The following is a 133,203-nucleotide window of genomic DNA, read 5'->3' as shown; positions in this document are numbered from 1 at the left end:
TGGAGCTGGAACAGAACACATTTGGCACAAAGTTTCATACGTTGCATATGTAATGACTTTATAAGCACTGATGTAAAGGATCTTGTATACACTAGCCTAGGGGTATCCAACAAATAGGATTTCCCATTTAACCAGATAAAGTTAGCCCAAAGTAATGGGCTGAGCAATAAGAATGCCCCCAGCTCTTTTCCCATTGATAGGCTTGACATTGGGCTTATACTATTTGGCTGTGTGAAACTCACTTAAAAAAGCTCCATGATGTAGCTAAATGATTGTAGAAACCCACACACAGTTATTCTTCTGAAACAAAGACTATTAACGAGGAGTTTGTCCTTTAAATTGTCTTGGAAGACTGGGAGCACCACTCCATCTGACTCATCCCAAAAGGATGGAGTTCTATGACTCCAGATATCCCAGTTCTCTTGCTCACAACTGGCATTAAGCAATTTAGTAGCAGAATATATACATCAAAAGAGGTGTTCACAAACCTTTGGACATACAGGGCCCTTATAATATTTCTAAAGGGTTTAAGACGTTGTAATACTCACCTCTCATTCAAAAATCTATGCGTGTTAACCATTGAAACCTACACATTTACATAGATTTGCTCAATTAATTAAGGCAGGAACAGACCTTGCACAGAGCACCAGTCCATCACAGGGCATCACAACTCATTGTGTCCGTTTCACTTCATTTAACCTTGTATTTGTGTGTTCTCACATAAACTTCTTTGCCAGTGTTGTGATGGAGAGATTAGGAGGAGGGGCGGGACAACTCTGAACTGCCTGCCATGTGACGTAAGACATAGCATAAAATCTGAATGATTCATTTTACCCAGTGATTCCAGATTTACTCAGATCACAACAAAACAAAACAAAACACTGTGTGTGTGTTGGTGGGCCTCAGATTCCTGAAGTACAGTAATAATGCACACAAATAATCCACTAGTCCTTTAAGTATGAGTTCAAATATGGTTATCCACAATTTATTTTTTTAACTTCATTATGTCACATGGTCCTACAGTTGTGTCTGGGGTTGGAGGATTTTTTTACTTTTGCTTTTCAAAAGCAAAAAGTATTCTCCTATCAGTAACCAAAACTCTTTCTGGATCTTTAAAACATTCACGCCTCCTGCTGGTGAGGAGGAGGTACTCTCTCTCTCTCTCTCTCTCTCTCTCTCTCTCTCTCTCTCTCTCTCTCTCTCTCTCTCTCTTTCTCTCTCTCTCTCTCTCTCTTCTCTCTCTCTCTCTCTCTCTCTCTCTCTCTCTCCCTCACACACACATGCTCCACACACTGAGGACACTGGTGACATGTCCACACCGCATTCTAAAATGGCGGATTGTCCCCACATTTTGAAAGTGCACACTGAATAATATTCTCTGTGTAAATACTCTAAATAATAATCCTTAAAGAATACCGAATCAGAGTGCAGATTTATTTCAGAGTCTGTCCTTCTCTTGGTGGATGTGGGCCATGGAGCTGCTCTGTGGAGGAATAGAGCTGCATTTCTGGTTCCTCTGGGTGAAATTGTTTCTTCTCCAAAATCTATGCTTCATTTATTCAGCAGTCACTCCAGTAATAATCAGCTTGTTTTAACCCAGAAAAGTTAGTGTTCTGCTCCTAACACCAGAATCTGTACCTGCTCATGCTGGTATTTTATGATAAATGGAGCACAGCCAGGATTCTCCAAACTATTGATTAAATAAAATGAAAAGAAAACAATCGCAGTACAGGGGCGGCACGGTGGATGCAGCAGATTAGTGTCACAGTCACACAGCTCCAGGTTTGGAGATTGTGGGTTCAAGTCCCGCTTTGAGTGACTGTCTGTGAGGAGTTTGGTGTGTTGTCCCAGTGTCCGCATGGGTTTACTCCGGGTGCTCCAGTTTCCTCCCAAGGTCCAAAAAAACCACGCGTTGGTAGGTTGATTTGGCGACTCAAAAATTGTCCGAATGTGGGAGTGACTGTGTGTTGCCCTGTGAAGGACTGGCGCCCCCTCCAGGGTGTATTCCTGCCTAGCGCCCAATGATTCCAGGTAGGCTCTGGACCCACCGCGACCCTGAACTGGATAAGGGCTTACAGATAATGAATGAATGAATGAATCGCACTACAAATATAGTGTTATACTGCTTATATAGTTAAGCAGCCTCTTCCTTTCAGACCCAGTACTGATTATCTGATGTCATGCAGCACTGCCCAATGCCTTACAGTAATTTAGAACTATATCTCACTCATCAGGCACCTGACCTCCACTAATGGCCTTATACGTGAATGCCATCAAATCCTCACAGCTATTTTCCAGCCGCCAGTCTAATGCCTTCCCTGAATAGTAGAAGCTGTTACTACAGTACATGGGTGACAAACTCCCTAGGAATACCCTTAGGAATATACTGGATGAGCAGGTATCCGAAAACTTTAGTCCATATAGTAGAGCCACAGCTCTGGTTTCTAGTGGAATCCCTGAGTGCAGTGGAGCCAGCTGAAGTGTGATTTTATTAGCATGGCGCACATGGGGGCGTTAAAAGGTCATCCTCGTTCAAACTGGCCCTGGCACTGACTGCTGAGGGCTAATAAAAGCAGTGAGTCCCAGTGGTCACTTAAACACTCGCTCTACAGAAACAGCTCCATGTTCTAACTCTTCACACCCGCCAGGTGCCAAATAACAACTTGGCCGTGCATTGTTTTATGAAAAATGGTGTGAATCTGAACAAAAATGACTTCTACACTTCTACTAACCTGCTATAATGCGTCTAAGTTAGCTAGCTTCTCTCTGGGTGTGTGTTAATGATGTCATCAGAATTGAGGCTGCTGATTGGACGAACATGAATCCAAGGAAATCTATAAATTAAGGATGGAAATCACTGATAACCACTGAGGACAATTGAGAAGAAGGAAAATCGCAAGGGACTCTGGGCAATGGACACTAAAAACAAGGTGAGAGAGCGGGAGAGAAAACAACATAATTAAGAGAAGTGAACATTTCTTACAAACTGACAAAGTGACACAAAAATGGATGATGGAGTTGGACCCCAGTTAATTAAATTAAATTGATCATGCAGTATATATTTAAAACTAATTGATATATTTAAATCAAATTTGATTGAAACAGACACATTCCATAATGATAAACATTTCTTTTCATTTCTTTGTTTATTTACTAACATTTACACATATCACTGTTAGAGCCCAGATCAGAGATTAGCTGTTAATTTTAACTGCAGTTTTAACTGTAATTACTCCCTTATTAATAATAACTAATATAATAATATTAATTTTAACATTATTTTTTATTAATACAAAAATGTTTTAAGATATATTTATATGTATTAAGTTTTAAAACAGTAATTATTTTTTTTATAATTTTATTATTTTACACTTTAAAAGTTTTGAAATTGTAAATATGTCTTTTAATTTATCTCTCTTGTCACATTCCTGTTCTTCTCTTGTTATTTACTGTGTTTTATTCACTCATTAATCCATTGTATATTCATTTAATTTAACTATATATTTAATGATACATTTATGTACTTTATTATACAGCACTGTAGCTGAGACACTATTTTAATTCAATACATAAATTAAGGCATTTTAAAATGTATATCTATATATGTATATAATATCATGTACATGAATATAAAATAGTCCCAAATGTAAACAACAAATTGAATTAATTTAAGCCAAAAGTTCTCACATTGAATTTTATTTAAAAAAAACTCAGCTATTTGAAGTCAATGTTGAATGTAGGTGAATGAAATGATAGATTTCTGTGCATTTCATCATGGTCAACGTCAGTGATGTTGTTAGCGAGACCCCGACAGTGTCTAAGCCCTCATAATTGAATTTCCAGGGGCTCTTTTTAAAGCAGCATTTTCCTGTAAACTATTCCTGGTGGGGGTCATTGGGAGTTGAGCTGATTATCGCTGTGTCTTGTGCCAGGGGGGGTTTGATAAATCCCATGCTGTGGCTCTGATCTGCCTGATTTGGGCCGGACTCTCACTGGGGGGATACTCCTGGGGAACATGGTGCCTCCCTGATCAGAAATAGCCGAATTATTTCCATCTCTTTGACCTTTTTAATGAAGATGAGACGCCAGGGCTTGGACACATGTGACTGTCTGGGGCAGGGCAGGGGCTAATCCCATCAAAAGTGTCCTCACACAGAGTGTGGACATATGTTTTAGTGTCCGGTTATGTCCAGTGACATGCTGAAATGTTTGAGGTGCCTGGTCATATTTTTAATTGTTGGATTTGGAGGTGTACAGTGTGATTCAAATGTTGAAGACCACACTTTGTTTATTAATTTCCAGTCAAAAAAGCCTCACAAACACTGACCACAGGTGGGGTTTGAACCCAGGACCCAAAGATCCTGGAGATCTGTTGCAGCAGCACTAACTGTAGCACCACCATACTACCCTAGCTTGGATCGTGAGTAAACAAAAATGTGCAACCAACTCTTAAGACTGAGCTTTGGAAGAGGAGCTTTGGAATTTTCCAAATGTTTGCCACTGGGAATTTTTCTATACTGTCCTCGGTTGTAATTCTGTTCTAGGTTTCATTGTGATGCTGCATTGTGTATGTGTTTCAGATGCGTGTTGTTGAGTGTGTGCTTCTGTTCTTTGTCCTCGTGGTCAGTCCCCCACTCTCCAGCCCCTCCACCATCCAGCAGCAGGTAACAGAGAGGACACCAGGTCATGAAGAAACTATGATAGATTCAGATGATTGTAATAATCAGAAACCTTTCATTCACTCATTCATTATCTGTAACCACTTATCCATAGACATTCAGGGTCACGGTTGGTCCAGAGCCTACCTGGAATCATTGGGCACAAGGCAGGAATACGCCCGGGAGGGGGCATAATGAGAAACCTGCTGAGTTATAACAGAGTCACTGATAATTGGAGATCTGTGAGATCTAGTCAGGTATCTCTAATGAATTTCAGAACAGTCCAGACATGGCTGATGGCCTTCTGCTCTAAAACAGGCTCAGAGATAGTTCAGCAATCTGCTAATCTGCTGTGAAGCAACTGCACACGATGGGAATAGAGCCACCAAGCACTGGGGTGTGTAGCAAGAGTGATGGAGCTCCATCCAATACATTTGGAGTGATTTGGGACCAGTAACATTTCTTATTTTTACCCTTACACCACTCCTTGTTTTCAAGTTACAGGGTGTCTTAGTTAAAATATTTCCCAACAGAACACATCATCAGAACAATAATAAAAAAAAGAGCAGCGTTTCATTCCCAGATGACTAGCAATGCTCTGAAGGCTGCAGTGATATCAGAGGAGCTGCTGGTCTTTAATTAAGTTTAGAGCATTATTTGCATTCAGAAAAGTTCCACAATCATATATTATCACCCACTCCTCACTCTTCTGTGAAATGAAGCTGAATTTAGATTTTTATTCACATTTTTTATACTAACTTTCCAGTTCCACCTTAAATTTTGCAATAACTGTAACTGCTTCACCATTTAATGTGGAACTGGAAGTTTATTAGCTGACTACTATCAGCAGCAGAATACTCCTAGTGATGTTTTTATTTAGTTTCTTCCAGTCGAAGTGTCAGTGTCAGTAAGACATTCACAATACTCCATTTTTATCCCTAATAATCTCCTCCTCTCTATCGCTATGTTTTCTCAGAGTATACTAGCTCCTCCGGTCAGTGCAGCTCTTCTGACCAACATCAGTGCGGAGAGATATGGTGATGCACCGAGTGACACTAAAGTCCAGCAGGTCCAGAAGAAACAAAGGGTCTTTCCTGGGGCCAGGACCCCTATGGATCCCCTCTCTGTCACCCCTCTCAAACCAAAAAGGGACCGTGAAAGGTACTACATTGCAAACAAATTTGATATGGCAAATACAGTCTACTTAAATCTAGTTGATATTTCTCATTTAAATTTGCCATGAAAGTACAATAATTGCAGTGAAATGATTTTGCATCCAGTACAGTTTGGCGATTCTTGACATGTAAACCTGTCCCTGAACAATAGGGCTGCAGCTTTGACCTCTGATGTGCCCTGCATGGTCTCTATCTAAGCCAACATAGAGGAAGCACTGATTGTCACGGTTTCAAAACAGGAGATATTATAGAACCTTTTCTGTGCAGATTAAAAATTGCTACACAAGTGAGAATAAAAGTAAAAGTAGAGCTGAAAAAGCTCTTCTCTGCAAACTCCACATTTTCGCCACTGTTGCTATAGTAGCACCCTTCAGATGTGAAACTGCTGATCCAAAATAGAGGACTCTCTCTCTCTTTCTATCTATCTATCTATTGCTTGTGAGATTGTGAGTCTTGAAAGGGAATTCGTTCCTGAATTTCCCAGAAGAATTTCTATATTGACCACTGTTTAGTGGTAGTCCTTTTTGACCAAAACTTCAAGGCCATTACGTCCAAAAGAGTCATTTTCTATATGAAAAAAATAAACACTCCTCATTATAATAAAAGTCAATATTAAAAAATTATTCCCAGCAATTCTGTACAGTTTCCGTTGGTCATTCATCATCAAACTCTGACCAAGTGTAAAAAAAACATCTGTTGTATTTAGATTTTTATTAGAAATGGGAAAACTTGACCAAAAATGGAGATACGGGGCTTTGTTCCAAAACCGACAGTATGATTAACAACTAACTTAAATTCCTCCCCTCACAGGCGGATCAAACCGTCTCAGAAAAGACGACCGGCAGCAGCTTCAGTTGAGCAGGTAACAGCCATTCAGACCGGCTCCTTCACACCAGCCAGAGTTGGACAGAGCAGCTCTGAACAGGCCAAAAAGAACCACAGCCAGCAGGAGCCAACTCTCCGCTCACCCACCACACAGAAAACCCCCTCGGACCACCCCATCAGAACTAAACTTTCCAAAACATCTGAATTCCCGAGGACTGGATTCGGTCTTCCACTCGACCGCATCAGCCTTGGACGCCTGCCCAGTGGGCGGAGATAGAGAGATGCTACTCGATTTTTTGTCATTATACAGTACTGTGCAAAGGTTTTAGGCACGAGAGATTATGAGATTTAAAAAGCTATTTATCCGAGCAGTAAATGTTTATTTGCTAAAACAAATAAAGAAACAAAAATAATGCCCAACATTAGAATAAACCAAATAACATTATTCCAGTAAGTGTGATATTCCGTGTGTGAATGTGTTGGTTTAACTTTTTCTAAAGCTCTCTTTGTGGCAGTCCGTATTATATTATATTTACTGTAATTATATATAACTTTATACAATGCTTACAGAGAAGGCATTAGTTTAAATATATATAATTATCTTAGGTGCCTAAGATTTCTGCACAATACTGTACATACGTACATACATAACAGTCAATATACTGTCACCTACTTTATATTCTGTTAAAGGTATTTTTAAACAGGGCCACTCCTTTAAGGAGCCCACTCTATGGAGCATAAACTTGTTCAATCAAGGTCTAAAATATGATTTACTTGTGCATAGAAATAAATTCATTAATTAAACATTAAATTTGATAAAAGTGTTTGCGGTTTATTGATATAAAAGTTACTATCAGCTACTTTAACATTTTTTCTTCTGAATTTCCATCTGATTGAGGTCTTTCTGAATACAGATTACACAGGGTCATAACAGGTAACCACAGAGTTCCAGGGTTCTGGGGTTGTGGGATCAATCCCCAACGTGGGCCACACTTTATCAGGAGTTCGGCATTTTCTCCCTGTGTCTGCCTGGGTTTCCTCATCTCATATTTAACCCACAGTCGCAAAACACATGTTGGTGGATTGGCTGTGTGAAATTCTCCACAGGTGTGAGTGTGATGCCCAGTGATGTCCAGGGTGTGATCCTGCCTTGAGCCCAATGATTCCGGATGGGCTCTGAACTCATGTAACACCTGTTGTCATGTAAATGCCTGTATAAATACAACTGAATTTAAGATCTGATTATATTCCCAGTTGAACACATTGAATAGGCTTCATTCTGTGCATTTGCCTTTAGAAAATACATGAAGATGAACCAGATGTTGGGCTGAGCTGTAGTTGCAAACTATAGTTAGGATACTAGCAATGTTTTTATTGTATATAATCTGTGTGGGCATGTATTCAGAGATGTCTGCGTTGCAGTTATGAGCAAGTTTACGCAATGTCAGTCTACACTGGCTTTGAATCAGATGATTTACAAATATATCCTTTCGGCACCTTCTCTCTTATGGATTCCTCCAGCTGTATTCAGGCAGTGCACATCGATATATTTGGTAGGAAGATGGAATGAAGTGGAAGGCTTCTTTTGGGAGGTGGGATTCTTTTGGTGAGACATCTTTCACAACTTGCTTACCCTTGCTGCTTTCTTGGAATCTTGGAATGATCTTAGTAGTTGATAAAATGTCACTGAACACACAATGCTGGGTTTTACGTGCTTTATTCCATGCAGTCAAACAACTCACTCTCCAAAACAAGAGTCACTAAACTCATTTAATAAATATGGTCAATTATTGCTTTATAAAAAAAAAAAAAAAACAGGATTGCTAAACATCCACCACAAAACAAAGAAAAAAAAAGAGACAGTTAAGTGACAGCAGTTTCAAATAAATTAATTACATCAAATAAAAAGTTTGTCGACAGAGTTTATGCACTATATAACCTAAAGTTTATGGACACCTGCCAGTCCAGGTTTCTCTTGATAAAGGGTGTTAACAAGTATTTTGTCCCCACTCTGTCACAGAGACACTACGCTTGATATTAGATATTGTAATCTTTTATTGAGGATTTGATGGCATTCTGCTCTGAGACCATGGATGACATGGATGTTGAGAGAAGAGACACTGCTGTTCTTTCACTCCCTCCACCCCCAAATTCCAGCTGGTCAAGGGAATTGAACCAACGTCCTTCTGGTCCCAAGTCTTCCCTAAACTTCAGGCCACAGCTGCCTGGATTGTACAAACTGTGTTTACAGTATCTTAATTTCTCTAATTTTAAGGGGTGTTTATAAACTTCTAGACATATGATAGGATATGAAAGAAGAAAGGCATCATACAGAGAAACATTTTGCTGTAGCTGTGATCAGGTTCAGAAAGGGATCAGCAGGCTGTCCATGATTTCCAGTAGTAAAATTTACAGCCAGGTTTGCGCTTCTTTTCCTCTGTTTTAATTTCTGCACCATGATCCTTTTCTTCTTGTCGTTTCTCTACTCCTCTCTCATCAGAGGCAGCTTCTGTGAGGGGTGTTGCCTCTTCCAGTTCATCTGGCCTGGAGTCCAGGAGCCACATGACGAAATCTGGAACACTGTAGCTGTCAAGATCCTGGAAATCAAAAGGGATCATTGCTATTAATATAGTAATTACTTAATTTGTATGCAGAATTCACTAATTATAATGTCTACAAACTTTCAGACATAAATTTCTTATCAGATAACCCTGGATATGTCATTAGCCTTCTTAAGGAAACAATAGTCGTAATTGCAGTTATTCTTCTGGTCATTTTAGATGGTCTCTGAGCCTGAAACACTAAAGGCAACTGGAGCCATTAGCAAATAACAATAAAGCAGATTAAAAATGAAAAGTTATTCATTCTTTTAGTCTTTTTAGTTACTTCAGCATCTGTCCATATACCTTTATTATACACAGATCAACCACAACATTAAAATCAGGGAACATACCAGGAACAAATACAGTCAGTAAATCTAGTGCAAAAGTTATAGCCATGCCATTTGAGTCAAGTTTCTAAAGACCTACTTGTTTTCTGTCTGTAGCGGTGTATATTATGTCCGAGTCTTCCACTGGCAGTGGTGCTGTGTGTCCCAAAGTAAAGTGGAGCATTAGGATCAAGCCCATAATGGTGCAGTGGAACAGCATCATTCGGTCTTCAGTTATTCTACAGTTCTCAGCCAAAGAAGAAACTGTTCCTCACATTTCCAATCCTGAAGGTTTGGGTGGTCTTTTAAGCCCACCTTGACGTCACACAGAGCCCAGAGTAATGAGGATGAGTCTTATTTTCTCAGAACTGCTTTATTCGTCATTAATATGTCAAAGGAACAGTGGAGCGTGGCTTTGTTTACACGCTCAGTTACACATTGAGTCGTCAAACAAAGCAGGCCCATACAGTGTTCATTAAGTCAATTACAGTTAATTATTTAATGGAACATGCTCTTTCTTAGAGAGTAAACAGAATTTGTTACCACACATTATGTGGCCAAAAGTTTTAGACATTCATCAAACATGTTCTCTGAAATGAAGGTTATTCATAGAAAGTCTGTTCCTTTTCTTTTATTCAGGAAATGCTTTATACTAGATGTTGGAACATTGCTGTGAGGATTTGATGCCATTTAGACATAAAGAATTAGAGAGGTCAGTTCTAGAGCACTCAAGGAAAAAATACCACTCCAGCCTTATCCCATTGGATAGAGCTCCTCACTCCAGACAACAGTTTGAATGCTCTGCATCCCAATACTAGGAGGCATTATGCTCTTGTAGTGGACACTTGTCATTGAACATGTTGAGCTTCAAGGCTCGTGTGCAGCTGCCCCAGGGCATCTCATTTTATTTTCTATTTCTAAGGAGATGATAACTGCATGTGTATGGTTGGTCTATAAACTTTTGGACATATACTGTATCTTTTATAATAAGTCAAAACCCATAATTTATAAGAAAAAAATTTCACATCATACCACTCTGAAAGATTTTGTTTACAATTGTAACCATTTATTGACACAGAATTTTTAAAAATGGTGGAATTCTTTTTTAATACCACCAATGTGCGATGATGCAGAACGAAGAGAAGAGCAAGCTTTCAAATCATTTAGTAAATAAACAGAGAGAAAGAGAGTAAATCACGTCACATATCCATTTCCAGACTCGGTGGGTTGTTAGGATTCTGAGTAAATAACCCACATTTATGTGTTCCTAAGGCTTCACTGTTGACATTTCAGCCCAATAAAGTCTTCAACGTTTACAACAGCAGAGCTGGACCTGGGCCAAACAGAGGAAAGTGAACAGTGCACTGGCCATTGAGCTGCAATGACCTCATGCTAGACCATTTTATTAACTCATATCTATGCCTCTTTCTGAGGTTCACAAAGTTAATTTACAGATATGATCCATCCAAGCAAGTGTGTCACAAAGGTGAATTCTGGTGACATGCAGCAAGTGGGGGTAGTGAAGACAAAGGTGGATAAGGGCCAGACTGGACCCAGAATAATTTTACTATACTGACCAGGGGAAATATGCCACATTATTTTGACTGTAAAACCCCTCATTAACATATTTCATACTGAATGCAACTGAAAAAAATCAGTCAGCTGTCAATACTTAACTCTTTAATTCTTTATTGAGATGAATGAAGCTGGGTTTCCCAATAATGCAGCATATAGCATTTAGCATGCTATGGAAGTCTATCTAAAGCTTCAGTAATCAAAGAATAACCAAAATATATAATTTTGTGACTTCCTCCTATCCTTTCTGTTTCTGAACCTATTCTTTATTGGGCTTTATTTAAACATGAATCTCATTTGGGTTAATATTTTCCATTCGGTCAAATACACACACACCAACCAAGTAATTTTTTTCTTGTGTATGAATTAAGTAGTATTCTAAAAAATCTTTAAATTTTAAATTAGGCAAACGCTTCGGATACCAAAGGCGGGGTCCGCCGGGCGCAGATTGTGGTGCGATATCAGAGTGACGTCAGTGTGCTCTCACTTCCACAACAAAGATGGCGGCCGCGTAAAAGAGAGTCTAAAAAGAACAAATCTTTATTCTCATATTTCTTTCTTTACTTGAGCTAAATTACAGCTCTTTTGTTTGTCTGGAAGTGATAGTTGTATCCAGCCCTGGTCGCTATGGGAGGCGGGGATCTGGTGAGTGCTAAAATAACACCTTTTATGTTTGATCGCTGCTGTAAGGACATTTCTCAATTTGTTTCAGAACTGTGTAAAGAGTGGAGGTCATGTATTCGATGAAAACTTTTATACTTCTAATAAGCCACAAGAATGTGAAATAATGTTCAACTGGATAAATATTGACACATTTACATATTGTTATAACATCACCTTACGTCACTTCTCGTTACAATATACCGACACACATTTAACGTCAAATACATTAATTATTAAAACAGAATGTGTCTGTCACTGTATCTGTCTATAGCTCGCTCTCTCTTTCTCTGACACAGATACAGACTGAATAATTATATATCATCTTTTCCACTTCATCCATCATCAGCAAGCCATCATCAGTCATACAATGCAACCAAGAGAAACATATGCTTCCTCGAAAAAAATTATAGATAAATAAATACCACACTCCACGTCTTCTCAAACTGCTTTTCAGCATCATTGTACTGTCCAGCACTCTGACAGACAGTGGAAATGTCAGCTAACTCAGGCCTGTATTCTTGTTACAGATGGCTGTGACATCACTGGAAGACATCATATGATAATTACATGATAATCTTATCACTTTGACTTGACTTGATTTGTTTAGGTTATTGCTCTGTTGACTGTTTTTGCAAAATGTCTGCTCATGGCTGTAGTTTGGACGTTCATTGGTGTTGTCTTCTTTTGTTCAATCAGAACTTGAAGAAAAGCTGGCATCCACAAACTCTGAAAAACATCGAGCGAGTGTGGAAAGCAGAGCAGAAACATGAAGCTGAGAGGAAGAAGATTGAGGAGCTACAGAAGGAGCTGAAAGAAGAACGAGCTCGAGAAGAAATCACCCGATTTGCTGAGGAGACAGGGGCTTTAAAGTGTGTGGGACCTAGTTTATTTACTGTGTCATGTTTAAACATGTTTGTAGCATTATGTTTAAACATAATTTACTTATATGACATCTGCAGAAATGTGAGAGTAAACAAAGTAGTTGTTTAAGAGTCATATTACATGCTGTTGGAGCAAAATTTCACCTCTTTAAAATGTGTTTTACAGAAGGAGGGGAAATATATTTTTAAGGGAAATAAATGGAGCAATAAGTTATTTTAATAATTAATTATCACCCTGTCATCCTAACACTTACAAGATGCTTCACACTTCTCTGTCCATGGGCTGTCTGTTTGAGATTTTCAAGCTTTCTGTTTTGCTGTTTCAGAAAGAAAGATGAGCGTTTGGACTGGATGTACCAGGGTCCTGCTGGACAAATCTCTCGCGAGGAGTACCTCATGGGGCGCCCAGTCGATAAACAGATTATGCAGCAGTATGAGGAGCCAGAGAGTGGCCCCTCTGCTGAGACTGGACTTCTGCCTGGCTCCATCTTCAACCCCAGCTCTTCTGTCTCCAGCCTGGACATGGCTGCAAAGATCAGGGAAGATCCGCTCTTTGAGATCCGGTCAGTTTCCGGGCATTTTCACTACTTTTTTGTTTATGTTTGTTCATGGACACACATTAGAGACCAGAGCAACATTTTTTTTCCCAGAAACAGTGTCAGGTTTTTAAAACTGGACTAATTTTGCTGTAATATATTTTATGTTCAGCTGCATAATAATCTGCAAACATACAAATGTTTGTGATCATTTGCAGAAAATAAGCAACTCTTTCTCTCTCTTTTTCAGTAAACGAGAAGAAGACAAAAAGAGAAGTGTGCTCACAAATCCAGTAAAGATGAAAGAAATCAAAAAGATGGTGAGACACGCAAAAGCACTGTTTACTGCAGGTGATTAAAACCCTGAGTAATGCATAATTGATATTAATGAACTGCTTTGCTTCACAGCTGCGTCAAAATCTTGAAAAGGAGAAGAAGAAGAAGAGGAAAAAGGACAAGAAGGAGAAGAGGGAGGAGAAGGAAAGGAAGAAAGACAAGAAGCACAAACGGAGGAGTTCCAGCTCGGATGAGGACGATAGGAGGCACGGGTAGAGACAGAATCACACTCTCCTTTTTTAGTCTCAAAACATGTATTTCTTACCAGGCAGACATTTAATACCTTACTGACATCAATGTTGTGTTGTTTCAGCCGACCTAAGGAAGAAAACGGAGTGGTCACAAATTCTCATTCACGTCACAAATCTGGCTATGGACTCCAGGTGTGTAGGTGTGTGTAGGTGTGTGTAGGTGTGTGTAGGTGTGTGTAGGTGTGTGTGTGTGTGTGTGTGTGTGTGTGTGTGTGTGTGTGTAGGCACTAATATTCATATGGAACTGATGTCTAACAACAGGCTTTTTTACTTAGAACTCATATTCTCTTTGCGTTTGACTGTATAATGAATAAATGTTGATTTATTTCATTTGTTGCAGTTACCAGGGAGTAAATCTCACCAGTCATCAGAGTCCAACCACACAGATCATCGCAGAGACAGGAGTCGCTCTCCTCTGCGTCACAGAGAAGACAAGAACAACTATTCCTCCCATGATTCAGACAACAGGTCCAAAAACAAAGCCTCCAGCAGCCCTCCAAGACATCGAGAGCGCTACCACAGGCCCCAGCCTGCCAACTACAGCAAGTGAGTCTCTGTATCCTCTCACTGTGCACTGTGCCTGGATGTGTCTGAAATTCTGTACTAAGACTATTTGAATCATTGCATTTCCCATGTTGGGGAGGCCTGGTCTAAGGGGCATTAACGGGTTAATTCAGGGACTGCTGAGTTGCACTGTACAGAAAATAGTGTTAACAAAGGTTTTGGTAATTGTCATTATTTTTCTATGCATTTAATGTTTAAGAAGAATGATTTATAAACAGTGTCAACATCAGCTGTCTTATGTTAACATTTGCTGTGTGCACTTCGGTCTCAGACGTCTCTCAGCTGAAGAGCTGGAGAAGAAGCGGCAAGAGATGATGGGCTTTGCTAATGAAAGGGAGAAGGAGCGAGAGAGCAATGTGCAGAGATACAAACGACAAGATGAACAGGACAAAGCTCGGGATGACGCCAAACACAACCGCCACGCCAGCTTCCTACAGTGAGTTTAATTTATTTTATTGGTTTTCTTTAATGACTAGAAGTTTTCTAACTTTTCCCCTGCTGTCCCACATTGACAGGTTCTTTGAGATTGAGACGCCCCAAAATTTAAAACAAAGTTGTTTATACGTGAACACAACCAATGTATAAAAAAATCATGTCAATCATCCAGTTTTTCCAGGACTTTATTGTGTATTATTAACTGGCTACATTATTCATTATCTGCAACCGCTTATCCAGTTCAGGGTCATGGTGGGTTCAGAGCCTACCTGGAATTATTGGGTGCAAGGCGAGAATACACCCTGGAGGGGGCCCCAGTCCTTCTAACTGGCTACAATTTAAAATAAAAGCAGCACATGATGGGGAGGGCTTCTCATCTTTTCTGCTCATATGAACAGAACACACACTCTTGCTCTGGTGGGCTCTGTTCATCTGGGGGTCCATCAGCAGCCAGAACACCACAATACTACATTTCTCACCTGATGATAATCTTCACTCACGGTTTTGAGTGTAATATTTGGCTTTGGGAGTATGATATTTGTGTATATAGTTTTGAAAAATGTAGAATACACACATTCTTATCGGTAATGTGCAAGTGGTTTAAATTAGATTTGGGCACTTTGTTTATATCTGACTTATATAAATTGGTTTATGTAAATATTTATACACTCATGAGAATATAAGTGGAAAGAGAATTGAAATGATTTATTTACTGCCTTTTTAAAACCTCCCTTTACCACCTTCCTCAATACAGCAACATGAAGCTAGAGAGTGCTGCCACTTCCTCAGTGGAGGACAGGGTGAAAAGGAACATTCACTCCATCCAGAGGACCTCTGCATCACTGGAGAAGAACTTCATGAGAAGATGAGGACAGCGGCAGATGGAAAGCTGACGTTCCAATCAAGACTGCTCTAAAAAAGGGTTATTTTTAATGTTATAAACAGCTTCAGATTTGTTTTGAAGAAGTGTCAAGCCCCCTAACTGGTTACTGATCCCTCTTCTCAGCCCATCTGCATCATCTTATATTCAGTAGATAGAACCGCTGGCTCATTGTGACCTTTTTATTTGTGTAATAACGCCTTATAAACTATTTTTAAGGTGTTTATGACTTCATTAATAGTCAGTTATACATATTGATAGTATATGAAGGTAGACTATTAATAAATCCTTTGTTCTGAGGGACCTCATTGTGTTCTCTGGCAGAAAACAATCGCATATGCACCAGCAGTGATCCTGACATTTAAATTGTAATTAATCATGTGTATAATGTGCCCATTGACTTACTGAGCAGTACCATGTGTAGTTGTATGCAAATGTTTAAAATCCCCTGGACAGATTACATGATTTCTTTTATTTTTTTGAGTGTGTAAGTGAAAATAAGTTAAAACATCTACAGGGGCAAACATGAATATGGCATTTTAGTGCACAGTTTCTGTTTTTAGGCTGATTTTTAACATGTTGGAAATAAATCATTTATTCATTCATCTTTTGTAACCAGTTGATCCGGATCTGATCCTGGAATCGCTGGGTGGAAAACAGGAACACACCCTGGACAGCGCACAACTCAGTCACTGGGGAAATGTCAAATATGCTGTTTCTTTTGATGATAGCACACAACTCCAGGGTCCACGCCTCGAGTGACTGGGTGAGTGTGTGAGCCCCTGTGTCTAGGGTGTGTTCCTGCCTTGTGCCCAATGATTCAGAATAGGCTCTGGACCAACTGCAGTTCCAGAGTATGAATGAATTAATGGATACATATTTTCTTTAAAATCCTTTGAAAATGTCCAATATGTTGAATTCATAAAATAAAATAGTTTTGTTTAATTATTCATTTATTGTTTGTAATAAATGCAACAAGACTAGGGGCGACCAACTTATGCATTGCTTGTTGTTGTTTTTTTATAAGCTGTTTCCATTTTGAATTTTAATGTGTTTTCCTCTCTATGAATTCAGTGTATAATTATTTGTATTTTGATGAGTTCAAAGTGCTATGAGTTGTGTTCATACTAAATACAAATACAGTAGAAGCTGTAACTGATAAAATGACCAGCTAATGAATGTTTTTCTCTCATGATTCACAATCATATCTTAGATCTCACAGGATTTGGAACACAAGAACACAGAGCCATTTTCTGATGCTGTAATCAGTTTATTTCAAGCAGTTTGTGCTTCAGAACAACACTGAGACCGAGGAACGTCCTACAATTGCTACAATTACGACAATTACAGAGGCTCAGCAGTGCAGCGTCTCAGGAGCTGAAGGGTAGAGAGGGGGAAAGGGAGAGTGATGGGCAGCATGTGGACAGAGAAAAGCCCTCCGAGCTCAGGCTGTGTTCAGCAAGCTGTCCTGGACTTCCAGAAGTAGTTCATGCAGTTGACCGGTTTGGCTGTGACCGGGTTGTCCCTCCGTACCAGCTCCATCCTGCTCTGAGACTCGCCCACCTGCACTGGACCCAGCTCTGAGTTACTCAGCATCCACTGCAGTTCAGGGAGACTCAGTCTCTCTGCTATCTGCACATTCAAAACAAGAAAGAGCAGTAAGTCTTCCAGAAGAACTTAAAGGCCTGGTCATCCCATGTCATTCAGCCCTAGAACAGCCTCAACATTTTATTTGAGTGTATGTTTCTTATAATATCTTTTTACTTCGATGCCCTAGATGAAAGACTATTCAAGAATGTCCATTCATAACCAGGCCCTTAGTCCATCAGCTTGCAGATTTTGCAGCTCCTGATCTAACTCAGCAGTATGTTAACAAGTTCAGTGTTGTGTTAAAGCTGGAACCCTCCAAACTTGGCACTACATCTGTGAGATGAGAATTTCTGGCTTTCGGCTCTTACCTCTTCTCCAGCTGGACCCCCACGAGACCCTTCCAGAGCAGGATTCAGAAGCATGTGAGGCCGACCGCATGAGATGACGCCCACGGCCACGAGCAGGCACATGAGAGAGAGGGAGAGGCGGAGAGCTGAGGAGGGCATTTTCTTTTCTGTCTTAAGCGAAGAGCTGCTGGAGATCTGAAACTTGGTGCTGCCCCAGGGGTGCTGTTCCTCTTCTGCATCCAGCTTCCAGGCCTCGCATTTATACTGCAGAGTAAATGAAATCACTTACGCCTGGAGAGGTTTTACAACAGCTCATCAAGTCTCCGCTGGGTTACCACTTAAAGCTTCCATCATGTTTCCATCGTCAGCCTCTTTTTCACATTTTCAGAGAGCTCCTAAAGCAGAGCTTATGGCTTTTTCTCCACAGCATGAACAAATTGTGCGGCATACCCTAATAAACCGCTAATGGCAGTCTGTTGCATTTCTGTATTGTCACAGTGACCTCTACTCTGACCTTACCAGCTCATAAAGTCAACATGAGTATAGTCTCCTGGCGGTTGATCGTGTCCGTATACGTCCTGTTGTAATTTGGATTTTATATCTTGGTTGTTATCTTTTTAATGTAACTCCTTTTACTCTTTCTACTGCCACTAACAAAATATGATGTGCAATTAGTAAGATGTCTGTATAGATTTGAAATAAAACTTACTTTATTTAATCACCCTCAAGTTCTGTACCTTTTGTTAGAGCGACAATTTCACTTTACAATTCCCTTAAATAATACAATTATTCTTTACATGGAAATGATCATTTATCACTATCATAAGAATAAGATTTATTTATTTAAGCTTTATATAATTACCTGCAGGATTAGTAGATTATAACGATGCCCAGAATCAAACGTACCTCTTAACAGACTAGATGTTTTGTTGGAGAATGGTGATACTGTAAAGACTAGGTGTGTGTTATAGTATAAGGGCATAACCATGACTTAGACGACAAGTTCTACACCTGCATGTGCTTAAAATTGTCATATGGGAGACCATCAGAATAGAACCAATAAATAAACATATGCCCATGTGAACAAAAAAACCTCAAAGACTTTATTTTGACCATTTAAAACATGTGATAAAGACATGGGAAACAGAAAGACGTTTAATCAAATTGAAAATGTGCAAACTTCTTTAACTTTTCACGACAGAATTTACAAAAACATTTAATCTCTGAATGTCATGTCCTTAAAGCTAATGCAATTCAATGTATTTAATAGATCTATAAATATCTGGGCAGCTTATTGGCTGGTTTTTAAGCGAGCAGTATTTTCTTGCAGACACGGCAGCGACTGATCACACTCGTCATCGCGGGACCTTTCACTGTCTGTGGCAAAGGCTTACTGTAAGAAAAGACAAACAGACGTACACAAATGCCATACACATTACCACCCAAGTATGGAATCGATTTTTATGCTCATGCTGGTGCTTCCTTCATAGGTCTAATTTAGTAGGAATTGGTAGCAAGCTGCAAAAAATGTGAACAAAGCTATAGATGATTGTAAATTGTTTCAGAAAACTGTTGTAACATGAAATATTACTCACCCATGATTAGGAATCACATTACTAAAATATTCTGGTGTCTGGTTTACAGTACTGCGGTCTACACTGTGGAAGTTATTGTTGCATGACCTGCAGCAGCTGTGAATATGAACTGACCTAAACATGAGTCTTTCCTCCAGGACGGCCAGCCAGTAGCTGTAGGAATCTGGGTAATAGTTACAGGTTCCTCGTCCATGACACTCGATGAAGGGAACCTGGCGGAAGTGCTCCAGACAAGAACCAGGAGAGATCAGAGACTGACCAGAACCTTCCGCTCCAACAGCAGTTTGCTGGAAGCCAGGGGAGAGTGGAGGAGAGTGTTAAACTGAACATAATTAGTTGTCTGTGAATGCAAACTCAAACGCAGGTCCATAGTAACTTCCACTTCACTGTAGATAACAGACTACAAACACCACAAAGAGTTCTTGACATAAACTGTACATTAAACCACAGCCATGGCATATATCAGGTGAGTGTGTGTGTATTATATGGTTGTATTCAACAGTAGGATTTTATCCTATTTTTCAATCAGACCGTTTCAGCACCTGTTTCTTTAAATGATAATTAGCCACTCGCATTTCACCCTGACCCGAGTGCACAGCAGTGAGGAGCAGAAGCACTGGTATTTAGTTGTTTTTGCTCAGTTCTCTCTCTCCTCCATTTTTACCCAGTGCTCATAGTTCTCTGCGCTCATCTGTTTTGTGAGTTTCTGTTATCTGTTTAAGTGAGTTTTTCATAATATTTCGACTTTAATCAGAAATGTTGGAGTGAACCATGGAAGGAATTTTGGGAATTAGAGCCAGTCCTAATATAAGACTTACTAAAACTACTCAATGTAAGGTTCACATTCTAAATCCTAACTCTAAAGAAACAATTTATAGTAATTATATTGATAAAAAATTCATTGTCTATATTTAACTCATACCATAGCAAAAGAGTAACCCGTCCACAGAGAAATCCAGCCTTCAGGGCAGCGTGGAATCACTGTTGTCTGGCTGTGGATGGCAATGGCATTGGCTGAGCTCTCACACACTGCACACCTGCCAAACATAAACAGGTCATATTTTGTATTCAAAGGTCCCTCATTTCTCACTAGCAGCTCAACATTTCACCCAACAATGCTCTGTGTGACTAGAGTTATAGTGAATAGATTTGATTTAATTATATGAATTAAACCTATGCAGGTCAATGTTAAAAACGCATCAGTAAAATATATTTGATATTAATGCACCTGCTGATGTATTTGGCAAGGACATCCCCACTGATCACATGCATGTTCATGGGCAGGGGCTCATCAGTGCTCAGCCAGTAGGAGTAGTCATTCCGGGAGGCATATCGGCAGGTGTTCTCAGGGTCACAGAAAAGGAAGGGCATGGTGGAGAAGAGAGGAAGGCAGCTTCCCAGAGAACCTGAATGGGAAAGGTGTGTTCAGAGCTAAACATTACAATAGCACCCATCCCTCGGCATTTACGTTTGCTCAACATTTCAGACAGCTGTGTTTAAATTAACTCCAGGGAAGTGGAATCAATAAAACTAAGGACATTTTAACATGTGTGGTTTGTAAACTTGGAGGGTTTTACCCATTGTTTGCTTTGTTTTCACACAGGGAATAATCCAAGCTCATCAAAATCTATCACAGTGAAACGTGAGAACATTCTCTACGCTTACATGTAAGAGTAAATACAGCAAGAAGGTCCTGGGTTCTGGAGTAGAGCATATTTATTTACTGTATTCACACCTGCCCAAATGACTCATACCATACTAGAGTCCGATTTAAATGGTCAAAATTAGCGCAGGTATGAAAACATCAGAACATCAGTGGATGGTGTATGTTTTACCTAGGTCCTGTCCGTGTGCCCTCTCATTCCCATTAATGAAAAGCAGGGAGTAGCCAGAGTAGAGGAAGGTGCTGCCCTCTGGGCAGGGGGGCACCTCTGCTCTCTGGCTGTGTCTAGTTAGCAGGAAGCTGGTGAGAACTGTTCGACCTCCTTTTCCAGGAGGTCCAGGTGGACCCTTATTACCCTGTGGGCCGACATAACCTTCTAGCCCTAAAAAAAGAGAACATTTAAAGAGAGTTAGCATTCAGATAATGTGGAATTTCACTGAGATTACTTTAGAGGTCGTGATAGGAACCAGGGGTTTTCATGTATTATATAGTGTGAAAGGACCCAGAATTCTTGTGGCGTGAGGTGGCTAAATCCATGCCCTGCTGGAAGGGGCTAGCACTTCAGTCCTGGAGCCATATTTTAGATCTTTGGGAACAGTATATTGCATTCATAAAAAATGTATAAAATCTATAACACTATCTCATGCCTTCAGCAGTTAATTCTTAATTTTTTTATACTCATGTAATATTTTTCCTTTAGTAGCATTAATGTCTTTGAAAGTTTGTAAAAAAAAATAACCTATGGGATTCCCTTTTAACTTCTCTTTATCTTTTAATTATGTTTATGAGATTGATCAAAATGCTGAGTTTGTTGTGATGACTTTACCCAGCTGCCCAGGTGTTCCTTTATCTCCTTTCTGTCCTGGAAATCCAGGATGCCCTGGAACAGACCGCCCAGGAAAGCCCTTAAGGCCTTGGGCACCTGAAATTAAAATGTAAATACATAATTCATTACATCACAATATAAATTAAATTCATATTTTTCATATGATTTGCATTGACTGGTTCCGTGTGTCATTTTAAAAAACAACACCTGGAGGTCCTGGTGGTCCTGGTGGTCCAGGATATCCAGGTAAGCCATGGGTTCCTTGAATGCCATCTGGCCCTATGTCACCCGGCAAGTGCACATACGGCTGTGCAACACTAGGTCCTTGTGGACCTACAGCAGGCCGTAAACAAAAACACATATTATGGAAGGCAAGACAGAGGAAAAAGAAATAGGAAATATATATGTATATAGAAACAAAGCTGATATAAAGGCGAATGTAGAGACAATAAAAAAGAATAAACGACTTATTAAAATAATTTAATGTTTAAAGTTTCTTTTCTGTGTTTCTGTTAAATATACAGTATCAGTCAAATGTTTGGACACACCCACTAAGGGAGGGATTCCTTTGTTTTGGACCATTTTCCACATATTGTTAATGTGCAGTACCAGTCAAAAGTTTGGACATCCTTTCATTCAATGTTTTATCTTTGTTTTTTATTATTTTTTTACATTGTAAATGAATATGGAAGATATTAAAACTATGAAGGAACACATATGGAATTATGTAGTAAACAAAAAAGGGTTAAACATGTTTTATGCTTTAGATTGTTCAAAGTAGCCTTTTGCTTTGATGACAGCTTTTCACACTCTCATCATTCTCTCAATCAGCTTCATGAGATCATTACTTTGGAATGGTTTTCAGTGAACAGCTGTTGCCTCATCAAGAATTAATTTGTAGAACTGCTCACCTTCTTAATGACCATTACTTGGGTTGGGCAGAGGAAGGGCTGGTGCACAGTTCTATACAGTGAACAGCCTCATTCCACCAGCGAGTAATGGGGTGTTTTTGACTGGTGCTGTATGATTTATGCATTTTCCTGACACTGAATAATGCTAAACTACCCATGATAGCAAGCTCTATTAAATCAAAATGTGATGGTAAATGTTTGTGAGAGTTAACCTGGTGCTCCAGGGGGTCCCTGTGGTCCAGATACACCTTTAAGGCCAGGACTATAATTGGGTTCTCCAGTTGGACCTAATATGGGACAAAATAAACAATCTTCCACATTATTCAAAATATCTTCCTATGTCTCTTAAAAATGTAAAATGAATTTGGCATTCTTTACTGTTCTAGATTGTTCTCCAAACTCAAACTGTCCTAAATTTCTCTTCCATTCATGTTCCATAGCATTCAGTGATCTTGAATGTCCTTTAATATTGAATGTCCAGCATTCTTCTAGAATATTTTCCAAGTTCAAACTCTTCTAGAATGTTCTTCTTTTCAGTGCTCTACAATGTCTGTCGTTGTGTGTAAGAATGTCTTTAATTTTCAAGTTGTTCTAGAATAATCTCTTCTATTGCTGATTTAGAATATTCTTTAAAACAGGGCTGTTCTAATGTTTTCTTCACTCATAGCTATTCTAGGATATGATTTCTATAAACATTGTTCTAGAATATTTAACACATTCATACTCTTCTACAATGCCCTTTTTTAGTCACACTGCTCTAGGATGTTTCCTTCATTCCCCTCATATGCACTGATCTAGAACACCCTCTTGATCGGTGTTCTAGAGCTTAGAAGAAGCTTTAAATATCATATTGTGTTTTACATAAATTATGGAAAAACAGCAGCTCACCTTGTGGGCCTGGAGCTCCAGGTAGTCCAGGGTCCCCTGGTACTCCAGGATTGCCCATTCCACCTACAGCTCCCTGGACACAGAATCAAAGTGACAATGAAAATGAAGTTCTATGATTTTTACAATGTAACACAGTGGCATTTTCACACTTGAAATCTGACTCAAGGCCAAAAATCTTAGTCTGTTCCCCTCCCAAACTTCTCGGTTACATCTCCCACGCCTCCACTCTGACTGACCTAAAATCTCCAGCCTAAACTCGACTCTTGGCTGGGTGTCTATGGTGTTATGCAAGATTAAAGGCCCCAAAGCTTAACCCTGGTTCAGGAAACCACAGTTTGAAATAACTAATGTTTATAAGAATCATTTACCTGATGCCCATAGACTCCATCCTCTCCCATCAGTCCAACATAGCCTGGTGGGCCTGGCGGCCCCCTGTCCCCTTTATCTCCTTTATATCCTGGTAGAGAGGGCCCTGATGGACCTCTGAAGCCCTGTGGCCCTGTAAGCCAAATGTTAATAACACTGTCCTTGGTCATTTGTACAGTGAAAACATTATAATAATCTTGTATCAATGTAACTTTTACAAATGTAGGTCTATGTCAATTGCCATTAAGCCCCTTATGTAGATGTTCATTACAAAGCCACCACATTATTCAGTTCCAGTGTACACTTTTATACAAATGGGATCACAAATGGGATTCTCCTTAACTCTGGACTTGGTCACTTACCTGGATTTCCTGGTCTTCCTGGAAGTCCAGGTTCTCCTTTCCTCCCTTTAAAACAATCTCCTACAGGTCCAGGATAACCAACAACACCAGGAGGTCCTGCAGGCCCAGGACTTCCTTTACATCCAGGAGGACCAATGGGTCCATAACCTGGCACACCAGGAGGGCCTTGATCTCCCCCAAGACCTGACAATGAAATACAAATACAATGTGAACTCTTATTCAGATCCAGCAGCAAAATCCCACAGGCTAAAATACCAGGGTAAGATGCACTTTTACATCTTTTAGTTGGCTTCTAACTGACTGACAATCACACGTCCACACACTCAAGTTTAGCAAGCTTAAAATTCTCCACAAGGGGGTGCTATTAGCAGTAAAATAGCTTTTAATGTTTATGACAAGCTACTTCCACGTTAAAGACTTCATAAAACACCAGTGTAGATACTAAAAGCTACATATTTCAACATGACAATCAGTGATAGGTTTTAATTTGATTATTTTTAATGTAAATCAGATGCATTTAGTGGGCGGCACGGTGGTGCAGCAGGTAGTGTCGCAGTCACACAGCTCCAGGGGCCTGGAGGTTGTGGGTTCGATTCCCGCTCCGGGTGACTGTCTGTGAGGAGTTGGTGTGTTCTCCCTGTGTCCGCGTGGGTTTCCTCCGGGTGCTCCGGTTTCCTCCCACAGTCCAAAAACACACGTTGCAGGTGGATTGGCGACTCGAAAGTGTCCGTAGGCCTAGGTGTAGGTGTGAGTGTGTGAGTGAATGTGTGTGTGTGTGTGTTGCCCTGTGAAGGACTGGCGTCCCCTCCAGGGTGTATTCCCGCCTTGCGCCCGATGATTCCAGGTAGGCTCTGGACCCCCCGCGACCCTAAATTGGATAAGCGGTTACAGATAATGGATGGATGGAGATGCATTTAGTACCTGTACAAAATATTGAACAAATAACAAATGTTACTTTTACATTTACAGCATTCAGCAGATGCTCTTATACAGAGGGACAGTCAGGATGTGTATCCTAGCTAGTACAAATAAACATAGCACAAAAAGTAAGGACTTTTTTTTGGGTAGATTATTTCTTTGTTGTAACAATGCTTCATGGTAATAAATCTTATACCATTGGAAAGCCTGTTAATTTCCCTTTTAAATGGTGCCACATTTGTAAGGAACATGTATTTGTGGGAGGAGACATAAAGCTGAGTATGTGGGTTGCACCCATGAAAAATGAGCCAAATCCTCTCTGCTAATACCAAACAGCTTATTCTGCCATTGATTTGTTTGGTGTTTGGTGAACTGGATGATTGAAGTTCTACTTCTCCTCCCACAAACACATGTTCGTTACAAATGTGGCAACATTTAAAAGGTAAATTAACAGGCTTTCCAGTGGTATAAGATTTATTACTGAGAAGCATTTTTACAACAAAGAAAACACAAATTTTTTTGTGCTATGTTTAAGTATGTGTCCATATTCCTTGATCTGAGACACTGCCAGAACAAGGGCAAGTGCTGATACCCAGAAGGAACAAAACACAGTAAGTGCAATACACAGACATTTTTTATATTAATACATGGGCCTCTGGTATTGCATGTGGTCTCTGTCCGTTGGTTCACCTGTACAAATTTATTAATGGTAACAATTTAATAACTCACCTGGTTGTCCCTTGTTTCCTTTTCTGCCTGGGATACCCCATGAAAACCCTAAGAAATAAAAACAACACAACCTTATAACAGAGGTATGAATGTCCTGGACATCCGTTTAATTATAATTTTTAGTTTTGTGTTTGTACACTGAGAAGGTGACTGTACAACACACCACAATATATGTAGACTCCTACCTGTGTCTCCCTTTGGCCCTGGTGGCCCAGGAACGCCATCCAACCCTTGGTCACCCTTCTCACCAACAAGTCCATGAACACCAGGAGGACCAGGGGGTCCTGAAACAGTAGCAGTAAGCTCTATGATTATAATATATAGTGAGATATATAATATTATATATTATAGATATATGATACTGAAACAGTAAGAAATATGATTATCATAAACATAGCAGACTGTACCTAATCTGTGTTTTTAATATCTGTCAATACTAATAATATGTATTTACAACCATATACATACTTTTCCCTTTAAATTCATTGTAAAGCATGTGTGGTTTCTAAAACATTCAGCACACACATATACTTCCTTACAGCCTGTAAGAGTACAAGACTGCAGTGGAGTAAACTTGATGAAGGCTGAACAGAAACTCACACAGAAATGTATTTATGTTGTGACATCAAAACCAAAGAGTATAAAGAGGACAAGCTTCATAAATGTAACTTATGGATTAATTAATTATAAAGAAATACCTAGCAGTCCTTGTGGCCCTGCATGTCCAGGAAGCCCAGGTGGACCAAAAGAGCCTGGTGGACCAGGAGGGCCTAAGGGTCCTAAGGTGGAAAACATGAGAAAACATGAGCCAAACAAGCTACACACTTTAAAAAATATATTCTGAAGATTATACAAAAATCAGTGCCTACCTTGTAAACCAGGGTCTCCAATGTCTCCTGGTGATCCTGAGAGCCCATAGTTACCTGCTCGACCAGGCGATCCCACATTTCCCTTCTCGCCTTTATATGCAAGACCTCCTTGAAGTCCAGGTTCCCCCTTTGACAACATCAACACACCCACCCATCAATATTTTAAATAAATATGAACAATAAAACAACATATTGATGACATGTTGTACCTTTTGCCCTCTTATTCCAGGTAATCCTAGAGTACCAGGGCCTCGTTCCCCTTTAGGACCTTTCAGTCCTGGTGACCCTGGTGGTCCTGGAGACCCTGGGATTCCCAGAAGACCTAGCATTCCCTTGGGACCCCGAAGACCTTATGAAACAGGATACACCACCAGTGACATGAAGGTATTCATGTATATTGAAAGGCAGCATTAATGTTTGTGCTTATGTATGTTCCTATAAGACCGTAAACCTGGGAAGCCGATGTGACCTGGATCTCCTCTGGGTCCCACAGGGCCTGGATCTCCAGGAATGTAGCTGTCAAGTCCTCTATCACCGGCTGGACCTGGGAGCAAACATCAGCAAAGTGATGACCTCACCACTACAAAGAGCTTTCAGTAGCAGCATAATGTTCCCTTATAATTAAAGCTGTTAAACACACACACACCTTGTGGTCCAGGCTGCCCAGGTATCCCATCTCTTCCATCTGTTCCTCTTCCTCCTGGGGGTCCTGGATCTCCTCTGTCACCGGAGAAACCATCAGGGCCTTCAAACAATCAACATAAAAGACACGGTATGACCAGTAACGTCCAGCATTTGTTTTCTAAAATCAACTGAATTAATTGGTAGTTCTGAATTAACAGCCTCTAATCTTTTAGGAAGGGTTTACTCAAACTGTTGGAACATTGCTGTGAGGAAAATTATTTCTGATATGTATCACAAATCATACACACTAACCCGGTGGTCCAGGGTCTCCTAGTGGCCCTAAGCTATCAAGATTTGCAGGACCTGGCAGCCCATGTTCTCCATCATCTCCAGGAACACCAGGAAGACCTCTCTGACCTTTCACTCCAGGCACACCCTGAGAGCCTGCCAGTACAAGTAGAAGCATAACTCAGTTGAGCCCTGGAAAATAATTATGTTAAATCTGACTGACATTCCTGACTGGTGTTTGATGATGTATGTATTGTACTTGGACTCGAATATTTAGGTGATACTGAGTTATAGCAGGGCACCATGGTGGTGGCTGTCACAAGTAATATCCCTGTCACACAACTCCAGGTATTTGGGGTTGGGGGATCTAGTCCCGCTCCAGGTGACTATCTGTGAGTTTGGTGTGTTTTCCCCATGTCCGCGTGGGTTTCCTCCCACGGAACAAAAACACAGGGTGGTAGATGGATTGGCGACTCAAAAGTGTCCATAGGTGTGAGTGAATGTGTGAGTGTGTGTGGCCCTGCAAAGGATTGTCACCCCTTCAGGGTATGTTCCCACCTTGCGCCACCATGACCCTGAACTGGATTAGTGGTTACAGACAATGAATGAGTTATAGCAAATGTCTTAAAATATCATTCATTTTACTTTTTATTTTTTATTTATTCATTTTAATGTATGTGTTACCACTGTTAGATTTTAAAAATATATTTTTTTCTGTAAAACTAATCCAGGCAGATTTTGTCTTAAAATCCTTATTACTGTGTCCCCATGTGGAGAAGTGGGAAATATGTCACTTTCTAAATCATTAAGAAGCCACTTTCAAGGGCTTCACTACAGCAAGTCTGTGTATGTCTGTTTATATCAGGGCCTGACCTTTCAGTCCAGGTGGTCCGGGTGATCCATCAGGTCCACTTGGGCCACTAGGTGATATCCCAGGTAATCCTGGGTCTCCAGGTGGTCCTGGTAGAATAAGAAACATTAGAATGTCAAGATGAAGGCACCATCTTTACTGATATTTCAATAATGTTCTTACTGTATTACCTGATGCTCCAGGCTGCCCAACTGACCCTTTGAAACCTTGTTCTCCAGGAAGCCCAGGTGATCCTGGTATTGAATCTCCAGGGGGTCCAGGATATCCAGGAGGACCCTGCAAGCCAAATCCTGGTACACCAGGACTTCCCCTAAGGCCCTTCTGTCCATCTGATCCTGGAAAATGTGTTTGTGAAGGCAATGTGTAGATATATTATGTTTGCCTAATACTTTAAAATGCTAGTCCAGTATGTATCTGAATTTTCTAAAAACCATGTCAGTAATCCCACTGAAGTTACTCATACTTAAATAGCAAGAAACACACATTCACCTGGCGGTCCAAGTGGACCTGGAACTCCTGGAGCACCTGTCGGACCATCTAGTGACCTACAGTCACCTGGTATGCCAGGTAAACCCGGATCACCCAGTGAACCTTTATTCCCTGTTGAAGAAATCACATGGTAAGTACAGTCTTTTCTGACTTAGTCCTTAAAGGCACTTAAAGTTGTATTCAAAAGTTTAGTGTTCTCCTTCAAGCATGCTGAGATCCACTGATGTTTAAAAAGAAAGCTGTGGCTGGCTTCATGTGTCTTGGAGGTGCCATGTGCAAGCTTTTACCCTCCATGGTTGGTGGCCATACAGAATGTTGGAGCTAATGGGAGGAATTGGTAATGATTACATAGGGGACATATAATGGGTTGTAAATAAAAATAACATAAAATATAAAATAATATAACTAAAACAATTATGTGTGTATGTTCATATGTATTCATTGTTCACATTTAGTGTTTATCAAAATAAAAGCAACATCCTCATGACAATGCATGCAGCAGCTATCCATAAACCAATACATATGGTTTGGTACATTACTGTCAAGAAAGTATGACAGCTTCTTTTGGGGCACAGTTTTTAAGACACAGCCAGTGAGAATTAAATAGCTTGAGCTGGAAAAGACAGCTTGTTTCCTGTATACCTTTTGGACCAAGCCCCCCTGGTCCTCCAGGTGGACCAGGTCTTCCTTTTTCTCCAGGCCGACCTTGGTCTCCTGGAGCACCTGGATCACCTTGAATACCTGGAGGGCCTGCAGACCCTGGCGGCCCTGGGGCCCCATATCCAGCATCACCCTAGGGACAGAAAATATGTAATCATTAAAAAGTATGTCAAAATACTCAGCAGAATTTCGGTTCTGGGGATGGGGAGTAGCCTTAAACATTGCTCTAGCCCGAGCTTGGCACTGGGCTGGGGGACATGCTCATTTCAATTTTAATTTAACGTCAATAAATAACTTCTTTCGTCCTGTACATTAAAAGGCCTTAACATCAGAGCCAATTCCTTTGAATACTTCATTATTAACTAACATTTAAGAATTACCTTTGACACTTTTCTTCAATAAACAAGTTAAATATGTACTGTGCTGTGTCAGTCTGTGTGTGTCTGACCTTTGGCCCTGGTATTCCTGGCAGTCCAATGGTTCCAGGTTCTCCATTTAGTCCTATTCCAGGAAAACCCTGAGGCCCAGGCTGTCCTTTGTCACCTACAGAAATATTCATACACATCACATATTTATAGTTAATTTGTTTTATACATATTTTATTCTGTGCAGATATCAGAGATTGTTCTTTGTGTATTTGTTTCCAATCACAGTTGTCATTAAAAAAGTTGTCATTAAATGCAATTTATTCATTTTTTGAGGGCATTAGTTATAAGATATTCCACATACATAAGGAAAGGGATGGTCTGTGGAAATGAAGTGATAAAATGTAAGATTACATAGGTGGAATGCAATACATGCAAGCGATTGCTCAAAGACAAAGAGCACTTAATGCTTTCATCTTTGCGAGAGAGAGAGAGCGAGAGAGATGATGATCAAGCTTCATTCTCCAACCAAGTTGTTTTTGTGCATCCTTCCACTGTTAGAATGCAACAGTATATGTCTGAAAGGATATGGAGTGGTCAAAAAAACCTTATTGAAAAAGGAAATAGACCCAAAAGATGAACTAAGAAGGCACTCCAGAGTCTGCACCTCAACAACCCTGTGGGGTTAGTTTGGAAGCGGGTCTCCTGGATAGAATGAAATCTGCAATAAACACAAATACTGAAACTCTTAAAATTACATTTAAGTGTTAATGCTTCTGTGTCGCTTCCTGTTACATATATGATTTTTAGCCTTTTTTCCTGTCATGAGAATAGAGTTGATTGGGAAATATATGTAGGGTGGACTACACTTGCAATTAATGTGTTATAAGCAATATTTAATATTATAATTTGTTTTGTATATGTAAAGATTGTTTATATGCACACCCTTTATTCCAGGTGGTCCAACATTTTCAGAACAACAAAGGCCAGGCTCTCCTTTTGTACCACCTAGACCAGGACCTCCAGCAATGCCAGGCAGCCCAGAAATCCCTGTGGACAAAGCAATGGACTGAACAGTTTTCACACATTACCCTTTAAGCTGAGAGCGTGATAGATAACCACATGCTACACCAAAAATGATGGAATGAGGAACTAATATGTTTTCTGGACATAGTTATGGCACATTTAGTATTTATTACCATTTTGACTCACCTGGTGGTCCTGGTGGTCCTGGAAGGCCTTTCTGACCTTTAGGGCCTGGACTTCTATCCAAACGACTAGGCTCCCCTTTCTGACCTAGTGGAGCAAATCCAAATTTTATTTACAGTGCTGGTTTAAATATAGTGAATGGTAACAATAATGGAGTAGGATTCAAGCTTGAAATTCTTGCCAGGAGTTCCAGGTTGACCACTGAGGCCAAGCACACCACGGCTGCCTTTAGGTCCAATTTCTCCAGGAAGTCCAAAGCCTGGAGACCCTGGTGGTCCATTTGGACCTGGATATCCTGGAGGCCCTGGATACCCAGGAGGTCCTGTATCTCCCCTCATACCGAAAAAATCCTATCATAAAAAATAAATAAATAAATAACACTACACTAAACATTACACAACACTAAAACCACAGTACAATTGCAAATCACTGGCTGATTAAAGCACAGTTTATAGTCTTTGGCTCAATTATCCATCTATCTATCTGTCCACCCACCCATCTATTTCTTCATTCATTCATTCATTCATTCACCTCCTGTAGCCAATTCATGATGTTCAGCATCACAGTTGGTCAGGAACCTACCCAGAATCACTGGCACAAGGCAGGAACACACCCTGCTACAGGACACCAGTTCATCTCACCTAATCACTTGCATCTTTAGATAATTTCACACACTCACCTAATATCACACAGTCAATCCACTTACCACTATATGTTTGGATAGTGGGAGGAAACCTGAGCACCCAGAGAAAATCCATACAGATACAGGAAGAACACATCACACTTCTAACAGATAGTGACCTAAGGTGAGGCTTGAACCCAAAACCCTAAAGCCCTGCAGATGTGTAGCATCTATTTACATAGTGCTACATAGTGTTACAATAAATTGAACTTGAAGAACACTTACTGAATCGCCCTTGGGGCCGGGTGATCCCTTAAGCCCAGGAAGTCCAGGTGGTCCATAAAGGCCGCTTGGTCCAGGAAGACCAGGCAACCCTGGAGAGCCTTTATCACCCTTCTCACCTTGATCATAGAAACGTCCTCCGCTGCCTTTACTTCCAGGAGGACCCTGAGGTCCAGGAAGACCTGGCACACCCTTCAAAGAAAAGGTAAAATACTTATAAACAGGCAAATGTATACTAGCTCACAATCATGTAGCTACAGTGTTTGCTAATGCTAGCTAAATATTTTCCACAACTTTTTTCACTGATGTGAATACAAATCTATAGCAGACATTATGCATTATAAATCTAATATCAAACTAGTAACATTTAATATGATTTAATGTCAGTATAATGCTAGCCTAATATAATACTACTAATATAGTTCTGAGTCATCTGAATAATTAGTAGCTGAGTAGTTGAATTTAACGCTAATATTTTATAGCATGCTAATATTGTAGTTTCTAATATAGTTATAAATCATCTGTTGTCCTAAATATTAGTAGAATGTAATGTTTGTATTGTATGTGTAATGTTAGACTAGCCTAATACTTGTAGGGTTGATTTGCCAGACAGGACTATGGATTAAGCCTAGCCCTGGGCTGCAAAGCATTGTGAATTGTGATTTTTCACTGAAAGGAGGATATAGTTGATCTTGATTTGGATGAGATTGCAAACTGGATGCAATACTGGTGCCCTGGATGCAAAAAAACACCTAAAGCTGTTGTTTTGGATAAAGCATTCATGTCACATCACTTAACTGGAAAACCTGGGAAACCCAATGGTCCTTTAAATCCCTTGTCTCCTTTTGGCCCAGGTGGTGCACTTGTGCCTAAAAGTATAAAATATTATTCCAATATTCTGCTTCCTATTTATTCAATTTATGTATCTTAATGTAACCTTAAGTAAGGTTTATATTTTTACCCGGAATACCCTGAGGTCCTGCTGGTCCAGGAGGGCCTTGTGTCCCATGGCAAGAAGAACAATCATAACAGGGCTCCCCCTTCTCACCTGTAATAAATAAAATCAATGTTAAAGAAAGCACTAAAACATCAACATTTAAAAACCTAATTCCTCGTGTGCTGAGACCTATTGTTATTGTAAGAACCAATTCAAACCCACTGTAAGCCCACTGACCCAAACAGTCCAATAAGGTAGGGTCAAATCACTGTGAAGTGCACATTTGTTTATTGTTTTAACTACAATATCCTTGTAAAAGTTGGCATACCCTTTGTCCCTACTTTGCCTTCTTCGCCAAGAAGACCCATATGACCTTTATCTCCCTTAGGACCTGGGGGACCCTCAGTAAAAAAACCTGTAAATGGAAAACATCAGAGAAAAAAAAAAACCTAAAGAATAAACTAAAAAAACAAAAACAAATAATGCATTAATATTAAAAGTGTGCTGAATATTTTATGAATGTTTAAAAACCTGGGGGCAAAATTTCGCCTGGAGGTCCTGGGTCTCCAGGGGGCCCTGGGGGTCCTGGAAGTCCATCGCTACCAGGATATCCGTACTGAACCCCACCTGGATCGCCCTTCTCTCCTTTGGGCCCCATTTGTCCTGGCGGTCCTTTTGGCCCCGGAGGTCCAATGGCATCATCACCTACTCACACATATAACACCACATGAACAGACATGTGTCCAGTTCTGTAATAAACTCTGGCAGATGTGTAGAGCAATATATATGTATTTACAGTTGAATCTACCTGGTATTCCTGGACGTCCAGGAAACCCGGGGACACCTTCAAAAACAAAATTATTTGAGATAACTTTATAAACTATGAAATGTTTCTTTATATATTTATATTTCACAAAAGAAATTGAGACATAACCCCTTGAATTGTCAGGCTTGGCACATCCTAAGGCTTATTATTCAGTAACTAATTAAAATGTTAAGTGAACTAGTCTTTGAGTTATAAATTGCACAAATTATTAGTATATATTTACAAGGAAAACCCACAGGATTTGAGGAGTATTACAATAATAGTGTAATATTTTAGTAAAAGCACTTGCAGTATGCAGATTATGCCACTCACCTGGTGGTCCTGGTGATCCAGGCACACCTGTAGGACCTGGAGCCCCTGGATACCCTTTCTGTGGATAATACCCATCAACCTGGAAATGATCAATAACATCAATAAGCGGGATCAGTTTTTTGTCAGTAACACATCTTTTAGGAGTTTAACTCTCAATATGATGGACTCATATTATACATTGCATTGTTGCTAAAATGAATTCTTTTAATTTACTGTGTTTTACTGCATTTTATAATATTAACAGTGTAATTGCTGTAATTGTGGACTGTCTCATTTGCATAGGATGCCAACCTCAGCTTAGTGATCTACATATGATGAGAAGAGGCAAATATTAAAGAAAAAAAAGTTTATATTTTAGAAACATTATTGACATTAACAATTTATTGATGATAAACCATCAAAAATATATATTGTATGCCTCACCTCTCCAGGAGGACCCGTTGGACCAGGGTCACCTTTCTCTCCCTGGAAAAGATGAAAAACAGTGTGTTACGTTTGATCAATGTACGTTAAATATCATTTTACAATCCATCCATGAATATTCTTTAACAAATTTATTTTACAGATGGATGTATGTTTATATTACACTGACCTTCACTCCTTCAGGGCCAGGAAAATATCCTGGGGGACCAAGAGGTCCTTTATCTCCCTTAAGATTAATAACAGCAAACACAACACATTTATTTCTCATCTTATCTTCTTTTCCGCTTCGAGCATGTCAGGGTCACGGTGGCAACACGCAGAGTAAAGAAACCCAGTTGTCTCCGTCCCTCACAATGTCATTATCTTTGCTTCTACACATTTATTTAAAAGTAACTGTGTGTAGATTTATAAAGAATCTTTCTGTAAATAATCAAATATATTACCGTTAATCCTGGACCTCCAGGGATTCCTTCCTTCCCTAGTTTCCCCTAAAGTAAAAACACAAAAAAAACTTTAACTGTGTAACACACATTTTGGCAGATTAAAATGTGTTTAAATAAAAGTCTAAATATCAAATGTCTTTATTCATTCATTCATTCATTGTCTGAAACCACTTCTCCAGTTCAGGGTCGTGGTGGGTCCGGAGCCTACCCGGAGTCACTGGGCACCAGGGTGACACACACTTTCACACTCACTCAGACCTATGGACACTTTTAAGTAGCCAATCCACTGACGAACGTGTGTTTTTTTGACTGTGGGAGGAAACCCTCAAGGAGAGAACACACCAAACTCCTCACAGAGCGGGACTTGAACCCACAACCTCCAGGTCCCTGGAGCCGTGTGACTGCAACACTACCTGCTGCGCCACCGTGCCGCCCCAATAACTTTAATAACCATTAAATATCTATATTTATCCAATATGCCCTAGTGCTACATTAGTGCTAATATACCATAGGGAAGCTTCAGAAAATATTGTGATTACACTTCAGCATAAGACAAAACGCTAATTTAAAAAACCTATACTTACCTCAGGGCCTTCTTCACCTTTTCTCCCCTTTTCACCTTTCTGATCGGAAAAGCCAGGACGTCCCTGAAAAACAAAAAAGAAAAAAAACTGTAATTAAACTACAGCAAAAAACCCAAATTAGAGACACTTTAAGAAATAAAAATACATGATGATGGAAATACTCACAGGTTTACCAGGACATCCCCTATCACCTTCATCTCCAATATCACCCTGCAGAGGCACATGAACAAGTATTTCTAAACTTAAATTGAGATATACCCACAAAATGCACCATTAAGTTTAATAAACATGTCATTTGAAGCCATGTTTGACAAAGTATAAAGCAGCGCAAAGTGTCCAAACCGAAGCCTGTTGATAAAAACTTTGAATATGAATAATGTATAATGAATACATTATTCATTACCTTTATGTCCTTAGTGGCAGTTGCATATAGTTTGGTTCCTTTAGGGCCAGGTCTCCCTGGTGCTCCACGGTTCCCCTAAAATAAAGACAAAATACAGTAACTAAGAATGTGTGCTGCGCAATGCTGTAGTAAACAGCAGAGTAAACAGAGTAGAAAGATGAGCAGATGTTAAATACAGAGGAATGTAAAACTCTCTTATAGGTGACTGTAAACAGTCCTGAAAGGGTAATGTAAGCTGTTCTATGAGAGATTAACACTGCCTTAAGGAGCAACTGTAAGCCATTGTATTGAGAACTGGAAGTATTTAATTTTAGATCAGTCATGACCTTGGGACCAGGAGGCCCTGGAACACCAGAACGCTGTCCCTCTGTACCCTAAACACAAACAAACAAACACACACACACACACACACACACACACACACACACACACACACACACATACACATATTCATGTATAATTGTAAATAGGTTTCAATTTATAAATATATAAATTTTTATATAATACCTTTAAACCTGGAGATCCAGGATGCCCAGGTGGTCCCTACAGAAACGGAGAATATTACTCATGGTTATTATAAAATTAATTTTTATAAATACTGTGCACAACTGATCTATATATCTGCATGGAAATGGTCCGATTTAAAATCTGAAAAGCCATGCAGTAAACATTTTCTATGGTAATATGCAAAATTTAGATATACTCATTTGTTTGAGGTCCCAACCCGGGACATCTACAGACTAACATTAGCTTGCTCTAAGACAAGTTACAGCACTTATTTTTGTACTGCCACCAACACAAACACATTGCAGCTTGTCACGCTTGGAGGAGAACACTAACGGCCCAATTGTTAGCAAAAAGTTGAATTATGCTGAGGCAAGGGGAAGATGGACAGCCATCTTTGACACTCAGAGATAGAGAGAGAATAATTGTGCCTTCTGGGAACTCTTTGTTAAAACTGACATTAAAACATTAGTTGCCAAGAAACTCACAGTGGGTCCTGGGAAACCTGGAATTCCAGCATGTCCATCTCTTCCTGGTGAGCCTTCTTGTCCCTGTAAGAATAGAAAGGATACATTTTAGTACCGTGCTTGCCCTCTTGTTATGCACTTAATCTCTGGAGACCTACTTCTATTTACAGAATATTTATATAAGGAGCAAGTCATGGAAGAAATGTGAAGACAAATACATACTGGAGCCCCATCCTGTCCTGGAGGTCCAGGGGGTCCGATAGGACTTAGAATTGATGGTCCAGGTTCCCCCTGTCATAGTACAGAAAACTAAATAGAAGGAAAATTGCTGAAAATGAAAGAGATGAGAGGATGATCATTTGAGAAAGTGCTCACCTTTTGCCCAGGCTCACCAGGATGTCCCTAAATGATAAATAATAATAAATAAGCCTATATTTGTGTGAATATTCCATGATAAATGTCCCAATAGGATATATGTATATATATGTAATTTCTTACTCTTGATCCAAATCCAGGGAGACCAGGCAATCCAGGTTCACCTCTATCTCCCTGTGGCCAGAAACAGATGACACTCACTATATCCATTTGCATTCAATACATTATATGTCAAGGATAATATTACTAATGCTGATTTAATACCTTTGTACCATTGCATCCAGGACTACCAGGTGGACCAACAGGACCTTGAATTCCTGGAGTGCCCTAAAATGTAATAAAAACTCACAAACATAGCACAACACAAAAATACTCTCTTCTGTACAAGTAACAAAACACAGATTTACCGGCAATCCTGGAGCTCCAAGAAAGCCTGGATTTCCCAAAGGTCCCTAAATTTCACAAGACACATGGACGAATAATAATTAAGATTCATAAAAGGAATCACTCCAATAAATTTAGTTAAAGTTTATCCTTTTCCATAAAAGCCATAACAATGATTTGAACATGATTTGGGGGTCCTTCAACTTGCATTTTTACTCCAATAACATTGGTGGAAAATATTTTGATGGAAATATTATTATTATTATTATTATTATTATTATTATTATTATTATTATTATTATTATTATTATTGTTGTTGTTGTTGTTGTTATTGTATTTTATTGAAAAGAAAACAATGTCAACGTTCATCTCATAAAATATTTAAATAAACATTTTATTTCATCATAATTATTAAATATATTAAAGTATTCATAGACATCAAAAAGTAAATAAAACAGTACTCACACACTCATTCTTTCTCATAAGTCTAATAGTTCATTCATTATCTGTAACCGCTTATCCAGTTCAGGGTCGCGGTGGGTCCAGAGCCTACCTGGAATTATTGGGCGCAAGGTGGGAATACACCCTGGAGGGGGCACCAGTCCTTCACAGGGCAACACACACACACACACACATTCACTCACACCTACGGACACTTTTGAGTCGCCAATCCACCTACAAACGTGTGTTTTTGGACTGTGGGAGGAAACTGGAGCACCCGGTGGAAACCGGAGCGGGAATCAAATCTAACAAAAAATATTATAAAACATGAAGATACAGTACCCTTTCCCCTTTCAACCCAATGTCACCAACAGGACCAGGATTTCCCTTTAAAAGAAAATGAGTCAAATCAGAAAATCAGATTTTAAAGCTCTGTTACACCACTTCTACCTCTTTCTACACCTGATGACATCTTACCTTTTCACCTTGATGACCTCGATGACCCTCAACTCCAGCAAAGCCCTGTATTCCAGGACGACCAGTCTCACCAAGATATCCTTTTTCACCCTGTGGGAAATCAGAAATTAAAACAGAATATGTAATGGCGGGAGTTGTAAGTATGAGATGTGAATAATCCTGTATAAAATATTCAGGTGTCAAAAGAAACACTTCATTATAGATTTAAAAGGGACTCACCAAAAAGTCAGAACATTTGCTAAGTCTATAGGCCTAAACGACTAGATGCCTGTATGACTCCTAAAATGGTGCCTCTAGTCTTTAAGATTATGAAATGCTCTTCTGATGATGTATGCTTAGCTGTAAACACAAATGTGATGCAGATAGCTTACATTGCTAAATTAGAAGCTGAATCTTACTGCACTCACAATAAGCTAAATGCTAAAGTTAGCAACTAGCTACATATTTCTACTGATTTATTATTTTTTTTACCTTAGTTTGGTTCATTTTCTTTGGCTGTGAGGGTAAATAAAGACCTATTGGGATCTATTTTGTTCTGAGTAAGGGTGATATTGTTTAGAGTGAATTGTTCTTAGCTTGGTTGAAGCTTAGCAGTTTGGCTAGCCATGTTTAAAATCTGATTCCTGATCTGTTTTGTGCTATGTGAAATCAGCAAAGATCAAGAATTAATTGAAGGATACATTGCTCAGATTTAAGGCAACCAGCCAAAACCGTTTAGTCAGAGTACACAGTTAATATTAAATACCCCATGAAAATATAACCACTCATAGCCTATAAAACTGCTTCTGTTATAAATATCTACCATTAAAAACTTTCAGATGTAATGGTAGAGGTGGTTAGACATTGTAGGTCATTTGTCAGACCATATTACTTTTTCCACTGCTCATCAGATCATGTTTATACACACTGCTTTTAGCTACAAAAAGCTTCTGAATGTCAGTCCTGCCATAAATTCCAGTTTTGTGAAGCGAGATGCGGTCACTGAGGAGCGGTGGTCATTTTTGAGTTTGTAGCTTCGTTCTGTTTATCAAATGTCCTCTTGTGTTTATAATCCTCACACCACCTCTGCCGCATAGTTTAGCTGTATATTAACCTCAACTATAAATGGGTCATTCTCCATTTGGAGTGGGAAACCATGTCACAAAGGTTGGAGGGCTTAAACTTTGTCTAAATTTTTATATTTAAAATTAAGTCAATATATTTTTTCATTCTTAATTCATGCAAAATGTAGGGCAATTTTTATTACAATCTGACATGCTGTGTAAATGTTTCTAATGCACATAAAATATAAAATGCACATATAAATCATAAAATATAAAATGCACAGTATATAACATATGATCTTTACAGAAATTATACAATTAACATTATTAATTTTCTCATGTTTTCTCATGTTGCTCATTTTTAATGCCTTTTATCCAGTAAAATTACTTGTTCAGTCACTGGTGTTACAGATGAGTGTTTGATATTTTTAATGAAATATTGTCTTCATGAAGAATATATTGCATTAAAAGATGGAGCAATAAGTTTTGGACTGTTTATCTCAGTAATTTATTTTTTATGTTTATTGTACAACAATTTATTATTTTATTACAGTATATTAAAAGATGTTTGCCTTTAAGTGTCCATCCATCCATCCATTATCTGTAACCGCTTATCCAATTTAGGGTCACGGGGGGTCCAGAGCCTACCTGGAATCATTGGGCGCAAGGCGGGAAAACACCCTGGAGGGGACGCCAGTCCTTCACAGGGCAACACAGACACACACACATTCACTCACACACTCACACCTACGGACATTTTCAAGTCACCAATCCACCTGCAACGTGTGTTTTTGGACTGTGGGAGGAAACCGGAGCACCCGGAGGAAACCCACGCGGACACGGGGAGAACACACCAACTCCTCACAGACAGTCACCCGGAGCGGGAATCGAACCCACAACCTCCAGGCCCCTGGAGCTGTGTGACTGCGACACTAACTGCTGCGCCACCGTGCCGCCTGCCTTTAAGTGTAAAAAATACAATTGTTTCTTGTTCTTTTTAACATATGTCTATAAAAGTACATTAGTAACATGTTTATTTAAATTATTGTTTTGCATTACATTGGGTATAGCAATATTATCTCTTAATATATATACATTATTAACAAAATAAATGCTTTTTAAGAGGGTAACTCCGGTGAAAAATTGATTAATATATTAAAAAATATATGAATATATTGAAAAATATATTAAAATCAGTTTGAAATTAAGCTCTCCATTTTGCATGTTTTATAACTGGAGTTGTTAATAAACATGTTAAGGTTGTTGTGTTCTTGGACATATGAATTAGTTTTTTTTTCTATGTATCCCCCTCTATCCCCACTCCAAATGGAGAATGACTGAAATATAGCATTACTCTTCAAAACCTCCAGTGATATTCTGATATCTGATTTTTTAATGCAATGTTGATGATGGTAAAATATATATTTGTTTTAATTTTTCCTCTGTATATAATATGTATCAACCTCTGTCCATTTTTTAATTGCTTTTTTTTAATGTAACTTTTACTTAGTGTTTATACGTTTAACAACCACTAGATGTCAGTAACAGCCCTCAACAATCTCTGCTTAATAAAACGTATCACATCCTCCAGCAGAAAATGGGATGCACCCCTCTCTCCATCATTTCATGGTTTAGACACCAATGAAGTGACTGAGAGTGATTTAATGTAAAATGTTGCATTCCAGAGAAAGTTCTAGAAACTTAATTTTTCCACAGTGGTGGTGAATGGAACCAGACGCCCAGAGCTTCATACATATAATACATAATATATAATACATATACATATAACCTGCCTAATTTATGGTAGTTTTGAGAGACTACTGGTTCCTATCACTAGATGCTGCAAAGAAATCAGTCCAGCAGCACTGCTTTGTCTGATCCACTCGTACCAGCTCAACACACAATACATTTTTTTGGTTAATAGGTATATTTTCATGCATGTATTGCCCAAAAAATATACACTTATAAATATACAGATAATAACAGTTAAATGTAGTTACATGCTATAATATGTGTAATATTTTATTAATGTAGAACATCATAGGCACATTTATCATATATCATGCATTTTCAAAATGCTTCATGGAGTCAGATTTTGTCCCTTTAGCTTCCCACAAAAGTCACTGCAGTGTACAAGGATGTGCGACGTTCTCTGGTGGGAAACAACCGCAGTTAAATTCAAATAAATAAAGAATGTTTATAAAATATGAGACAAGGTAGTAATCTGAGAGTTTTACCCTTGACAGCAAAGCCACAACAGGATGTGTTTCAAGGCCCTTTTTGAACTTGCTGTTCTTACACCAGCATAAACACAACAGATATTTCACCTACTCAGTCAACTCATCGTTGTTCTCCTGTTCTCTAATGTACTTCTATGAAATATTGTAAACGACATGCTAAAATCGAGTTACTGACGTAAGAAGACGTTTTACTTTTAGTTATAGGATTAGTAGCAGTTTTAAACATGAAACTCTAAACTGACTGAACACCAAAAAACTTTGTTTACAACTTTAGTGTTACAAATTTCCAATGTCACAATTAATTCATGAGTTTTCTTAGAACTTTGGCATGCTGTTTTTCAATTGCATTTGGTATAATGTGGTCAAAATAGCTGTTTTAAGTCAGACTAATTCAAGTGTTAATTTCAATAATAAAAAAAAAAATTTCATTATCATACATTTTTAATCCTGGCTCTTGCCAATATTGACCCTGCCTCTATAACCAACGCCACTTTTTTTAGATGTAAAATGATATCAACTTATCATTGTTTTCAAAGTCTTCTGATATTAGCATTAAATAAATGAGCCCTTCTACCCACCTTTTGACCTTTCACTCCTTCACAGTGACATCTGGACTTCCCAGTACACACACAACCCTGAAATGACACACACAACCATGAAGAGTTATAACTTAAACAATATGAAATATTATCACAGTAAAAGTATTTAAGTGTCTAATCCACTGTGCTATTTAACCATTCTGTTAATTTCCCAGTGCAAGCAATGAAATAAAAACAATGTTTTAAATGTTTTAAATTTTCACAGTGTGAGTGACTGGGTGAGTGTGTAAAACAATGTCCACAGGTGTGAGTGTTTGAGTGACTGTGTGTGTGTGTGTGTGTGTGTGTGTGTGTGTATGTGTGTTTGTGATGCCCAGCGATTGACAGATGTCCTGTCCTGGATGGTTTTCCTGCTTTGAGCTGACTCTTTTCTACCTAATAGCTGATGTGTGGTGAGATCAAATGTGTGGTGGGATCAGATGATGTGGTGGGTGATGTGACTCCCTCATGTCCCAAAGAATGTAAAGGGCATTGTCTAGACAAGCACTCTGTAAGTGTAGATATTAGTGGTCTATTTCTTATTGCTGAGATTAAGATATAGGGAAAAAGTAAAGAATAAAATATAAACTGTGCAAAGCCCAGTTTGTTTTTAAAACATGAAAATAAATGCAGTATAAAAACATGTTTGAATACTGTATTTTTTGTTTTGTTTTGTTTGATTGTGTAACCAACACTGCATGTTTTCAGGGTTCCCAAACTTTTACACATGACAATAGCACAAGGAAAACTACAGAGTATGATTATAGCTGCTTTCTTAGGTTTAGGTTCATATAGTGGAATGACTAAACTCTAGTCACCCTACTGCCACAAGTATCATACAGCAACATGCACACACACACACACACACGTAGACACACCACTGAACATCCGCTTTACTGAACTCTCCTGCTGTTTACTCATGTGTATAAACACACAGACGACCACCAGGACAGAAGCAGACACTCTCTCAACCAGCGAAACGTTTGAAAAACATCAGGACAGCTACATGCATTAATTACATACAAATCTATGCTGGAGGTTCACTCCTGCTTTGTTCACCATGGAGCATACTCCACTTACTATCTCTTATCCACTTCAGAAATAAAGCAGAAATACAGCCTGCTTTTTTCCTGCTCTTACCACAAACACACTCATATAACATGAAATACACTCCATTCACGTGTGTACATCCCTCACTCATTTAATATACTGCCAAAGATCCTAATTCTGGACATGGCACCTGTCTATCACAGGGCATAACACACTCACCCATGCACTCACATAATTTCACAGAGTCAGGTGACCTACCAACTTGTGTTTTTATATTGTAAGAAGAAGTAAGAGCACCTGGAGGAAACCCATACAGATAAGAGGAGAACACACCACTGTATTCACAGACATAGGGCCTAGGACATCAGGAGCTGTGTGGCAGTGACACTACCCGTACCGCTACCAGGTTTTCTCTTCATTTTCAGTGTAAAATGTATAACTGGGTATTCTGGAGCATTTCCAAAAAAATCCATTTGACAAACAGTAAGAGCAGATGATGTTTTTAAACTTTATTAAGTATATAAACCGAATTCAAAACTGTATAAATTAGTAGTGAAAATGTTTGGACTGCCTTGATTTTTCAATATAAATCTGCTTTTATGTAAGTTGCATGTGCTGTGGCATTATAGACAACTGCAGTTTTAATGACAGCTGCAATAACAATATGAAATTAAATCAGATACCTCCCATAAACAATTTAACCCTATATTATGGCAACATTTTTCATATTTCCTAATCCTAGTAATAATATTTGCTACCTACACACTCTCACTTCTGTCTGCCCCCTGTGGGGGGATTCTGAAGCTTCCTCCCACCAGTTCACACCATTTACAATCTAAGGTTTACACTCAGTGTGTCACTGGGCAGCTACTGAAATAAAGGCCTATTGGTGTCTATTGTGTTTTGAGGAAAATGTTCCTGTAACGATATATAATTAAATAACCTGGGAAAAAAATACAGCATGTTTTTATGATTTTTATTTCTTTGTTCTTATTCAAATTAAACTCTGCACTTAACGGAATTACTACCAGGTACCAATAACATACCATAAATACAGTTGTTCCATGTAGATTAAGTGTTCATATTAGCACTCAGAACAGGGGTCCCAAAAGAACAGAAACTTAAAAAAAAACCTACCTTCTTTGCATCAGTATTCCACAGCACAGAAGAGCTGAGGAGGATTATCAGCATCCAGTATGACCCCATCTTCATCATTATCATCCTCCTCCTCCTCCTTGGTTGAAACTCCTGAAATGCATAGGATATTTCCTACTTTTTTGAAAATAAGTGTCTCATTCTGTTCTACTCTCTGACTTCAGTGTGAAGATGATCTCGGATTTGGTGGAAATACAAAGAGAGGAGAGTTTCTCAGACTGGAGATGTTGAGGAAACTTACAGTAGTACAGCCCACTGTGATGCCCCCTCAGAACCACTGCAAACTAGTGTGCATCCTCTCTGAGTTTTTCAGCCTCAGAGAGCATGGGCATTTGATTTCAGCTGCTTGGGGGAAAGCCTAGTGAGAGTGAAAAGCAGGTAAGAGCTCTTCTTTGTGTTCTGGATTTTCTGTTGTTTATCTTTGGTGTTTCTGATGATGCAAAGCTCACATATTTGGTTTTACTAGGCCTAGAGAAAAAGGAGTTATTCCACCTCTGATGAACTGCACTGGTTTGCTTTCGCTTTGAAAACAGTGAGGCATTCAGTTGACTTGATTGATCTGTATCTTAATTCCACAATAATAATAATAATAATAATTCCACAAGAATATGATATTGAGGGCAAATGTGCACTTAAAGTACCTAGTTTGATCTTGTTCAGATAGAACATGCCATTTAAAAACACGGTATAAGGTAAAAGATGTGATAAATTGTGATAAAAATGTGAGTTTTTATGATCTAGTGAATCATCTCGTCTTTCTTTAGTATTTCATTAGCTCAATACTGTTTGAAATAAGCAGACTGTGCCAACTTTCATAACAGGGGTTTATTTTTCTAATATATATAAACAAAATGTATTGGTTTATATGTCTTCTTTTATTTTCTAGTGTAGAAACTGCAGTTACTATTAAAAGTAACACAGCAGAAATGTGCATTCTTTTATTATTAATATTAGTACGAGTACAGTGTTTTTCATGAGGAAATGACGTCAAGCTAAAGCTAACTTTTACAGCTCTCACCGAGTGCAACAGTTACGTTCCACCTTAAATGGAGCAGTTCTCTTCAGAAGGTGCTGAGAAGCTAGTGAAACTAAGCCATTTATCTACTGCAGACTTAAAGCAAATGCCATGGCAATAAATGTATCTCTGATAATAAATACGCATCTATATGTAATATTTTTGCAAATTTTTTAGGTTTTATAAGTCGGTTTAAGGATATTACACTACATGCTAAATCGGTATCATTTTCCTCAGAATTATACATATGACACAGTTTTGGCTCAGATAAATTTCGAAAATTGAAAATTGAAAACAAGGATATTATAAACAATAAAAATGCTTTTTGTCAGTTTTTACAAATTACAAATCTTTCTACTTTGAATTACATGCATTATTTAGTGGCCCCATTTTCCAAATCATATACTTTTCGTTAAAAATAAGTGCATTTTTTTTTTTTAGATTTTTTTAGATGTATCAGAGTTTGTGTTGAAAACCATACCCCATTCACTATAGTGAATGCATTGTATTTGTAGTGAGAAGTGTTTAGTACACTAAACCACCCCCTCAAAGCACAATAAGCAATGTGTGAATCTATATAACAGTACTCTGGTGATCACAGAATACCCACAATGCATTGCTTTGTTTGGTTTGGTGCAATGTTAAAAAAGATGTGCCAAACCCAAAAGACTGAGACCAAAAGACTAAGTACATGGGCTGCCACTGCACACAAGTGAGGCCAATAACATTGTTTATGCAATGCAATATATTGTGACATTTTAAGCTGCAAACCTGTATACTGTCCAAATTGATTCCAGACCTTAACATATTTTCTAATGTAGGGAACAGTGAATATGGTAGAGTTTAGGACACAGCTAGGGGTTCTGTAATGTTTATAAACAAGTGGGTGTATCCGTGTTTGAAGCAGGCTGATTCTAATGTGAGTTATATTTTATAGAAAATTATTGTATGTTTTGGTAGTAAAAATAACAGATATGGCTAAAAATCATATCTTTTTTGACACTAGTGGCTGTTGAGGACACACTGAAGGAGACATTCTGCTAGAAGAGGAAGATGCATTAAACGTGAGAGAGCTGTGCTCGTCCAGTTTAAAAAATGAGGTCGTTCACCTGTGGGGTCAGAAGATTAATCCTTACTGTGTGGTGAGTCCTGTGTGACTTTGTTTACATCTCATCTATTGGTAGAAGCATTTTGAAAAATAAGTGAAACATGCACTTTACTGCATTAGATACTATCTTCACTGGAGCAGAGCTGGATCACATGCCTTATTAAAGTTTTATTGTTATTTACAGTTGTTTAATGACATTTAAAATCAGTAAACAGCTGAATATGTGCTGCATTCCTGAAGACTCAAGTGTAATTTGCTTGTGTCAAACAGAGCAGATGGAGTGAGTGAATGTTTTGATTTGCTGATGCAGGTGGATGACCCTGGTTTACCTTTCAATAAGAGGGGTCAGTGCGGTAAGTTCTCTTTCCTTCTGTACATCAGAGTTGGGGAAATTTTCATGACACGATACACAATGTGCGGCAGTGTTAGACAAGTGGAAAAGTGGTCTCAGTTTTATTCAGTAAAGTATTAATATAATTGTTTCTTTTATCTTTTGATTTTCAGTAGAGCATTATGGAGAGCTCAGATGTGCCTTGTAAACCACCTTCAAAATCAATTAGCCACAGGTCCAGGCTTCCATTCCTAATTTCTCTCACTCAGCTAGTTGTGCTGTAGTCCATACAACACTGTATAATAAACTTTAGGATATAATAAGCCTTTGATTTCAATGAGTTAAAGCTGCATTGAGTTTCCCTTCAGAAAAAAGGGAATGTTAAAGTCACCAAATATATAGGAGCTGGAAAATTGTCCATATTTAATTGTGTTCCCTGTAGAAGATGTAAAAATCTGCACCACAAGTAATCAGTCCAAATTTTGCAGAATATACAAAATCCCAGCAGTAACCCATTCTTAAAGGTTTTTTTTGGCCTATAAACAGCTGCACTGGGGAGTTTCTTTGTCTCTGAAATGAATCCAGAGCCTCCAAATATTTGCTAAACATTGTGCTAAGTGTCTTGAGAGTTTACGAGAGTGCTCTGAGGGAGGAATGTGGGAGAGGGATCAGTGATACACAGGTGCTTCATGTTCTCACTCAAATGTTTTCACACTGCAGGTGTGAGGTCACTCACATTTTCCCACAGAAACATCAGCTTAAACAAACCCTGACTGTTATGTCTAGGGCATTATACTGAAATAAATAATATTCCCGTTCATTTACGAGATTTAAATATGCATACCGTTTCTTTTCATGAGAGATGGATCAATAGAAATGCTCCAAAAGGCCCCAAAGTTTAGAGTTATTTTTAACTTTAAAGTAAATGTACCATTTTGGAGACACATGGTTTCATGTTGACCCTGATGTATTTTCAGAACCAGTGGCGGATGCTGGTCTTTCAAGGAGGGGAAGCTCAATTTCGGCCTACATCATAAAATGTGTCGGTTTATTTATACGTAAATTCTACCCTCCGTTCCTTTTCAAGAAAATGATCTGTGACCCTGTCGTACCAACAAGGCGTCTTTTCCAGGGACTTGACTAGTGTCCTCTCAAAGGCCAGCAGAGCTAGGCTGCTTAAACGGCCTTGGCCCATGTGAAGTGTGTCCGCCTGTGCTCCCACGGATCTTTACACCAAAGGGTCGCTGATTCGCTCATTTCGCTGTCAATCAAAAAGGGATTCAGCCTCAGACAGATCATCCAATCATCATGCAGAAGCTGAGCGTCCGGGCCAGCCGAGGCCAGCCCACTGCCCCATAGACCCCCAGAGACGCTGAGCGTCCGATGGGCGGGACAAAGCCCAGCATTTATCCAATCACTCGTCTCGTTCCACTGCACTTCGCTGCTTCGCTAATTAACTCTGTGGACGCTCAGCGTCATCACAGTTTAAAGCACTGTGAAGTTGTGGGACTGATTGAGAGGAAAGCCGTGTCTTTACCAGTGATAAGAAGCTGATTCTGAACAAAAGTTGAGCGTGTTGTAGTCCATATTTATTCAATGACGTACACACAACCATATATATTTGATCACTTATTTTTTACATTTTAGGGAAAGCTGAACTTCTCTTGCAGTCTTAGAGCAATCGCCTCTGTTCAGAACCTTGCATTTCAGAAATGAAGAAATAAAAATCTTACCTTGTATGAATGAGGCATTGAGATTTATTTTCATTATTTAAAAAATATCAAATATTGTATTGTAATATATTTTTTATAATCTTATTTTGTAATAGTTACAGGTAAATGTTGTAATTCTGGGGATTTCTGTTGTGTTTTTTAATCTGCTTTTTGTATTTCAGGGTGAAACTCTGGAGCCGTGTAATGGCCGAGACTGTTCTGTGTGCAGGTGCCACCCTGCCAAAGGGGCGCGGGTATAAACACAGGCAACATGATACAAAGAGACTAATTTTACACAATAATTTATCATTTACACCTGCTTTATGTTATTCTTCCCATTTTTATACTGTGTTTTCTAGGTAAATCCATTAACAAACACAGAATATCGAAGATAGACTTTCAAAGCAAAGGGGAAAAAAACACCTCTATGACAAATATATTTCTGCTAGCACCCCTTTGGGATTGCTTACATTCATTAGTGCCAAGCTAACACTGGTGAACATTAGGTTATTTTGACAATACCTGTTTTACAGTGACTCTATCAGGAAAGTCCCAGTTAATTTCACTCTTTCCATTTTTAACAACTGATCATTTCCACAGTTAGAGAGTTATCTAGAAGTTTTAAATGGACTTGTGCTCTTTTACCTCTCAAAATGTAATTTCTTTGTTGTTGTTGTTGTTTAATGTATAAGGCCTACAGTTCAGCTCCTGAAGTCCTAACCAATAAGGCAGCTATATTATTATTATTATTGTTATATTTTATTAATATGTTGAAACATTAATTCTTAGGGAGGTAGTGTCGCAGGCACACAGCTCCAGGGACCTGGAGGTTGTGGGTTCAATTCCACTCCGGGTGACTGTCTGTGAGGAGTTTAGTGTGTTCTCCCTGTCTCCGTGTGGGTTTCCTCCTGCCACAGTCCAAAAACACATGTTGGTAGGTGGATTGGCGACTCAAAAGTGTCCGTAGGTGTGAGTGAATGTGTGTGTGTGTTGCTCTGTGAAAGACTGGTGCCCCTTCTGGGGTGTATTCCTGCCTTGCACCCAATGATTCCGGGCAGGCTCCGGACCCATCGCAACCCTGAACTGGATAAACTGTTACAGAAGATGAATCAATTTTAATTCTTTAAATTACATACATTATTTGAATGCATAATTTCTTCCTGTTCTGATTCTATTAATACTACGTTTAACCTGATTTCTGCTGATTTCCTTAGGGTGCTCCAGGAGCTTTAGGTAAACTGGGCTTTCAGGGTGTGTCAGGACCTCGCGGACCCCCTGGACCGCCCGGAGAGAAGGGTGTACAAGGGGTCTTAGGAGAGCATGGGCCAGAGGGGCTTCCAGGAGACAGAGTAAGACTCAATTGCAAACATTAACCCTTAAAGGCAAATGTAATCTACTGCATCTGTAGCATTGGAACATTTACCTCAGACAAACATTTCAAAACATTGTCCCTGACCAGTAAACCCGTGTGGATCTTTTTCAATGTTAAAATTAGTTTTTTAGTGACGCGTATTATACATATAACCCCTTATGCTTGCTGTATTGAGATACAAATCTATGGTGATTTTTTTCATCTCGATTGGGGAGTTAATTGGAAAATCGATATTTATTTCTGTTTTTAATCAATGTTTTAATGGATTTTTATACCATTAATAATAATTATTATTTTTATTATAATAATATTTTTAATTAATATAGCGCTTTCTCAAGTCAAGGACAGTTAGGAAACAAAAAAACATAATATCAATGAAGACAAAGAAAGAAAGAAAAGTTAAAATGTTGACAGAAAAGATTTAAAGTTCGAATTTGAAAGAGGAAAGTGAGGCACAAAGACAGAGTGACTGCGGCAAGTTATTCCACAATTTTGGGGCCAAAACACTAAAGGATCTATCACCTACTGAACCCAATTTAAATGTAGGGAGACCTAAGTGAGTGGGTAGCAGAATACAGATGAAGGAGTTCAGTTAAATATGTGGTTGTAAAACCATGCAGAGATTTGTAGGTGAGTAATAGAAGTTTCTACGCAGTGAGACAGGCAGCCACTGCATGTGGTGTACTATAGGAGTAATGTGGGCAGATTTCTTAACATAGGGCAGAATTCTGGCTGCAGAATTTTGAACATACTGAAGCTGACAAATCGTTTTATTGGGAATACCTATAAGGAGGGAGTTACAGTAATCAAGCTGAGATGAAGTGAAGGCCTTTATCAGGATTTCTGCCTCTTGGTTGTTAAACAGTAATTAATAACTCCTACTAATGTGTTTCTTTAAGGGTATGACTGGTGTGCCAGGTTTTTCGGGAACAGATGGAATTGATGTGAGTACAGATGGCTCTATATTTGACTGTATCTATAAACCATCACTGCAACAGTTTAATACAGTTTAATACATTCATTCATTCATTATCTGTAACCGCTTATCCAGTTCAGGGTCGCGGTGGGTCCAGAACCTACCTGGAATCATTGGGCGCAAGGTGGGAACACACCAGGGAGGGGGCGCCAGTCCTTCACAGGGCAACACAAACACACACACACACACACACACACACACACACACACACACACACTTTTAAGTCACCAATCCACCTACAATGTGTTTTTGGACTGTGGGAGGAAACCGGAGCACCCGGAGGAAACCCATGCGGACACAGGGAGAACGCAGCAACTCCTCACAGACAATCACCCGGAGCGGGAATCGAACCCACAACCTCCAGGTCCCTGGAGCTGTGTGACTGCGACACCTACCTGCTGCACCACCGTGCCACCATAGTTAATACAGTAACTAATTAAATTCACTTCAGATGTTCATGCTGAAGGACTGGCGCCCCCTCCAGGGTGTATTCCTGCCTTGCACTCAATGATTCCAGGTAGGCTCCGGACACACCGCACCCCTCAACTGGATAAGAGGTTACAGATAATGAATGAATGAATGAATGAATGAATGAATGAATGTTCATGCTGTAATGGGGCAAAGTGTATGAACTCCAACTCCAAACTGTGGGCTTTTTTGTTCTTGAAACAATCAGTAGCTAAAATACTGTGCTAAGTTGTAGCTAAATGTATGGGAGTGTGTGCATTTTAGGGACATGTTGGTGCTGGGGGTCTTCCTGGCCCACCTGGCCTGGACGGATGTAATGGAACCCGTGGAGATCCTGGTCCCCTTGGGCCCAAAGGACACAGGGCAACATCTGGAGCTGTAGTAAGTAAAGAACTGCAGAAAATGGCTGCTTTGAGTGGAGATTAAATAAATAAACTGTAGTGACATTTGCACAGAACTGTGGTTATGTTTTTAATGTAAATATACATAATAAAATATGTAGTTTATATCAATATGATTTGCTCTTGTTTAGGGGTTGAAGGGGATTAAAGGAATTAAGGGGGAACCAACACTTGTGTCTGGTGGAGGATCTCCGGTATGTTGGATTTAATCATGTTATTTACAAACTATTCGAGTTCTGTACATATATGTGGATTATGCATGTTGTTTACAGGAATAAACAAAATCCACAGTCACTCTCTCTCTCTCTCTCTCTCTCTCTCTCTCTCTCTCTCTCTCTCTGTCCCATTTTGCCCATATTTGGGTGGAGTACTCCTGTAGTATAAATGTATACATATGGTTGTGTACATGCTCATTTATGTTTGTATATTTGTTGCTTTATAACAGGGAAGCCCTGGAGAACCTGGACTGCCTGGTTCACCTGTAAGGAAGCGTAAAATCTATCTTTATTTATCTATCATCTATCACATAAATGCATTTAAAAATGTTCAGATATTCCACCATTAATGCTGTGTTGTTTTTATAGGCTTGATGGATTGTTACGTAGTTTGTATTCTGTCACATTGTAATGGTGTTGCAAACTGAATTATTATACGATATTTTTGGTCGATCTATTTTTAGGGGCTGCCTGGTATTGATGGCTTCCCCGGGGACAGAGGTTTTCCGGGCCCCCAGGGGATTTATGTGAGACAACATTCTTTCACCCTCCTTATTTTCTATATATTCTTACACCTTTGTAGCTGCAGGTTACTTGTTATTGTTACCTGTGAATTATTATTTGTATATGTCATTTTTTTTGTTACAACAGGGTCCTCCTGGTCTTCCAGGGCCACAGGGTCCACCAGTAAGTGGCCATATGAGAAACACACATGCACACACTTGCGTACATTTACACACTTACCCTCTGAACTGTTTTGTTATAGACTTGTCCATCATGGTAACTTTACAGAGGAAGATTAAACCACACCATATAATGGTGTTTGAGTGGATGTTAATGGAACATGATTTTCAAAGTGAATTTGGGCTATTTTTATATTGTTTCATTCAATTTGATATTCACAAATCATCATCAGTACATGGAATTTCACCAGATATTTACACACAACTGTACAGCATATGGCACTGTTTAAAATAAATGAATAAATAAATATAATTATCTTATGCTAACTTCTAAGATGCGTTTGATTTCAGGGTGATGGTGGCAGGTCACTCCCAGGACTGAAGGGGGACGAGGTGAGGAATCACTCCTTAGAGTTGTCTAAGAAATTAAAACATTGCATTAGTTTTATAGAAAAGATGAGGCCAAAATGGCAGTGATGGCGATCACAACAAAACCTCAGCTTCCTGTGTAAAACCAGTGCTGTCTCAAATGCATTCATCCTGTCATTAGGAGATTTCAACATTAGGAAAACGGCAGTTAGTGCTCTTCTCCAAGTGTGTGTCAGGCCCTTTTGATTGCCTGTTCTCCACCATTTGAAAATAAGTGCAAATTAACTAGAATACTGAAAATACTGGCCTTTGAACTAACCTCTTTATTCATGTCAATCCATGCCTGTTTCGACAGGCTGTGAACACTAGATGGCACTAGGAGCCAGGAGCTTGGTGATGTGTACAGCACTTTACAATAGACGTAGTAATGATTCCTCCACCAGGAGGCGCTCAGGAATCTCGTACAGTGACATTGGGACAGGGCTATGTTTAGTTCAGTGTTTCTCAGCCTCTGTTTTGATAAAGCTTTGCAACTTGGTTTATGACTGAAGGGGAATTTCACTGATTTCTCAGAATGGCAGCCTTAGTCATGATAAATCAGTGATATTTTTTAAAACTATTTTAATAAAAATGTTAATAAATAAGGACTATTTTTCTGAATGTTCTCCTATGTTTTAAGACAAATCATTCACATACATTAGTACAAATTAATGAATTCATGTGCACAACAATTTAAAAAAATGCAAAGAACCTGGATTACAATACATTAACATACAGTATTTATATTGCAAATTTATTTCTTTCTTACCTGTGTATTTAGTCATCATAATGGCCATGGCCATGTTTTCTTTTTCAGGGTGAACCAGGAATGCAGGGACCACCTGGACCATTTGAGCTAGTGCTGCCCCCTGTGGACCACTTCAGTAAAGGAGAGAAGGTAAAGAGGGTGCTGACATCATTAGTTCAATAAGGACATTTTCAGATAATGATCAAAGCTTCATTTGATGATTTTTACTCCCCTCCAGGGAAATAAAGGGGATAAAGGAGCCTGCGGCACGGATGGACCAGATGTGAGTGTGTGTGTGTGTGTGTGTGTGTGTTTGTGAGTGAGAGAGAGAGAGAGAGAAAGAGTGACAATATTATCAACCCCCATCCTTTTATTATCTTCAGGGATCTGCAGTAGCCCCTGGTGTAAAAGGAGAGAAAGGAATTTTGGGATTTGCTGGCCCTCGCGTGAGAAAATCATCTTTATGGTTTTGCATTGATGTTTCAGTGAAGAAGAATCTGACATTGAAGAGTTGTAATGGCATGCTTTACAGCCAACTGGCCCACATTTGGCATTGAGCATGGAAACTTTAGAGTCATGTTTAGCTGCTCCAGAGCACCCCTTTACATTCATATTGTGCTCTGGAGATTATACAGGTTTTTTGTAATGTCAGGCTTATATAATGTCATTATCCACAATGATTACACCTTATGCTCTCTTCTTCTCTCCAGGGTCTCCCAGGGATTGATGGCTTGACAGGACCTAAAGGCTCCCAGGTGAGAAATGATTGAACTTTTATTATGGTGGAGTTACTCAGTCTATTACTCAGTTATTCAGAAATCATCTATAACATCACACAGTAGCACTAGTTTTTCCAAGTATGAGAATTATTACCAGAAAAACTACTTTAAATGCTGAAACCATGTGCTGATTTCTCAGGGACCTTATGGAGACCCTGGTGTTCCTGGTCCCCGTGGTCATTCAGGTCCAAAGGTGAGTTACCCCAGTGATGGGGAGCTAATATATACTTATATATCTTGATGTCTAAGCAATTTTCATTTCTGATATTTTGCATTTATTTATGTTATTTGAAAATAGCATTACAAACGAATTAATCAAATGAGCCAAATCTACCACCCAGCTCCAGGATTTTAGGGTCCTAGGTCCAATCTTCACCTCTGGTTACCAGTGCCCTGTCTAGAATTTGAAGTGTGATGCTGTGTAGGTTGTAGACCCATAGTGACCCTGATCAGGATGAAGCTGCATGAAAAATGATATTACATTATGTTCTGTTTAATTTACAGTTTTGTGGATACTAGGATTTCAACAGTGATGCTAAATAGTACTAAAAGACTGTTTACATTATGGAAGTAGGATTAGGATATGTTTTTCCTGTATTCTTCAGGGGATTAGAGGAGAGATGGGTTTGAAAGGTCTTCCGAGTAATGGTCAATCAGGTGAGAAGCCTTAACACACAAAACCTTTACAATATCATTCTAAAACACAGTTTAGACCACTTCAAAGAACTGTGCTTGTTAACTGTCTAAGTAATTTCAGGTTACCCAGGAGAGCCAGGGCCTCGTGGACCCCAGGGACCCCGAGGAGATTTTGGAATAATGGGAGAACCAGGACAACCTGGACATCAAGGACCAGATTCCCCAGGTTAATATCACCATCCACCACCGGTATTCCCCCATCCCTTAACACTACTCAGACCACCTTAAAAAATGATGGTTTGGCTCTAATTCCAAATGTGTTCAAAATATCTAATTATGACCAATATTGCAACCGCACATTGTTGATTATTTTTTTTATGAAATAACACCCCAGGTTCATGAACGTTGTTGTGATGTTCACTGTACAGGTTTACCTGGACCTCCTGGGCTACCAGGTCCTGATGGACCTAAAGGGTTCAAAGGAGACCCAGGTTTGTTAAATGATATTGAACCAGAACCAGGACCTTCAGGCGTACCCGGACCCCCTGGAATCAAAGGAGTCAGAGGCCCACCTGGTTCATCAAGTAAGAAATAGTTAGTATTTATTTTAAATGTGACAGTGACATGAGGAGAGGATCAAACCTACGACCCTCAGACCCTTTAGCTTTGTGGCCCACAGCACCTTTGAGTCTCTCCCAGATCATTTTTAACTTTTCCATTTTACATTTTCCATGGAAACCACAGTCAGTCATCAGTACCAGGTACTTGTGTGCAGCCTATCAGAAGATAGTATGTTAAATTTGGGTGGAGCTTATGACATGCATACACCCACACTCAAGTTATAGTTTTTGTTGTTGTTTGTTTGTTTATTTTACACTATTTTTGCCCAAATCTACAGTCTGAACAAAACTGGCATACTTTTTCAATTATTACTTAATTTAAAAAGTCCAGCTGCTGTTTGACATAAGTTATGAGTATTTATGTTATGACTATTACATGTGTGATTGCTGTGTGTGCAGGTAGGCAGATGTAATTTTTTAATTGTATTATCAACACATTTCTATCATTTAATGACTCTGAAACATAAATATCCATCCACCCATTCATTATCTGTAAGCGCTTATCCAGTTCAGGGTCACGGTGGGTCCAGAGCCTACATGGAATCATTGGGCGCAAGGCGGGAATACACCAGTCCTTAGCAGGGCAACACACACACACTCATACATTCACTCACACACTCACACATTCTGAAATGTAAATATCTTTAAGATTATTTTTCACAGCTTTTGGGTTTACTCACTAACATCTTTCTCCATTTTTTTACTGTGTTCCATGAAAGCCTCAGGTGGGCATGGTGAGCATGATTTTAAACACTACATTTTCTACTATTTCAATATCTTTATATTTACTAGTGGCCAAGCTAAAACATTACTACATTAGCTTACATTAAATTAATGTAGGGAATTGACTTCAACTGATAGTGTACAACTTTTCCACATAAAAAATATATATATTTATTTCAATGTCAATATCAATATATGAATGAATTATATATATATATGTTTCCATTGCTTTGTGTTCCTGAAGGCACCTGCCTCCCTGGTCCTGAAGGACAGCCTGGAGATAAAGGTGATAGAGGGTTCCCCGGAGTTAAAGGTTATCCAGGGCAAAAAGGTGCGTATTTGTACATGATTAATTTTGAAGAAGAAAGCTCGTCTTAGAGAGTGCTTTATTTAAATCCCATTTTTTAGGATGTCCTGGAGATAATTACTGCAAATCTGATGGGATACCTCAGCCTGGACCTGCCGGCCCACCTGGACCACCTGGATATAATGGCTTTCCTGGGGCTTCGGGACAGAAAGGTGAACCAGGACCCGGAGGAGATCCAGGCCCAGTGGGCACTTCTGTAAGTGAACCTGCAAAGTTGTTCTTTTAAAGACTTATAATTAAATTGTATATTCAAGGAGTCTCCAGCCAAAAACACATTCATAAAAACGTTAGCGCATTTGTAAAGTATGTTGGCAAAGTTAAAATGTGGTTAAATGTTTCAAATATGTGTTTAATTTTAGTAGTTTTTCCACCAAAAATTTTTCAAAACATTTTTCAAAGATTCACAGTGCATTTATAAATTGCGTCTTTTTGTGGAGAATTTTTTTGCCTGCTAAATGTGAGTGAGTGATCGCATGTCACAATCTGAAATAAACATTTCCACTAATAAAATCACATTATCAGATCTGTGGTACAGTATGCCTTCTAATTATGAAACCATCTATGTCTAGGGAGAAACAGGTCCACCTGGTCCAAAGGGTTTCAAGGGTCAGAAAGGAGACCCTTATTATTCAAGTACAACAGGTAAGATTTGCTTAGATCATATTTGGTTTTAATTGTTTATATTCGGTTTTCTATTTAAATATGACTCTACCTTTAAAAAAAGGTATTAAAGGAGATCAGGGCGATCCTGGGCTTGGAGGTCCCCCAGGTTTTAATGGAGAGCCAGGCTATCCAGGAGAGCCCGGTATGGTGGGAGATCCAGGACCACCTGTAAGTCCATGATAATCCTACCTTATACCTACATTTATTACACATTTAATCAGAAACACCTACTGCATACAGTAGCCAATTCATCTGTTTGACAGGGAGATGGTTACATAGGTCTCAAAGGATACAAGGGATACCCTGGAGCTCCAGGTGTTAAAGGACCCCCAGGTTTGCCAGGTCCTCCTGGCATTGGTGTTCAAGGGCAGAAGGGATCAAAAGGGCCACCAGGAGATCAGGGTCCTGAAGGTCCACCTGGACATCCTGGGATTAATGGTCCTCCAGGTACATTTACACACACTTCAGATATAAAGATATACTCTCATTTGCACTTAATCTTAAGCAACACATGAAATACACTTAGTGGAATTCAGTGGAATGGACAGCAGGGCGGCTAACAATCTCCCTCTCTTAAAAATGTGTATTTCAGGGGAGTCACGTCCATGTATTCCAGGCAGTCCAAGCCTACCAGGCCTCCCAGGTGACATTGGTGACCCAGGTTAGCTTTTTTATGATCGGAATTTGCTGTTTTCATTCATTGGATTGGTGGTGAAAAGACTAGTCATTCTCTTGACTTACTAGGACCCCCAGGGCCACTGGGACCTCCTGGGTATAAAGGCCCTCCTGGAGTACCTGGGACAAAAGGTGAACGAGGAGATGATGGAACTACTTCAGGGCAAGGACCTCCTGGTAATTTTAAATCATATGTGTGTGTGTGTGTGTGTGTGTGTATTTAGGTTTATTTATTGGTTACTGATTTTATTTGTACCCTTATAGGTTTTCCAGGAATACTGGGTGATCAAGGGGATCCAGGTCCTCCTGGACCAAGCTATAAAGGGGCTGCAGGACCACAGGGACCAAGAGGAGCTCCAGGGTTAAAAGGGCCTCCAGGAGATTCTGGCCAAGGCCGACAAGGCCCTCATGGACAAAACGGATTCCCCGGGAACCCTGGTCCAAAGGGCCATAAGGGTCAGAAAGGCCCTGATGGAAAAAATGGTAGGTGTTGTGATGTTTCCCCATCTCTTTATTACTCAGTAATTATTTGTAGTAAGTTGCATAAATGGTAATGTCCAAGTCTATTTTCTTCAGGGGAAAATGGTAATCGTGGACCTGAAGGATGTAGTGGGCAACGAGGGGATGTTGGAGACCCAGGTCCACCTGGGCCACCAGGGTCAAGCTATGAGTTTTGTATCGGTGGACAAGGCTCCCCCGGTCTCCCAGGACATCCAGGTCTACCTGGGCAGCCAGGTAAGCCTATGAGAACTCTGAACTTACTGTTTGTACATATTCCTTTTGCACCTCTCATAGGATACTGTCCTTCCTTCAAGGACTCGATGGCATCAAAGGAGAAAAGGGGCTGGCTGGTTTTCCTGGTCATGGTCTGAAGGGACCTTCAGGTCCGCCAGGTCAGCCTGGCCTTCCTGGTCCTCCTGGACCTTATGGCTTGAAAGGGGCACCCGGAGATCCAGGGCTGACTGGGTTTTCGGGACTGCGAGGTAAGAATTCACTTAATCTGGCCATGGTTTTCAAAAATCCTACTAATTTTGGAACATGGAGAAGTCCATCAGAGACCAACAGAGAATTTCTCATACACGAATGTGACAGAATACTTAACGATCAAGCCTACTTTTGAAAATGTTGCGTGCTAAAATGGTCCTATGCTGAAGGAATCAGAGGACGACCTGGAATACCTGGAGCCAAAGGACTTCCTGGATTCCCTGGTTTACGCGGCCCTCCGGGTAGACAAGGAGTGAGAGGTGATGAGGGGCATGTAGGAGTGAAAGGGGAGGTTGGCAGCAAAGGATTTAAAGGTACTAATTTTAATACTTTTTATCTTGATCTATGTTCTAAAAAAAATGTATGCAGCAAGAAAAAATATCCCTGATGTATAATTTATATTGTGACAGAAAACAAAAAGTAGAGGGATGCTAATACTGCAAACATTTATGCATATATACGCGTACGTTTCTGATAAACTGGCCAGTAAGCATAAATACATATCTTGTTGTAGTGCATTAATTGACAGCTTATTACATGTGCCATTGACCTGGAGCAATACACCTTGAAAGTGCCTTGACATGCTGTGGTTGACTTGCGCAGGTATGAAAGGACAACCAGGATTACCAGGTCCCTTGAACCTTATAAAAGGCATGAAAGGTTTACCTGGGCCCAACGGATTGCCAGGATTCCCAGGACCTAGAGGTAATTGGGTCTTACAGAAGTACTTTTTCAAACTCAGTAATGTATATCATCAAATATCTGAGGGCAGCATGGTGGTGCAGCAGGTAGTGTCACTGTCACACAGCTCCAGGCTCCGGGTGACTGACTGTGAGGCGTTTGCTGTGTTCTCCCTGTGTCTGAGTGGGTTTACTCTGTGTACTCCGGTTTACGCAACGGTCCAAAAAACTCATTGGTAGGTGGACTGGCTACTCAAAAGTGTCCCTAGCTGTGAGTGAGTGAGTAAATGTGTGTCGCCCTGCAAAGTATAAGCCTCCAGGGTGTATTCCTGCCTTGCCCCCAGTTTCCGGGGAGCACAGGACCAACTGCATCCCTAAAATGGATAAACAGTTACAGACAATGAATGAATGAATGAATGAAAAACCTATGGGAAGAGTTGGTATTTGTGATCCGGAACATACCATTCTACTCCCTGACCTAACGAATGCACCTGTGACTGCATCCTCACTGTAATGTCTCAGTATCAAATACGAAGTTCCTCAAGACCTTTACTACAAAAAATATGGATGTAATTATCTTCCATCTCAAAATCCCTTCAATCAGGATCTAAAGGGTTACCGGGCTCACCTGGTAAACATGGCCTGGATGGACTGAATGGTGGACCCGTATTTCAGAAAGGCTTCCCTGGCATACCCGGAAGAAGTGGTCCTCCAGGACCGCCAGGACCAAGTGGACCCAAAGGATATCCCGGAGTGTTAGGATTCCCAGGACCCTTTGGAGATCAGGTTGATGCTGCTCTGGTTCAAATGATTAGAAGCTGTGTATTGTAACAGTAGTTGATATAATGATGGCCCTCTAGAGTGACTTATAAATTTAGGCATGGTAAAGTGGTAGTCAAATGTACCATTAGGAGTCTAGCCTAAGGACTCTTACTGGTATAGCCATTTGTTTCTTTATCAAGTTGGGAATCACACCCTAATCTGTCAAACAGAGGGAAGTGGTGCAATCCACTATGCTGTCCATTCATGCATATGTTTTTTTTTTCTTTTAAAGGGTGATCCAGGTCTTCCTGGACTTTATGGTGCACCAGGCAACCCAGGGATACCAGGCATGAAAGGTATAAGACTGACATCTTCATACTGTGTGGCATGAAGAAAAGTAAACAATCTTGTCCAAGAACAAATTCCAAGAAAATCACTCTATGCAGGGGTCTGAAGAAGTACAAAATGTTTGATGCTACAGTTCTCTACTTCTTAGAGCAGCAGAACTAAAAGCAGCAATGTCATATGTTACTATATAAAGCCTCTGATGTATATATTTACATTTCTACATTTCCTACATTCCTCATCTGTGCTGTAGTAGGTGATAGATTACTTCAGCAATCTTACAAAACGTCTTTTGCAGGAGACGCAGGAGACTCTGTGGGATTTCCAGGCCCACAAGGACCAAAGGGTTATAAGGGTGAAAGTGGACCATCAGGTCAGACTTATTTAACATAATTAAACAGATGAATTTATTTTGGATTTATGTGTGTGTTTATGTACATGGAGATTTTATGTTTATCCTCTTTATGTATATCTTTTTTTTTAGAATGTGAGGGTGAGTCTTAAAAAAATGCAAAGAAAGAAACCTAGGCAAACGTACTTTTGCTTGCCGGTTTATATATTTACAGATGTACGCAAAAATGTGACGTCCAGTTCTTTTCAAATTTCAATGTGAATTTGCTTTATTCTCTATTTTTTTCCAGATTTGATCATGTTCAGGGAAATATTTATTAGTTAAAGATTATGGGCATTGTGTTATATTTAAATAATAAAATTCACAAAAAAGTTTCACATTGACATTTATTACTAACAGGACATTTTAATGTTTCATAACATTTTTGCATATGACTTAAAGTATATATATAAATACCTGAGGCTCAAATTTGCCAGTGCGTATTTACAAACTGACACCAGATCTACTACTACCACTGGTAATAATAACAACTACTATTAATGTTATAACAGCTGCAAATTTTTGCCTATTGCTTACGTCTGCTTGTTACGACTAGATCTACTACTACAGCTACTAATGCTAATGCTTATGCTAGTAATAATATGAAAAATATACAGTAATTGTTCAAGTTGTAACCATTCATTTCAATGGGATTTACCACAAAAGCAGAAGCCTACAAGGCTACACAGTTGTACTCAATGCCACCTTATTTATTGATTAATTTGTTAAATTCATTTGAATTTTTTCATTATTTTAGCATAATTTATTATCACAAATTCAAACTGTTAAACAATCTAAAAAAAAAGCAACCTTTAGAGTCCAAACTCAACAGGTAAAGTCAGAAGGTAAAAGGAAAACTATGTGTATTTAAGTGATATTTTGTGTGTGATTGTCCTCCCCGCACAGCTCAGATTGGACCCCCAGGAGACCCAGGAGATGAAGGAGCTCAAGGGCCAAAAGGGTTGCCTGGTTCTCCTGGTCCTTTGGGAATACCTGGTCTGCCTGGTCCTCAAGGTGAGCTCTTCTATTTTTATGAATACATTAACCCTGAAAAATCAACCTAATGATGGGTGTTTCTGTGCACCAATAGGAAATATGGGTCCTCCAGGTTTTTCACGATTAGGCCCTCCCGGTTCTACCGGACCTCCAGGACCACCAGGACCTAAAGGTTATCCGGGGCTGCCAGGTCTGAAAGGTATGCAACAGAGAAATATTAACCACAGGGGTTTTAGCTGGGATGTGTTGGAAGTATTCTATTGTTGCTTTGGATTTTTCCTTTTTCCAGGAAATCCAGGAACTCCAGGCCTCGAGGGTCTGCATGGTCTCCCAGGTCCTAAAGGAGAAAAAGGCTATAGAGGTGAGAAGATGAACAAATGGGGAGACTGAAATCTAACCCCTGAAGCTTGATCCTGAGGTTAACATTGCACCTGGACTTTGAGAGCTGTGAAAATGATTACATTCTGACCAATGTTACCATCATCCTATTTCCTATTTCATATTTCAACCATAGGGTCAGATGTGGCAGGTCCTACTGGGATACGAGGTGATCCTGGAGACAAAGGCCCACCAGGTTTTCCAGGAAATCAGGGAATCTCTCATGCAGGAGTGAAGGGTCTGCCGGGTCAGCCCGGACACACAGGTCTCAATTATATTTTCTTATTTTTTAAGGATTTAGGACAACAATATTTCTGGAATGTTTGGAACAGTTGATCCCTCCTTGTGTCAACAAGTATCTGTTTTTAGCCTCATTAGCAAAATGAAAACCTTGAGCAAAAACACTACACTAGTTGTTGAATATCAACGTCCTTCGTCCCGTAGACAAGTGTGTATCTAAAAATGATGCTTTGAAAAAGATATTATCCCTCTTCTCCACAAGTGAATACAGTTATGGAGTCTTAATTAAACATTTCTTACATGCTTTGGTCAAAGTCCCCAAAATACCCCAAGGATCAAACACCACAGCAGTGTCAGAATGACCGGTTTCAGCACCTGCCCTTTAAAATGAGCCACTCGCTGTTCACCCCGACCTGAGCGCAAAGCAAAGAGGAGCGAGGAGCATTAGCTCTGGATTTTTCGATCGGTTCTCATTCTTCTCCATTCTCATTTTCTCACTTTTTACTCAGTGCTCTTATTTCTCCACACTCATTGTGTCTGTTTTGTTGCATTTAACCTTGTCTTTGCACTCTCACATAAATGCGAGTCCAGCGCTATGATTGAGATAAGGGGGCGGGGCAATTCTAAAGTCTCTGCATTTGACGTCAGAAGCAGAGCAGAATCAGAACAGCTCATTTTATCCCATGTTTTCAGGCTTAGGCAGCCCACAGAAAAATTACTGGGTGGTTTTGTTTCACAGTGTGTGGGTTGGTGGGCACCAGATCCCCACATTAATGTGCGCATACACTGAACAAGTACATTATTAGTAAAATGTCTCCTGTAAGATCAACTCAGGGTATGAAATTAAGATTTACTTTGAGACGTGGAAATATTTTTTTCTAAAATATAAAATATAAAAGAACTAGAATGAAAGATGACTGCACGTGTTTGTTTTGATTCTGTAAAATTTATGTATATGATAATGCTGTCGACTTTTCTGCAGGTCCCCCGGGGGTCGACGGACCTCCTGGAGCTCCCGGCAGAAATTGTGAGACCCCTATTCCAGGACTCAGTGGGGACCCAGGCCCAGCTGGACCTAATGGACTTCCAGGTTTGTGAATGGTTGTTTATGTATTGCACAAACATAGTAGTAACTTCAATTGTTTTCTTTTTGCTCTTCACTTTTCTTAGGTCCCCCAGGAGAAATTGGATTTCCAGGATCTCTTTTTCCTCACCCAGGAGACCACGGGGATATGGGACCACCTGGGCCTACAGGACCAAAGGGCTTAAGAGGTAGACCAGGACTCCCAGGTCCACCTGGGTACAATGGACTGCCAGGTTTGAAAGGTAAAATCAAGCTTTATTCTTGGTGCATTTTAATGGGATCAAAGTGTTTGCACTTGAACCTCAACACTTCTTGCAGGGCAACGAGGATTCCCTGGTGTAATGGGACCACAGGGACCTGCAGGTCGTCAAGGCTTAGCTGGGCTACCAGGGTTCAAAGGTGATAAAGGGATAACAGGGCGTGAAGGTGAGGTTTCAGAAGAGAATTAATACTTAATAGCAATCTAGAAGTGTTGTCGCTTTACTTTCTGTTTTCGCTATGACTTCTAGGTCCCCAAGGTGACCCTGGCATAATTATCCCAGCTTCTCCTCCTCACACAAAAGGATCTCCGGGAATGCCAGGGCCACCTGGAACACCAGGATTCCCTGGACCACCTGGAACTCCAGGAAATCCAGGACCTATGGGTAAGGTCCACTGGATTTGAACTTTTTCCAGCTCAGGTTATTGTCTTTTCTGTTGAATGTGTGTGTAAAACTGCATTTTGTCTTTAGGATCAAAGGGTATGATGGGTAATCGTGGGCCACCTGGTCAGCCAGGGAAAGTGGGACCTAAAGGTCCGGATGGAGACTCGGGTGATCATGGAGCACAAGGTTTCGTTGGACCACAAGGTATAGAACAAAAATACACCATACCAGAAAAACATTTAAATAAGATGTATAACTTTTTATATAAATTTAAAAATGTGTATACTTTTTTCCAGGTTCCCCAGGCCCAAAGGGTGAGGCTGGTTTCCCAGGTTCTGGAAGGTCAGTGAATGTTGGGTTTCTCCTGGTGATCCACAGCCAGTCTGAGACTGTACCGAAGTGTCCAGCAGGAATGCATCTGCTCTGGAGCGGATACAGTCTTCTGTATTTGGAGGGCCAGGAGAGAGCATACACACAAGACCTGGGTAAATTTCAGTTTGGGGTTTAGGTCTGTTTTATTGTTATTGCATATTAAGAGTTGCATAGACCAAGCGACTAGTGTACATCCACTAGTTTTTTACAAATCATTTGTATTTTTATAAATATACATTTTTTTATTCAATATTGAAATCTTTTTAATTAAATATGTTTTCATTGGTTTTCCAGACTTTCCAGTAGAGTATCCCCTTACAGTTAACCCTAGCTGTGTTTCAAATCCGAATTTCACTTGCCCTAGCACACTTCCACTTACCTCTCAGAAGTGCATAGCACCTACTTCACACAAGTAGCCAGGGGAGGAGGGGGACAACGAGGAGCGGGTTTTTCAATCAGAACACACTCGCTCTCCGCAACACACGTTTCCCACTGAACTGATTTCTTTGGTTTGCTGTGGACTCTCTACACTGTCACATCACAGAAAAAGAATTGCAAAAAAAATTACAGGAACTGGACACTGAGTGAGTATTTTTAAACAAAAAAATATTTTTGTAATTGTGTATTCAATTTATGCATGGCACAGTGGCTTAGCAGGTAGTCTCGTAGTTGCACAGTTCCAGGGACCTGGAGGTTGTGGGTTCGAGTCCCGCTCCAGGTGACTGTCTGTGAGGAGTTTGGCGTGTTCTCCCTGTGTCCGCGTGGGTTTCCTCCGGGTGCTCCTGTTTCCTCCCGCAGTCCAAAAACGCACATTGGTAGGGGGATTGGTGACTCAAAAGTGTCCATAGGTGTGAGTGTGTGAGTGAATGTGTGTTCCCCTGTGAAGGACTCGTGCCCCCTCCAGGGTGTTCCTGCCTTGAGCCCAATGATTCCGGGTAGGCTCCAGACCCACCGCAACCCCGGAACTGGATAAGCAGTTACAGACAACGAATGAATGAATGAATGTTCAATATTGTTTCCACCATCGCAAAGGTAGTGTCATCCCATCTCAGCACAATTTGGGTAACTTCTACTTCTAAACTACTACTGTCATCAGTGTTGACCTTTGCCCTCCGAGGGCTCATTTAACGTAGTTCACTTTAGTTCATACATAAATGGAACAGCCCTTAAGATGGGTGCATGGCAAGGGAAGTGGGCAAGGGCAAGTTAAAACCAGAACTGGAATGCAGGACCTGTTTATGGGTTACTTTTTATTTGATTTGTTTGTAATTGATAAGAACTAGTAAGATATACTTTCTGTTTGAATTAAAGTCTATTGTGTGCTTTCTTCTGACTCCTGACACTTTTCTCTCTCTCTCTCTCTCTCAGGCCAGGCTGGCTCATGTCTGCGTATGTTCAGCACTATGCCCTTCTCTTACTGTAACTCTGCTGCCTGTCGCTATGCCAGTCGTAATGATAAGTCCTACTGGCTGACCACTAACCGGCCAGTGCCCATGATGCCTGTGTCTGGAGCAGAGATCCTGCCGTACATCAGCCGCTGTGTTGTGTGCGAGACGTTCTCTGCTGCAGTGGCTATCCACAGCCAAGACTCCAACATCCCCAGCTGTCCACTTGGCTGGAGCAGTCTATGGATTGGATACTCATTCCTCATGGTGAGGGTTCCTGCTTCGGGGGAGTTTGTATTTATTTTGCTGTTAATGAGGCCTAAATAATCTTTTTCATGTCTTTGTTATTCTACTTAATTGTAAATAAATGTGGTTATTGAAGTGTGACTATTAATGTGGTTATTTCTGACTCTTCTCACAGCACACTGGCTCAGGTGATGAAGGAGGTGGTCAGTCTCTGACCTCTTCTGGAAGCTGTCTTAAGGACTTCAGGACACAGCCCTTTGTGGAGTGCCAGGGTCCACGAGGGACATGCCACTACTTCGCCAACATTTACAGCTTCTGGCTGAGTCGGGTAAGCCGCGAGGGGGAGTTTGCTAAAGCTCCACAGACTCAGACGCTCAAGGCTGCTGACCAGCAGCGGGACCACACCAGCCGCTGCCACGTCTGTATCAAAAGGTGACCAGCTGCAGGGCACAGGACAATTCATAAAATTCATACTCGGGCTTCTACAGTTTCTACAGTTTCCATAAATATGTCAGGCTTAATATGCATAACTTTAAATTACATTTTTTACACTGATTATTTTACCTCATTCACAGCATATAGTAGTTGAGAAGTTAAAATAGTGACTTGGTGAATATCAGAACATTTTTATGCTCTAAGAAAATAAAGTACTTTGAAATATTTATCTCTCAGAATCCAGTATTTATGCCATTCCTGGTGTAGTACACATTTAAAAGGTTGGGTGTATTTTTATAAAAAAAAATTCTAATTATTGACATTAATGGCAGCACGGTGGCGCAGCAGGTTAGTGTCGCAGTCACACAGCTCCAGGGACCTGGAGGCTGTGGGTTCGAATCCCGCTCCAGGTGACTGTCTGTGAGGAGTTTAGTGTTTTCTCCCCGTGTCCGCGTGGGTTTCCAACCACGGTCCAAAAACACACGTTGGTAGGTGGATTGGTGCCTCAAAAATGTCTAGGTGTGAATGTGTGAGTGAATTTGTCGCCCTGTGAAGGACTGCCACCCCCTCCAGGGTGTGATGCCGCCTTGCGCCCAGTGATTCTGGGTAGGCTCCGGACCCACCGCGACCCTGAACTGGATAAGGGTTACAGACAATGAATGAATGAATGAATAATGACATTAATGTCCAGGATGCCTCACATTTAAAACTTCCCTTTTATCCATTTTATTATCATTTATCACAGAACCTATTTGCAGTTTCCAAAAACCTGAAAAATGCATTGTGCAAAATATGTTTAATTGATAGTATATTCATTGACATATTATTAATATTATTATATAATACAATAATAACCATCCACAATCTAATAAGTGCTTATCTACTATATATTTACAGAGAGAGTTTAAAATATCTATTATAATGTTGTGGGAATTTAAAACACTGATTAAAAATAGTGGGAAATAGAAAGGCTCGTATGTTCATAGCAGTTTGAAGTTATATTTATTTCTCCCGAAATACACTTGTGACAATCAGCATACTGTTTTTTTCTATCTCAAACATTACTATACAGATAAGAGGACACTCAGTGCAATAAGACAAAGGACGTAGTCTTTCTACCTGTCACAGTGCACATTTTACATACAGAGAGATTGTACATCATTACATTTCTTTGACCTGCACCTCCCGGGCACAAGAGAGTGAATGTCCAACAATCATTTAATAGGTGATCTGCATACAGTGTAGCTTTGCACACATACAGATACACACAGGTATGAAAACATCTCAGGACATCCATGTGCTACTCCAGCTACAGTTATTTTCACTCTATTTGGATCTGTTTTGGAATTGAAAGCATTAAAAAAATACCCTTGTCTGGTTGTTGGGAGCACAGACACCATTGATTAATTTAGAGTTGCACAGAAATGTTCAGCTGAAAATGTTCGTGGTGCTTTCAGTTTTGGTCTCCTTCAAAGGTGGACTGGCCCCAGAATGTAAAGTGAAAGCTATTGTGCCAGAATATAAGTGCAGCCCCATTTAAAGTGGGGGAAAAACTGTTGTCAAGAAGCTTATTCAGGATTAATTTTACATACAAATTTATATTAATTAAATTTCAGTTTTGACCAAATTGCATCATAATTTTTAGTTTCAGCCTACAATTATCATTTCAATGCTAGTTTTATGTGCCAACATGTCTACAACCCATGTTGATTGTGTTAGGCCTGCTAGGCTACAGTATTCATTACCTTTCACCCCAGTGTGACCCAGTCACAGTGAGCGCCGATCTCCAAGGCAACACATTTTTGGACAGGCATTACTTTTTCCAACATTTAGCTCATGGCAGGAATAATGATGGAGAGGGAGTTACATGGGTTTCGCTCCAAGATCCAAAACACTTTGGCAAAGCAGGCGTTGCATTCATCGTGCAAATGAATGACCACTTGAAAACTAATCTGAACAGTTGAGGTAGAGGGAGGGAGGCAAGTATCCAGTCAAATAATGTAGAGGATTATGGGAGTGCATTTCTTTTTTTTTGTACTTCCCCTTTATTTTTTTAACACAACCGTGGCCCCTATTACTGGGTCATTTAGCCACGGTTGCCAATTCTTAAGCGCTCCATCTGAGAGCCATTGGTCATTGGTTTCAAGCACCCAAACAGGGCTGATTGTGTCCATCACAAATGAATCAAATGACTTACTGACAAACTATGATATAGTCATCCAGTGCTGGACAACAGCAAAATACATCAACCCCTTTCAAAAAAAAAAGCCATTCCTTTAACAAGCATTTACACAACTTTTAAATAACGTTAAAAATACCTTTTCATTTTCCAGATTGTCATTAATCTCTGGGCAACTATCCTCTTAGTGCATGGTAGAGGATTCTCACCGGCTCTTGCCGGCTATTGCCACAGACCCAAGAAAGAGGGGGACACCCTCAATACGACATCACAACCTGCCATTACCGCATACAGATTAAAAACGTCAGATAAAAGGGCTCATTCTTTCTCTCTCTTTCCTTCCATTACCTCTTCAAACCTGTTTTTTTTCCTCATTTCCCTCAAATACGGACATATCAGAAAACACATGGTTTTCAATAACCTACTTAACCCAAAGCTCAAGCAAGAAAACGTCCATGGAAACAAAAACACAAGCCAAAACCAATTCTGATTGTTGAGAATAATCAATCTGTATAAGTTCTTCGATTAATTGCACATTCTGTTAAATTAAAAGTGTGGCAAGGCAGCAGCAAAAGCTAGCCCTAGTCCAATTACACATCCAATGCTAAAATACACTTCATTCAATATGGCAACAAACCACATAACCTTAATTTCAAAAGGTCTGAAAGATAAAGGCCTGTGAATTTTACTGACACAAATGAGATTAGCTTTGTTGTATTGTGATGTAAAAAATAATAATAATAATAATAATAATATTAATAGAAAAGATCAAACTTTGTATTGTGCCTAACTACATATTCTTTGCAAAGATATTCCATATTGTTTAGAAAATATCTGTTAATGCTGGGTTCATTTACAAGGAATCACGATACAAAAATATTAGAATATAAACATTGATACGAAAACCTGACAATCTGCCCACTCTGAAGTATTGCTATGTGAAGCCCGCTGCTAGGAGCACTGTAATTGGCTGTTCTGCCATTTTTATGTTAATGAGCAGGGCAAGCCTCAGTCCTGAAGTGCTCAGCAACCAGTCAGATTGCTGTGTCCCAGAAGACTGTGGTCTGGGTTGGGTAAGGGGGAGGCCCGTACTTCTTTGACCCATTGGCCTTCTTCCAGTTGGGAATGGCTGGCAGGGTCTCCTTCTTGCAGGGGCTCCTGTCAGGGAGCCGCTGACGTGACCTGATCTCACGGCAAAGACGCTGTTTTCTTTCAATCATTTCCAGCATCATGCTGTCACCGTATGCCCACGGCATGGGGGGCATCTGCAGGAGAGGAGAAAAGGAGAAAACAGTCATTCACAATGTGATTTTTTTTCTTTACAATCTACAAATATTAGACTACAAAGATCTTGTCTTTGTTACCTCTTGTGCTTCTGGAGGTTGTCTCTGAGGTGTCCCCAGCGGAGATGGTGCAGTTGGTGTAGACGGGGAGCGCCCCACCTTTGAAACTGTCCTCATTTCTGCAAGTAGAGATTTAAATATTTTACTGCAATCAAATGTGCCTAGTTGTTAAAGTTCAGATGTTCTAAGAAATTAGTCTTTTACAAATGTCTGACCATGGATAAGATTGAACTTCTTTATAAAGTGACAGGGACTTACCCAAGGACTTGTTGGTCCCTGTGGGACTCACAGGGGATCGTCCAGGCCGGTTGGGCAAACTGGATGGAAGTTCTGACCTTGTATCCCTATCATGTGCTTTGGGCGATTCTGTGCTGTAGCTGGGTTTTTCTTTACTGTCGTGTCGAGTCAAGATATCCGTCGTGTGCACCCCTCTGTCTTTACAGTCTCTTCTGTTTACAATGTCCGTCCCATTACTGTTCCATTCCTTCCCATCTCGGCTACAGTCTGCATTGTAATTGCTACTTGGACGAGATTCCAGACCATTCCTTCCACTTTCTTTGCTGTTGCGCCTGCACTCCAGGCCGTTCCTGCTCAGATCTTTACCGTCATGCCTGGGTAAGAGTTCGTAACTGCGGTCTTTGCTGTCACACCGTTCCAGACCGTTCCTAGAGAGGTCCTTGCTGTCTTGCCTAGACAAGAACTCAAGGCCATTGCAGATTCTGTCCTTACTGTTTCGTCTGGGTAAAGGTTCCACTGTACTGCACCCCCTGTCTTTGCTTTCATGTCTTGAGCCAGGCTCAGTTGTGCTGCATCCTCTGTCTTTACTGTCTTGTCTGGGAAGCAGGTCTGGACCATTGCAGCCCCTGTCCTTGCTGTCACGTCTTGGCATAGGTTCTGCATTGTTGCAACCCCTGTCCTTACTGTCTCGTCTCAGTAACAGCTCTCCATTGCTGCTTCCCTTATCCTTACTGTCGTGTCTGGGTAATGGCTCTGCATTGCTTACTCCTCTGTCCTTGCTGTCTCGTCTCTGGAGAGCCTCAGTGCCATTAGCCTCCCTGTCCTTGTTCTCACGTCGATGTGAGGACTTGCTGCTGCGTTCCTTGTCCCTTTTAGACTCCTTGCTGTGATGGCTCCTCTCCTTGTGCTCGCGCTTGGACTCTGAGCTGTGGCACCTCCCTTTGGATTCACCTTTTGGAGAAATTAAACAGGTCAGCTTAGAAATATTCATATACTTTCTGCAATCCGGTGACTACCAATTCTTAAAAACAAATAATGCCCATTCTCCAGTGGTTCATAATTGGATGGATGTAGAACCCCTGGATTAATAATAAAGCTAACACAACCTTGAAACCAAAATACTCAACTCTGCTTGAGAAACACAGGCTTACTCGAACACAGACACCTTTTAACTGCATTAATGGCAGTCAGCCACTTGGTGTCACTTTGCTACTGCCAAAGACTTGAGCTTGTTTTTCTGCACAACTTCAAAACTGCAAAATCTCTGGGACACACATTCTTTTCTTTAGCTTCTCTTTATACTGCCTTGGCATGTAAAGGCGTTATGTCCGGATTTCTTCAGAGCTAAATCAGTTAGAAGGTAGCCCTAAGATAAAGCTTTACCCTTTCTTAAAATGGCACACTCTCTCATCTTTGCTCTTATAAAAGGTTTCTGTCAGTTCATTCCAGTTATTTGTACTTCCTTCTCTCCAACATTTGCTGGGTTTCCCTGAGAAAATGTGCATCATTAGCACTTGCCAGGACAGTTTAATCTGCCTGCAAGGCAGCATTGATTGCTGGGTTGATAACTAGGTCAAGCACGATTTGTTTTCCACCCACAATAGAGACAGATGATGTTCCTGAACAAACAGGGCCAACTGCATCTCTCAGAGAGATGGACTGCAGGTGTGGCACAGGTGCAAACTGCCAGTGATCCATATGAAAATGTGCTCAGTAAACATAGCCCTTGGCAACACAGGGAAATCACATGCCTACCAGGCAAGACCTACATGCCACATGGCAACTAGGCAGCACCAACAAAGCCAGTATAAAAAAAAACTTACAGGACGCTTGACAGCAGCATGTTCCAGATGAACCTGAGCCACTGAAAACTACTAATTAACACTGTGCTAATTGCATGAGCTGAAAGTGCTTGTTGTGAAAAAGGCTCTGTTGTTTTGCTGAAGCCGAGCACATGTCTGTGCAGGTAGTGCAGAGCTCTCTGTTGCTGCCTGTTGTTTTTTTTTTTTTTTCCCACCGAGAGCTCCCAGCTTCACACATTCACTGCAACAGGGCGGCCGTGACCTGCATCCTGATTGGTCTGCTGCTCCTCTGAGGGAGAATCTGCAGGGAGTTCCCTTCCTCTGTTACCAGGATGAGCGCTCAGCTTGCCAGCAGGAGCTCGTGCATCACTTCATCCGCGCACAACACTGCAACCAAACGCTGGGCTTGCTTCCATTGAAGCACGCTCCGTCTCCTTCTGAGGGAATAAGCTGTTTCTATAAACGGGATTGTTGAGTTGACCTTTCTTCCAGGGGGTACCCGTGGAGGTCATTGCTCAAGAGATGCAGTGAATGGGAAGTGACAGTTTACATCTCATCACTCTTACACAAGTGCACAGTCATGGGCACGGTGATGCAGACAATAGGCAAAGTGCCATTTCGAGTTCAACAATCCATACAATGTGCAATGAAATAACCGTGAACAACAAAAGCCATATTCAAATCAGCTGCCACCTCATCTTCATGAGCTTGGGACTCTTTCTTCATAATAAAACCATTAATTATGTCTCCTGCAATGCTGAAACGCCACTTTTGGCAAGGGGCCTCTGTAGGAGTGTAGTAGCCAGTGTTTAAACCCTGTGTTTACATATTTAAAAGTAATGCGCTGCCGTGGCTTAACGCTTTCTTCCCTGGCCCCTAATCTCTGTGGATTAAATCATATGATCTGCACTAGCCTGTTTGCAGTGCACAGATTAAACCAGCTTGTGGAGGAACCAGGCCAAAAGTCCTGCAGCAAGAAATGATGAGAAAAATGAAGCCATCTTCACGTTTTAAATTTCAGGTTTAGAAACCTTTGAATTAAAATAGAAAGCACTTGATTCATTGTGCTGTGCATTGTTGCTATCAGAACAAAACCTCATATTTCCAGTTTCCATATGTGTTTGGTTTTGACTTAATTTGAAAACATTAGCTGCTTTTAACACTATAATTAGAACAAATTGTATACTCCAAAAAGCTCTGGAATAAAATTGTTTTATTGAGCTATATTAGGGGTGTCACAATGGTGCAGCAGGTAGCGTCGCAGTCACACAGCTCCAGGGACTGCTCTGGGTGACTGCTCTTTGAGGAGTGTGGTGTGTTCTCCCTGTGTCTGCGTAGGTTTCCTCCGGGTGCTCCGGTTTCCTCCCACAGTCCAAAAACACACGTTGGTAGGTGAATTGGCGACTCACCAAAGTGTGTGAGTGAATGTGTGAGTGTGTGCCGCCCTGTGAAGGGTGTGTCCTTCACCTAGTGATTCCGGGAAGACTCCAGACCCACCGCGACCCTGAATTGGATAAACTGTTACAGACAATGCATGCATAAAGGATCTATATTATAGAAATTCACTTGTTTGGCTGTGCACATTAAAATGGGGATCTGGAGCCCAATAACCCACACACTGTGAAACAAGACTAGTTATTCTGACTTTGTGCTTTGTCTTATTTAGAGTCCAGGTACTTCCTGCCCCATCCCCTCGCGTGAGTCTGTTTAATCACAATGCTGGACCTGTGTTTATGTGAGATTGCAAACGTGGTTAAATGCAGCAAAACAGACTCCACGGGGATGGACAAATAAGAGCACTGAGTAAAAATAGAAAATAAGAACTGAAATGAAAGGGAACTGCTGTGTTGAGTAACTCATTATCATTTAAAGGAACAGGTGCTGAAACTGGCTGTTTAGATAGGGGGAGAATGCTGCTGTGGGGGTTGATCCTTGTGGTATTTTGACCAATGCAGGCCAAAGAAATTTCTTTTAGACCCAGTACTGTGTTCACTTGTGGAGAAGGGTATAATGTTTCTTCCTTAAAGGTTTATCATTCTCCTGTAAAGTTACTGTTTGGAATGTAATAAGGTTTTGTTCTGATTGTGATGATATAGAGCACATAAAGTCATTATTAGGCTTTGTTGATTTTTAAGGGCCCTCATTATTTCATATACAGGAGTCCTCTTATTTATTAATTCACTCCCACTGAGTACACAACTTTGGTAGTCCACTGTTTATCTCATTGACAGCATGTTTAGCCCCATGTTGATTCACTCATTGATTGACACATTTCTCATTTTAGAACATATTGATAGTTAGAGAGAGAGAGAGAGAGAGAGAGAGAGAGACTCACTCTCGCCAGGTTCCTTGCTCTTCCTGCCACTGGAGTTTTTCTTTAGCATGTTCCTGCCGGTGGTGAAGAGGTTGGTAAGTTCATCCAGTGGGCTGGTGGGCGTCCGTGAGCGTCCGGAGGAAACATTCTGCATGGAGCCATGAAGGCGTCCCGATTGGTCCTGGGGCGGAGATCCCTTGCCGTGGGGTGTTGCTGAGGCGCTTCGAGGCAGGGCAGGTCCTGAGAAAGGTCCATCGAAAGCTGGGGTCCTCATGAGGCTGAGAGGAGTGAGGCAGCGGCCCATGCTCACAGGAGAGGGGCAGGCCGAGTGGCTCCGCTGGTAGCTGTGGGAATTACCAGAGCTCCTATAGAGCGCACATGGCAGAGGAGGCGCAGAGGAACGACCTGAGACGGTTATGGTTGGAGTTGCGGTCAGTTCCCTTTCCGCACGCCTTATGTGCGAGGTGGAGGCAGAGCTAAGGGGTTCCAGGGAGGAGGAGGAAGTCGGAGACTTGCCATAAGAGGAAGCATTGTCCAACGCTGGCAGCTTAGCCATGTCCAGAGGAGTAAGCGGGGATTCGTCTGAGTTTGGTGAACACTGTGCTGGAGCTGGGGGGAAGACGAGTAAAGGAGGCCGATGGGACAGCAAGTTAGGGAAAGGTGCAGGGATATCACAAAGTGGTGTTCCTCTAGGTGTGGAACATCGACTCAAAGGATTATGGGTGTCTACATCAGAAGGACAAGGAGTGACACACTGCGACCTGCAACTGGAAAGATCCCAACGTGAATCAAACTCATCCAGGAGTGGGTACTTCATTTCCTCGTACACTGCTTCACCTGGTTCCTCGTCATCATTACGATTGGGCAGATCCCGCCCCACGGTGCCTGACATCTCAATATAAACAGGCTCTTCTGAATCTGAGTCCTGCTGTGGGCTCTGAGGCTGTGAAGGAGGAGATGGAGGAGAAGGAGCCTTGACATCCCGGCAGTGGGGCATCGGGGGCGAACATCTGGAGGTGGCATTCCGCACGTAGGACTCGTCGAATGAGGTGCTCAGCTGAGTGTTGGGATTCCGCTTGGGCTTCGGAGGTGGCACCCTCCTGCAGTCCTCACCACAGCCTTGCATGGCTGCATGAGATGCAAAGAGAAGAAACACAGCGGGTATTAGTGTCAAGCAGAAAGGGATATTCTTATTGAGGGGTGAGGATTTCTTTGCACCTTAAATTTTGGATTTTTTGGAGCAAATCTGTCCATTGGAATATTTTTTCCAATCTTAGTTTTTTCATAAATTGTGCAAGAGGTTTAGAAATAAATCAAAGATTCCAAATCATTTTTCAACTTTGCTGAACAAGCTGCTTTTCAAAAGCCTTCCCGTGAAATCATTTGTCTGCCGCAGGCAACTGGCAACGTATTTCACTCTTCTTCATATTCATAGCCTAAAACATAGTTTCCAACACTATCTTCTTACCTAAACCTTTCCTGACCCTTCGCCTGTGAAATTTCAGGGGTATTGTTTTAAACCTTCCAGTCATTTTTTAACAATCCCTTGTCAATCACGTGGTAGCATCCGCAGTGAAGTCAACTGCACAAAGCTAAGGTCTGCAGGGATATGAGAAATGCTTTGCTTGTCTTTGATTTCAGAAGCAAAAAAGCACTGACCATCAGCAATGCACCAGAGATTTTTTTTTTCATCTTAAATTATTCAGATACCAGATGGTCCTGGCACACCCTTCATACCAGTGGCATCGCCAATAACTCACGCACACTTGGGCATACTTAAATATGTGTAAGTATGCATTAAAATACTTGTGTGGAGGTATGCAGAGTCGACACATATCTGGACCCACAGGATTTGAGGTGTTTGATGTAGGAATGCCAACAGTGCTACATCATTTGGTGTTTCCCCTTTTTTAACTAACCTCCTGCTTAAGCCCTTCTTAAGTCAATCAAGTGCTACAGGGGGGGAAAGCACTTGACATTGCGAAGCAGCATGGCACTATTTGTATTGCCTACTTGGCATCCTTGATTTGCCGCATCGATTAGGAACTTGGTAATAAAGAACCTCTATCTGGAAGGAGGAGAATATTAGCTTGAAAGATGTGATAGGTGCAGATAAAATCATAGTAAGAGAGAGGGAAGAGAGAGAGGGGGGTGAGGGGGAGAGGTGTGAAACTGCATTGCACCCAGATTAAAGTCATTTTTCATGCACCGCATGTGAGTCACAATGCGGCCTTGCGCATGCCTGGGCTTTAAAGGAGGGAAAAAAGACGGTATAGATGTGTTAATTATGTGAAAGTGGGTGGTGGAGTCTTGAGATCATTTCTGCAAGCACCCATCTCCCTTCTCTCTCTCTCTCTCTCTCTCTCTCTCTTTCTCCCCCCCCCCCCCCCCCTCTCTCTCTCTCTCCTGCTTTCCGCTAGCGGATGTGTTTACCCTCGCTCTCTCCTCTAGGGGAACTAAATCTAGGTCAATCGCTCCTCCTGAATGAATCCTAAGCGGCCTGGGCCCTTCCCCCCTCCCTCCTCTTACTCTCATCATCCACATCAACCACCCCCCCCAATCAGACCCAACCCCCTTTCAGCCCCCCCCCCCCCCCCCCCCCCCCCCACCCTTCACAACCCTCCTCTCAGTAAGGAACATCCCCCACTCTCTGCTCCCCATTGGACGAGAGTCGTGCCGAGCTAGGTGAGCTAAGCTCTTCCACATTGGTTGCCGTGGCGATCTGACTTCCTGTCAGCTCTACTCTGATTGGCCAAGGCTGAGGGCTGGCTTGGGGATTGGAGGAGTGATAGGGGGTCTCTGTTTCTGTGGGCTTGGTTGCCGTGGCATTGAGGAAGATCAGCGATCCCCATCCAATCGGAATCTCAGCAGCTACAGCAACAATATTAACATAACCACTGACTTAATGCCTTCACACAGCACTCCACAGCCTGGACTTTCTGAAAGCTCTGGACTTTCCCAGAATGCTCTGCAGTGCCACAATACATAGTTTATTCATTATTATTCCTATATTGGCCATTGCCTGAAGGCTGTACGATGATGCAGCTGACCCGTCATGACCAATCTCAAGTCAAAGTCAATGTCCTGTTTATTTTATTGTAATTTCTTCTCACCGCTCACCACTTCTCACCACCGATGTTATTCAATCTTGACCAGTCTCAGATGAGTGCATTAAATGAATAACCTGATAATATAAGGGTTTAACTTGAACTATTTCACATAGATGCTTTTCTAAGGGATTTGTAATACATTTTACACATATCAAAACCATGTATTTTCCATGGATGTTAAAGCAACACTATGTAGGATTTTTACCTTAATATTACAGCTTCAAAATCATTGTGATGTTCCTCTGACCTGTAAAAGGGAGAATAGACCCTCTGTCAATGCTGCTCTGGGCTCAGCACTGCAGAATCTTCACTATGCAACTTTTGAAGGAGGGTAGGAAAGCACACCTCACCTCCCCTTTGATTTCAGGACAGCGATGTTAACGTGAATTGCATTCAGTTACTGTGCGGAGTGCTCAGGAGCAAAAATACCAGATCTTACTTAGTGTTGCTTTAATGTAAAACATTTTAATCTTAGTCTTTTTGTAGTGGGGAATGGAGTTTTCACCTAATGTTAAAAAAACAGCCATTATGTATTTAATGGCACATACTCAAATATATAAACCATCAAAGTGATGTGTAGTGTATTGCAATACTTGCTTTTTTGGCCCTAATATGAAATCTAACAAAACTTTCATCATACACAAACCATGCTAATCTTTTTATGCTGATGGTACTTTTATTGCATTTAAAACACTGTAGACTTTAGATGTGGCAGATTATAACTAATCGTTTTGTGGGTTCTATTTTTTCAGTCCTTTTTTCACACAGATAATATCTGGAATCCAATAAGTTGCTTTGAAATCCAATAACTTGCTCCAGTAACTTGATTAGTGTGAGTCCCATGCCTTCCTCCTGCAATAATAATGCTTTAAAAAAAAAGTAGAGCAGAGTAGCGGAGCGGGACTTTATTAAAACCAGAGTGTGATGCTCTTGTTTTTAATCTGCATGGGAATGCAGGCCAGAACAATGGGGATGTAATTGAGGACACTAGCGGTTTGGGCAGAAGATGCGTGAACAAACTCAGATGACCTTAAGCCTTCATTCATAGACGCAGCGCTGCTTACAACAAACTCGCCGCCTACTACTACTACTCCACACGAGAGAGATTTCCAATCTCGCCGCCGGCAAGCCGTGCCCTCATTCATAACACAACACAACTCGCCACTTAATAACTTAACAACTCGCCTAGTTCACAGCTTGGCACAGGGCCAGGGTGGATCCAACAAAAGACTTTAGCCCATGGTTAGGTCTCACAGAGAAGAGTGATAGGGTTTTCTTTTTTCATTTTATGGCAAATGTTAAAGGTAATGTTAAAAGTGACAATTTAAAAACCTTTATTTAAAATGAACATATAAGTGAAGTATTAACACGCAGCTCCTAACATCAAGTCACCATCTCTAAATCATCTAATGTTTTAAAAGAACAGAACAAATCAATGCACATGCTTTTGTAGCGTTTTTTTCTGATGGAACTCGAATGCAGCGATTCATAAATTCTTCTCGCCCCTTCATTTTCAATCTAGTTCATGTTTTGATATTTTTTGTTGATGAATAAAATGACATTTTAGTCATTTTAATACTATGTAACAGGTACCATAAAAAAAGAATTAATTACAATTATATGTTACACAAAACAACGCTTTAAACCTATGTGTACACCTAATAATTATTTTTGGTTTTTTGTTTGTTTTTTTGGGGGTTATTTTTGGTGGTTTGTGGTTGGTGTGTTAACCAGTAACCAAACAAAAATTGACTGTTTTTAGCCAATGATGCTAACTGCAAATGTGCTACTACTGTGACCACTTCTTTACAACAGACATTGAAACATTGCTGTGAGCATTTGATGGCATTCAGTCAACATTACTGACGTCAGATACTGAGATTAGATGGTTATATTCTGATCCTCTCCAGCTCATTCCAAAATATTGCATGGGGCTTTGGGGTGATGGCGTTAATGCTGTAATGATCAGTTACATTCCACTGCAATAAGACTGACATTAACCCTTGTAAATTAATCCTTTTCTGAGTCTGGAAACTGAAGTTTCTGAGCTGAAGTACTTAACAATTCCTTCTCTTTAGATTTTATTGCTCATGGTAGTGTTGGATGGATGTGGCCCTGCAGATTGCTGTGATATGTGGGTCTTCTCTGTAAGTTCTGGCTTTAACTCACCGTCACACCTGTCGGGGTCTCCAGCTCTGCAGGTGGAGCTGCTGAAGTCCACCGCCTCCGAGGAGATGCTGAGCTTTGTGTTGGGGTCTCGGCGGGGTTTGGGTGGAGGTTGTTTGCGGTTTGTGGGGCTACCCTCCTCCTCTCCCCCACCCACGGAGTGCAGTGACTGTGAGCGGCTGCAGAGCTGCGTCTGCACTGGAGACATGCACTCGGTTGGGGCCGGCATGCCAACACAGGCCATGCGCAGGAGCTTAACCTCCGCTAAAACCTCCTCGCCCGTCCTGAACACAGAGTGAGAGAGAGAGAGAGAGAGAGAGAGAGAGAGAGAGAGAGAGAGAGAGAGAGAGAGAGAGAGAGAGAGAGAGAGAGAGAGAGAAAATAGAACAACATAAAACAGTTGTCGCACTGACACCCAGTGACCTGGTTGATTAAGAGATTTGGAATGCCTGTTTTAAACATGGCTGCCAGCATGTAGGGGACCCACTCTATGAAGCATATGATTCTCTCAGCACCTGCAAGCAAATGTGAGTTGATTTCATAAATAATAAATTTTACTGTTTTTTTGGTGCTGGACATGAATGATTTCTCTTTTAAAAACAGAAAACAGGTCAACAGAGGTTCCCCACTGTCCAGCTTTAAATTCAGCCCAGTCGTCAGCTTAAAGAAATCAATTTCTGCTGAGCAGAGGCCTTCACTCAGCCTTTGTGTGTGAGAGAGTGCGGCCCACAGTTGGGTTAAACACAAATCAATACTTCTGACCAGGCCATTCTCTCAGATGAGTAAATCCAGTGTCCAGTTCATTAGTTCAGTGCTGCTGATGACAAAGGCACGCACACACACACATATATACACACACGTGAAAAACCATACACAAAGGTGAATGTAAAGTTAAACACACATAATATACTACATGAGGGCACAGGACTAAAATAAAGTACAGCAGTCTACAGAGTCAAAAAACTGACATTTGTTCTGAACATATTGAATTAATATGACAAAATAATAACTAATACAAGACACTGTTACTCTACTGAGACACCAAGTCAAAACATGGAGGAAACAAGTCATTGTTGTGACATAATAAATCATTGTTGTATGATCCATAGTCATTGCTTTGAGTAAATAAGAGATAAATTTGACTTTGTAATTCATCAACTCTGATTCAAATAGTTAATTCCCAATATGTAAATATTCACAAATAGGTGCCATAATGTTGAGATATTGGTATCTTTTTGGAAAATAAGTCAAACTTTTAAGACACAAAGTCAAATTTATTTATGCTGCAGCCAGAAACAGAAATTGATTTCCCTAAAACAATTTAGCAGGGTTGTAGTTCCTAGAGTCAGCAGTGAGAAATACTAGATTAGCACAAGACACACCTGGCAACCTCAGAGAGGCTTTTATTAACTGAGTAGAAGTGACTCTCTCTGTCTGTTTGTCTCTCTCTCTCTCTCTCTCTCTCTCTCTCTCTCTCTCTCCAACACACACACCGCCCCACAGCTGCTGAACAGCAGGAGTCTGGAGAGAAGGGTTCATTGGTCAGGGGTTTAACTTTGCCTAGCAACTGGGTACCCATGCAAAGCAGACACAAAATCTGCTGCTCCGTATACACCACAAACACACACACACACACACACACATGGCTGAGGAGAGGAATTAAGGCCTCAATAAGAGAAAGCATACAGTGCTGGACAGAAACCACAACCAAAACTCCATCACACACTTGACACACAGACACACACAAACTTCTGTCCAAACACAGACTCCTCATCATACAAATAGTTTTGTGATTGGCTGCAGTGAAAACCCTGCTGTGAAGGCCATCAGCGAGCAGAACAGTCTGAAACACTCCATATAACTTCAGCATCAGTGGGAGGGGCTAAATGTCTGAGATGAAATTGATGGGCATGTGAAAATATGTTTGTCCTTGTGACATCACAATAGGTATTAAACTAATAAACTAACTTTTGGAGATCAATGGGAACATAATAATTACTTATTGTATACTATACTTACAAAATGCTTTCTGTTATGATGGTTAATATATTTATTGTCACAAATTATTTTTAACTTTTCTTAAGGGAAATCAAATTGTTTGATGTACAAGCTCGCTGTAAAAATCAGAACACCTATATTTCCATAACCTCTAAAAGTCATCCCAGAGAGCAGCTGGGTAATCTTTAACAGATAAAGTTCAGCTGGACAGTAATGTCAGCAGTAAAACAGCCAATATCCGAGAGAGATAAAGATAAAAGAGTGGTCCGCAAATCGCCAGACTGCCACTTTGGCGCAGGTGTGTGTGTGACAGGCTGTGAGCCGAGTGTTTTATTTATTAGCCGTCTGTCTGTCCTCCGTTCAGTCAAACAGTGAGGGGCAGGAGAACAGGTGTCACAGGATGGTGCAGGCAGTGTTTCTACACACTCCTGGCCCACATCACACACAGGCAAGTGTCCAGACTGCGAGGATATGACCCAAAAAATCCAGAGAAAACCACCAGTCAAGGGGCATTAATAATGTAATAAACTGCCCTTCTGTCTTTTAAAGTCAGTCGCTTTGACTGAGGTTTACTGATATATTTATTGATTTTTATTGATTTGTATATTATCACCATCATATCAAGAGTTTTCAGTTGTTTTTTTAACACTGTTTGTAAATCCCAGCTGTATTTTATATTGTTTTGAATGTTTTAGAAAAAATGGACAAAGAGAAAAGCTCCAAAACACCATGAAATTTAACATAAAATGCAAATCTACCAATTTTTCTACATTTCTGCCTAATTCATAAGATAAGGTCTAAACAAACATATTGAGAAGGGTTTTTGTTTTTAAGATGTATTGCGCTGTTACAAAGAAACGTACAGTGCCTGAAGTGTTGAATGTTAGTAAATGAAACCAGACATCTGAAACCTTGGGAAAGCTCCTCATTTACACCATCATCATCATTGTCTTCTTCTTTTTCCACTTCAGTCCATTTCAGAGTAAGGAGCCCTCATTTACATGTAATGGTATATTACATGAGATGTTTACAAACACGTACTGAGCATACAGTAATCCCTCGCTACTTCGCGGTTCATCTTTCGCGGATTCGCTACTTCGCGTTTTTTTTCAAGGGGGCTTATGGCCGCTATATCGCAGACTAGGTGGCTAAAAATATCATTTTCCTATGGTGTGTAAATTAAAAGTATTTTTTATTATCATTTACATGTATTAGACTAGGCCTGTAGGTGACAAAATCAATCGTTTACAAGTATCTCTTACGTACAGTACATGTATTGTTCATGTCCACATCCGAGTGAAATTTACTTACGCTAATTCACAGCCTAGGAATTAATCTATTAAAGAAACTGGTAGGATATCACATGTAGTTCCAGCTGAAAAACACTATAGAATGACTTAAAAATACTTAAAAATATATATTTCCTCTACTTCGTGGTAAACGAGGGATCACTGTAGATTCGTTTAATTGTCTTTGTTTACATTGCAACCACTGAATTATGCACTTTTTGAAATTGGCGAAATCATACTTTTTGGATGTTTTTTTTTTTTCATTCTTATTTGATGTTCTGCTTATTGTTGATATGTAAATAAGAGCTTTGCTGTATATTGTTTATTATTCACAACTTTAGTCTTGACAGTGCTGATAACACTGTGATGTACTGGCAATCTGCCCACGGTGTGTTCCTGTGTCACCCGGTGGATCCAGGTAGGCTACAAACCCACTGTAACCCTGAACAGGATGAAGCAGTTTACATTTGAGTAATACAGTAGTGGACCTTTGAAAAATATTGATTACTCAGAACTCAACATGCAACGAGTGCTGCTCTGTTGTGCTTTCTGACTAAACACGTTTCTTAACATGTATAATTAGTGTTAATATGAAAAAAAATACAAATAGTTTTAGTAAAATGTAAATATGTTTGCTTACCTGTTTTGAGAGTAATTTATTTATTACTTATTACATGCAATACTGTAATAAAAGTGTGCATCCATAATATGAAGTTTGATTTGATGTAATATTAAATATTATATTGGACCGGATGTAAACATCTGAATCATCCTGATTTCTCTCACTGTGTTGTGATTGTTCAGGGCTTTGAGGCAGGTTTTTGGAGAGAAGCACGTGACTCTGTGGGTAAAATATCCACACTCTCCTGGAGACAGAGGCATCTGACCAATAGGAACACAGAGAATGAGACAAGGCCCGCCTTCTAGCAGTAAATGGAGGGATATGATTGGCTGGTGGCAGCTGCAGCTGTCACCAGGCAGAACACGTCTCTAGCCAGCAGTGTTCCTGACTCTTCACACTTAAAGCTTTTTCTAACAGGGTCTCTCTCTCTCTCTCTCTCTCTTTCTCTCTCTCTGTCCCTCACTTTCTCTCTCTCACTTCTTTGCCACCCTTTATCACTTCCTCTCTATATCTGCTTCTTTCTCTCTCCACTTTTTTTTTATATCTTGACCCCCCTCCCTCCGTCCTCCAACTCCTCTCAGTTTCTTTCACTCACTTCTTGGCCTATGTCACCCTTTATCACTCCCTGTCTCTCTGCTTCTTTCACTCTCTCTCTCTCTCTCTCTCTCTCTCTCTCTCTCTCTCTCTCTCTCTCTCTCTCTCTCTCTTTCTCTTCCTGTAAAAAAATGGGTCGCTTCATTGACCCAGTTATATGCTTCATGAAAAATCCAGATTTTTTTCCTCCTTCAAGCCACGACGTATGAATATTTTACAGCAGCAACAGCTGAGCTGAAGAGGAGTAGAGGATGAGATCACTATCAGATCAGGAACGTGAGCATGTTCTAGATAACAGAACGTCAAATACACAGAGAACAAAGTTTGTGTCATGGAGCTTCCAAGAGGCAATTGCTTTGTGTGCAACCAATGACATGCAAATCGTTATAAAATAGGAGCAGCTGAACATGACCCTAAAACTACCCTCAATGCAAAGTGTCAGCTAGAGGGGTATAAGGGGAATCCAGAATGATGAAACTCCCTCTGTTACCTTGGGTTGAGGTACGGAACTTAACGTCTGTCATCAGTTCCTGACTGCAGAAACGCTCTCGTGGCTGTTGTCAGACCCTCACAGCAATGTTTGTCGCTGAAGTAAAGGGGCAGGGGCTTCAGAAGATTAGCTAATGTCTAAAAACTATAGAATGTATATGTATATACATGCACTGATATGGGGGGGGACTTATGGGGCAATGAGTATAGAATTCGGGTTTTGTCCTGAATGTAGAAGCTCTACTGAAAGGAAAAATAGGCTTAATCCTGAACCATAGGGTGTAAAGGCTTAACGGACGTTGTATTATTAAACCCCGCTCCTGAAGAAGAGTGTATCTCATTGTGGAGAGTTTTCTAAACAACTGTAACAGTGAAAGCTGAGTTTTCAGACGTGTTTGCGCAGACTTGTGCCCGCGGTGCTGAGGGAGGTTTCCTAGAAAGCGAAGAGTTACGTCACCATCGTCATCATCGTTCTCACACAGCTGAGCCGAGCTCAGAGAGGAAGGTGCTTTAAGGAGAGCGCCACTGCAGACTCTACAACCACAGAAACAAATTCACCGTACGCAAAATTACAGCTCAACACGCCTCACTGGAACTGCTCGGGTCACTCGCAGTGACTCACTCTACACTTTCTTTTAAAGGGGGTGGGGTGAGGAGGTCAGGACAGGCGCTGGACATTGTCCCACTAACATTCATACATAATGCAAATGCTGAGATATAAATATAGCTATTGTTCTATAATGGTTTAACATGTGATACTCTAGATACTCTTTTATTCCACAGTTGTGGTGATTGAAACAGGACGTCTCCATGTGTTGACACTACTGGGTTCACACCATTGCTTATTATAGTTCATTTAAATGGTAAATCATTTTGGGGGCTATTTTGACTCACTCCCTGCATGTACACTACCACCATCAATGAATTTTAGTATGACATATTAAGCCATATTCAAATGTCAGGTGGTGGTATGTTAGTATATGTTGCCTGAAATGCTTAAATGAGTGGATCAGACACAGCAGTGTTGCTGGAGTTGAAATACTGTGTTAACTTGATCGTCCTCTAGTCCTCCATCGGTGGACGCAGGACGCTGCCGGCTGGATGTTTTTTGATTGGTGGACAATACTCAGTCCAGCAGTGACACAGAGTTTTAAAAACACCAGCAGCACTGCTGTGTCTGATCCACTCATTCCAGCACAACACACCACCACCACGTGAGTGTCACTGCAGTCCTGAGAACAATCCACCACCCAAATCCTACCTATACCAAATCATACCCCTAGAACATGCAGAAAGTGGTCTAACAAAAGTATGCACAGCAGCAGGTGGACTACAGTCTGTGATTGTAGCGCTACAAAGAGCTCCTGTGTGGTCAGTGGAGCAGATAAAGGGGACAATGGGTATAGAAACAAAGAGGGGCTATTAATGTTACGGCTGTGTATAAAAAGTTAATGTTGATAGACACAGTGTAAGGAAACATTTCACCTTCACCACATCGGCCAAGGACAAAAACACACCATGAACCAGAACAAGGCCTAAATATGTCCAACTCTGAATAATTAAGCAGGGACACATGGGCACACACACACACACACATGTTCACACTCCAAACCATGGCACTGTGCCAAAGCCAAAGGGAAATTTTGAAATCTTGAATTTCAGTGGACCTGCCTTTAACGATGATGTCATTGTTTGTTTATAATATTTCTTATCAGGCATCCGCCATAACAGTGGCTGCATTACTGACAGCACTGACCTCAGATGTGGGGTACCCATGTGTCTCAGCGCAGGCTGATTTAAAGACTGTGTCCATCTTCGAATGTCACACACTGACCTTTTACCAGCTTCGTCCTGCTTTCTCTTCTTGTCGTTTTTCTCCTGACCGCTGCTCCGGCTCTTCTCATTCCACACGTGGTCCAGGTTCTGAGTGACCAGGCCGTTGTACGCTCTCAGACCACTGTCTTCAACATACTGGAAAAATCGCAATGTGTCTTCGTTCTTGGTGCTCATCATGATTCACGCCGACTGGACATTCTGCAAACACAGCACACTTCAGTTAATATAAACACACACTGACCACCAATCAGCCATAACATTAGAACCACCTACTGTTTCTCCATTTACTGTCCATTTTCTCAGCTCCACTGATCAAACAGGGTCATGTTTGTATATTTACTTTACAATTACACATAATTGTAGTTCGTCTGTTGCTCTGCATACTTTTCCCCACCGCCTGTTCAGCAAGTGTTATTGTGTGTTGCGCTGGGTCAAGTGGATCAGACACAGCAGTGGCTGCTGAAGTTTTTACACCCCTGAAAATAGTCCACCAACTAAGGGCTAACAAAGAATTCAGAGCAACAGATGGAAATGAATGAATGAATGTTGGCCTCACGTTTTGTACAGCACTGCAGTACCGGCCATATCCCATTCCTAATTTATAAATAGGTCCACTACATCAAAAAATATGGTCAGTTTCTGACCACTGGACCACCGTTGTCCTGATATTATTCGGGAGGTGGATAAATCCCAGCACAGTGATGACACTAACATAGCAGCGTGAGTGCTCCTGGTGGTCCACCAGTCAAGAGGAGCTCTGTGCTTAGAAACTGACGACTGATGAAAAGCTGAATCCTCAACAGATTCAAGGTGGTGCTGCTAGGGAGAGTGATTCTGAAGTGGCCAGTCATCAGTGAGCCTAAGCAGAGTGTGCTCTCACTTGGGCACAGTGCTGTGGTAATAGTTGCGTCATTATGACCACCACAAGTTGCATCACCCTCTCCAGGGGCTGGTGCAGTCACAGTCAGAGAAAAAAAAACCAGCACACAGCTTCAGTTCATGCAGATAAAGCCTCAAGCACAGCACAGCGGTGGAACAAAGGAGCTCTCTCTCTCTCCAGCGAGAGCATGAACAGATAAGAGGCAGGAAGCGTCCTGATCCCTCCGAGACACGGCTTCCTTCTTCGTCCTAGAAGTGACTCTCTCTAACCCATTTGTGCGCAGTGGGGTGCTTTCTGAACTATTTCTGCGCAGGGGGTCCGTGGAGTATTGTCATACATGTGGATTTTGGGTCAATGAGATTCTTCTGTCAGCACAGAACGGTTCTCACGCTCTGAATTACAAGCTCAGGATGAGCGGTCATTCGTATAAGTGGAATTCTGTGCAATTTTAAAGTCCAATTAAAACCTTCATCAAGAGATTAATGTAGACAAAACCAACCCTCGTGCAGACTCTCCAAACTTAGATGAGTGTTTTTGTGATGTCACAAACATGCACACATTTGAATAGACAGCCTACTGCTGTTTAGCCCCGCCCCATTTAGGCTGAAGTTATAAAGAGTGTTTCAATGCATGATGCATAATACAGGGCAGCCAATCAGAAACGACTATGCAAAAGTGTCTTCATCAGATACTCAGGACTCCTGGACGTCTAATAAAGTTGAAGGTTTGTCCAGTTCATATGTTTTATTCCTTGTGAGGTGTGTGTGTGTGTGTGTGTGTGTGTGTGTGTGTGTGTGTGTGTGTGTGTGTTGCAGCAGTGCGGAGTGTGTGTGTGTGTGTGTGTGTGGAGGGGGGGTGGAAGCGTGATACACATCTGCAGTGTGGAGGGAGAGAGAGCCGTTATGTAGGTCAGTGTGCAGAGGCTGACAGCATGCTTGTTTATGTGTGAGAGGGATGGAGCAATGGAGGGATGTTGGAGTGGAGGGACTGAGAGATGGAGACATGGAGGGATGAGGGACAGAGGGATGGACAGATAAGTGACAGAGGGACTGAGGGATGGAGACATGGAGGGGTAAAAGAATGATGGGCAGAAAGATAAGGGATGGAGGAGGGGGCAGGGAGGGCAGACAGATGGGAATTACACGGTCACTTCTAAGACCAGCAACTGTGCAGCATCTTCCACAGCCCTTGTCTGCTATTAACCCTTTATGCCCCAGTTATTCATCTAGAAAATCAATATTCCTTAACTACTATTAATTATTAAATACCTAATATTAATTATTCAAAATTTACTAATAATTATGCACTATTTACTTCTCTAGGTTCTTCAGTACTATTAATGAATCAGTGTGTAGTAAGATCTAGAATGTATTATATATTCAGTATCTACTGGGAATAATTCACTATCTACTAGAAATATGTTGAGAATAATTTTGTTTGCACCACATATTATAAGCTTTAGCCACAGTATTATAAGCTTTTATAAGCTTCAGGATTTATTAAACCTGGGAAAATAACCCTGCATAGTCTTCCAATCAAGTGCTAACAATAAGCATAAACCCTTTAAGCATTCTTTGGAGTTTTTTATGCTTCAGGAGCCCATATGGCCTTGTTTGTATAATTACATAGCTTATTACATATTAGATATATTGTTATTACTCAGTAATAAGCCCTAAGGTTAAGCACTTAATTAAAAAAAATACACTCTCAGCAAGAAGTGTTGTGTACAGTGCTACAAATATTCAGAGGACTTGATTGCACTGAAATAAACACTGCACTGAATGTAGTGGTGCACATTAATAAAATGTAATAACAAAACAAATACTTTAAATATTTTTATTATTGTTTAATAATAGACACTTAGTGTTCACTCCAGAGTGTAAAAATAAACTGAGGTAAATTCAATGCAGCACTTCTTTCCAGGTGGAAGGCAGTGTTCCAGTGCTCTCCTGACGGCTGCCTGATTTTAAGCCCCGGAGACGTTTGCTCTCATTAATCCTCTGAGCCGCCCGCAAAAACACAGCCTGCTCATCACTCCCTGCACCAGCTCTGCACCTTTCCCCCGCTCTCTCTCCTCTCTCCCATTACTTTATTACCTCGTTTAACCCTCTCTCTGCTCTGCACTCGACTCCACCTACAGTTCTCACCTCTCCATGAGTTTCTGACAGAGAAGCTTTAAAATTCGAGAAGGTCTAGAACTAGAGAATGTTGAAAACTGGAGAAAGTATAGAACTGGAGATGTTCAAAAATTAAATAAGGTTTGGGAATGGAGAAGCTCTAAAACTATGATGGTCTAAAACTGGAGGAGACCTAAAACTATAGAAGGTCTAGATATGGACAAATTCTAAAACTAGGGAAGTTAGAAAACTTACGGGGGTCTGGGACTGGAAAGGGTCACAAATTTTGAAAGTGAGTGTCAAGGCATGTAGCACAACAACTGAGTGACAGGGTTCTTCAGGGAGTGGATGGAATGAGATAGAACCTGGACTGAACATTAAAGAGGGGGACTGAACATGTTCCTAAAGGGTTCTTGGCCTAATTGTACACTTCTATGAATTCAGTAAGTGCAGAAAATAAAGAATTCTTTGGACCAGTGTCATAGATGAACTATCTTTGTTTTCTTTGAAATAAAAAACATGTATACATTATGCACAGTTCCTGCAGCCTGTTGCTTATTCTACAAAGTTCTATATAAAAACAACCTGTAGTCCAGAATATACAGAGGAACTGATATATAGATGGAATAGTTGTGCAAGCGCAGCATATACTTACCTTTTTTAAATCAAGGTGTCATGAAGGGTCCTTGAAAAATAGGGCACTCCTAAAGGAACCCTAAACTACTTTTCCATTAAAAGCTTTTAAAAGTCATCTATTAAAAAGTTCTTAAAGGAACCAAAGATGGTTCTACAATTAGAGACGCAGAACCATTTCTAAAATGGTTATTTTTTTTACATACTATAGGTTATATAGTTGTGCAATAGGTTATATAGTTGTGCAATATGGTGCAATAGCATAACAAGTAAATAAACTCTTTTTTTCATCCTATATAATTGCATTTAGTCGTGCACAGAATCTTGCATCCAAATAGTTTACAGATTTGTCCTGATTCTATGTATTTACAACGGACCTTCCACATTGAAACCTTGTAAAGTTTAACTGCAGCATTAGCCACACTGTTTCTGGCAAAACAGCTGTAAAGCAGAGGAAAAGCCTTATTGGGAACTCAAAACAAATTAATTTTACTTAGAAGCTGATGCTCTCAGCTTCTTTGCAGTATACTGACATTATAAGAAGATCTTGATCACTTACTCTTGGCTGGGGTGCACACCTGCCAAGGTAAATCCATTCAGCTGGAAACAAGCATGGAGGACGTCCTGAGAATCCAACTCTTGTCCTACATGAGAAGTGCTGGCCATTGTAAATTCAAGTCAAACAACTGACCATGGCAACCCTGGAGCTCCAGGGAGGGATGCAGCTGAAGTTACCCAGCCTGGAGCCCCTTTTCCTGGGCAGCAGAGGACCCTGGACTTCCTTGTGTGGGTGCAAAACTTAACCCAAGTCCAGTGGATGTGTCCTTCTTCATCTGACCATGCAGTCTACACCAGGCTGGAGGTAGGAGCAACACTGGAGGGAACTGGAAGCATCTTCCTCATTATTCCAAAAGTCTTCCCACAGCTCAAACAGCTGGACAAAATCTCAGCATGCTTCTCAACAATACAGCTCTCCCCTTAGAAACACAGAGAAATCTGGGCATCGACTTCAAGGATGCTCCTCTACGTGTGGATGCCACAACAGATTAACTCGAGCCCCCCAAAAAAACACAAAGAACACGCCTCTATCCCTCCTCCTTCTCCCCCTCTCTTCTACTCCCTCCCTGCTTCGCTCCACTCTCTGACTCTGCCGCTCATTCCCGACTCTGCTGCTCTTTGCTGCCTTCAGCACCGCGGACAGCTCCCTCTCTGCTCTGTTGTTGTTGTGATCAGGCTGTGGGCTGTAGTAAAAGGGGTGGGGCCAAGCTCACGTCAATCACAGCCCAGGGGGCAGTGCCTTGGCTGATAAACACTGGCAGGGTGTGACCTCATTAGGCTGTGGCAGGCATGAAGCCAGAGCCACTCCCAGCTCTGCTCAGCTAGTAAACAAGACCCCCAGCGAGCACATGCACCCAATAACTCCCACACTGATATTCCCTTTCCTCCTTTTCCCCTCGCTCTCTAAGTGGAGGAAGACATTTGTGGTTTGTTTTTGTTTCCGTTGTAGTCTCACAGCTTTTTCATGCTCCTGGCAAATGGGGGTCTGGTCATATTTTAATGCTTTAAAGTCCAATCAAAGCCTGTCTTTGGGAAAAATTTTACACAGGACCCATAAAAGACAAAAACAGTGGTTTGTTTACATGACGGATGGCGGGCAGCACCAGCCGGGAGGAGGACAGGAGGACGGGGTGGATGGGGTGGACGGGGCGGGGCGGAGGGGGCTTGTTCTGATGGATTATCGCTGTCGACACAAAGGGATAAGGGGGGCAGTGATCTGTTGTTTTGCACAAGTCTCAGTCCCCCCCACCTCTTTTTTCCCTCCATTTTCCCCCCCTCCTCCCCAGCCTCCCTCCATCCCTCCATTTGTGAGTCTGTTCCTGAACAAGCACCCAGCAGAGTATAAGGAAAAGGAGGGGGCTGAAGTGTGTCAGCGGCCAAAAAATATCTGTTTACTCACACGGAGGCTTCAGGAAACATTACACAGCTTAACATAACCTCTGCTGTGATCAAATGAGGGTTGGGGGTGTGTAATATTATATTCAGGGTCAAGGGTGAACATACCCTCAGTTTGCCCCCATGGTCTTTGCTGAATGAGTACAAAAGGCAGCTCTGACCTCTCACCCATAGCTTTGTGTTTACCTCAAAGGAACAGCTTAGAATCAGTGATAAAGGTCAGTGCAGCAAGGTCATGAAACCCCTGGGGGTCTGCTAAGGAAGGGGAAATGTGGTCTTTTCCTAGAGAGTTACTTTAAATGTAGTCAATCAGCCAAGACATATCTGTTTGTTAGTGGAGGATGTTGGTTGAAGGATACACTGTAAAATTGCATCTGTTGACTTTTAGTTCACTACATCATTTGAACATGACAGATATCATTAATGTTGTGTGAAATTTTTTGTTTGAATGGACAAAGACAAATGCTCCAAAATTACTTAGAATAAAATCTTTTTACACTGATTTTAAGATTTTTCTACTTCTGTCAAGTTACTCTTTTGAAGATACGTTTTTATTGGGCAGCAATATGTTGAATAAGCTTTGGATCACTGTATTTCATGTAGAATGCCATTACAGTATTTAGAATAGTGCTAACATATCATTAGAAATCCCATAGGAGAGCTAGCAGAAATAGAACTGAAGACCAAGTTCTAGTCATGGTTCATCGCAGGACTTCAGACAGTGCTCACTGGGTTATTTAAGTTTTTGTTATTATTATTTGATAGCTATATTAGCTTTGTAGCTCTGTCTCAAATGATCCAGGGATAAAATACATCTGGAGTAAAGGAGGGAAATGGGTAAATCTGATTTTCGGTGGACCATTGCACCGTTAACTGGATTTGGGTGTGTTGCTCTCTGCAGAATGAGGTCATGGAGTAGTGTTCTGTTATTTTTTTTTTTCTCTCTTCCATGGCTAGGTGTGGACCAGCCTGGCCACTGGGTGAAGACAGACCATTTAAAGGATGACAGGCTCTCATTAAAGTTTCACAGCTGCTTATTTCCACATCCATGGCTCGCTAACCAAAGTGGGACACCAATACGTTACCTTTAGTCCACCCAGAGCACTAGGAACTGAACTGAAGTTCTAGGTCAACATTTTTAGCTATTTCTATGAGGAGCCACCAAAACAAGCCCTCACCACAAGGCAAATGTCATAGTAAAATCTCCATGGTTAAATGCAAAGCACCTCATGGACCATGGCTTGTAACTCACTCACTCACAGAACAGAACATTAAAAGCAGCAAGTGGTGGACCCAGATATATTTCTGTACAACTGTAACTCATTTACTCATTCACTCACATGAAGCATTCTTTGCTTACATATTCGTGTATAGTTATATTCTAAACATATCCACAAAGTGGTGCCACTCTCTCACATTTAGGAACTGTTCCACAAGGGGGTGCTATTCAGTGCTTCACATCATAAACACTACATGTACCTCTTTGAACAGGTATAAATTGCTTTAACCCTTTAGAGGAGTTTTTGGCTTCAAATTACATGGGAATTCTACTAGTGTTCTAAAATGTTTCTCTACTCCACTTTTTAAGCAGTAAACAGTGTGTCTACGAGCAGTTTGTTGTATAACTGCTGAGCCAGAATCGCTCAGTGTTGGTGAATGGAAACAGACGTCTGTCTCTGAGATGTCCTCAGAAAACCTTTTACATAGAACTGCTCACAAATACACTTCCTGATGTCTGAGATACTGCTCTACAATAGTCTGAGCTCAGCTTTTAGGCCTTGAGTATACTGAATGTTGCAATGCACATTCGCAGTGGAGGGCTACATGCAAGGTGTTATAAGGCAAAATAGTCCCCAAAAGCCAACCTTTCACTATTTTACCATCTTTAACCTTCATTATTCATTTAGGAAGGTTATAGAAGGGAGAGAGTCCAAAGATAATGATAATCCCCTGGACCAGTGGGAAAAATGTTGGCAGGGGGCTTTTGAAAGAGGAGTGCATTCTCCTCTCTCCACACCAGGTCCCCACAATGTAAATCGTTATTTTTTAAGGTGGACATGTTTTAAAGTTGGGCTAAGATTAGGGTTAGTGTTAAGGTTAGGGTTAAACTAGTAATACTTATGTAAAACACTTCTAAGTGGTAAGTCTCCACAAAAATGAATGGAAGCCTATGTATGCCCCCGCAATTACAAGATTATGAGTGTGTATGTGTGTGTGTTCACTGCTTCAGAAGGGATAAATGTGAGTCTAACCTTTTGCAGTGGCTGTAAACATGTTTCATTTTGTAAAACCTGTGAACCATGATTCCCTGTGAGAAATGACAACTGTTATAAAGCACCTCGTTATCACACTAACCTGCTATAAGCGTTCCCCACCCCCAGCCCACGAGGTGACACATCTGTACGAGAAAGTGCCCCCCTTAGTGGAGGTGAAAATGAGGCCCTAGCTTCATAATCCTCTAAAACAGTCAGTAAAGGGGCCAGGGGTTTAACCCACTGTAAGCCATTAAATCCCCAGTTTCCAGGGGCACAAATGATGCACTAATGCCATTGCAGATGAACTGCTACTGTCTAGCAATCCACAGTCTCATCCACTGCGAGCCCACACAGTCTGAAGTGTCATAAAACATTAGAATTGTGGGCAAATGCACTGCACTGGACATCTGCTCTCCAATGCTTCTTCTGATTCCTGTTAAAGCGCATTAGGGAGTTCTGTCTTTAACAGCTTGTACTCTTCTGGAGAGGCCTGGTTCTGCATCTTGCTACATTTTTGCCACATTTCTGTGAGGATCTGAAGGCATTCAGCCGTTAGTGCATCAGTGCATTAGTGCACACAGCTCCAGTTGATCCCAAATTACTGGATACCTGTCACTACAGTTCCCCTGCTCCACACACTAGTGCTAGTGGGCTTTACAGCACTCAAGATCACCAAGCTCTACCACTTTTGACGAACCACATCAAACTCAGTGAAAAAACATCCCGTTTTCCAGGATACAGGTCCTGTACCCAGCTGACTGCTCTGTTATTGCAACTGAAGGCAAGTGAAAGTGTGTTGAACAGACCCCTGAGGTTTTATCCAAGCGCTGGACAGGCTCCTAATGGACGTGATGAGGAGTGACCATGGAGACAACAATAAGTGACAACCTGAGAGGGTGAAGATGCCTTAAAGAAACACAGAAATGTCCTGGAAGGTGTGACCTTGAGGGAAGGTTGCAGCACTGGTGTGATGTTTGTTATTAATAGTTAAAGGCAGTGTGACTAGAAAGGCGTCTCGCTGACAAGCACCAGCACTTCACGTCTGATTTGACCATGTTGACCTGGATGACCTCAGTGACCTCACTGCCTCATTGGGGAAATCAGATCAATGCAAAACAGAGAACAAGTCAGAGTATCAAAGCCTGCAGTCAGTATTTTAGTTCATATCCAATAATGACCTACCAGAGGACAGTCACATGAATTCCTCGTCAACACCAAAACAGTCCACTGTCACATCTGTCCACATATAAGACTTTAGTAGTTAGTTTGCGCCACCTGCTGGCTGAAACTCACATATTGAAGACCCCCCTTCGATAAAAATAAAGTACTGAGTGATTTAGCGTGTTTGTAATGTTGTTTATGCACTAACAGTCGTATAATGAGTGAATAAAAGGTGAGAACCGTGGCTGAGAATTTCCACTTTAATGGCGAAGATGTAGAGTTACACCTGTAACAGGTAAGACACTTTTAAGGCATTAGAGGATTTAAGGCGTTTGAAAAATAATAATGATAATAACTCCGAAATATGTAATTCTGAACAGAGACAATTTAGGGTCCAGATGGGGACTGAGTGGTAATTAATAAATGGTGAAAAATAAATGGTAGATAATTAATCTTGCAAGTGGCGAAAACATCAGTTAAACACTATAAAACGCAACACTGTTAAATGCTAAGCACCACTTAATGGACCTCCATGAATATTTCACATTATTTTAGTTACTGACACATATAAGCATGAATTAAAATGAAAATAGCAGCTTAATTTGCTTTAAAACTGATAATTTTATTAAATTGACGGAAAAACCCGAGCTCGCTACGGAAATTCTTGAACGCAACCGTGACGTCACTTGTGGACAACAGCTGAACAACGCCGCGGTAAAACACCGTTATGACTGACTGTTATGACAGTATTTAGGTAGCTAAATAACCAACATTATTCACGATTCACGAAATTTATTTTTGAATTAGTAAGAAATAACACGTTTTCTGACTAGCAATAAACACAAGTTAGGAACTCAAATTCCACTGTATTTATTTGTTTGACAGTTTCATAGAGCTGGTGCTTAGCCTTTAATCTGAAGTTATTCCTAGGAATCCCTGTGTTTTACATGTAGAGATGTAACTTCACCTTTCCTTTATTTAGGATACAGAACTCGTCCGCTGACTACAGCAGATACATTATAGTCTTGTAGTGTTTAAAAACAACACACAAGGCAGACTACAAAAAATAATGCATTACTTGTTCCCGCCCGGTTTCGAACCGAGGACCTTTCGCGTGTTAGGCGAACGTGATAACCACTACACTACGGGAACTAAGTTGTAAATAGTGCCAAGGCCATGTTACTTAAAGGAACAGAATCCAAATTTATATACTAATATATATAAAGTCTATATATAAGTTGTACTATTTTAAGCGTAAACGCTAATACCTGGAAGCACGTCATTTTAAGTTAGACATTTAACTTGTGTTTTAAAAGCTTTATATGTACGCGCGGTTAAAACTTCTGTAAATTAAGAAAAAAAAACCTCCGTTTGGAACACAGACAATTCTGCACAATAGGCTCCCTGAGTAGGGCACAAGTGTCAGATTGGAACGTAGACAAGGCCCATTACAACCTCTCGCAAACGGCAACAGCGCTTGGGTTTTACCTGCGGGGGTTAATCTAGCATTTCTTCGGGCCTTATTAGTCTAATAAAAGACGTACATACGTGCAACAGAAGGTTTAGTCTAACAAGTCTATCTGGTTTGTGCAAACTAGACCGGTTGGGACATTTTGGATATGTGAAAGCGAAAGGACCGACAGAGAGACCACACTGACGGATGCAAAAGGTTAGTTATGTTGTTAGCTAGGTGACATTGAATGTTGCGTATGAAATATAAAGATGAGTTTGGCCGTTATTCCCCAATTTATTTTGTATTTATTTTTAACTCCATTCCACCTTAAGTGGCGCATCCTGACAGAGTCATTCATTCAGTTCTGTTGCATTTCAGCATTTAAGGTGGAACGGAGAATAACGTTAGCCAACACTTGTAAAAACAAACGATAGTTAGTATTCACTTGTTATAGTAGTAGATAATTGAATCTTAAATAATCTAACGTTAACAGCAGGTGCTACAAAACCACAAAATATTTTAGTGGGGTGTACATTTAGCTACATACATGTATATGGATATATAATAATGTGTTTAAAATAATCTAGGCTTAGCTAGTGTTATTAATGTGAAATATATAATAGGAACACATTGTCCAGTTGGATATTGACCGTTAAATATATTTATGTCTTGCAGCTGTGGGGAAAATGGCTGGGGTGGACATGGCTGAAATAAACCGTATTCAGTATGAGCTGGAGTACACAGAGGGGATCAGCCAGCAGATGAGGATCCCCAACAGACTCCAGATTGGACCCAACTCCTCTGAGGAATATCCCGGGCCTCTGCTGGACACTGCACACAGCACCATGATGCATGTCCCTGAGAGGATAGTTGTGGCAGGTATGTCAGGTCCTTCTAACTAATAAAACCGAGCAACAAACAACTAATACATGGTCGTACATACACTCAAATAATGAGTAGAGTATACATCTCAGTGCTGGTAGTAGTCGTCTTTGTGCAGTGGACTGTCACACATTGAATGACTCACCATATTGTAGTCCTGTAGATATTGCTTAGCATTGTGTATCATATCTTGCATTTCTATAGCGTAACTCATGTCTTTACCATATGGGTTTCTAAAGGGGACAGTAATGACGATCACTTCAGCAGACCCAGGGATCTAGACCTGATTCAGTCCACCCCAATGGAGTCTGTGGAATTAATAGCTCCGCCTCATGTCCTAACCCTCAAAGACCAGCCACTGGACTTCCTTGAGCCAGAACAGCCCATGGGACCACGAGCTCAATTGAAAGAGGAGGTACTGAATCCAATATTGCCCTATTGTTTTATAGTCCATATCTGTTTGTTTTATCTGTTGTGAAACCTGATGTTTATAAATATCATCAACCTTGGTTATTTAATTGTCATTATTATGATGCCATTAGACCCATTCTCACATGAGGTCGAGGCGTGACCGCAGTATCGGTGAGCACTCAGCTGTCCGTTACAATGGCCAGATAAACAAATATGAAGGGTGAGTATAAGCACACAAAATGTATCTCTTCACACAGCCTAGGCACTCTCTCTCTCTCTCTCTCTCTCTCTCTCTCTCTCTCTGTGTCACTGTCACTTACTCAGAGGTCATTCTTCAGTGAGGTGTGTCCATTGGTATTGTTTATGTCTGAATATTTTAATGTCTGTTTCAGTTTTCTGTTTTAGTTTACTAGGTTATTTTAACACAGTACCTTCCTTTTACATGTGGTAAAGGTTCATGATGAATGAACCAATAGAAATGCTCCAAAATTATTTGGAATAAAATCTTTTTCATTGACGTCTATTTAAAGTTAAGAAGGTTTTTTCATTCTCTGTTACAATTTTTAGATAAATGTTTAAATTTGACGGTAACAATATGAGGACTTTCATCAGTAAAATCATTAACTCATATAAAATGTATAAAATATTAATATTAAACTTTTTACTTATGATTCTGTTCCTGACCAGAGCAAGTCCATCTCCCAATGCTCCGATCCGAGCTTGCCCTCCTCTCATCAGCCCAGAGGACTGTCCGAACCTGTACAGCGCAAGTGGAGTCCTGTCCTACATCCAGTGCACAACACGCCGAGCCTACGAGCAGGTCCTGTCCATGCTGGATGACCGACACCATGGGTCAGTACATTATACACACATTAACCCCATTCCCCATTTTCAAATTAGGACACTTTAAAAATGCTAGAAAAACCGAAATCTAGGGCTGTGCTAGATTGTGTTATGCGCAATAATATCGCAAAGTATGTGATTATCGTAATATTCTGACTTGTTTATGTAATGACATCATCCAGTTACACGTAATATATGGCATTCATTCATTACGTGAGTCATTTAGACACAATGATTAGGCACGGAAATTTGCCATGATTTCAAAGAATTTGCTCCAAAAGACTCCAGTTGTGTGGTGGTGGTTTGGATATAAAATATCAATATTCTATGTATTTTATACATATAATATGTCAGAACCTTGATAAGTTACATTTGTTTACAAAATAAGCAGATGTTTACACATTTATTTGTTGTTCCTTCTGAATGTTTGAAATTGTTAGATTTGTACGAAAATAAAACGTTATATATAATAATTTAAATAAAAATGAATTGTATTATAAATTTAATCTAATTAATATTGATATGTCATTTACCTTCCTGCAATAGTGCATTCTGGGAATTAATACAAATATTTTTCAGTGCTTTTTCATATTGCCAAGAATATAATTATCGCCAAAATACTCTGAAATATCATGATATTATCTTTATTTATCAAACCCAAAAATAATTAATAGATATTCGATGTTTTCAATGTCTAAAGTAGTTCTATTTTTAAGACATCATCAAATTTTGAAACTGATGCCTGCAACACACTAAAATAAAATTGTGACAGAGGCATATTTGTTCATGTTTTATTTTAATTAGTGCGTATATTAATTTGTGAATTGATACTAATTGTTAAAGTTTTACAAGTACAGTCTGTGGTCGCTGTTGATAATGTGTGACCTTTATAAGCTTCTTATGGTTCTGCAGGTTTCTGTGGTTGTAGCAGTGGAAAGTTGATTGTTTTTGTGGGGTTTTAACAACTCCAACACACTCCTAACAGCTTTGGTTGTTAAGTAGCTGATTAGTTGCATCAGATGTATGGGAACAGTAAAAAAAATACCAAACTTTTATGTAGTTGGTGTATACTCTTGTGTTATAGAGTGCAGCAGCATCACTGGGAACCACTGCTGTAAATCAGGGAAGGCTGTGAAGGCTGTGATTTGTTTTTGTGGGGGAGAGCGAGGCAAAGCTGGAGCAGTGAGGACAGATTTACCCTGGAGCACAGAGTGGGCTGAGAGCACAGAGGCTGAGAAATATTTTAAACACAGAATGGGGAATATTGCTGTGGCTTTGTTATGTTCCGCTCCCTTGAACTGCTGTAATGGAAGCAATGCACATTCATCATGAGGAGTGTGTGTGGGGGGGGGGGGGGGGGGGGCGTTGCAGTGGGCTGGGGGTTAATGCAGTTTAATGCCATGTTTATATTTGTTAATAAGTAGGTCAACTCGGGATTGCTGAAACTCACACAGTATGAGAGAAGCAAACTTGAGATCTCCTCGAAGGTTGCCAGTTTGATCCTCATGACTGACAGGAAATTGAGGACAGGGGTGTGATTGAAAAGTGCTGTCTTCTCTCTGTGTCCTAAAGGGCCCTTATAAAGTCCTAGGACTTCCAAGAATTGGCCCAAACTGTGTATGAATGTAAGACTTTAGCGATGCTCTGTATATTATCTCCATAGGGTCACGATGAATACTTAAATGCGCTCTGTGGTTTTTCTTTTCACAGCAGAACAGCTCTTGTGACTTTAGAGAATATTGTGGAGAACACTCCAGATGACACGTCTTTAGTAGACGCTGCAGCACTGAGACGACAGGTACAAAATCACTGCTCCAAAGACAACCTGTATTCACACTCATCCATTTTGAACTGTTCACCGAGCTATATCCTTTAATGCAAACTTTACCAAAGATTACTTTGAACACAATGAGAAACATTAACATCACCATCGTCATCTTCTTTTCAGCTTAGTCCCTTTCAGGGTCACAGTATGAGAAACACATTTGTTTATTTGTATCTATTTCATATATCTGATCTAATGTGTAGTGTTATTAAATGACAGTGTAGCTAAGTTAAAAGGAAAATGAACTGTTAATTGGCGTAGCATCTTAAACAGGAAATGTAATGTTATGGAGCAAATTTGAACGTTTTCAAAAGCTGTACCAGTGTTTCTCTTTAAAATTTAAAAGCTCTGTAAAATATGTCCAACAAATTCGTAGATGTGGGGGAATGCATGGGTAGAACATGACCTTGGTTTTTGAATCACCCTCAATCATTTTTGTGATCTGTTTCTTTAAATCCATTCTTTATTTTTTGACTGAACAGATCATAAAGCTGAACCGGAGACTTCAGCTCCTGGAACACGAGAATAAAGAGAGAGCCAAGCGGGAGATGGTCATGTATTCGCTCACTGTGGCATTCTGGTTGGTCAACACATGGATCTGGCTCCGTCGCTGACCACCGAAACTGAGGCTTTGTTTCACTACATCATTTAGAACCCCGGCTCTCAAATGTAGATTTTGTATAAATCTAAAAGCGCTGTGAAAAAGTCAGAGACCACACAATATTTATTTGATTTCCCGTGAATGTTGTCTTTTTTATTTTTTGGTCAGTTTCCTTTGCTCTCCATCCAGACCCCTGCACTGGAAAAAGCCTGTTTTTTTGTTTTTTTTCACTTTTTCAATTCTTATGCAAATAGATTCTTAATCTCTTCAGAAATATCTTCTGAAAAAAAAAATGCATATCTTATACTTAAAGGCCATTTTGACTTGATAATGACTAAACGAAGGGTGGTTTCTGAGTTGTACAGTACACTATTTCCATCTAAATTCAGCTAAAACCAGCTATTTTCTGCAAAATCTGAACAACAAAATGAACAAACCATCTAGATTTATGCCACCTTTACATATTCTTAACATGCCAGCGTCTAAGGCTAATCACATTTCTGATTACAGTGATCATGGACACGCATTACACCCTCTTAAATAATCCCACAAAATAACTGGTAAAATACATATTTTTCATAATTCAGGTCAGCGTTACTAGCCACCAGATCAACCAGTTTGGTCAAGTTTAGTTGGAGTCAAATGCCCATAGACCCAGTGTACCATAGAAGGTGTAATTATATTTAAATTGTAAATGGCTTTGTGTACATTGTTCCCATCTCTTCTCAATTCGAGTGTTGGCAGTAATTAATCATTGCATAGCATGAGTCTGTTGTAAATGTTGTAACATAAGAGAGTTTAAGTGTCCTGTTGTATAGCTGTGTTGTGTAAATCTGGAGCATGTGCTGAATAATAACAGGCATTCCACTGAGACAAGGTGTTTTGTGAATATCTGAATATTTGTGTTGTTTAATAATAATTTATTTACTTTACCACATGTGAATCTTTCAGCTACCTCCGCTAAATATTAGGTCAAAAAAATATAACTGCTTATTATTATTACATGCCTCAAAGTTATGGGACGCATCATCTCTGTTCATTTGCATAATCATGCCTTATGAACCAAAACTTCAGTCATCCGTTCACAGTATTACATTTATAAAATAAAGCTTTCATGGTGAATTCAATTGTGTCAAATTTGCACTGACTGAAATGTACAGCAGTGAGCACTGCAGTGTTCCAAAACAGCCTCAAACAGACAGGGTTTCTTACACCGTAAACCCAAGGAACCAGTCCTCTCAAATGGGTAGGGCTTTCAAGCTGCGAGCAAGTGGCAGAAGGCTTGATGGAGGCAGGACAGGGAATATATTTTCATAGATATATATATATATATATATATATATATATATATTGAGAGAGAGAGTTATTAGTTTTTTGCAGTTTAATTGGTGTACATTTTTTAACAGACATTGCCTTTGTTAACAGAATATGGATTTGTTATGCTTTAATTAATATAAAAACGGCATTGTATGTATGTGTGTAGTAAGTGCACTATATAGGGCACTTCCTGTCTCCGACAGCCGAGAATTGGAACACAGGCAGTGGTCTTTTGACCTGGAAGAAAAATATGTGTTTTTGTGTAGGGCTGAATCTAAAACGTTTCTGTACCCGCTATGTAGTGCACTAGGTAGGTCTTACAGTAAGGGGTCCGACAAACACACGTAGATCATTTGGTTAGCATTTTTATCGCAAAACACTTTAAATGCACCCATAAGCTGTAAAGCATGTAGTAGACCATCGAAGTGCGTAACAGATAGTTTCGTGACCTGTGTTATTCACTATGTAGGGAGTAAGGTGTGATTTGAAATAGAGCCCTTGTTCTGCGTGTGCGCCGTCATCCACCGCGGACGTGGAACAAACCAGAGTCTGTTCAGGACTGAGGAGCTGTGTCTCTCTCACACTGAAACATTTGTTTGAGGGCTTGTAAAAATCTGCTGTTCCTGACAGCGGTTTGAAAGGAATAGTCTGGAGTGGAGAGACGCGGTGAGTTAGTGAAAATCGCATTCTTGTTGGTTCTAAACGTTAGTTCTCTATATTAACGTTACACTGCGTTCACACGCTTCAAATCAAAACATTTACATGGAAACAGACCATGTTAAGACTTATAGCTAGTTGTTTAATTGTGTCGTTAATAATTGTGTGCAGTAGTCAGTAAATACAGGTAGCCTGTGTTTTTCTGGTTTAACATCACTCTGTAAACGATCCTAATGGTTTAAAAGCGGACCTGTGACTGATTCCACACACATCTGATATTTTTGTTTATGCTGCCGTTCCCATTAAGAAAGTGTGGAGCCTATTACTGTAATAATTCCACATTACTTTCTCCACTAACAAGGTACAACATATGGTCAACATGAAAATGTAGGCTTATCAGCTCCCAGGAATGTAATATTATCAGTAAAATGGTATTACATTATGAGTTAAAATATGAGTTTTGAACTGATGGATTTTATTATATTTTTTACATTCATTTAAGACCAAAATTGTGTTTCTGGGTGCTGGTATTATTTAGATACTATTGAAAGTTGAAGATTGACGGCTGGGGTCATGGGAGTGGTGGAAGTGAAAGAACAGCAATTTCACCTCCCTCAGTATGCATGGCTGAAGTGCCCTTGCACAAGGGTGCTGGGACGGCTGCCCACTGCTCTTTGGTGTGCTCACACCCTCCAGAGCACTAGTGTGTGGGGTAAAGGCAGAGACAACATTTTGTGGAACACTCTCAGTTAAAGCATGTTTGACAATCACATTTAATGTTTACTGAACTTCTAATGTGCATCTAAATGTAGTTACTGTACCCATAGTTAGGTTTCTTTCTCCCACTAAACACCTGTAGCCCTAATGTTCATTTCTCCCTCAGGGAGGAGAGCGCAGGGTTTGAAGCACCAGCAGAGGCAAGATGGCACCGATGGGGATTCGTCTGTCTCCTCTGGGCGTGGCTGTGTTCTGTCTACTGGGGCTGGGCGTCATTTACCACCTGTACGCCGGGGTACTGTCCAGCAGACTGGCCGCTCTGAGGCAGAAGAGGACGGTGGACCTGCGTGAGCTGTTAGCCCTCTCTATGGAGGCAGCGGTGCAGGGAGGCAGGGAGGTGAAGCGCATCCGTCTGGAGAACACACTCGAAGAGAGATCCAAGGGAAAGACCAAGGAAGGGGCCAATGAGATGCTCACACTCGGAGACCTGAACTCCCACCGGAAGATGTACTACCTGATCAAAAACACCTTCCCTTACATACAGGTGTTTATCACAGCTACACCTGCAGATATTAGATTTGTTTAAAAATATTAACATGTCGGCTGGAGAAAAGGTTGACAACACATCATTAATAGCTTAGTGGTTAGCACATTCGCCTCCCAGCAGTGGGATCTTGGGTTCAAGTCCCATCTGGGTGGAGTTTCCATGTTGTCCATGAATTGGCTTCTGCTTCTGTCTGTGTGCACCCAGATATGGATTGGCACTCTGTACTGGGTGAAATCCTAGTTCCCCGATGCAGTCCTCCAGGTGGACGGTCGTTCCTGGTCGAGAGTACGCTGTACGCGTTTGGCTGCCGCTTCTCGCCAGTGTGTGTGTGGATTGAGTGTTCTGAGCAGTGTGGATTGTAAAGCGTGGGTATCTAGAAAGGCTATATAAGTGTAACAAAAGATAGATAGATAGATAGGAAAATGATGTTCTAAAGCATTTTAGGCTTTTATTATGATAATAAAATTAGTAAGATGTAAAATTCCAACTTTATAAGATTTTTTAAAATGAATAAATTAATTCATTATATAATATTGTTTTCAGTAAGCTATAACATTAGTTATTTTATTTAACAAACCTATATATTACTTCTCACAAAGGATTGAATAACATGCTAAAAATATTATTATCAAATTTTTCATAAGCTTTAAAAATATTATTTTTACCACTTAAACATCTTACAATTATTTATTTTATTAATAATCCGTGAAACAACATATTTGCTACATTTCCTTTGGGATCATTAACACATCAATCTAAGTTGTTTTATACAAATTATTAGATAATAATCTATATAAAAAAATAGTTTAAATTAAGAGTTTTTGTGTAGGGGTAGTGTCACTCTTACACATTTCTAGGGACCTGGAGGTTGTGGCTCTGTGGGACTGTCTGTGAGGAGTGTGGTGTGTTCTCCCTGTGTCCGCATGGGTTTCCTCCAGGTGCTTTGGTTTCCCCCCAACAGTCCAAAAACAAATGTTGGTAGGTGGATTGGCAACTCAAAAGTGTCCATCGGTGTGAGTGTGTGTTGCCCCGTGAAGGACTGGCGCCCCCTCCAGAGTGTGTTCCCGCCTTGTGCCCAGTGATTCCGGGCAGGCTCCAGATCCACTGCGACCCTGACCTGGATAAACAGTTTCAGACAATGAATGAATGAATGTCTTTGTGTATGTTTTTGTTCAGATGTTTGGTGTCTCTTTTCCAGGTGAACTCAGAGGAGCGTGATAACTCTGAAGGAGAAGCCACTGTTTGGAACCGGTATATTCCTCCCGAGATCCTGAACAACGTCCCGGCCGGAAAAGAGGTTCCTGCAGACAGCGTGACCGTGTGGATCGATCCGCTGGATGCCACTCAGGAATACACAGGTCTGTTCATTCCAAACAGCAGACGTTTGTAGACCCAGTACAGACCTACAGTGGACACACATGAGGTCACCGTGCTCAGTGGCAGGGATCTGCTAGTGGGCTGTGGAGCAGTGCAAGAGAAACAAACATATGTTCTGAAATGTACAGAATGATAGCCATGATGTTCCTCTGTTCCTCTGCCTCTACTGGTCTAAGGAGGTTTGGAACATTTCTGTGCTTTTGATCAGACGAGGTCTGATGTTGGAGGATAATTCTGGATCACATCACTACAATTGCTCTTAAAGGTATTGGATGGAGCTCCAGGACTCCAGATAACACAGTTCCACTGCTCCACAACCCAGTACTGGGGTCTTATAGACTTCTAGTCCTTATCACTGAGAATGGTGACATGAAGCTCATGTGCAGCTGTTCCAGAATGGCCCTTGTGGTTTTAGTCTTATGTTGAAATATGCCACGTTTGCCTCTTCAAGGGTGTTGTTCAATAACGATCTGTGTTTTGTTTCTCCTCTATTGTTTCTTCTATTGAACAGAAGACCTGAAACAGTATGTGACCACCATGGTGTGTGTGGCTGTGGAGGGGGAGCCTGTAGTAGGTGTGATCCACAAACCCTTCACTGGGTACACAGGTGTGTCTGTTTACCTGCTTAAACCAACAGCAAATAAACCTTTAATCCTGACACGAAAAAGGGGAAATAAAGGCAACGTGATGTTTAAAGACGTGTTACAGAGCCGCTCATCCCGAATTCACAGTATGAAACAGGGGAAGCCACTCCATGTTTAAAGGAGCAATCAGTAGTACTTATAGTAAGTTTTTAAAAAGGGTTCTGCAGTCCAAATTCAAATCAACGGGGTGAGTAAGCCTCCCCTCCTCCCCAGAGGCAAAGTTCATGTGAGTTGCCAGGTTGAGTTGAGGAAACCTACACAAACAAGCACAAGACAACTTAAAGAACCTTTGAATTTTAGCTAAAAAATATGAGCAATAATTCACTTATATTTACACAGAAATGTTTACGCCATTTTATTTAAACCTCTACCCAATGAAAAGGCATTCGCCAACTTAATTTCCACCTTACATTTTTCACTCGACACAGCTACTGTTAATTTCCTTGTTTATTTTCCCTTTTCACCAGTTCCTCACTTTATAAAATCATTGTTAATCAGATATATAGTGGCCTGGATATGTCTGAGATTCTGTACCACGCTTGTTGTTGGTACAGAATCTCAGACATTGTTGTTGTTGATGTTTACTATGAAGCATAAACTCATTCAAGGATTTCAGAGCAGTTTGATTCTTAATCTGATGTGGGAGATACACTTAGAAAGGATTAGTTATTACTTGTTACTGAACTGTGTCCTCTTTTATTTCTCAGCTTGGGGAATGGTGGACGGAGCAACCAATATTAAACCCCGACAGTCCTACAACTCCCTCAACCCCAAGGTCATCGTGTCCCGCTCACATGCAGGAAAAGTCAAGGGCTTTGTCCAGCAGGCTTTTGGGAACAGTACCGAGATCATTCCAGCAGGGGGCGCAGGTACCGTACTTATTAGAACACATTATTACAAAGGTTTCTGGAGTAGGAATTATAAGTTCACTTTAAGGCTGAGTCATCGCTACTGCCGACGTCCTTGTCTTTTAGATAAAAACTAGTCAAAACCAGTGTACAAAGGTCGGTTGCATTTATTAAAACAACTACCTTTTGTACCTTTAAGGGTACAGCAGTGCTGTTAAAGTCCTGTTGTCTTCCCTAAAGGTACGTTACATTCTCTTCTCTAGAAGGAGAGATGAATATTTGTAAGTTTTCATTTTAGAACGGTGTCAAATAAAGTAACATAATAAAAGTCCTGGACATGAAATGAGGCGTATGAAATCAACACAATTTTAAAATCTACACTTATAATAGAATAAGGTACAATGATGTTCCCTAATTAAATGTACAAATATGTTCCCTTGAGGGTACAACCACAGTGACAAATGTTCTGACAGTGTACGGGACAGTCCTCCGATTTTACTGTGTCTGACGAACTGCTTTGTGAAAAACGCTCCCTGTAGAGGGCAGCAGTGAGTGGTGTTTTTTTTTAAGCTTTAGCTGTGTCTGTTTTCGGTATCTCCAGCTAGAAAGTCATATCTGACACAGTCAATGGTACATTTATTAAAACAACTACTTTTTGGGGATGGTTTCTCTCCACTAAGAGATTCTGAGCTTCTTACCTTGAGCCATATATTATATTTTCCTATGCCGTAGAACAGGTGCTGTAGAGTGATTATGAATTGCTGCCTGTCTTTTGTTCTAAGAGTGTATAGAGAAGCTTTAAATGTTGGCTTTATGTCTCCTGCTCTCTGAAACTCCTGATCATTTCATAGACAACCAGTAAATTAAAATGCATGGTTAAAGGTAAGGCGTCAAAATAAAGTTCCGAGAACCAAAACACAGAATCCGTAATCAATAAATGTCATTTTGTAATTGAGATAACTGTCATTAATATTGAGAGTTATAAAACAGGTTTATAAACAGAATATTTCTGTATGCAATCGTCTATTTTGGGGTTAATATTCTTGAAGAATGTGATTCGCTTTCATTCTGCCTTTTCTCAGTTGCGCTTCTCTCAGTCTCGCTGTCGCCTGCAGACGTTTCTTGCTTTTGACCTTTGACCGGAGGGGGTTGAATCTAGCCAGTCATTGGCTGCTGAAGTTAAGCCCTGAATCCGAAAATGGATTCTTCAGGAATATTAACCTCAAAATAGACGATTATATACAGAAATATTCCGTTTTTCGGTTCTCAGAATTTTAGAACCTATTTTGGCACCATATAAATGTTTGTGGACATTGTCTCATCCAGAATCTCTTCTGAAATGAAGAGCATTAATAGTAACTTTGTTCTTCTTTGCTGCACTAACAGCCTCTTCACTTCTGAGGAGGCTCTACACTAGCTGGTTGAACATTTTTAAGAGAATTTCATGTCATTACATGCCATTGTCTAATTTTTTGTGAGCTAAATATGGTCCCTTGCTGGACCCGAGCTCTGTTCGAGGTGTGTTCCTTCATTTGGAACAGTGATTCCATGCAGGCTCTGGACCCATGTGGCCCTCATCAGAATGAAGCATTACTGAAAATGAATGAATGAATGAACAAATGAATGAAAATGTAAGAATGAATGTTTTTGCTTTCGCAGGATACAAAGTGCTCGCTCTTCTGGATGCCACTGATGAAAAATACGAGAAAGCCGATATGTACATCCATGTGACATTTATTAAAAAGTGGGACATCTGCGCCGGAAACGCCATTTTAAAAGCTGTAGGGGGTCACTTGACCACCCTTAAAGGGGACGAGATCGACTACACAGGCTCGGAAAAGAACACAGGCGGCGTGCTGGCCAGCATCCACATTGACCACAAAGCTCTTGTCAACAGACTCCCACCATGGGACGAGAATAAATACTGAAGGGGGTGGTCCGTAACGCTTTGGCTCATTTGAGGGCCACAACAGACTTATGTTTAAATGATGAAGAACCTGTTAAAGCACAAGGTGAATGTGACTGAGGCAGCCACTCAGTTCCTCAGAGGTGAATAGTGTTTACTAGAAGCTTTTTTCTGGGCCTGAGGCAGAGACTTTGTGGTGAATAATGGGTTAAACTGTCCGTGCTTAACATGTAAAAATGTTTAAAGTCTGGGTTATTCTTCCTGAAGAAGTCTTTAAATTTTGATTATACATCATAAGAAAGGGCAGGGACTCGGTCATGCCGTGTGAATAATTATTAATCCCCATGTTCAGCACAAATCTCAGACCTCGGTACGTTCTCTCATTATGTTCAGTGCAATGAAGTTATTAAAGCTGTAATTTGCCGAAACGTCACGTTTTCACAATTGCACCTTTTTAATCTAAATGTAGGCAACTGGCCAAGACGTTTTTGTCTGAAGTTATATATGTTTGCTGCGTTATTGTTATTTCGTAGATGTTACAAACCACATTAGCACGTCAGTTTATTCATTACAGCTTGTAACTTCTCAATAGCTGATGTTGATTTATTTATTCTTTAAAGGGCAGTGGTGAGTAATATTGGTTAATAATGGTTAGTAACACCTGGGTGTATTCCACAAAGCAGGGTTTCTCAGTTAGCGACAACGTAAGTCCAGAATTCAGGTCTGTCCCTCTGCTCTTTTCCTATTGGATACAATTGACGATCCTACACTCTCAGAAAAAAAGGTACAGTAGAGGTACATTATTGGTCACTAAAGGTACAAACAGTTTAAATGTACCTTTAAAGGTACAGCAGTGCTGTTAAAGTCCTGTTGTCTTCCCTAAAGGTACATTACATTCTCTTCTCTAGAAGGAGAGGTGAATATTTGTAAGTTTTCATTTTAGAACGGTGCCAAATAAAGTAACATAATAAAAGTCCTGGAGATGAAATGAGGTGTATGAAATCAACACAATTTTATAATCTACACTTATAATATTTTCTGACAGTGTACAGGACAGTCCTCATATTTTACTGTGTCTGACTAACGGCTTTGTGGAAAACGCTCCCTGTAGAGGGCAGCAGTGAGTAGTGATTTTTTTTAAGCTTTAGCTGTGTCTGTTTTCGGTATCTCCAGATAGAAAGTCATATCTGACACAGTCAACAGTACACCATCGTTAGAAACAAGCCTCCAAATTCTCAAACAGAGATTGACTCTATATACCACCATGCTAACTTACATTGTGTCTGAAATGGCGCCCTATTTACTGTTCCCTACATTTCTCACTATATAGTGCACTATTATAGGCAACTGAATTCAGGAGGGTAGTGAAAAATTTCTGTTCACTACCAAACAATCCAGTGAATTTTGGGTATCCGCTATCCACTACCATACAGTGGTGGTACACTTTTTTTTGAAGTGCGTTGTGGGATGGTTTTAAGTTGTCCACTGTTTTTTTTTTGTTTTGTTTTGTTTTTGTAGACACTACTACAAAATGGCAGAATCACAAAAATAGTGCACTATATAGTGAACAGGCCACAGTTTCAACACACCCTTAGTTTACATCCATGAGCTACTCACAGGCTTGTTGTTCTTTGGGAACTGTTCACAAGTGCACCAGCGCCCCCTGCTGAGCTCCATCATCTCCCACATAAACCTTCTACCTACATGTAGTCCCTAGCCTCCCCTGACCAGTTCCCCAAGGCGAAGTCATATCTGGCTCCATGAAGCTAGATTAAACAAAGCTGTTAACTGGAGTTAGTCTGAGTGCAGATATTGAAGTAAACTTCAGAAACCAAACGTGTCTCGGCTGATTGACTGCATTTGGAATAAGGAGAGAGTGTGAAAATCTGATAATTGGCCACACATCTGCTTTATTAATATGCAAAATATGTTATTGATTGTTTTTTTTTTTTTAACTGTGAACTGATCCTGTGCATGGCACTACTCCACGGTGTCTGTGGGAACACACTCATGAAGCACTCTGTTCTCTAGTTCAAACACTGACTCCTGACTCACTGTAGATCAGATACAGTTTTGTAAGACATGGTGATAATATTGTGATGGGAATATTCTGCGGGTTCTGTTTGAGGGAAAGGGTTTTGAAAAACATGTTTGATTGTGTGTGTGTGTGTGTGTGCGCCTGCGTGTGTGTGTGCATGCTTGCATTTGGTTTTGTTTTATGTGAAGCAGCACAATGGACAGTTTGTTAATGTAGCGCTTATAATAATTCTCCCACTGTGATTACAGACTCCATCGTATGAGTGAGTTTTCAGTACCTGTGTGTGTGTGTGTGTGTGTGTGTGCGTGCATGGCTCATGCTTCATTCCTCTTCAGTCTGTCAGTATGCATGAGAATGGAGTGTAAATATATATTTGCAGGTCATTTTGATATTTCTGTTTAAAAACCTGCATGAGCCCCTGTAGATGACTGAGGCATGAGATAAAAGTCATTGTTACTTTTAATTTTAGCTTTTTTTTTTTTTGGTTAGAAATAAAGAGCAAGCTTTCATTTTTTTCAGAAGGTTCATTTTTTAACAAGGTGACGGTTTGTCTTGTTAAACTGTCACAAACACATTTTTTGTACAAATCATCAAATGAAAAGAGAGAAATAAACTGTATAGTACTCTGTGTTTATGTTAGTGGCCGTGAATCTCTTCAAATTTCTATGGATCTATTACTGGAGCATTACCGTGAACTGGAATCACTAGGTGCACCACTAGGTGGCAGAATAACCGCAGTGATTTTATCTCATCAAGCCACTCAATAAGAAACATCTACTGAGTTGTTAGCCGTCCTTGCACTTTATCAGTTGTCCATTTGTCTGACCACAGAACCACAGAGAGGATTGTCCACTGTCCAGCCGTGTTTCTGTGGTCAGAAACTAACAAATGAATAACAAAATTTACACTCTGTAATTCTGCTCTTAGGGAGTGCATCTATAGACAGAAATGTCCAATAAAGTGGCTGCTTTGTGTAGGCAAGTGAAAAAATAAGACCTTTTAGTAAGGCAGGTGTTCAGGTTAATTGTTTCCAATAAACTGACCATGTCTGTGGCGGTAAGAGGTAGGTGCTTTCAATAAACGACTACTTGTTAATGTAGGTAGGTGTTTCTAATAAATTGGTCACTATGCAAAACTGTAAAGTATGTGTTTCTATTAAATTGGCCAGCATGTGGAAATAATGGCCTTTCAGAAAAGCAGATGTTTCTAATAAAGTGACCACTTTGTGTGGAGGTGTAACTGAAATATTCAGAAATATTGAATGTTTGGTGAAATTGCATAAAACGTGCTAGTGTCCAGGCTTGCTGAGGAATGGACAGCTGATCCATTCTGGACACTGGATCTAATGGATCACAGCTGGACACTGCTCTAATTGGTGGAGCAACACTAGCTGCAAACTATCCCCTTAGGCCTCTGATTATTTATAATTATGTTTAAATGAAACACTGCAAGGGCATGTGTGTTGCCCTGTGAAGGACTGGCGCCCGGTCCAAGGTGTGTTCCTGTCTTGCACCCAGTGATTCCGGGTAGACTCTGGACCCACCGTGACCCTGAACTGGATAAGCACTTACAGATAATGAATGAATGAAACGCAGCAGGAAGGCGCTGTGTTCACACTGTTTTACTGAAGCTCAGACAGCTCCAGATCTCCCATGTATTCGTATCCAGTTCAAACAGAACTGTGTGATCTCCCATCACTAATAGTTATTACTTAATCTGGAGCCATAAAATAGAATCTGAGGAAAACAGTCCTGGACATGAATTAACTTAAAGGTACACACTTGGTTACCTTTACACAGTTACACAGGTACACAGTTGCTTTACAGCAAACCTTTCTATTGGTCAGTGCTTTCTATAGAGATTACACCTATGGATAATTTTTCACAACATATCCACTTACCCGCATGGGTGTTTAGACTGTGAGAGGAAACCACAGCACCCAGAGGAAACCCACACAGACACAGTGAGAACACACCACACTCCTCACAGATAGAGACCCCCAAGAACTAAAAGCTCTGTGGCAGTGACTCCAGCTGTAGCCCCTCTCTACCACCCACTGTTGCACTCAGCTACTGTAAAAATGGCACTGACGTCTCATTTCTTTTAGCTACATCTACCACTCCAGGAAAAGGGATTTAGTTGCATTTCCTTCTGTAGAGTGCATGTGTCATGTTACAAAATGAACAATACAGAAAAGTGCCGAACGAACTCCCACAGCACTGCTGTACATCAGACCTACGCAATGAGTCTGAGGCAGCATCTTAAATCGCAGATGGAGCGTCACGCTGCAGGATTCAGATGACCAGGATTAGCTCTCAGGATTATCACAGTGAAGGTAATGGCTTTTAGAGGAAGAGAAGACTGCTGTCGACAAGATGGAGCTCCAGGGGAGGGCACTGAAAGCTGTTTACCTGAAAAGGGCTTTACACAAATGATGACTCTGTGAGAAATGGAGATCTGGAGCATTTATGTCTTTCCTGTGAAGCTAAATGGTCAAATAAAACAACAGGAGCCCCGTGGATACAGCTGGGGCCTGTTCTCCAACAGCTGGCCAACATCTGACTGGTGACTTTATCAGTAACATCAGACTAGTGCACACTTTGAGACTGTTTCCCATCTGCTAGTGATAGTTAGTCTTATCTTCTAACGCCTCATCAATGGTCAGTCTCCGACTACAGACATACTCGTATACAGTGGATAGTGCCCACCAAACGTAGGTCTGAACCCACAGCATAGCTAGCAGTGTATACTACTCTCCTCTAAAAGTTACATAGTACAGTTCCTGCAGTGCTGAGCCTGGGCTCCATTCTCATTACAGCTCAGTGGAGCATCACAATGATTTTGAAGCTGGTAAAAATACTACCTAGTGTTGCTTTAAGTACAAAGCCTCCCATACTCTCTTGTGAACTTACCGCACTGTCCTCACTCTCACTCTCTCTAGTGGACTGCCCATGGTGTTTTTATTCTATCTAAATTGAGAGAAGTTATTGTCATATTGGGCAGCACGGAGGCACAGCAGGAAGTGTCGCAGTCACACAGTTCCAGGGACTTGAAGGTTGTGGGTTCAAGACCGTCTTGGGTGACTGTCTGGGTCTGTGAGGACTTTGGTGTGTTCTCCCTGTGTCTGCGTGGGTTTGCTCCGGTTTCCTCCCACGGTCCAAAAAAACACACATTGGCAGGTGGATTGGCGACTCAATTGTGTCCATAGGTGTGAATGTATGAGTGAATGTGTGAGTGTGTGATTCCGGGTAGGCTTCAGGACCCAGACAATGAATGAATGAATGAATGAATGAATGAATGAATATTGCCGTATTAATTGGATTAGCTGTGGTCTACAGCCAAAAGTGTGACTAAAGTGATTATTTTACTCATTAATTTATTATAAATCTCACGAATATGGACTGAACAATCGCTTGGTCCAGGTCCGGACTGTGGTCCACCATTTGGTGGTGCCTGATTTAAAAGTATTTAAAGGAACCAAAAAAGGTTCTATGACAGTGCTCTGAACAACCCACTTTGGTTCCATGTGGTTCCTCGATTTTAAAGGGAGATCAAGGAAAGCCATGAGCCAGCATCCTCCTGTCGTTCCTGCCTGTGGTTTTATAGTCTGAAGTTTAAACAGAGCTGGAGTTTGTACGCAATTATGGCATGGCAGTCAGAGGGCCAATAAAAAAGAGAAGGGCACCCACCAACACCTGTAGAAGTAATTATCTTCAAACGAGCGACTCGGCAAATTAAAATGTCTGTTTTGTCACCTTCGCGGTGGTTTCCACCCACGCTCTCACCCCCAGAAATACGGCGAGGCTAATTAAAATAGTGGCCAACCTTACGGGAATCATCAGCAGAGGACGGGAGGATTTAATTAGCCTCCTTTATTTATCAGATACCCAGTCACTCCTAAGTGTTTAATATAGGGCCGGGGATAAGGCCGGGAAATAAGGTGCTGCTGTAAAAGCCCGTAAAAGTCTCTGTGCTGGCTCAAATAAGTAATGAGCTCTAATATTACCCTTAGGACTCTATAATTAATTTGCATGGCTGTCTCGCTGATAGCAGGGTCCATGCAAACTTCAGACTGCTGCGTTCATTTGTATCAGTGATATAAATGATATATTACAACATATTGCTTCTCTGTGTCTCTCACTGTCTGATTTTGTCCTGTTGCTTTTGTTAACTGCAGTCTGTATGCAGATCAAGTATGCAGAGCCACAGATGGACTACAGTCTGTACTTGTAGAACTAAAAACAAAGCTCCTGTATGGTCAATGATGAAGGGAGTCTCCATCTTGGAGAAACAGAGCAAGGCAATGCTTTTTATTCACAAAATCACAAGAGACAAGCCTGAACTCACAGAGGAGGGATATGAACCAAGCTTTTTAATGTGCCACCAACCCCATATTTTGTATTATGTTATAAAAGACATTATACTAGAAGTCGAAGGGAAGGTGCTTCACATATAATAAGGACTTCAGCATCTGCCCTTTGGCTTTTATTAGAAACATATTTTTCTACGTTCAGAGAAACGTGTCTGAATGCCTGTCTGTGGTAACAGGCTATATGTTACAGGTGGGGCAGGTAGAGTTTAGGTTGAGGAACACTGGCGTGCACCTTTAACAGGTTCTTTTATTTAGAGTTAGGAAATGAAGCAGGTGATAAGTGGTGTTGTTGGGTAACAAGCAGATGCTGTAAAGGAGCTGAGGGAGTGTGTCTGGTCACAAAACCTGTCCCAAAGAGGACACATCAGGCTTCTGGAAGGCAAGAAAAAGCATCAGAAGACGTTTACTGCCACTAACACTTGTATCTCCAGACCGAGAGTCTTTCCTCTTCAGTTTTCACCATTATTAAAGCGCCAGGATAATAGTGGGGAGGCCATGAAGATTAGCACTTGAGTTTTTGAAATAAAACTGCACCTTGCTGCCTCTTTGACATAATTTCCAGGCTGTTAACCCATTCACCATGTGCTTCAGTTTGATAGAAATGTCCGAAAGGATCCAAGCTGAACATGACAAGACTTAAAGCAATACAGAGGCAGACTGATGATTACTTGTATTGAAAAATATACGTCTTGCTTCTTCTGTCCCCCGTATTAAAGACAGTCACTGTGTTTGTTGTATTCAGGCCCATGAAGTTGTAATAATACACTAATTTATTTGTTAGGATTTGATTGGAAACATAAGGGTTTAAATCTTGAAATGGCCAATGGAATTTAATAAGATTAGCTTTTTTCTCTGTTATTTAAGAGGAAATTGTCAAGCATGCTCTACCACAGGCTGGGCCTTCAGAAGCTGAAGTGAAAGCCCTAAAGTTGGATTAACAGCCAAAATAATTACACAATATGGACAAAAAGTATTGGGACAGAAGACCTAATCATTGATTTCAGGAGTTTCATTCAGTCCCACTGCCTCAGGTGTATAAAATCAAGCACCTAGCCCTGTTTTGCAAAGATATTTGAAAGAATGGGTTATTCCAAAGAGCCCACTGAATTTGAGCATGGTACTTTATTAGGATGTCACCATTGCTAAATCAATTTGTGAAATGTCCTCCCTCCTAGATAGTGAATGATCAGTTTTACTGAGAATCGGAAGCGATAAGGAACCACAGCAACTCAGCCATAAAATGGCAGACTGCATAAAGTTACCAAGCAGGTTCGCCTATTGCTCAGGCACACTATGCAAAAAAGTTGAGAGTGTTCTGCTGCCTAGATAACTGCAGAGATCTGAACCTGCTGTTATAGCTCCAAAGGGTGAGCCAACTCCATATTAATGCTTGTTGATTTAGAATGATATGACATAAAAGCTCTTGTATGTTTAATATGTATTTGTCAGAATACTTTAGTCCATATAGTGTATGAAGCAAAATAGGAATCAACCAATCACTTCTCAGAAATACATGTATCACCTTAGGCCTTGTATAAATTTTAGATGTGCTACTGAGAATCATATGAGTTATAGCCAGGTTTCAGTTGGTTGTAAGAAATGGAAGGGGAATCTCTGCACAAAATATCACATGGTTAAAATAATATATACATGATGAAGGTCTGGGAAAAACATATAATTTGAAGTGCTAATATAGCACTGAAAATCCCATAGGGGAGATAGCAGAAATGAACTTTGTTGTAGAGATGTGTTATTTTTTCATGTTTTTACATTCATAGCCCATAGAGAACACCTATTTTGACTTATTAAATTAACATACAAACCTAACATCAGTGTTCTCCAATGTCAAAGAAACTTTGTCCCATGACAACAGTCACGCACTGATCTGTTCATTTTCATCTCCTGGCTCTCATGGGCCACCCCTGTGGTCAGCTCGAAGGCATTTTAATTCCATCATAAAGTCTCTTCAAACGCTAGCCTCCATGTCTATCTTCCTCGGGCTTCGAGTAATTATCCCCACCATCTGCCTGCATCTCATCTACAGATGGAGGGACCTTGACACCCCTGGGTTCTGCCCAAGAGACAAAAATGTTTCTCAACCTCAGTGAGATGACACATGATGGCCTTTTCTTCTTCTCTTTCCTCTCTTTGTTTCTGAAAACCTCTTGAGTGACCTGCAAGGTCAGGACAACGAAGCCAAGAAGATGGAGGAGCAAAAGCAGTGAAAACAAGGGTCATCTTCTAAATGTGTCTTTAAAGTGCATCTTTTTAGTGTACAGTGTTGTCACAGAAGATTTAACTTACAAAATATTTTTATTAAATTTTTATACTTTAAAGGTTCTTTTAGTAAAAGCAGTAGTTATATGAATAACACTGAATCCAGCATTTAAAGGCCATTCCAGTGCATTAATACTTTTTGCCTTTTGAACTGTTAACTGCTTCTTCCCGGTGATGGAAACACAACTTGTCAGACTAACCCACATTTAAATATCAGTAATTAGGTACAGAAAAGCCCATAATACAATGTGAAGGGAAGACACACCCGGGCACGAAGCAGGTTTTCCATGTGAAAATGTTCCTGACAGGAGCTGTTCTGTTTAAACACTGCTAATGTGCTCCATGAAAAAGTATCATCTCTTCTTCACTCAATTTATTCAATAATTTGAATCGTTGCCAGTTCTACTCAGTAACTCAGGCCTCCTTCAAGACACACAAAAGAGGTTGCTGCATCTTAATAAACTGCTACTTGGATGGGGAGCACTAACTCATTCGCTCATCTTCTGTAATCATTTCATCCTGATCACTGGACGCAAGGCAGGAGCACACTCTTGACAGGACGCAGTCCATCACATGGTATCACACACTCACACCTGGGAACAATTTCACACATTCACTCTGTTACTCACACACACACACCTGGGAACAATTTCACATATTCACCCAGTCACTCACACGTGTGGACAGTTTCACAGGGCCAATTTATTAAAAACATGTTTTGGACTGTTGGAGGAAACCAGAGCACCTGGAGGAAACCCATACAGACACTTGGAGAACACACTAAACTCCTCACAGAGACTGACCCCGAGGTAATGATTGAACCCAGGACCCCGAGACCCTACAGCTATGTGGCAGTGATATCACATGTTTATTGTATTTAATGTAAGGTACTTAATGGCTGTTTTACCTGGAAATAAAGTGAACGTACAGATGTGCAGTATGTAAAGTTGTGTTGGTAAAGTTGTTTGACAGAAGTTTTGTTTAAACACACTGAAATCATAAGCTTAAAATTGAAGTTAATGAACCATTTCAGCACAATTAAAGTGGCAGTGCTCAATCAATATCTGCAGGCCTTCTGCGTTCTGCTCCACTACACCCTGCGGCTCATTACACAGAGCTAAATCTACTGTGAAGTTAAAGGCAATGGTGAAGTGGGCTTTGAAATCAGTTTCATAAGAAGGTATATCTCTTTTTTTATGCTCCTGCATTTGACAAAGCATCCCAAATTACGCTAAACTAACTGAGCTGCTTCATTATATCACTGATCCTCACAGCCATCCATCACAGAGTATGACACGTGGCAAAGGAGTTCGTCTTTTGAAATATGGATACGACATTTTTTACTTCATACATTACCATGCCACATTAATGTGACTGATCATTTAACCTTATAAATAATTCTCTACTCCCTCTCCACAGCTTTCAGTAAGCATAGCCTGCAGACATCCAGAGGCTTGGCAAGAGACACTGGATCAAACGGAGGCTGATATTTGGATCGGCTTTCTTAAAATATTGTATAGTTCTGTGATTTCTCTGTTAATTAAAAGGGGATAAACGATGACCTGATAGCCTTCATTTCAGAAATGTTGGAGGAGCAGTCCACAAATTATTGAACATTCAAGTGCTTATTCAAGTGGTTAGGTTTGCAGGGTCTTTATGATGCTACAAAAATACAGGGTGGGCCATTTATATGGATACACCTTAATAAAATGGCAATGGTTGGTGATATTAACTTCCTGTTTGTGGCACATTAGTATACGGGAGGGGGGAAACTTTTCAAGGTGGGTGGTGACCATGGCGGCCATTTTTAAATCGGCCATTTTGGATACAACTTTTGTTTTTTCAATGGGAAGAGGGTCATGTGACACATCAAACTTATTGGGAATTTCACACAAATACTGGAAGCCTGTGCTAGCATTTCCCCTGCGGTGTTTCTATCAGTGTGTGAAGAGTGGGAGAAGAGGGTTGATTGACAAACCAACACAATGGGTAGCACTTTGAACACATTTTATAAGTGGTCAGAAACTTGTAATACATGAAAGAATAAAGTTTTGTGAAAACCAAGCACACCATTGTTTTTCTTGTGAAATTCCCAATAAGTTTGATGTGTCACATGACCCTCTTCCCATTGAAAAAACAAAAGTTGGATCCAAAATGGCCAATTTCAAAATGGCCACCATGGTCATCCCCCTCATCCCCCATCCCCCTCCCATATACTAATGTGCTACAAACAGAAAGTTAATATCACCAACCATTCCCATTTTATTAAGGTGTATCCATATAAATGGCCCACCCTGTAGAGTACAATGTAAGGATTAGGGACTGGTGTTTACTTGTGCAGACATAATACACTTAACCCTTTAATTTAAAAAAGAAGAGAAAAATATAGGAAAGTGTGACTGTCCATCATATGGACCCTTTAAAAAATTAAGACAACACACAAATAATGGATGTAGGACAGAAATTTTCAAAGAGGTGTTTCCTTTGTGCAGGGATTGTGCAAGGACATGAAAATGATATATTGATCTATGAGAGAGAGAGAGAGAGAGACTAGAGCTCCACACTGGGCATTTCTTTGTTTGTGTCCAAGCCTTTAGGCTGTGTCTGTTCAAGATGACATTGTCTGGTTTCCTGGACACATTCACCTGGTCAGAAACAAACAAATAAACAGATTAACAAAATCCTTCACACAGTAAGTTATTTTGGGTCAGAGTGGCTCGGTGGCGCAGCAGGTAGTGTTGCAGTCGCACAGCTCCAGGAACCTGGAAGTTGTGGGTTCAAGTCCCCCTCAGGATGACTGTCTTTGAGTACTTTGGTATGTGGGTTTCCTCTGGGTACCCCAGTTTCCTCCTGTGGTCCAAAAACACACATTGGTAGCTGGATTGGTGACTCAAAAGTGACGGCATGTGTGAGTGTGTGTCGCCCTGTAAAGAACTGGCGCCCCCTCCAGGGTGTGGTCTTGCCTTGCGCCCAATGATTCCAGGTAGGCTCCGGACCCACTGTGACCCTGAAATGGATAAACGGTTACAGGCAATGAATGAATGAATTTTGGGTAATTTATGTGGATCTTGTCACATGTCAAGGACAGCTGACCAATGATGTCAGAAATTGAAAATTGATATACAAGGATTTGGTTTAAGGCTTTGTAAGTTTTTTTTAATTATATTATATTGTATTATAAATGTCATGAATTATAACCAGGGCATTTCAAGAAGGAAACTGGACATCAAAAGACTGGATTCCAGGTGCTCATTTGGGTACTGAGTACATCATAACATTCAAAGGCAAATAGATGCGTGTGCTTGTGAGTGTGTGTGTGTGTGTGTGTTGACAATATGAGTATGCAAATTCTGTCTTGAATATTTTAAATTTCATGAATGTCTTTGCCATTTTGGGGTCAGTATGATAAACTCAGTAAAGGGAGGCCAGGAAAGCTAATGATGACCTGCTTCATTTTCAACAGAATAAGCTGAGGATATTGTCAGACCAAGTCAGGTCTAAGTCATGTCATGACCCACTATGATTCGACCAAGTTCAGTCACAGGTTTCTGGGATTGAAGTTACAAGTCAGTGGGATTCAAAACCAAGCTGAATCACAAATCATGAGAATGTGAGTTTGAGTAGATTGTGTGTCCAAGTCAAATCTTCTCTGATTGTGATTCAGTCTCAAGTGACATTGAGGAATCAAGAAACCAAGAGGATGTATATCTGAGTCAAGTAATGACTCACTGTGATTCATTCCTAAGTTGAGTCACAATTCATTGGGATGTGAGGCCAAGTTGAGTAATGAGTCACTAGAATTCAATTCCAAGTCAAATAATGAGTCATTGTGATTCAAAACCCAAATAGAGTCATAGGCTGCGAGGCCCAGTCAAGTCACAAATCATTGTGATTCAGTCTCAAGTTGAGTCACGAGTCACTAGGATGTGAGTCCAAGTTGAATCAAGAGTCACTGGGACGCATTAGGACTTAGGTCATAATTCACTGGCAAGTTAATCTGACTTGAATGCAAGTCAGAATCAAGCCACAAGTCATTGGCAATCAGTTTTACATCAAGACATGAAACTGTGAGATTTGTATCCAAGACAAACCATGAGTCGAGTCAGAGGACACTGGGTTCATAGTGCCAGGATTGAGGCACTGGTCCAGTCAGTGGTCTTCAGGAAAAAGTAGTGGATGAGTGACGCTGGAGGAGGGAAAACGAGAGTGTGGTCATTATGAGGTCATTACAAGTCTTAATCCCATAACTCCTCTAAAGTTACCAGCAAGTGTGGGTGCTGTCCATTTTGTCATTGTTCCCAGAGTGGCTGCGGTCACACCTCCCAGGTCTTTTCCCAGTGCGGCATCTGAAGAGCTTCGCTCCACAGGAGGGGGTGAGTCATGTCTCATTATTCTGAAGAATGTAACTTCAAAGCTGCCGTGGCAGACAATACATTATAACCCTTCTTCACCAGAGACCTGCTTATAGCTGCAGTTATTATTCATCAAGTGCAATCTGCAAAATGATCGTAATTGTCCACAGATTCACCTCGACCGAAACTAGAGGAAGACAAAGGCTGAAATGTACATCCCTTTTGAGATATATGAAAAGTATGGACTAGCTTAGAGTCTGAATAAACAGTTTTTTTCAGATGTCTACAACCACTGGTCAGCAGAAATGTGCTAGCAGCAATATTTATACGGTTACAATTTCAGTTAACTTTATTTTATACAGCAAAAGCAAGTCAGAACCTAGACTACCTGCAATCTAAATTGAATCATGAGTCTGGAGACTGAATTTGAGTTGAGTCATGATTCATTTTGATGTGAGTCAAATTCCCAAGTCCCAATTCACTACAATGTGAGTTTGAGTCATTAATCACTGGGAGTGAAGTCAGAGCCAAGTGGTGATTCTAGAGATTTTCGAGTCGGGGATCTGAGTATGAGTTGATTTGCTGTGAGCCTGGTCACAAGTCACTGGAATCTGAGATTGAGTCGAGTCTTGAGTCACAGAAATGCGAGTCTGAATCCAGTTGTCATTGGCAGACACTTTTATTCAAAATGAATTCCAATTCTAACCCTGCTGCAGTCATAAGAGAATGTAGCATTAGGAGTCTTGCCCAAGGACCATCACTGGTACAGCACCGTGTGCTTATCTGAGCAGGGAATCGACTCCCGGTCAGCCATGTAACAGACAGCAGTGTTATCCACTACACTAACCAACCATTACACTGCAAATGATATAGATTTGTTGCAGTCTTCATTTTCCCCAGCAAAATCATTCCAGACTCTTTAAAGCCTCTGGGTAAAATGCGCTCCAAATCGTCAATCATAGCTCCCTTGCTTTCCCATGGAAGATGGATGGTGCCCACATGCTTTGTACACAGATCAATCGACTGTAAGTGGCCAGTAAAGGTGGTGGTGGGGGGTGGTGTTAATGGCCTGGAAAGTGGCTGCAAAAGCCGACGAGTTCCTCTTCAATATCCAAACAATTATGGTCTTCAAAGATGCAGGTATTCTACCAAATGAATGGGAAAATACCAGCACTTTTGGAGTGCTGTCTGAGAACATGGATGAAGAGGATCTTGCTTCAGTTTCTGGTTGGTTCTGTTTCATAAGGTCTATGCTCTAAGAAACAATGAGTACTATTTTGACCTAAAATTTACAGCTTTAAAAGCGGTAATAGGGATATTAGTGTCTCTGTTCTTGATATTCTGCAGAACTGCAGAAACTGCACTATGTAACTTTTGGAGGAGTTACAATGTTATATGACACCACGAGAGTGTGATTGGCCTCTCCCTCTGGACGGTTAACGGACATTAACCGGTCTGTAAGTGTTCTCCTCTGAGTGTGCTGAGCTTTGAAGCCATTGTTTTAGAAGAAGTATAACAAGAAGCAGAAAGGGGCAACAGTGCTGTATTAATTCAGCTAAGTTGAATACAATTGACTGGGGAAGCCCTATAAATAACTGGGATTGAACCGTATGAAGGACTCATTTTCGAACCTGGAATTCTGAGTCCAGATATTGGCTGAAACTGATGGACACTTTGATGGTTGTGATTTTCCCATCAGTCATCACGGGAGGTTCTGTAATGGCGCCTCTTCACCGGTGAGAGAACCATCCCCTCTGCCTCTGCCTCATACATATTAATTCAGCTGGGAGGGAGCAGAAAAAAAGAAAACGAATCGCAGGAGAAAACGGGTTTAGTCATTTCTGGCAGCGCAGAGCAAGCCGTGCAATTACACATTTCTCCATGAATAGAGCCATTTTCAGAGTAGCTATCTAATGCAATCATTTTTAATAGAAGAATATGCAAATGAGGCCATTTGACATTTTCCCTTTAACACCCACTTCTCGAAGATGAGATTAATTCAGTGTGGGACTCAAACTTTCCTCCCTCTCCAGAACAAAGATGCCCCAGGATTTCAACTCTGAGAAAAACCCCAGCGCCACAGAGATGACATCCAAGCTTTTTCACTCACTCTCAAAGAAAAAGCTTGGTTAGCGCAGCAGCTGCTAATATTGGTATGATTTGATTAAATCTCTAATTATGGGCCTCAGGAATCAGCGCCATGGTTTACACCAACATTCTGCTGTTCAGCCTCAGAGTTAACCTTCCAGAAATGTCACAGCGGAGGAGGAGGAGGCTTCTGTTTAGCTAAAGGTTGTCCTCTTTAGCTCTGCTCTCCTGGAAATGTCATGCTGTGTCCGACTCGCTGGAACCAATCAGAGTTTGTGAGGTTTGTGAGGCAAGAAACATTCAAAAAACAATGGAACGAAATGTGGAATCAGGTTAATCAATACGCAATTAAACAGGAATTCACTTGGAAGATGGAATGAGGAGACACTGTGAAAACTTAAAGCAACTCATAACACATCCACGTGTCCTTCAAAGTTTCAAAAACAGGAAATGTAAACACACTTTAAAAAAGTTTAGATTAAAGGCAGCTAACAGCCTTTAATCCTAGTCACAATTAAACCCTGATTCTCTTTAGTAGGGGGTTAAGTGGAGCATGGTGATTGGTTGGTGGGACATTGCCACAATAAATAACCCTCTGATTCTAGGGATTCGAATCATCACTCTAAACTACCATTTCTAAAGAGTCTTAGATTTAAGAGTGTACTCACCTATCAGTAGAAGGTGAAAAGCATTAAAACCATTCATTCATTCATCTTTTGTAACTGCTTCATCATGATCTGGGTCACGGTGGGTCTGGAGCCTATCCATTACACTCTCAGTCACACACAAGCACACCTGTAGATAATTTCACAAAGCCATCACCCACACATCTACCCGTGTGTTTGGACTGTAGGAGGAAACCCATACACACGCTGGGAGAACATAATGTCAAAAAATTTTTAGTTAATTTGCATTCATTGCCTTTTTTTAGTCACAGGGTAATGCTTCTGTTCCTCTATGATCTGGTAGTGAGGAGAGAGAGAGAGAGAGAGAGAGAGAGAGAGAGAGAGAGAGAGAGAGAGAGTAAAAAAACAGAAAGTAAGAGATAGAGAGAGATAGGGAGTAAGAGAGAAAGAGTGGGAAAAGCAGGGCAAGCCCCATCTAAATCAGCACATGTCCCTCTGTGTGTCCACTGTCATTTCACAGAATTACCTGCATCAGTGTCCAGTGGCTTTGATGAAAAATAATAATAATTATCCCAATTGTGCACTCGGGCAGAGTAAACAAGGCTGGTAATGTATTTTCCCATGTGCAGGGTCTTTGCTGGAATGGCCGGGGCCGCACTCTCCCGGGCCCAGGGTCCAGCGGAAAATTGGAGCAGTGCATTACAATTATGAAGCATCCCTTCATCAAAGCTGGGGGACATTAAATGGTTGTCCAGAAAGAGAGAAGGTGGCAGAGTTGATTTTAAGAAGATGCCGAGTTCTGAAAGTGACACTCTTCACAAAGACCTGCTGCCTGCTGTAGTTGTTTATATTCAGTTCCTAAGTCTCCTTCGGCTTAATGTCTTACTGTGTTTTTTAGGGGTTTTTTTCATTTAAAAGAAAAAGAGAGAAAAGGAGGAGGGCACGATGGTGCAGCAGGTGGTGTTGCAGTCACACAGCTCCAGTATCCTGGAGGTTGTGGGTTTGAGCTTGGCTCCGGGTGTGTTCTCCCTGTGTCTGCGTGGGTTTCCTTCGGGTGCTCCGGTTTCCTCCCACGGTCCAAAAACACACGTTGGTATGTGGATTGGCGACTCAAAAGTGTCCGTAGGTGTGAGTGTGTAAGTGATTATGTCACCCCACCAAAGACTTGACGCCAACTGTCAGTGTGTGTGTTCCCGCCTTGCGCCCAGTGATTCCGGGTAGGCTCCGGACCCACCATGACCCTGAACTGGATAAGCGGTTGCAAACTACGAATGAATGAATGAGAAAAGGCAAGAGAAGTTTCTGTTGCAGCACCAACACTTATGGGAGAGATTTTTTGAGAGGTGTTACTAGATAACACATTGCTATGGGTCTGAAAGAATGTGGAAACATCTGGAAGCCCTTAGTGAGAATAAAGGAAATAGATGCAAAAGAAGAAATCTGGGTAGCCCTCTGCCTCATCATCAGATGAGAACACCCACACACACGGATCCTCAGGTCAGGACCGGTTAGGTTCCACATTTCCTCTTTATCTGTGAATAATGTATACAGTGCCTTGTCTGAGAAGATATGCATAATATATACGGAATATATAAACGCGACATCTCCCTGGTTCTGTAGGGATTTTCAAAAGACATGTTCTTTTTATTAAGAAGGAGAACTCATGCTTTATCAACCCCCTTGGGGAAACTAACACAGTCAACCCATCTGTGGCAGTGAACACACAAACACACACACACACACACACACACACACACACACTAGGTTGGAATGAGCTCACAGCATAAATGGGAAATTTCAGATGTGGATCTTGAGGGAGGAGAAAATGCTGTTCTTTTACTCCGCTCAGCCCCCTGTTTTCCTGCTGTTACTGGTACCAGGGAATGAGTGAGTGAGTGAGTAAGTGAGTGAGTGAGTGAGTGAGTGAGTGAGTGAATGAGCGAGTGAGTGAGTGAGTAAGTGAGTGAGTGAGTGAGTGAGTGAGCGAGTGTCTGTGAATAAGTAAGTGAGTAAGTGAATAAGTGAACGAGTGAGTGAGCGAGTGAGTGAGTGTGTGAGTGAGTGAGTGAGTGAGTGAGCGAGTGTGTGAGCGAGTGTGTGAGTGAGTGAGCGAGTGAGTGAGTGAGTGTGTGAGTGAGTGAGTGAGCGAGTGTGTGAGCGAGTGTGTGAGTGAGTGAGTGAGTGAGCGAGTGAGTGAGCGAGTGAGTGAGTGAGTGAGTGAGTAAGTGAGTGAGTGAGCAAATGAATATCTAGGGCTGAATAAGTGAACATATGTGAGTAAGTTGTGAGTATGTATATGAAAGAGTGAATGAGTTCTAAGTGACTTCCCTCTTACATTAATCACTTAAAGCTGTGCAAACTGTGGATTAACCCTTTAATAAAGTCGATGTGCTTTGAAGAAGCAATCGTATGATGGCTTTTCCTAGACGACGGTGTTGTACACAGCATTTATCGCAGATTATGGCCCTGAATCAAAGTTTGTTTGTGTTTGCTAATGTTTGAAATGGAACCAGATGTCACCACAACTCATTAAGTGCAAGGAGAAAGGACATGTCCGTTGCGTTTTATGTTAATCTCAACCCTTGGATGCCTTTATTAACTGATTTAAAGTGCAGACCACTGTTTATTCTAATACACTTTCAATTAAACCCACTTAAATGAATATAAAATATTTGTAAATTGCTCAAAAAGACTACAAGAAACAAGGCTGTTATTAGGCTAAGTGCAAAATCAAGCTAAAAGCCAAACGTGGACGTCTTTTCATTAACTTTTATTAAATCATATTAGACTTAAAAACAAGCTTCTCCTCATAGTTGGAATGGAACTGTGTCCTACCAGAGGGTCATTAGGATGCTCATTTTTCTCCCGTCTCTTTTTTGGAGGGGGGTAAGGATCCCCCGGGAGACTGTAGCAGTGATTGAGGGATGATTGCGCCTAAAGGGAAATCTACATCCAGCATTTTCTTTTAAAAATTAAGAGCAAAGCAGTGGGAACATACGAATCACATTGACCACCCTTGAACCTCTAATACAAGGCCTCAATTAGGATTCCGTGGAATATTCATTAACTCAGCGTGACCACCTCCGTGGATTTGAAAGAGTGATCAAACATGGAGGCTTTCCCTGAGCTACAGCTCTTAACTGTTGGGTTAAATTAATGGAAAAGCTTCAGATGGCAGTAATCCGCATTGCATACAGCCCTTCGTTTGCCTTTGTTAATCCTCCTGCTGATTAACCATTTCTTTTTCCTTTGGCCACATTTGTGGAGTATTCATTGATCAGCCACAACATTAAAACTAGTGAGAAATGACATGAATAACACTGACTACACTGGCACTGTTCATACACTGGCACAAGTTGAGGGGGGTAGATATATCAGGCAGGAAGTGGATGACTCTGAAGTGAACGTGTTTGTGCCAAACTGTAATGTGATTCACAATTTTGTTGTCCAGAATGTCTCCAAATTTCAGGGTGTTCCTGGTGTGCACAGGTCAGCACCGAGCAAAAGTGGCCCGAGGAGGAACAAGAAGCGATTGAGCAGTAGGGTAATGTGTGCTCAAGGCTCTCTGATATGTGACAGAGCCATGGCTACCCCCGTCTGGTCTGGTTCCACATAAGAGTTACTCTAGTCCATACTGGCTCTGAGAGAAAGGGGCCAGAACATATAGTGCAGTGCATCTTGTTATGTGTGGGACTGTGTAGCTGTAGACTGGTCAGAGTGCCCACTCTGTCCACCTCTGAAAATGCCTACACTGGACACATAAGCATCAGAACAGTAACATGGAGCAAAGAGAAAGGTGATGTGGTCTGTTTAACTGCATTTTTAACACCCTGTGGACGGATGAACACCTGTGTGCACTATGGGAAGAAAGTGAGCCAGCAGAGGCAATGCAATGCTCAAGGCAATTGCATTCTGCATTTGAATGTAACATATACCACCAAATTAAACATTGTTGGAGATGTTTCTTTCTTGGGACTTGACACGGCTCTGTTCCTCAGTTCAAACAGCTTTTCGTTCCTTGTTACTCGATCCAGCTCTCGCTGAACCTCTTCAAACGACCATGGCTTTATTTTACGAGCTGCCGTTGTGTGCCGGATGACAGCAAATGTGATCTCTGCTGTGGCTTGGAGATTTTACAGAGGGAAAGTTAGTGCTGGATGTCTGCAAGTCTTTCTGGCCAATCAGAGATTTGGAATGTTTACACGTCACGGTTTAGTCCCTATTCCCTACGTTTGGAGCCGAGAGAGAGCAGGTATTAAAAGTAGGTACCATACAGTAGAAAAGTGCCATAACTGTGGGAGGTGCATGGAGGTCTCATCTCACAATTTAAAAATGTTTCAAATCAAATCAGTTTACGTAGTCATGCAAGGTGCAGCTAGCCTTGAATTGCATGTGTGACTATATAGAATTTATAGTTCTGGTGCCAGACACCACAGAATACCTTCAAACCTCATGGAGTCCATGCCTCAATGGTTCAGAGCTGTTTTTGAGCTCCGTAACTCCAGAGAACACTGCTAAAGATACGAACACAAGCAAAAACACTATGTACATGCTACCCTGAAATTAGCATCACAGATAAAACTAACAGGATGTGGCTTATTAAATGAATGAATAAAACCTTGACCTGATCCTATAGTACATGATGGCGGGGAGTGGTTCAGTGGCTAATAACTGTGTGTGTTTAACAAGCTCAGTGGTCAGTTCTCTGAGTGTGAGGGTAAAACAAGTACGCTGTAAAAGGCAGGGGGGTTTTGCGAGGCAGGTTTAATTAAGTCTTGCTTGTGGTTTTTGCTGTTGAGCCGTAGCCTGAGTGACACTGTAATTACGGCACTGATATCCCTTCATTCGACCCAGCAGGAAATTGAATATGAATGGTAATTAAAGCTCTGCTTACCCAGACCGCAAACTCCGGTCAGATTTAATTGTGGCCTAATTATGGAGGTCAAACGCATGGGTGTTGCCTGCTGTACTTTGGCTGATTTGATTGAGAATTGACAGCTGTCACACGTCATGTTTAAGGAACGTCAGTGTTTAAAGAGAAAGCATTGAATCGGCTTCTTTCTTTTGTTTGGTTATTGTTGTCGTTGATGCAAGGCTCTTTAAGAGAACAGGTGTAAAACTGAAAATGTGACCCAAGGCAAACAGAGGCAGGCGGAACTGAAATCGTCAGCACTACATTTGGTGAATGTGGGGTTCTGGGAAGAACATCCTCCTCCAGTCCACAGGCCAATGTCGAGAGGTCAGCAGATGGACACTATAATGTCACAATATTAAATTGTGTGTGTGAAACTGTCCAAAAGTGTGAGTGTGACTGGGTGAGTGTGTGAAACTGTTGTGAGATGTGAGTGACTGGGTGACTTTTTGAAACTGTCCACAGGTGTGAATGTGTGTGTGTGTGTGTGTGCGTGCGTGCGTGCGTGCGTGCGTGCGTGCGTGCGTGTGTGTGTGTGTGTGATATCCTGTTTAGTGTGTGTTCCTGAAATGAGTCTGAGTAGGCCCTGGACACCTAGCAACCCTGATCAGGATGAAGCTGATACAGAAGATTGATGTAGGGAGAGATGAATGAATGAATGAATGAATGAATGAATGAATGGATGAACGAACGAACGAATGAACGAACGAACGAACGAACAAGCGAATGAATGAATGAATGAATGAATTAATGAATCAATGCTATTTTTTTGGACTCTGTGAAATGTGTCCATCATAGCCCCATGAATACAATACATTACATCAACACTATATCATTGCTGTAGCTTAAAAGAAATGTAAAAAAGAAATAAAAGAAATGTAATAGTGTTTTAATTCTTTTGAAGAGAATATCAGAGTTTACCACTGGGCTCCATTAGTTTTCACTGGATTTCATTAGGGAGATATAAGCTTTTTTAAAGGCAGCAGGTGATAAAAATTCATTAAGAGAGACAGTGACTGAGTGCTGGAAACCTGTTCTGGCAGACGTGTCCTGCCTAAAGTTGCTGAATTAATTTGGAGAATGTTGCCCTCCCCCTCCACCGACTCTGATTAAAATGAATTGACATTTCCATTAACAAGACTCTTTTAATTAGATTTAAGGAACAAAACATTCAGAAAGCTCTGCTTGTTCTTATCGTTCCGCATGTTGTTTTCTTTGAACACAAAACTGCCATAATGAACGTCTCGGTGCTGGACGTGCTGACAGAAAGAAAATATGTGTTCCTAATGATATCTCATGAAGGGACAAAGATACTGCCACCAGGCGGCTCTGACGTCTGAGAGCGCAAATTAAAGCTGTAATATTCCCCCAAACCAAAGAAACAGAGGGAGGAAAACTTTCTCGATTAAATTAATGCAATTTTATGGTTACGACTAATAACTTCAAGATAGTAACGAAGTATTTTACTTTAACTTTATGTATTTTCAAATAAGAATGTTAGAGTGGCGTAGTGGCACCAAAATTGGTAGTTGTCTGCCTCACAGCTCCAGGGTAATGAGATGCTAGGATTAGTGTGTGTGTGTGTGTGTGTATGTGTGTGTGTGTGTGTGTGTGTGTGTGTGTGTGTAGCTTATTCCACAAAAAGGCCCCAAAGAGCTTAAACCCCTCACTCATTTCTCACTAGCAGCTCAACACAGTGCTTAGAACCTTCAATTTCTTCAGCTTGCATTGAACGGTCAACAAGAAAAGTCTTTACCAAAGCATCTCAGAGTGACACAACCAAGAGAAAAGAACCTTTTATCTTCCACTGTGAACATGAGGAGATATTACAGCAAAAATGTAATTAAATTCACACCCGTATGAATA

General features: G+C 40.7%; 7 protein-coding genes across 10 annotated transcripts; 4 read left to right on the top strand and 3 right to left on the bottom strand.

The window, feature by feature from the left end:
- Nucleotides 1–11,667: 11,667 nt before the first annotated feature.
- On the top strand, nt 11,668–18,321 carry LOC136676082 (pre-mRNA-splicing factor CWC25 homolog). 2 transcript variants are annotated; one of them, XM_066652935.1, is made up of 9 exons: nt 11,668–11,807; nt 12,522–12,694; nt 13,033–13,269; nt 13,493–13,562; nt 13,651–13,784; nt 13,892–13,961; nt 14,170–14,375; nt 14,665–14,829; nt 15,583–18,321. In XM_066652935.1, the coding sequence occupies exons 1-9, from the start codon at nt 11,790–11,792 to the stop codon at nt 15,695–15,697; spliced, it is 1,188 nt and encodes a 395-aa protein (XP_066509032.1). In that variant the 5' UTR covers nt 11,668–11,789; the 3' UTR covers nt 15,698–18,321. The 2 variants fall into 2 exon arrangements, with proteins under 2 accessions (XP_066509032.1, XP_066509031.1); XM_066652934.1 differs by having other exon boundaries at nt 13,651–13,790.
- LOC136676095 (somatostatin-2-like) lies at nt 17,164–18,469 on the bottom strand. The gene is made up of 3 exons (XM_066652952.1): nt 18,443–18,469; nt 17,667–17,909; nt 17,164–17,340 (listed from the first exon to the last, which is right to left on the bottom strand). The coding sequence occupies exons 1-3, from the start codon at nt 18,467–18,469 to the stop codon at nt 17,164–17,166; spliced, it is 447 nt and encodes a 148-aa protein (XP_066509049.1).
- A 337-nt stretch (nt 18,470–18,806) lies between these two features.
- Nucleotides 18,807–45,150, bottom strand: LOC136676080 (collagen alpha-5(IV) chain-like). The gene is made up of 52 exons (XM_066652931.1): nt 44,807–45,150; nt 42,620–42,676; nt 38,759–38,848; nt 38,624–38,668; nt 37,864–37,908; nt 37,721–37,783; nt 37,580–37,630; nt 37,457–37,483; nt 37,304–37,372; nt 37,103–37,165; nt 36,618–36,653; nt 36,437–36,484; nt 36,111–36,185; nt 35,873–35,917; nt 35,708–35,770; nt 35,124–35,168; nt 34,850–34,906; nt 34,681–34,722; nt 34,258–34,336; nt 33,928–33,963; nt 33,651–33,824; nt 33,448–33,534; nt 33,144–33,230; nt 32,981–33,051; nt 32,186–32,374; nt 31,460–31,628; nt 31,282–31,365; nt 31,015–31,119; nt 30,153–30,247; nt 29,687–29,837; nt 29,045–29,155; nt 28,726–28,890; nt 28,558–28,644; nt 27,709–27,840; nt 27,419–27,517; nt 27,224–27,316; nt 26,982–27,121; nt 26,773–26,899; nt 26,602–26,682; nt 26,089–26,187; nt 25,904–25,951; nt 24,257–24,439; nt 23,897–24,027; nt 23,529–23,601; nt 22,853–22,927; nt 21,937–22,062; nt 21,730–21,825; nt 21,076–21,285; nt 20,469–20,646; nt 20,163–20,277; nt 19,355–19,527; nt 18,807–19,038 (listed from the first exon to the last, which is right to left on the bottom strand). Exons 1-52 carry the CDS (start codon nt 44,888–44,890, stop codon nt 18,951–18,953), a joined length of 4,962 nt encoding a protein of 1,653 aa, XP_066509028.1. The 5' UTR covers nt 44,891–45,150; the 3' UTR covers nt 18,807–18,950.
- On the top strand, nt 43,980–67,859 carry LOC136676078 (collagen alpha-4(IV) chain-like). 3 transcript variants are annotated; one of them, XM_066652928.1, is made up of 49 exons: nt 43,980–44,075; nt 44,989–45,202; nt 46,846–46,981; nt 47,258–47,300; nt 49,173–49,244; nt 50,205–50,339; nt 51,262–51,306; nt 52,071–52,187; nt 52,339–52,401; nt 52,653–52,688; nt 52,887–52,949; nt 53,074–53,109; nt 53,457–53,498; nt 54,331–54,411; nt 54,500–54,544; nt 54,645–54,707; nt 54,972–55,016; nt 55,180–55,233; nt 55,646–55,697; nt 55,798–55,902; nt 56,105–56,260; nt 57,016–57,030; nt 57,264–57,350; nt 57,428–57,582; nt 57,956–58,028; nt 58,111–58,217; nt 58,313–58,496; nt 58,642–58,710; nt 58,794–58,901; nt 58,989–59,207; nt 59,301–59,459; nt 59,540–59,707; nt 59,879–60,022; nt 60,312–60,413; nt 60,993–61,174; nt 61,443–61,506; nt 61,794–61,868; nt 62,793–62,900; nt 62,977–63,081; nt 63,172–63,243; nt 63,397–63,525; nt 64,483–64,590; nt 64,671–64,826; nt 64,903–65,010; nt 65,094–65,228; nt 65,316–65,432; nt 65,525–65,713; nt 66,969–67,252; nt 67,407–67,859. In XM_066652928.1, the coding sequence occupies exons 3-49, from the start codon at nt 46,935–46,937 to the stop codon at nt 67,665–67,667; spliced, it is 4,983 nt and encodes a 1,660-aa protein (XP_066509025.1). In that variant the 5' UTR covers nt 43,980–44,075; nt 44,989–45,202; nt 46,846–46,934; the 3' UTR covers nt 67,668–67,859. The 3 variants fall into 3 exon arrangements, with proteins under 3 accessions (XP_066509025.1, XP_066509026.1, XP_066509027.1); XM_066652929.1 differs by lacking the exon at nt 43,980–44,075 and adding an exon at nt 44,631–44,700; XM_066652930.1 differs by lacking the exons at nt 43,980–44,075; nt 44,989–45,202 and adding an exon at nt 46,724–46,758.
- Nucleotides 67,860–70,629: 2,770 nt separating this feature from the next.
- On the bottom strand, nt 70,630–91,930 carry LOC136676094 (neuronal tyrosine-phosphorylated phosphoinositide-3-kinase adapter 2-like). The gene is made up of 7 exons (XM_066652951.1): nt 91,835–91,930; nt 87,644–87,843; nt 80,821–81,101; nt 75,563–76,669; nt 71,447–72,376; nt 71,210–71,307; nt 70,630–71,110 (listed from the first exon to the last, which is right to left on the bottom strand). The coding sequence occupies exons 2-7, from the start codon at nt 87,820–87,822 to the stop codon at nt 70,880–70,882; spliced, it is 2,826 nt and encodes a 941-aa protein (XP_066509048.1). The 5' UTR covers nt 87,823–87,843; nt 91,835–91,930; the 3' UTR covers nt 70,630–70,879.
- A 6,153-nt stretch (nt 91,931–98,083) lies between these two features.
- On the top strand, nt 98,084–103,756 carry LOC136675806 (mitochondrial fission factor homolog A-like). The gene is made up of 7 exons (XM_066652565.1): nt 98,084–98,313; nt 98,773–98,976; nt 99,219–99,394; nt 99,522–99,610; nt 100,078–100,242; nt 101,944–102,031; nt 102,541–103,756. The coding sequence occupies exons 2-7, from the start codon at nt 98,784–98,786 to the stop codon at nt 102,670–102,672; spliced, it is 843 nt and encodes a 280-aa protein (XP_066508662.1). The 5' UTR covers nt 98,084–98,313; nt 98,773–98,783; the 3' UTR covers nt 102,673–103,756.
- A 748-nt stretch (nt 103,757–104,504) lies between these two features.
- On the top strand, nt 104,505–110,926 carry LOC136676054 (inositol monophosphatase 3-like). The gene is made up of 6 exons (XM_066652906.1): nt 104,505–104,642; nt 105,517–105,894; nt 107,096–107,255; nt 107,786–107,881; nt 108,626–108,787; nt 110,426–110,926. Exons 2-6 carry the CDS (start codon nt 105,556–105,558, stop codon nt 110,692–110,694), a joined length of 1,026 nt encoding a protein of 341 aa, XP_066509003.1. The 5' UTR covers nt 104,505–104,642; nt 105,517–105,555; the 3' UTR covers nt 110,695–110,926.
- The last annotated feature ends 22,277 nt before the right edge of the window (nt 110,927–133,203 follow it).

This window comes from Hoplias malabaricus, chromosome X1 (assembly GCF_029633855.1).
Source record: "Hoplias malabaricus isolate fHopMal1 chromosome X1, fHopMal1.hap1, whole genome shotgun sequence".
NCBI lineage: Eukaryota > Metazoa > Chordata > Actinopteri > Characiformes > Erythrinidae > Hoplias > Hoplias malabaricus.
This window is presented reverse-complemented; position numbering and strand designations above follow the sequence as displayed.

Excerpts from the sequence above, each read along its gene's own strand:
- LOC136676095 (XM_066652952.1), bottom strand. The coding sequence starts at position 18,469 with ATGATAGTGATAAATGATCATTTCCAT. Across the intron at positions 17,910-18,442 it reads TGATAAATGATCATTTCCAT|TATAAATGCGAGGCCTGGAA; the intron begins GTAAAGAATAAT and ends TTTACTCTGCAG. Across the intron at positions 17,341-17,666 it reads GGGGTCCAGCTGGAGAAGAG|ATAGCAGAGAGACTGAGTCT; the intron begins GTAAGAGCCGAA and ends TTGAATGTGCAG.
- LOC136676082 (XM_066652934.1), top strand. Across the intron at positions 13,563-13,650 it reads TGAAAGAAATCAAAAAGATG|CTGCGTCAAAATCTTGAAAA; the intron begins GTGAGACACGCA and ends TTTGCTTCACAG. Across the intron at positions 13,791-13,891 it reads GAGGACGATAGGAGGCACGG|CCGACCTAAGGAAGAAAACG; the intron begins GTAGAGACAGAA and ends GTGTTGTTTCAG.
- LOC136676080 (XM_066652931.1), bottom strand. The coding sequence starts at position 44,890 with ATGATAATGATGAAGATGGGGTCATACTGGATGCTGATAATCCTCCTC. Across the intron at positions 36,485-36,617 it reads CTGGATCTCCAGGTTTAAAG|GGTACAGAGGGACAGCGTTC; the intron begins GTATTATATAAA and ends GTTTGTGTTTAG. Across the intron at positions 31,120-31,281 it reads AGGACCACCAGGACCACCAG|GGATTTCTGGGCTGCCTGGC; the intron begins GTGAGTCAAAAT and ends CTTTGTCCACAG.
- LOC136676078 (XM_066652928.1), top strand. The coding sequence starts at position 46,935 with ATGAGGTCGTTCACCTGTGGGGTCAGAAGATTAATCCTTACTGTGTG. Across the intron at positions 54,708-54,971 it reads TGGGATTTGCTGGCCCTCGC|GGTCTCCCAGGGATTGATGG; the intron begins GTGAGAAAATCA and ends TCTTCTCTCCAG. Across the intron at positions 65,229-65,315 it reads AGGAAATCCAGGACCTATGG|GATCAAAGGGTATGATGGGT; the intron begins GTAAGGTCCACT and ends TTTTGTCTTTAG.
- LOC136676094 (XM_066652951.1), bottom strand. The coding sequence starts at position 87,822 with ATGATGAGCACCAAGAACGAAGACACATTGCGATTTTTCCAGTATGTT. Across the intron at positions 76,670-80,820 it reads AGACCCCGACAGGTGTGACG|CCATGCAAGGCTGTGGTGAG; the intron begins GTGAGTTAAAGC and ends CATCTCATGCAG. Across the intron at positions 71,111-71,209 it reads AACCTCCAGAAGCACAAGAG|ATGCCCCCCATGCCGTGGGC; the intron begins GTAACAAAGACA and ends CCTCTCCTGCAG.
- LOC136676054 (XM_066652906.1), top strand. The coding sequence starts at position 105,556 with ATGGCACCGATGGGGATTCGTCTGTCTCCTCTGGGCGTGGCTGTGTTC. Across the intron at positions 107,256-107,785 it reads TGCCACTCAGGAATACACAG|AAGACCTGAAACAGTATGTG; the intron begins GTCTGTTCATTC and ends TCTATTGAACAG. Across the intron at positions 107,882-108,625 it reads ACCCTTCACTGGGTACACAG|CTTGGGGAATGGTGGACGGA; the intron begins GTGTGTCTGTTT and ends TTTATTTCTCAG.
- LOC136675806 (XM_066652565.1), top strand. The coding sequence starts at position 98,784 with ATGGCTGGGGTGGACATGGCTGAAATAAACCGTATTCAGTATGAGCTG. Across the intron at positions 99,395-99,521 it reads GAGCTCAATTGAAAGAGGAG|ACCCATTCTCACATGAGGTC; the intron begins GTACTGAATCCA and ends TGATGCCATTAG. Across the intron at positions 102,032-102,540 it reads CTGCAGCACTGAGACGACAG|ATCATAAAGCTGAACCGGAG; the intron begins GTACAAAATCAC and ends TTGACTGAACAG.